Source organism: Caloenas nicobarica, chromosome 11, assembly GCF_036013445.1.
Source record: "Caloenas nicobarica isolate bCalNic1 chromosome 11, bCalNic1.hap1, whole genome shotgun sequence".
In the NCBI taxonomy this organism is placed as follows: Eukaryota; Metazoa; Chordata; class Aves; order Columbiformes; family Columbidae; genus Caloenas; species Caloenas nicobarica.
In genome coordinates, this window is record NC_088255.1 from 20,823,189 (window position 1) to 20,943,841 (window position 120,653).

General features: G+C 51.8%; 6 protein-coding genes across 7 annotated transcripts; 2 read left to right on the forward strand and 4 right to left on the reverse strand.

Annotated features, from left to right (window-relative positions):
• Positions 1–35,624: 35,624 nt before the first annotated feature.
• RPN1 (ribophorin I) lies at positions 35,625–43,838 on the reverse strand. Its single transcript, XM_065642868.1, has 10 exons — positions 43,588–43,838; positions 42,480–42,544; positions 40,705–41,011; positions 40,258–40,467; positions 39,104–39,296; positions 38,672–38,771; positions 38,266–38,404; positions 37,949–38,068; positions 37,240–37,485; positions 35,625–36,207 (listed from the first exon to the last, which is right to left on the reverse strand). The coding sequence occupies exons 1-10, from the start codon at positions 43,807–43,809 to the stop codon at positions 36,025–36,027; spliced, it is 1,785 nt and encodes a 594-aa protein (XP_065498940.1). The 5' UTR covers positions 43,810–43,838; the 3' UTR covers positions 35,625–36,024.
• Positions 43,839–55,733: 11,895 nt separating this feature from the next.
• RAB7A (RAB7A, member RAS oncogene family) lies at positions 55,734–75,118 on the forward strand. Its single transcript, XM_065642461.1, has 6 exons — positions 55,734–55,828; positions 70,800–70,860; positions 71,919–72,045; positions 72,748–72,966; positions 73,485–73,613; positions 73,775–75,118. Exons 2-6 carry the CDS (start codon positions 70,808–70,810, stop codon positions 73,868–73,870), a joined length of 624 nt encoding a protein of 207 aa, XP_065498533.1. The 5' UTR covers positions 55,734–55,828; positions 70,800–70,807; the 3' UTR covers positions 73,871–75,118.
• A 9,410-nt stretch (positions 75,119–84,528) lies between these two features.
• LOC135993029 (histone H1.10) lies at positions 84,529–86,097 on the forward strand. Its single transcript, XM_065642610.1, has one exon. It carries the CDS (start codon positions 84,662–84,664, stop codon positions 85,304–85,306), a length of 645 nt encoding a protein of 214 aa, XP_065498682.1. The 5' UTR covers positions 84,529–84,661; the 3' UTR covers positions 85,307–86,097.
• A 3,054-nt stretch (positions 86,098–89,151) lies between these two features.
• Positions 89,152–91,510, reverse strand: LOC135993069 (histone H2A type 2-B-like). 2 transcript variants are annotated; one of them, XM_065642664.1, is made up of 2 exons: positions 91,481–91,510; positions 89,152–91,405 (listed from the first exon to the last, which is right to left on the reverse strand). In XM_065642664.1, the coding sequence occupies exon 2, from the start codon at positions 91,337–91,339 to the stop codon at positions 90,959–90,961; it is 381 nt and encodes a 126-aa protein (XP_065498736.1). In that variant the 5' UTR covers positions 91,340–91,405; positions 91,481–91,510; the 3' UTR covers positions 89,152–90,958. The 2 variants fall into 2 exon arrangements, with proteins under 2 accessions (XP_065498736.1, XP_065498737.1); XM_065642665.1 differs by having other exon boundaries at positions 91,485–91,509.
• Positions 91,511–93,148: 1,638 nt separating this feature from the next.
• Positions 93,149–99,113, reverse strand: HMCES (5-hydroxymethylcytosine binding, ES cell specific). Its single transcript, XM_065642714.1, has 6 exons — positions 98,902–99,113; positions 96,447–96,590; positions 95,962–96,081; positions 95,258–95,418; positions 94,672–94,864; positions 93,149–94,271 (listed from the first exon to the last, which is right to left on the reverse strand). Exons 1-6 carry the CDS (start codon positions 99,082–99,084, stop codon positions 94,065–94,067), a joined length of 1,008 nt encoding a protein of 335 aa, XP_065498786.1. The 5' UTR covers positions 99,085–99,113; the 3' UTR covers positions 93,149–94,064.
• Positions 99,114–99,381: 268 nt separating this feature from the next.
• On the reverse strand, positions 99,382–119,177 carry COPG1 (COPI coat complex subunit gamma 1). Its single transcript, XM_065642419.1, has 24 exons — positions 119,072–119,177; positions 116,141–116,193; positions 115,510–115,590; positions 115,337–115,408; positions 114,453–114,532; positions 113,491–113,566; positions 113,258–113,350; positions 112,859–112,945; positions 112,552–112,709; positions 111,790–111,923; positions 110,979–111,046; positions 110,036–110,224; positions 109,466–109,561; positions 107,869–108,112; positions 107,407–107,482; positions 106,956–107,059; positions 106,723–106,848; positions 106,222–106,290; positions 105,775–105,917; positions 104,236–104,407; positions 103,125–103,222; positions 101,588–101,726; positions 100,512–100,610; positions 99,382–99,754 (listed from the first exon to the last, which is right to left on the reverse strand). Exons 1-24 carry the CDS (start codon positions 119,106–119,108, stop codon positions 99,624–99,626), a joined length of 2,625 nt encoding a protein of 874 aa, XP_065498491.1. The 5' UTR covers positions 119,109–119,177; the 3' UTR covers positions 99,382–99,623.
• Positions 119,178–120,653: the final 1,476 nt, after the last annotated feature.

Below are 120,653 nucleotides of genomic sequence, written 5' to 3' on the forward strand. Positions count from 1 at the left end.
GTCGAATCCAGCCCAGCATTCCCAGCAGCACCTCTTGAGAGGGCGAATCTCTTGCAGATCTCTGATCCCTGCTTTGGGCAGGGTCCCGTGGAGGAAGAAAACCTCACCATCCCGTGCTCCTTGCGATGTGGGAGAAGTGGAGTAATTATCAAGATTAGCGTGAAAGAACTTTGCTTACAGCTTGAGATGAAGGAATGTTTTAAACCCTCTTGGCTTCTCAGCTGAGATCAAATGTGGCATTGGTTTAGCACCCATATCTTTCATCTTGGGAGTGGCAAGACTAACCTTTCATGATGCAGGGTGCAAACTTGATTTAGAAGGGCTCTCCTTCAATTTATTTTTTCCCCTGTGCTGTGCATTCCTGCCAGGTGATACCACGGGGAGCAGGGGCTGCTTTTCCTGCCTGGAAGGGGTGGAGAAGGAGGATGAGGAAGGCTGTGTTGTATATTTGGAGAATGGAGAGCGCGCAGCATGTGAAATATGGCTAGGGGTGGACCTGTGTGCTTGAGGACAGTGTGGGCGCGGTGACAGTGCGGTGACAGCAGGCAGCCCTGGCGACTGAGATGTACGGATAGTCCCTGCTGGCCACAGAGCGATCGGCTCCCCTGGTTCAGTCTCCTCCGAGCTGTTGTCTTGCTGACAGCCTATCTTGAAAACCCGAACGATATATCTGCTGCAAAGGCATAAATCATCCCCGTGCCCTCTACCTGTGCCCCAGCTCTCCTCCTGTGCCACATGCTGCTGCTCTCGCCCTGTCCTGGGACACGCGGGGCTGGGAGGAGGTGACAGCCAGTGTCACCCAGCACGGAGGGTGGCGGGGCCTTGGTAGCAGCCACCGGAGCTGATGATTTAGATGATTAGTGCCAGGAGCACAGGCAGCTGCTCTTGACCACCCACAGTGGCAGGACATGTTGACAAAGCACTTTCCAGAAGCTGTGGGCACAGAGCAGGGACAGCCAAAGGCTCTCTGAGCTCTGCCTTCATGTGCTTTTTGGTGATGAAAGTGGCTGTTTCCTTGGGATGGAGGCACCTGGCTGGGCTTGTTGAAGAGCCTGGAGGAGACTGAGGGGAGACCTTCTGATCTCTGAACTGCCTGAAAGGAGCTTGGAGCCAGGGGGGTCGGGCTCTGCTCCCCAGGAACAAGCGCCAGGACCAGAGGAAACGGCCTCAAGTTGCGCCGGGGGAGGTTGAGGTTGGATCTGGGGAACAATTTGTTCCCCAAAGGGCTGTGGGGCATTGGAACAGGCTGCCCAGGGCAGTGCTGGAGTCACCATCCCTGGAGGGGCTGGACAGACAGAGATGAGGTTCTCAGGACATGGGGTAGTGCCGGGGTGGGTTATGGTTGGACTCAATTATCTCGAAGGTCTCTTCCAACCAAAATGATTCTATGATCTCGTCTCACCCATCCCAGCTCTGGGGTGCTGATTGTGGGTGGGCTGAGCCTGGCCTGGTGGCCCCTGGTGCCAGTGATGGCCACAGCGGGCAGCAGAGCTGGTGTGGCCCAAGCAGGGAAGGCTGGCCTGGCTGTACCAGCTCAGGAGCTCATGGTCAGGCTGTCCTGCAGCGTTCCTGCATCCTCAGTGCACTTAACCTCTACTGGGCTGAAGGTACCAGCTTCACTCTCCCCATCACTTTCTCTTGGCATGTTGGCTTTGTCTCTGCTTACAGTCTTTTATGGTGATAAGACCCTGAGCAAAAGAGTACCAAGTGTCTGTTTTTCACTCAACAGAGAGGGCAGATGATATCTAGAAGATCCCAGGAGCTTTTTACCCCATTGGGGCCAGGCCTGGCACTTGTTTGAATAAATGAGACTGGACTGGCTCTGCCTGGTCTTGCAAATTCAACCCCGTGTGTGTTGTAATGAGGTTTTGTTTGCTGGCCCAGAGAAAGTGAAACACAACCTGAGAACAGGACTGGAGCCCAGTTCACCCGTCACACCCTGGCAAGGGGCATACGAAGCAGTAGAGCCACATCCTGCACCCCTGGTCCTCACAGTCCCCCCACAGCAGAGCAGACCTCGAAGCGCGTTGCACAGGCGGGGGTCGGGTCGGTGGTTGGATGCGATGCTCATGCCTGGAGGGGTCTCCAGGAAGGTCCTCTCCCCTTTGGAGACTGAGACAGTCAATGCTGGGAGGCAGAGTGGGTTGTGTCTGACTCCTGTGGGCCCTTCAGAGCCACTGGAGCATCTGGCCGAGCCGCTGCTGGGGACGGGATGTGGCAGCCGGGGATGTTGGAGCTGGTCCAGCAGCCGGTTCCTGCGCTGCGTGGATGTGTAATGCACACCGGCACGCGATATATTGTGCAGAGTGTGTGTCTGTGGGTACAGTATTTGCGTAGGTGTTGAAGGTGAAAGGAATCCCTGGTGTTTCCTTCTGGGCTCAGTCTTTACCTGCTCTCCCAGCTGAAAGCCAGCACCGCTTCTCTGGAGCATGGGAACCTCTTCCTGGCGTGGCGGGTGGATGTTTCCTGGACTTTAGGAGAAAAACCCTTTTCCCCTCCACCCCATAAGGAAACAGTCACTCCCTCTTACCCATCTTCTCACTCACTTTTGCCTTCATTTCCAAAAGCTGCTTGGGTCACTGTTGCTCTGCCCCTTTCTCTTGTTTTTCCCGGCTGTTTTGGAGCCCAGTGGGTGGCTCGGGACAGAAACCTGCCCAGCCCACAGAAGCCATAGAAATGCTTCCTATGGGGCTGATAAAAGCAGGATGAGGTGTTTGTTTGGGTTTTTTATTTTTTTGCTAGAACCTAAAATAGCTATCTCCAGTGCAACAGGCATATTACCACTTATAGAATCACTTTGGTTGGAAAAGACCCTTAAGATCGAGTCCAACCATTAACTTTACCACTGAGCTTGATGCAGTAACTGCAGATCCTGTGGGATGTGGATGCTCCAGGGGAAGCAGCTCAACTGCTTCTCTTCCCACTACACGCAGGTGAACTGGGAGCAACCACACTGGGCTGGGTGGGACCACTGAGAGCATCCCTGGAGGCAGCACTTCCCTTAACCCTTGATCTCAAATCTTGCCTACTGGGCTGTTCTCAAGGCTCTTAAACAAAGCCCATCCTTCATTTGGTAATGTGGCTGCATTTTTTTTGACAAATGGAGGGAATACTTCATTAATCACTTTTTTTTAAAAACCAAATTAAGAGAAAAGAGAAGAGGAGGAAGGGAAACCCCCCAGCCCTTGTCTTGGTGGCTTGTCATGCCTGTCTTTAATTGACAGACCTTGTTATTAATGTTTTCCAGCCACCTCTCATCCAGGGCTCAAACCTTCCTTCTAAAGCCCTGTCATGTTAAAAATTGACGTGTGTTGACTTTGGCCTGGGAGAAGCTGGGCCCTGGCTGTAGGTAGGAACTGCATGTGTTTAGTCTGGCTTACATTTTGTTTTCCCCTTTCATCAAATTAGTTCAGCTGTTTTTTTTTTTTTTTTTTCTGAAGGAAATAAAAGAAAAACGGTTTGACAATCTGAGGCTCCGGGTTAGAATTGCAGCATTGCGTTAAAACAACAAAAAATAGCTTACAAATGTGGGCTGTGGCGGGTCGGGTGGAGATGGGGCCGCTGGAGCAGGGATGGGAAAAGCGACTGCAAGTAAACACCATCCTCGAGGAGGAGCAGACATTACTCCTGCAACCCCACAGCCCCGGCTGGTTTGTTTGCTTGATTTATTCCAGTTGGGGTAGTTCCATTGCTAAAATTAGTGCTGTCCTGACTGCATCAGGCTTGTGTTTTGTGCTTTTTTTCCCCACCCCCTTCTCCTAATTCAGCCTGTGCAGCCGTCTGGTGGCAGGTACCTGGGTTCTTCACCCTCAACCTCAGCAAGGGATGTGCTGCAAGCCCAGGAAGGTGACCACCAGGCTGACCTGGGACTGGAAAGCCAAGAAAATCCTGATTCTTTCCCATTAAGTGTCAGGGATGAGGAGCTATCCGTTGCATTTCACTGGGATTGCAGTTAAGACTCAAACAGCATCCATCAGAGATGCTCTTGCCCATGAACTTGGTGAGGATGAGCTCTCGTGCACTAGGGAGAGTGTGTCCTGCTCCTGCTGCCCCAAGATTTTACCGACACCTTAGTGGGAGATATCTGCCCAGTCCATTTCCCCAGGTGATTCAGGGTTAAATTAATCTGAAATGTCCATGGGGTTCATCGAACATCTAGGAGGTCTCCCCAGGGAAGCACCAGCAGCTGTTTTGGTGCCAAATGGAAAGAAGTAGCTGAAACCTCAGGAAGTCACTAATCTGCTCATGTCACCATTCTGCCTGTGCTGAATCTAACCCTGTTCTGTCCCCCGGTGGATGGGAGACACCAGCCCGGGGCTGGAAACAGTGCTGGGGGGGCAGGATTCCAGGTGGGACTGCCAGAAGCCTCCATGGGAGCAAGACGGGTCTCCAGTCCCTCAGGAGAATGGCAGTGGCATATCCCCATGTCCCCATCAGGGTTTCTCCTGCAGTGCCTGTGGACATGGGAGCAATGGGGCTCAGCATCTACTGTGCAGAACCAGTGTTGCTCCTGCAAGGAGTGACCACCCCATTGCACCCAAACAGTGCAGGTGAAGTGGGAACAGGCAGAGAAAGATCCTCTTTTGCCCTGGAGCATGTTGGGGACAACCCATCTTTGCCTCTTGCAAGGTCTTGCAGGTGTGTGCTGACTTTAGCATCTCCCCTCACAGCCATTCCCATGCATTCTTTGTGGATTTTTTTCTGCATCTGGTGATGGTGCTTCTGTGAGGCCCGTGGGTTGTCCACAGCACAGCCCTGGATCCTCAGTGCCAGCCCTCACCATCCTGGCAGCCCTGGCACTCTCAACCTGGATTAGCCCCCTGGTTTTTAGCCATACGAGGGGACAAGAATGCATCTCATCCATAGAATCACTTTAGTTGGAAGAGATCCTCAAGATCATCAAGTCCAACCGTTAACCCAACCCCAGCACTAAACCATGTCCATGAGAACCTCACCTATGTGTCTGTTCAACCGCTCCATGATGCTGGCTGCCCCACAGGTGTCATTGCAAACCTGGGAAGCTGGAGGGTTCCTGCTCCCTGATGGGCCCGTCATGAAATGGTTGCACCCAGGGAAGTGTGGGCAGATTTGGCATGGAGACCTCTTCTCCTCATGGCCATGATTTCTTCCCAAAGGGCCCGGCTGGGCATTGTGCCATCCACACCATGTCCCAGACCCTCACAGGGGGGGCTGAAATATTTTCTAACAGCTACTTTTGTAACATTAGCAAAATCAAAGCAAAACGTGTCAAAATTCCCATTAAGAGACATTTAACTTCCCTTGTTTCAAGACAAAGTGTCTTTGCCCGGAGGCAGGTTTTGGGTTCGCTGTGGTGGCCGGGGGAGACTATTGGATTTCAGGCAGCACGGAGCCAGATTTCACTCTCTTCAGGGGAAAGGCTTTTTTCTAATCAGGATCAGTTTAATTCTGTCATCTGAATTATTAGCTTGGCTCCGTTTCTGGCTTGTGCAGGAAGGAGATGAGGGAAAGGAGCCTGTTGCTGGAGGAGGGGAGAGGGTCCAGATCCCAAAGGGCAGACTCTCTCTGCCCAGGACCTGCTCTTTGCACTGTAAAACCCCCATGTTTGTATTTTAGGTGGCGATGGATGGTGGAAGGCATGAACACCTCCAAGGGCTTGAGAGCTGCAGATCGAGTCTTGCCACGTGGCCCTGCCACAGATGAGCATCAATCTGATTTACTGGTGGGGAACTGAGGCAGGAGGCAGCAGCCATCTGCATCCCCCAAAGTCCCTTGGTGGCAAGGAAAGTGGGGGAATGTGGAGCTGCGGGGTTGCCAAGGCTGGGCTGCCCTCGCCTGCAGAGAGGTAAGATGAATTCCTCATTAAATAGAGGAGATGGCAAAATCCCTCCTTTCCTCCTGGAAAAAACCAACATCTCTGCATCCTGGCTTGTGTGTCAAGGGAGGCTGTTTGGGCCTTACCACATCCTTGCTTTGAAAAGGATACCTTTTTTCCTTTTTTCTTTTTTTTTCTTTTCCCCCTCCCCTGAGAGAAAGGGTGTGTATGGAAATTTCAAGGCAGTCTTTTCCATGTTATTCCTCCAACATCCTCACTCCCCATGTCGCAGATCCTGTCTCTGCTCCCCCATTCCCGAGTGGAATTAATTAACTTGGTGGGTATTGCTGGTGGCATCGTGAGGAGAATGCGATGGGGAGGGTTAGTGTGGTGGTGCTGAGAAGGGTTGGCTTCGGGCGAAGGGGCTGGGCAGCGCATCCCGAGCTGCCGCTGACCAAGGTTTGGGTTCTCTGAGCCTCTGAGTGGGATAAAAGATGTGCAGGTTTAAAAGACGCGTAGATGAGAGTCTTAGGGACATGGCTTAGCGCCAGTATTGGGTTAACGGTTGGACTCACTTGACATCATCTTGAGGGACTCTTTCAACTAAAATGATTCTGTGGTTCTGTCTGTCCTGGGGCAAGGGGTAATTCAGCAAGACTTTCCTCTCTTTGTGGCAGTGAGACACCTCTGCTTAACAAACTCTCTACTCTTTGATTATGCCATAGTCATTCAGAGATCTGAGCCCAGGTAGGACTGAGATGTGTTGGCACAGCTGGGGAAAATGGGTGAGTTGCAAAAGACCATGGGACCTTGTACCCTCCAGTGCAAGCCACCAACCCGGGGTGATAGGGGCAGCACTTCCCAGGGCGATCAGCTGGGACAGCCTGCAGCCGCCCGCAGCAGCTGGTTGACACTTCTATGACACTTCAGCAGGGCTTCTTCGCCAGGGCTGGTGCCACCTCCAGCCCTGTCTTGCAAGTACTTCTTGGTGAGCACAGGCCATGTCTGCAGCTCCTGTCCGGGCGTTTCATGGTGTGCTGCCGCCCACCCATGGGAGAGGAACCTTCTGCCAGCTGCTGGTGGTGGGAAGAGCTATGAACAAGCTTGTTGGGTTGCTGGTGCCTCCAAAGCTGACTGGTGCTGGCTTCCCTCACCCCAGGGTGCCTCACCAAAATAGCTGCTATGGAACAATGTTTGTTGACTTTTTTATTTTCCTTTTCTTTCTTTCTTTTTTTTTTTCTTTTTTTTCTTCCTGTGCTCAAACTTCCCCAGACCCTCCTCAGAAGGCCCTGGCATATCATCCTACAGATGTGGCACTAGAAGCCCGGGTTGCAAAATATATCCGGCATGGCAGTTGGTAGTATTGTGCAATCTCCATCAACTTACGGAAACTGCTGTGAGATGCTTTTAGAGAGAGACTCCGGCCCCATCCATCACTCCAGCCGCAGTCACGTGTGCCGCTGTCAGGCAGGAGGGCACAGCCAGCGCTGGGGCTGTAGGCACCGGGAGACCTTTCCTTTGCAGTGGGTGCTCTCGTGCGGAGGCGGATGGGATAGGACCTCTCTTCCGGCAGCCTTTGCCGTTCAGACCAGATCTGTTGCATCGCCACTTACGTCCTACTATTAAATATTCTTCTTCAGTGTCTGTCAGTGCTGCTGATTTCATGTCAGTGGTCAACATCTGGGTGATTGTGAATGGCCTCGCAAAGCTCAGTGGGAAAATATGGCAGAGGTGTGATGGTTACAGTAGCTCTGAGAGGCCAGATGTGGGATGGGAGCATGAAGGCTCAACAAGTTTACTTTTTCTTAACCCAGGAGAGACCTTACTGTGGGACAGTCTGTGCCACCACATCTGACACCAGCAAGTGTGTGTGAGAAGCAGCTGTGGCAGCCAGAGACCCCAGGTACATCCCTTGCAGGAGAAGGATGTTGTGCAGGTCAGAGGACGCTCTAGGGACCTGAAGGCAGAGGAGGGAAGGGGATTGCAGGTGTTTGCAGAAACAAGGGTGTCCATGCAGCTACTTGGCTTTTTTTCAACTGAAAGGGAACCCTTTGGATGAGCAACACCAACTGGGGAGCAGGACTCTAGCTGCCCATATGCAACAAGGCTACTGGAGGAGCTGGTGGTGGGGTATCCCCCTCCTGTCCTGCAGTCCTGTTCTCTGGGGCTCTTCTCCCAGATAAGCAGGGCCTTGGCTGCAATGGGACACTTGCAGCACAACCTGTCTCCTGGATTGGCAAGAACATCAAGGGCTACAAAGATGGACAGGCAACCTTCAACCATGGGCAGACTTTGGCAAAGGGCTACCGGACACGAGTCTCACCACCTCCATCCATCCATCCCTGTCCTTGGAGCACCTTTCCCACCAAGCCCAATAGCTGTGGCGGGCACCAGGAAGGGACATGGCACTGGGGCAAGTAGCCGTCGCCCGCCCGTCACTGATGAACCCTGCTTGGCGTGGCAGGCTCGTTATCACCATGGCTTTATTGCCCAGCACCTCCTGGCCCAGCTTGCCCTCTCTTCCCTCTCCTCACCCATCTCGCTCTCTGCCAGCATATTAAATCCCCGAGCTCTGCCCAGGAGAAATTGCCACTGCTCCGTTACCCTGCTCACAGCATCCGCTGCACTTGTGAGAATCAGGCTCTGCATCAGAAAATAATAAAGGTGATATTATGAACAGAGGGGAAAGGAGATTAAAAAACCTGTTTAAAGAGCTTTCTGGTCCCTGTGCTGTTTATTGCACATTGTACTTTGGGTTATTTTTGTTGTCACTGAAGTTGGACTTTTAATTTTCCTGTGATGGTCAAGTGACGGATTTGTAATTTCCCTATGGCTCTGAGGATTAAAATGGCTGGTTTTTAAAGTACCTGTTGCTTCCCAAGATCAGCTCATGATACTTTCGCTGCTAGTGGCAGTGCTAATTAAATCCTTTATTTAGCCAGACCACACTCATGGCATGCACAGAGTCCAACCCTGAGGCTGCGCCAAACTCGCAGTGACAGACCTGCTTGGGGAAAACTTGATGTCCCTGTGCTGGGCTTGGTCTGTTCTCCTTGGGATCTTGCTGTCACATTCACATTTATTCAGGACTTTGTAAAAAATTTTTTGGACATGATTTACTTGCCAGGGTGTTTTGGTCAATTTTCACCCTTAATGCCTTTGGCTAATGAGCCTTCTGAATTTCACAGACTGGTTTTCATGCACTGACATGTTTGTGCTGTGGCTTGGCAGCACTATAAAGGGAAGATATTTAAGTCCTCCAGCCAAAAATGCTGCCTCCTCCACCCCGTGCCAAATACTTTATCTGTGGTGGGATTTTTTTTTTTCTTGGTCATTGGTGGTGGTTTGTTAATTAATGGGTAATTGTGTACATAAATCCTGTGAGCTGCAGAAGCAGTGATAGGTGTTGGTACCATGAAGCTTCCTGGGGGCAACCCTGGCCCTGGAGAATGTGCAATGTTCAGCTTGGACGTGTGGCTGCTGCTGCCCCGATGGCCATGCCCATCTCTGTGCTGGTGGGTTCATGTGATATTATATTATGTCATGTTAAATTATATAATTTATTATAGTCTATATGTTATTTTATTATATATTTTTTTAATATTTTATTATTATACCTTCCCAGCTGAGGGGTTCAAGGTTACCTGGGGTGGCTTAATTAATTTTGTTGCATTGCAGGTCCTTGTCAAGCCTGGAGAGTGTCACCAGTGTGAATGTGGGATCCATCACATCAGCAGCTTCAGCTGGTATGGCCACAGGAGAGGATGGTTAGTCTTGGATATGTTGGCTGGAAGCAGCTCCTGGAGGGCTCCAGACTGAGTGAGCAAGACTTGGTGGTGCTAAATCAGCTCAGCTCTAGTCAAGTCCTGCAAATCTCCAAGGATGGGACGACTCATCCCTCTGGGAAGCCAGCCCACTGCTGCACTCTGGTCCTGCTGATGGCAAGAAGGAGCAGGTAGAGATAGAACATGAAATCACAGAATAGTGTGGGTTGAAAGGACCTTCAAAGCTCATCCAGTCCAACCCCTGCCATGAGCAGGGACATCTGCACCACTCAGGTTGCTCGGAGCCCCATCCAGCCTGGTCTGGGATGTCTCCAGGGATGGAGCATCCACCACCTCTCTGGGCAACGTGTTCCAGTGTTTCACCACAGGCTTCTTCAGGTACGACACTTGGGCATGGGGCCATGGCAAACACCATCGATGTGAGGGCCTGGCAGAGAAAGATGGACCGTGACAGATGTAGTCACCGGCCTCTGCGCAGCAGAGCTGCTGCAGGTGCTGCCGAGATGCCCTGGATGTGTCTCTGCATTTGGTTTACTTGTCTTCTGAGACGTGAGTGCAAACGGAGCTTGCTGTGCATGCATGGAGACGAGCCCAGGTCCCGCCTCTGCCCCCATCCCACCGCTGCCCAAGTGCCACCACAATGCTCGGCTGGTGGGAGGAGAGCAGAGCTCTGCTTGTCCTCCGGTCCAACCCTCTCTCTCCCAGTCCTAGGGAGCTGGGTTTGGAACTCCCCCACCAGCAGGTCATGCTGGCACCAAAGATAAAAACTAAAAGAATTTTTAAAAAATTAAAAAATCCACGTGTTTCTAAAGAAAACTCTAGGCTGAGCTTTCCCAGCTGGAGGGTAGGGGACGGTTGCTTTGTAATCGCTCCTGGCTTACTGTTGAAAAACAACTTGGTCAGATTTTTATCAGCGCCTGAACAGGAACAGCCTTGAAGGACTGTCTCTGGGGAGATTAGGTGGTTGCCTAGTGCAGCGTGTGACACTCCTGCCTGGCCAGCTGAGGTGCGTTTTAAGTGACACTGATTTGGTGTATGGCTGGGGAACAGCGTCCCTGGTGTTTTGTGGCAGAGCTGGGTGGCCGCTGTCTGGCCTAGGGAAGACCATCAGCTGTTGGGTGATGCCCGTGGTGGGGTGTAAGTGTGCGGCTGACTTGTTAAGGAATGGCTGGGGATGCCCAGAAGGCAGGTAGGGATGAGTTTACCCATCTGCAGAATGGGCTGAAAGGAGGAAAAGGGAAGAAGTTTCAGGGCTGCTGTGTGGGGAGAGGACCCACTTAGAGCACAAGTGTGATGGGAGCAGCTGAGGGACCTGTGGTGTTCAGCCTGGAGAACAGGAGCTGAGGGGAGACCTTCTGATCTCTGAACTGCCTGAAAGGAGCTTGGAGCCAGGGGGGGTCGGGCTCTGCTCCCCAGGAACAAGCGCCAGGACCAGAGGAAACGGCCTCAAGTTGCGCCAGGGGAGGTTGAGGTTGGATCTGGGGAACAATTTCTTCCCCCAAGGGCTGTGGGGCATTGGAACAGGCTGCCCAGGGCAGTGCTGGAGTCACCATCCCTGGAGGGGTTGGACAGATGCAGAGATGAGGTTCTCAGGGACATGGGTTGGTGCCAGGGATGGGGTAATGTTTGGACTTTATGATCTTGAGGGGCTTTTCCAACCAAAATGATTCTATGACCCATATTGGGGATGAGGCTTGAGCTGTGAAGAGAGGACCCTGCAGGGACCCGACAGGGAGATGTCTCCACTTCAGAGACAGGGTCAAGGTGAGACCAGATGGTGTGAGGGGATCTGGGCTGGAAGTGGTGAGAGATGATCTGTCGTGTTTCTAAGGAGCTTTGGGGCTATGGTGGGTTTGTGGATGCTTACAGCATACCCCAAGGATGGTGATTGGGGCTGGGAGAGGAACCTGCACAAGAGGAGGTGGATGTTGAAGGGCAAGAAACTGCTGGTCCAGGCTGGGATGGATGTATGATGGGCAGGGAGAAGACCAAGCCAGTCCCTGGGGAGTGAGCCTGGGCGATGTGAGGGGAGGGTGGCCTGGAAGCTGAGGGAATGAAGAGCCATGCTCTCCCACCAGGCAGCACAGCTCTGCAAGCCCAAACTTTGCGGGGATGAACCCTCTGTTTGGCTGATGCTGCTACAAATCAGGTGGGATCATGCGAGATGATCTCCATGGAGAGCACCTGCCCCAAAAGCCCAGGCACCGAGCGGGATGGGTTGACTTGCACACCCCACGGCCTCAAATGCCGCTGTTGTCTCCCACTGGCAGGGCTTGTGCTGTTCCTCCTTCTGCCTTCGCTGTCCTGTTCTCTTTCGTATATTTTGCAACCTCAGTTTACAAAACAAAACAAAAAGATTTGGAATAATCACTTTCCCTCTGTTTCTGCAGTTTATTTATACACCAAGGTGAGAGGTAGGAACAGCTGGCAAATTGACATCCTAAGACACAGTAAGTACAAAAAGAAGCAAAAAATAATCCATGCACTTTCCCAGGTGTCGCGGTTGAGACGGACAAACAACATAGACCAAGATCTTCCAGGATGAAAGTAGTAGATGCCATTTATTGCCACAAGTGCATTTTTATACAGTTTTACCAATTCATGTGTCTCTTCACTATTGGTTACAAGTTACAGCAGTAACATCTCATTGGCTAATTTTTCTATCATCAATGTTACTCTTCTACTCCCTTCTCTCTCACAGGTGCATCCCTTCTCTCTCACGGGTATACCTTAATATCTCCGGATACTCCTTTACTCCCATCTTTCTCACGGGTTGGCTTTAATATCTTCAAGGCTGATCTCTGTTCCCATGCTCTCCGTCAGGGAATCCATGGGGTCCCCGTAGTCCCCCACGCCCAGGAGGGTGGTGAGGCTCTGGAACAGACAGCTGTGGATGCCCCATCCCTGGGAGTGCTGCAGGTCAGGCTGGACGGGGCTCTGAGCAGCCTGGTCTAGCGGAAGGTGTCCCTGCCCATGGCGGGGTGTTAGAACTAGATGATCTTTAAGGCCCATTCCAACCCAAACCATTCTATGATTCTGTGATATCTCTGTGGAAAAAAAACAACTCCTTTGCTCCAGCAGCAGCACAGATGGGAAGGGGGAGAGAGGCCATGGCTCATACCAGCCCAGCAATACAGAGACCTGTACAGCGTTGCCATGAACCTTAATGTTGACCTAAAGAAAATGGGAAGAGCAGCAGTAACTCCCACGTGTCAGAAAATATTTAACATTCAAATACAAAGACTCTTGTCGTCAGCAACTCTAACCACTTTAGAATGAACCAGTTCATTGCAAGCTGAAGCAACGTTGGTCAAGAAACCAGGTTCTGGCATAGTGCTATTTGTAGTTACTTTTGCTTTCTCTGAGAGGCTGCAAATAATAAGATGTAGACATTAACATCTCGTGAATACATATAACTTTCCATTTAGCTATAGCTTTATTCAGCATGACTGTAAATAAGGGTAGCAGCAAACAATCATTGAAGCTCAAAGAACATTTTTAAAATAAACACCAAGGCCTCGTATTTGTACTGAAACTGTTTGTTTTGGTTTCAGAGAATACTGTTCAACTTAATTGTATTGGGGAGCAAGGCCGTGGCTCACACCAGCTCTTTGCCACCTGGACGGTGCTGGTGGCCATGCTGGAAGCACTGGGCAGCACTCGGGGTTTCCAGTAAGGCGGAGGGCAGGAAGCGTGCAGCAGGCAGAGGAAGCTGGCCGCCGCGCCGCCCGGCATTCCTGCGTGCTGGAAAGCAGAGTCACGCTTCCTGCGGCGTGCCGGGAGCGCCTCCGCCCCGAGCGCAGCCTGGATGCGGCCCCTGGGCCGCAGGGCGCCTGTTTTTGGGGATGGGAGCAAAGTGATGCTCGGTGGCTTCAGTCCTCAGTGCGGGACGCCGCCCAGCCGCTGTCCTGAGGATGCTCTAGGCACAGGTCCGAGCTGCGGTACCTCTAGTGCTGATCGCATCCCAGCGAGGAAGTGGACATGGCGAGGTGAGATGACAGCTAACTGCAAGATTAGACATCATATGCATGTTTCAGGTGCTCATCCCAGCACGTCTCCTCCCTGCCATGCACGCACTGCCCATCTCCACTCTGCACGTCCTGGGCTTTGGCCCTGGAGAACCCTGGTCTGCTGTGTGTTAGGACACTTGGCAACAGACCCATCCCTAAGGAACAGCATTATTTCCTCTCTCCTACCCACATGTGGCCCACAGCAGGGCTTGTCACCACGTTCCCTCCAGCTGGGCTTTCCCTGTTTCCATCTGCCTGTCCTGCTGCCTGCAACCCAGGCAGGGGGATGAGACTTTGGGCTCTTCTCCCAAAACCTCTTCCACACCTATGCTTTGAGTTATTTTCTTTGTTAAGGTGCTTGTGCTTTAGCTGGAAAGACCTCAACCAATTAATAATTATTGTGATTCCCTTTGCTTTCCTCCTAGATCTCTGTGATACCCCCTTGCTCATGCCCACAGACGGTTCCATTAATCAACGTGCCAGTTAAACAAGCCTGGGCTCTGTGATGGCACAACAGTGTCTCCAAGAGAGCTGTCAGCTTTTTTTTTTTTGAACCAGGTGAGTTCAACCTGCTGCAAGATGCTAATGTCCATGTTCATTCCTTACCCAGAAATTCTGTCCAGTCACCATGTCCCACCTGCATTTCATCTGGCATCTTTCAGACATGCAAACCCGCTGCTGCCCTGGGTTGCAACATTGCTGCTCTGTTCCTCTGTCCTTTTTTTTTGGCACGCAGGTGAGATTTCCCTGTCAGGGTGCTCGGGGGTGTTGACGGCCATTCTGGATAGCGCTGAGCGTTGTCAGTGTGAGCAGTGGGGTGGTTGCAGGAGCTCTGACTTTGGAACTGTGCTGGCACAGCTGGCAAAGGGGAAAAGCAGGTGGGTACAGGTGGTGAGAAAAGACCCACTGGGCAATTTTTTTGATAGAAAGAGGGTCCTGGTGCTCCCAGTTAAAGCTGACACATGCTGCAAACAGGAGCAATTGAAGCCCCACAGTTGACAGCAGGGGAAAATATATCGCCAACCAACATTGCAAGGGCAGTGTGATGTATTCTCTGGGCCCAGAAAACTCATTTTTCCATTATCCATTATCCATTCTAGTACAAGTCTAATCACCCTGGTGAATACGGCAAGGGTTTTTCCAGCACAGCTCACACATGGAGAGGGTCAGTCTGGTTCAGCCTGCAAACCCCCAGTGCTTTGTCCTTGGCAGTCCTTGCACTGGGAGTGTAAACCTGCCAGATTTAGCTTGGCCCACCAGCAATCTCTCTGCTGCCTTGGCTGCCTTCCACAGCATACCTGGAAGCAGGCTAATCCCTCTTTGAAAGCCAAATTCTGTTGGTGAGCTTCATAGAATGTCCTAAGGTGGAAGGGACCCACAAGGATCCTCGAGTTCAACACTTGTCCCTGCACAGGACAACCCCAAAATTCACACCGTGTGTCTGAGGGTGTTGCCCAAATGCTTCTTGAATATTTTCAGGGTTGGGGCTGTGACATCTCCCCGGGGAGCCTGTTCCAGTGTCCAGCACCCTCTGGGTGAAGAACCTCTTCCTCGTGTCCAACCTGACCCTCCCCTGGCACATCTTCCTGCCATTTGAGCCCCTCAAGCACAGTCCAGCCCAGGGGCTTTGATGGCTCCAAAGTGGCTTGTGTGAGCATGGTCCCCACCACCTCAGTCCAGCAGCAAGCTCCCCTTGCTAAAAAAAACCTCCCCAAAACCCCACCGCCAGCTTTTCTCCAGCCAGCCCCCCCTGCAGAAGGGTCAGCCCTCCGACAACCTGCCGCTGTAGCACGGGCAGTGGCTGCGGCTTCCCGAGCGGCTGCTTTCCCGGCCGGGCTTGCAGGGCCGGAGTAATGAGTTCCCCAGCCCTTGGAGGAGAGGAGAGCACCGCCGTGTTTCCAGGGAAGGAAATCTCAGCGCTCAGCAAGCTCCACATCATCGTGGCAGCGAGGAGCAGGAAGCGCTTGTTAGGAAGGAGCGAGGAAACGGAGCCGCTGCCTCGACCCGAGCAGACTTTTTAGGACCGGAAAGTGGGAGTAGGAAGGCGTAAAAGTGCTTTGAGCTCTTGCAGAAGGTTGCAAAGGGCAAAGGGTGAGGGGAGCATGAACAAATACTGCTCGAGGAAGGGGGAGCCAGCATGTGCGTGCGTGGAGAGGACTTCACGGTGGAGCTGCTAATTAAATAAGAAAGGCTCGTCTCTATGCTTGTTAGGTTAACTCGACAGGGATATTGCAAAAGCAAATTCCTCCCAGCAAGTGTAATTAGGGGGCCGGAATTCCTCTGGTTCCTCTGTCCTCCTTGTGGATCCTGCTAAAGCCATCAGGTGAGGACACAGGGTGAGGGGGCGAGAGGGGGGGGACACATGCAAGTCCTGTGCAATAACAACCCCCCTCCCGGCGTGGCAAGGATTTCGCATCAAGGCTTGACATTTTTCTCTCTGATTATTCCATGGCGGAAAATATGTGTTCAACAAAACAGGCTCCCTTTTGGGAGTGGGTCGCTGGGCTGCTCCCTGCAGGCCAACATGCTCGTGTGGGAGGTGGAAAGAGGTGCCTGGGCAGGACACAGCAGATCCCAGCCCGCAGGATTTGGGAGGTGTCTGCAGACAGCATGGAGGTCCTGGATGATGTGACTGACCTGCGAGCGATCTGCCTCATCTTCCTCACCAAGGGGTATGTGGCTCTAACCCAGCACAATGCTGCGGTGGGACATTTTATAGAATAGAAGCACAGAACAGTTTGTGTTGCAGGGCCCTCCCCAGCTCCCCCAGTGCCCCCCCTGCCATGAGCAGGGACATCTGCACCAGCTCAGGTTGCTCAGAGCCCCGTCCAGCCTGGCCTGGGATGTCTCCAGGGATGGTTCATCCACCACCTCTCTGGCCAACCTGGGACAGGCTCTCACCGCCCTCAGGGCCAACAATTCCTTCCTCACGTCTAACCTGGACATTTTGCTTGCCTGGCACATGTTGCTGTGTTTGTCCCAGTGCTGCCTGTGCAGGCAAAGGAAAATGCTCACGGGGGGCAGCACATGAAGTTGTGTCTCATCTGGGCATTGGGGGACACCAGGTACCTCTGGAAACATGGGGACAATGGGAGTTACGTGGTGTGGGTGGAAGCGGAGAGCCCGGGGCTGGATGGAGGGTGAGGGGTTGGGAGAGGAAATGTTGGGGGGAGGAGAAGGGGTGAGCCTGGGACCTTTAAAGAGCAATTAGTCAAAGCTGAATTGTTTTTCTAAACTCTTAATGAAAACAAAGAGTGGGGCATGGCCCAGATGGTGCCAGGGGATCAAATAAATGTCGCACTCAGGAAGCAGCTGCTACTGGGAATGTTTCCTGCCAGCCCTGCTGCTGCTCGCAGCCACTTTTATTATTTGTTATTTTTCAGGACTGCAGCTGGGGTTTCCCTCCAGCTGTGTGGAAATATGCTGAAGGCTGGTCCACGCCAAGAGGCAAAGGGCCTGCTGGGGCTCGTCCTTGGCCCGTGGCAACGGGTAGCCCTGAGGCACGCAGCCTTCTTCTCCATGGCACCATCTCTGATGGAGAGGTCGTCTCCTCCTGCTCCCACCCAGCCTGGTCCAGCACCATCCCTGGCTCGTACGGGGTGTGCGTGCCTTTATCTTGCGAAGTTTTTTATCCAAGGGCAGCGTCCTGCTTCCCTGCCCAACCCAAGCACCAGCCAGTGGGGGTTCCACCTGCCCCTGCTCCGTGTGGTTAGTGTGAACGACCAGAAATCAAGAAATTTGACAAAATGCACATTTGGGGTGTTGTTTTCATCTGCCTGCTGCTTTTTGAAGTCAGTTTTGGGGTTGTTTTTTTTTTTCTTTCTCTGTAATCCCAAAAGCTAAAATACTGTTGCTCTTAGGAAGAAAAAAAAATACAAATCACAACCAAAGTTGCCCTGATTCCAGCAGCTGGGATTAAAGAAAAGCACCAAACGTGGCCAGATTAGTTTGCTGGCTGTGAACTGGTAGCAATGGGCAGTGGTCAGCAAGAGGCAGCTGAGAAGAGACGTGTGGGATGAGCAGATTGTGGAGGCTGGCGTCCCTTTGATGGACGGGATGGTGGCTGGATGAAGGGGGACTGTGCTCTGTCCCCTGCGCTGACTGGTCTCATCTCGACCACCAGCAGCCCCTCTGCTCCATTTTTTGGGGGGGGAGGCACAAGAGACCCAACTGTCTCACACACACTTTTCTGTGTGCATCTATCATGAAAGCTCAGGTTGTGCTGGTCCCACAGATTTTTCTGGGCTTTGTGAGGCCCCTGAAAATGTGCGTGCAAAGACCTGACTTGGTAGAGAAAATGGCCTGTTGGTGCTGCCACAGAGGGGAGGAGCACAATGTTCTCAACCCCTTGTTAGCCAGCAGAGACTCTACGTGGGGCTGCACTTTGTGGCACAAAACAGTTGGAAAGCTGGTTTTGTCCAATGGCTGCTCCCAGACCAATCTGTTTTTACAAATAATGGCCATGGTGGGTTGCTGTATATTCAAGTATTTTATTGGGAGACCAGATGTAGGGACCACTCAGGTCCTCTTGAAGAACCGTGTGCTCACCTGCTGCTTTTTATACATGGAAAAAATTATGTCAAATGTGCAGCGTTATAGTACAGCCTGATCTCTAAAGGGTCTCATTTGCCACCCAGGCCCTTCTCTGTGTGCCCAGGAGGACTGACCACGGACGGTTTGCTGAGGCTTTTACCCTGTGTCTCCATCCGGGGTGAGGACGGATACCTCTGGCTGGCTGCTCCAGGATGGGCATCGCCCTTACAGCAGGTATGGGGGCCCTGTGAGTTCCCAAAGGAAGGGAAGGAGCTGAGCAAAAGGCAGCAGCCGTGGAGCAGTCGGCACCGGCCGGGATGGTGCCAGAACCCCCTGTGTGCATGGGGGTCACCAGCACAGCCCCGGCACCAAGTCCGGCATGCTGGTAGGGCAGGACCCATGCTATTGAGACACGTCCCAGGAGTTTTGCTCCAGCCAAACCGTCGGCTCCAGACGTCACTGCAATTTGGAAATGCCCACTGGGGGTTTGGGGCTGGGTCAGGTTCGGGGACTGTTTCCCGGCTGTGATGGCCAAGGCTTTGCCAACTCATGCTGGAGACACCACTTCCCTGCCTGTTATAGACCGTCCCGGGATTTGCTGTTATGTCCTCGGAGCTGTTTGATCCACTAAAATCACAGTTGATCAAAGGGGCAGTTTACGAGAACAAAACGCTGGGTGACTTCCTCCGGTGGTGCCAGAGGCAGCGCTTGGGAGGTGAGACAAGAACAGAAGAAATCTTTTAACTACTGAGACTCTTGGTTCCTCAGCTGGTTCTGTGGGATAGCCCTGCTGCACATGCCAGGCGAGAGCTAAGTGATAGGGGTTTTTAAGAAAATTAATTATATATATATATATTCTGATAGATGACCTTGTCTTCCTGCTTCTCCACATACACACATATTTAAAAAAATGTGAATCCCTGCATTTCCAGGTTTGTGAACAAGCTCAGCTGCTGCAGTAACTCAAAGGCAAAGCCCTCAATCACTCGTCTACCGAACAAGCACAGAGCAAAAGCCCAATGGGCCCATCAGGTTTGGGGTTTGCACATTGGCTGGGAGAGGGAAATGGCAGCAAAAGTGGGGGCACCTGTCAGCCTGCCATGATCACCCCATTCCCTTTGGTCCCATGCTGCTTTTGATGGATGGTTTGGTTGTTAAGACAGGATTGAATGATTTTTTGCTTGGACAGGGGAAGAAAGAGACAGCTAGCGATGGTTCTCCTGCAGCAGTAAGCATGCAGAGGTGGCCGCAGGTTGTCCTGCCTGAGACCTGGGCAGTGCCACCAGCTCGGGAAGAGGCTCGTCCCAGGTAGGTGCTGCCAGGCTGGATCTCGGCTGCAGAGTCCCCCATGGCCCCTGTCCCGGCTGACATTCCAATCTTCCTGACTCTCTTTTTGGTCTGTCCAGTGAAACGGAAGGTTTGCTGTTGAACAGGCACTGTGGTGAGCATCATTTCTGGAAGCTGGAGTATCCTCTGGGATGGTTGCACTGACCCTGATGGTCTGAGGAGTGGAGGGGATGGGCTTTTTGGAAGAACTGTGTGGGAGTGACCAGCATTTTGAAGGGAGCTCAGGTGGGCTTCAGCGCTCCTGAGAGGGACCTTTCTGAGCTGCTCCGTGGATCACCAGAACGTTGAGCTGCTGAAAACTGAATTGGTCCCATTGCACGGGAGCAGGAGGAGACGGGCAGGGAGTGGAAAGTCACCCGGTGGTGGGAAGCATTAAAGAGGGTTGGGCAGAGAGGGGTCCCCACCCGCCCCCCACGCTCTGGAAAAAACCCGCTCCCCAGGTAGAGGAGGAAGCTGGTGGTGACGATGCGCTCCGGATGTCACTGTGCAATCAGTGAGGCTATTTATAGGTTGCTAATTGATTAGGGCAGCCACAGCAGGAGGAAACGACTTTCAGGAGGGATAGAAAAGCGCAGTGCCCAGCTGGCTTTGGAGAGGTCTCGGGGAGAACAGAAAGTCCCATAACAATCAAAAAGCTTTGGAAAGAGATGTTTTGCTGAGATGGTGCCTGACTTGGGGTACAGCCTGAAGAGAAGTTCCACACCTGCCTGTGCTGTTTGTGGAGGCCCCTCGGTAGGACAGAGCTGTTGTTGGTCTGAGAAGCCCCATGGAAATGCTGGTTCTGTGTTCCTTGCTGGGGCATCAGATCGAGCTCTTGGCTCTTCTCTCTCGCTGGGGTCCAAAGGGTTTTCTGTCTCTTCTGAGCTCCAGTTGGAGGCTTTGTCCCCAGGAGCGGCTCTCAGGATTAATTCATTAAAGGCTTCTAAGTAGAACTGACACCAGCTCGGAGAATGCCTTAAATGTCAATTGATGTCCTCCTAGGTGGGACATTTTTCTTCCTTGACTTCTTGAGCAAGACATGTTCCCTCCAGTCATGGCCTGACCTCCCTGTTGGCCATCAGGCTGCTCAAATCAGAGCAATTGCAGCTTTTCCTTACAGCCAAACTGATCTCAAGAATAAACCTGGGCAATGCCGTGTGCCTGTGACATGGAAGAGCCCACTTTCTGGAGGTCTTGATGCAAGATCCCAGCCTGGTGGGATGCGGATAACGGGGAGCCGGTCCAGGCGATGCTGGGGTTGCCCGAGGCGAGTGTGCTGAGCTGGTGTGAGCTGCAGGGCTGCACTGTCTCCGAGTCCGCTTGTTTGGAAATGGTGCTCCTTTCAACGGTTCTGTTATCAGATGGAGCATTTCCTTCATCAGTGTTAATATCCATGTAGTGAAACAATGAAAGGGCTTCCTATCAGTTCCAAATAGGACGTGAAAAGCTCTCAGCGTTAAGAGTAGAGGATGCTGGAATAGGGCAATGGGAAACGCCTGAGTCACTGAAATGCCTCTTTGATTCCATGAGGCTGATACGTTCAAAAGGGAAGAAGAAAAAAATAAAAAGAGAGAGAGCAGAGCTAGTTAATGGTCTACGGGACAGAGGACAGGAAGGGCCAGCGCTTGCAGAGGACGGGAGGCACAGAGGGACGTCTGGCCAGGGCTTTGGAAAGTGGAGAATGCAGCAGGGAACTGAGCCGCTGAGTTTGTTTTTGGAGAGGGGAGAGGCGCGATGGAGAGACCCTTCCCCAGCTTAACCCTGCGCCCCTCATCCTGCTGCCTCTTGGCCAGCGTGTGCCAGCGTTGTCCCACTTGCTGCTGGGACCGTGACCCCGGGCTGGAGCAGGGCTGTGCGGTGCAGCACGGCGTGGGGCGAGGAAACAGGCCAGGGCAATGCTCGCCAGCAAATGTTGGAAGGGCTGAACATGACCCCGATGATCTGTGTTGGGTGTAGGACATAGTGGTATCTTTTATTCACAAAATCACAGGATGGTTGGGGTTGGAAGGGACCTCTGGAGACCATCCAGCCCAAGCCCTGCTCACGCGGGGTCTCCAGAGCAGATCACACAGGATCACACGGGCGATTTGAATGTCTCCAGAGAAGGAGACTCCACACTCGCTCTGGGCAGCCTGGTCCAGGCTCTGGCACCTCCCAGCAAAGAAGTTTCCATCTGAACATGAGGAGAACCTCCTGTGTTTCAGTCTGTGCCTGTTGCCTCTCATCCTGTTGTTGGGCACCACTAAAAAGGGTCTGGTCCATCCCCTTGACACCCACACTTCAGATATTTACCAGCATTGATCCCTCTCAACCTTCTCCAGGCTGAACAGCCCCAGCTCTCTCAGTCTCTCCTCATCAGAAAGATGCTCCAGACCCCTCAGCATCTTTGTGTCCCTCCACTGGACTCCCTCCAGTAATTCCTTGTCCTTCATAAACTGGGGAGCCCTAGAACTGGACCCAGTACTCCAGATGCGGCCTCACCAGGGCAGAGTAGAAGGGGAGGAGCAACCTCCCTCGAGCTTTTGCACATTTTGCTTTTGCACTGGTGGATCTAGCTGGGGTGAAGCTGCTGGATGGACATGGAGGGGCTGCTCTTGGGCTTTGGGGAGCAGGAACAGCAGTGCTGTGAGAATATCCTGGGGGTTCCTGGTGTACAAAGGCAGCACCAGCTATCCGTCCTCCGTCCCACACATGTGGAAACTCGCCTGCAAGCTGCCTCTGCAGCCTGCGGGATTTGGGCTGCCAGTCCTGCTCAACTCAGGCTGATGAGCTGCAAACCAGACTTTAAAATCACTCTGATTTAATGGTCCCTCCAAGTGCTGCAGACTCGGAGTAGGGGAGGGGAAAAACTGCTTTGCAAAGCACCCAAGGTCACAAGCCTGCAGCACAGAGCAGCTGACCTTTTCCATTGCCTGTTGTCTGGGCTGGAGGACGTGCAGAGCGGCTTGTGCTGGAGCTGTGCGTGCAGGCAGGGGCGAGGGATCTGCTGAGATCGGGCAGCATTTGCTGTCCTGGGACAGAAGGAGCAGGATATCCCAAACCCCCAGAAATCCCTTGCCTGGAGCGGGGCGGGCGACCAGGGCAGCACAGTCACGGGCTGTAGTTCTGCTGGGACTGAAGGTCTCCCTGCCTGTCCCCACCAGCCAGGTGTAAATCTCAAGGCCACTGAACAAACACGCGGGCTGTGATGTGAGCCAGGTCAGGGGCTGCGAGCAGACTTTTGTGCTGTTACAGGAAGAGCTGCAAATACTTTAGACATAACCTGTTTTTCTCTCTGTTTTGCAAACCATCCCCAGTCTCCCACAGGCAAATACCCCACTGGGCATAATGGCAACTGTCCTCATTATGGAAATTCCTCCATGAAATGAGTTGAAAACTGCAAAGAGAAGGAATTGGAGGAGAGAGGACTTGCTGCTTCATGGTGGTAAGAGTCACCATCCCTGAAGGTGTTTAAAAGACGTATAGATGATGTTCTTAGGGACATGGTTTAGTGACAGAGTTAGGTTATGGTCGGACTCGATCTTAAGGGTCTCTTCCAACCAAAATGATTCTATGAAGCGTACACAGCACTGTGGGAACCACCGTGGTTGAATTCAGGTGGGTATTCAGCAATGTTTTGCCCCTACCACACTTTGGTGGGTTTCAGCACGAGGCTGTGGTGGGCACCCATCAACAGGAGGCGATGAGCCTGGGCTACCCAGCCCTTTCCTTACGGTGTGCACCAAACCGCACTGCCTCCAGCCCCCACGTACTGAGGTTGCCTTTGCTGGGAGAGATGTAGCCCAGGGCTGTGAGGCTTCTCTTGGTCCCCAGAAGGACCGGGAGCCCCATGTTGTGGGCTGCTGGGGTAACATCTCCTTTGGGTCCTGCTCCCTCTTGCCTGTTGTCACCAGCGCGGGGACATCTGTGCCTGTGTCTCACACATGCCCCTGTGTGTGTGAGGGGGAGAACAGGAGTTAGGGATGCTGGAGGAGGAGGGGCGTGGGTCCGTGCATTAGAAAGCAGGATGAAGATTTCGGCAGCTTTAACGTGCCTTTGCACAGCCTGACGTCCCAGCTGCTTTGGGAACAAGCGGCAGCCGCAGGCAAAAGCGGGTGTATGGTGCCCTCCTGCGGCCGCGGGACCGGGCTCTCCTCTCCGAGGCTGGGGACCCCCAGGCTTGACCCAGGCTCTGGGCCGGGGAGTTTGGATGTCTCTTCTGTTCTTTTAATTTGTTTGTGGGGATGTTTTCCCTCCTCTGGCCTCTTGCTTTTCCCTGGCTCCCCGTCTGCTGAACTCCCACTTCTGTCCAGCAGCCAGGAACCACTGAGACACTGCACAGGCATCAAGCTGCTCCTTCCCCGGAGCAGAGCTGTGGGGTCCCTGCAGCCCCATCGACCTCTCCTGTGTCCCCTCTGGGCTCCTACTCAAGTGGTTGCAACAGACTCTTGTGTTTAGATTCAGGGGACTTAGAAGCCACCTGGCCCTGATGAAGGGAACATAAAGGGACGGAGTGACCCTGAGAGGAGTCTGCTGGTCTGGGCACCCTGGGGTGGGCTCTGTTCGGTGCTTGGGTGTTCCCATTGCAGCCATAAGCCCGGCTCAGGCTCTGAGCACAATCCAGCGGGTCTTTTTCCTGTCCCAGCTGGGAAGGGCTGGGTCCCTGCCAGCTTTCCTGTTTGTGTCACACCCCGTCACTCCCCAGCAGCCTGTCCCTTGCAGGGTGGGGGGACAAGGGCAGCAGCACTCCCCGGGGCATCCCTGTGGCTGGCAGGGCGCTCTGACCTTGCTCCCCTCCCACCGGGACCTGCTGCTTCCCCACTGGCCTCCTGCAGGAGGGGATGGAGGAGCACCTGGGCAAATTAGCCCCCACCACGGTCTGAGCAGCCCCAGAGCCCTTTGCAAACCTCTCCGAGGGACCAGCCCTTGAGGGTCCAGGGCAGGCAATGGGCAGATCCCAATGGTGGCTTGCAGGGCTTTCCCCTCCGGCTGGGTTTTGCAAAGGAAGAGGGGGACAATGGGCTCCTGGAGCCCCCTCCAATAAGCTGTGCTGTCCTATCCTTGTGCTCACACCAGGCCAGCGGTGAGAGATGCCTCCTGGAGCTGTCAGGGGACAACAACAGAGGACAGAGACTCCCAGCCCTGCCCCACAGATGGGCACAGGCAGGGCTGCCTTCAAAGTAAAGCGTGGGTGCTCCCCAGCCTGCCAGGATTAGAAAGTTAAGGGCTGGCATTGTTTTCCCAGCTCCAGAGGGGTGGATACCAAGCAGGATTAGTCTGGCAAAGCTTCCAAATGTGCTCAGAGGGGCACAATAGGACCTTGAAGAGGCGAAGCTGCACCGATGACAGGTGAGAGGAGCATCTCTCAGCAGCCGCTGCCTCCTGGCGCAGGTGGGATGTGCTGGGGGCAGGTGCTGCTGCTTTGCAGCTCTGTCTCTGCCAGGACCCTCCTCCCCATGTGCCCTGGGACTCCCCAGCCCTGCTGGTCCTGCAAGCAGGCACAGGGGGTGCAGGGCCCTCTGTGGCAGGGGGAGAGAGGACAGGTGGTGGCAGTGAGTGATCTTGGTGCCTTTTTGCTACCAACAGCCCAGGTAACCCTTGCAAATCCCTCAGGGTCTGTGCTGCCCATCCCTGGCTGCAAAAAGAGGTTGAGCCCTTTCCCCCAGGACGTGTCTGTTCGTGGAGTATGAAGGTACCTATATCGCTGGTCAGATACTTGCTTCTCCAGTTATTTGGTTTATAACTTATATTTGGGCCAAGAAGAACTAAATGTACTGTTGAATTTGAGGGAGTCTGGCAGTACCTTGGGGCAGGGGGAGCTCAGCATGGCATGGAGCATCCCCTGCAGCAGCCAGCTCTTTGCCAGCTTATCTCTCTGTGCCACTCGAGGCCATCGCTGCCATCAGGTTGCTCAGGAGGGGGCATGCAGGTAAACAGGCAATGCATGCAGAGGGGATATTTCTTCTTTTTTAAAAAATATTTTGCAGTCAGGAGCAATTAGCTTTGTCGCTCTCCAGGTTTTAGCTTCTGAGTTTCTGCTCCCCAGGGCTTCCCCACCCAGAGCCCCGCACCAGCAGTGCAGGGCTGGCTGTGTGCTCCGGTGCAGTCATGTAAAGTGTGGTCACAAGGGGACTGGCAGCTGGTGCGGCTCCTCCTGCCCAAGAACGTGGCCTTTGTGGGCATGAGTGGGGGACCAGGCTGCCTCGGAGGGCTGGGGACGGGTGTGTTGGATGCAGCCCCAGCAGGGGCTGTGGGGAGGGTGTCACCTGTGAGGTGCTGCTTCCCCGGGGTGTGAGCCGATGCCTGTACATGGGATTTCCTGAAATGTGCAGGCCTTTTTGTGATGCTTCAGTCATGCTCCTACTTACCAGATTTTTGCTGAAGCCCCTGTCACCAAGAGCCAAATTTAATGGAGTAGAAAAGGGTACCCGAGCAGAGCTGCAGAGGTTGGCAACTCAGTGCCAGAGGCATTTACTGCTGTGCAAGGAGCTGTTCCGTCAGTGAGCTGCAGTGATTGCCCAGGCTCCTTGCTGAAACCACAGCTTCACCCAGCAGCACGCAGCACCAGCTTTTGTTTCTCTGTGATAACTTATTAGCCCTGATAACTCATTAAGTGGTGGGGAACTTGAACACGCGTTGTTGCCTTCCTGGCCCAGCTCCTCCAGCATCGGTCATGCATGGGCTTGGTACCGTCCTGCTCAGCGGAGGCAGGTCTGTGCGCGGCTGCAGATGCACCTGAGCTTCCAGGAGAAGGCAGACACTCAACACGGAGCCTCTGTCTCACCCATGGCCTGCCATGCACTATCTGAGGCACTACAAGCCAGACCGAGGACCGAAAATGCTCAACACACCTCAGGCTTCTTACCCACTTGGCCCCAGGATGGCTGGCCTGGAGCAGTGACACCAAACCCAGGCTGGGCTCGTTCTGGGGAGCCTGTTGGGGATTTTGCTGTCAGTGTGGTCTCCTGGAACAGCCGGAGCATCCGTTAGGCTGCGCGGGGCTGGCGTGCTGTGTTTGTGAAACCTGCTGTGCTTGCGGTTGACCAGAGCGCTGAAATAAGCCCGGCCGGAATTGGTGCACTGCTCTGTATCCTGATGTGGTGAGCAGCTCCGACCAGCGAGGGTGGGGGCATCCCCACTGGGGTGACTGGTGGCAGCAGGACCGGGGGGGCTTGGCAGCACCGGCATAAGGACCGTGCACAGGGCCCCGCTGGCGCCCGGAAAGCTCAGCCTGGCACTAACGGAACTGTGATAAAAATGAACGTGACCAGGACAGTGGTGCGGGGGAGATTAATGTCAGATTGTCAGAGGGGAGGAAACTAAGGCAGACAGCACTCAAGCAGATACTGGAGCGTGGCGGGGGGGCGAAGCGGGTAGATGCTGCTTTTCCCGGCGTTGTTGCATCTGCAGAGCTGCATCCCCCCCTACAGCATTTGAGGAGAGAGGAAAGGACGGAGGGTTTGCCTGAAGCATGTGCATCACCCTTGCCAACCCCTGCCCTGCAAATCCACCTCTGCAGGTGGGAGACCTGCCCGTCCGTACCGGCCCAAGCACTAACATCGGCAGCGCTTGCTGGCTGATGCATCACTGCACATCTCTTGTACCGAGTTTGCTGGTGTTTCCCACCAGCAAAGCTTTGGCTGTGACAGGAGAGCTCTTGGCTGCAGAAAGGTGCTTGGCCATGGCTGCCTGCAGGAACAAAGCTCCCCTCGTCGTTGCTGCCAGCCGCTTAGGCCTTGCCTGCGTTGCCTGAGAAGCCGGATTGTTCAGTGTTTCCCACACCACCTGGTCCCCTGGCATCACTACAGCTTCTCCAGGACCCCACAACTTCCAGCCATGCAGGTACAAGAGCTCCTGGCAGGCCTTCTTTTCTCCATCACCTTTGGTGACCACAGTGGTAGCTTTCTCTCCAGTTCTTGTTTCTCAGCTGCTCTGTTGGGCAATATTCACGTCTGATGGGTCCTATGCTCTTTCCCACCTGAATGAGGGATCCATGTCCCTATCCATCGCCTCCCTTCCCCACTCCCCATGGTGCCCTGGGCTCTTTGTGCACCTCTCCTAGGGAAGTATCCAGCCCCTCAAAACCTGCCTATGGCATCGTCCCAAACAAACAAATCTCACCAGGTTAAGCCAGAGAAAAGGCAGTCCCAAAGCAGGGCTGAACTAGCCCCAGGAGCTGGGCTCCGGTGGGGTCGTGTCCACCCTGGTCTCACCTTCACCCCACGTCCCTCCCGCATCCCTCTCCACACGGGGTTCGGCTCCGTCCTGACCCGGCAGAGCAGCAAAACTCCTAAAAACTCCCAGCCAGGGTGGGCAGAGGCGGGGGAACGACGTTCCAGTTCCAGGAGGTGGCTCCGCTGTCGCCCGTGTCGCTGCGGGCGGCCCCGGTCCCGGCCCGGCGGCGGCGGCGGGCGAAGCGCGGGGCTGCAGGGACACCTGGTGGCCGCCGGCCTCGCTGCGGCCCCGGGAAGCGGCCGGCACCCTCCGCCGGGCAGGGGGACACCCTGGGGAGCAGGGGCAGCGAGAGGACCCGGAGAGTGCCCCGTCCTGGGAGCCGTGATGGGGAATCGCGATGATGAAATCCTGGGGTACGGCTCGGGGGCTACGGACGCTCGTTTTACGTGCAGCATCCGCCGAGCTGCAGCTCCTTCTTTTCTGCCGTAAGAAGGAGAAGAAGAGGAACTAAAGACTTTCCCTTCCCCTAGGCTGGGTGAAGAGTGAGGGAGAGGCATTTTTCCAGCCTAGCCTCTTTCTAGTTTGGTTTCCTTCTCCCCTCTTTGCAGGTCTGTGAGGGGAATGGATGGAGCACGCGTTCGTGTGCCCGCTGAGCTGCTGCAAAGGTGACGCTTGCTCCTGTTTGTCAAGTTGGAGGTGGCTGGTGCCGGTGCTGGAGCAGACGGTCCAAGGTACAAACAGCAGCGGTGGGTGACAGTGTCACCTTCTGTGAGCAGCAAAGGGTGAATCTTCCAGGAGCGAGGAGCCAAGAGACCAGTGTTTGTGCGGTGCCCGTCGGTCTCAGCCGTGCTTGTTCCCTCACCGTATGTGTTGGACAATTAGAGATGCTGAAAGTAGGTGATGAAAACCAAATTCTGCTTGCAAGTCATTAACAAAGAACAAGGACAATGAATTTTTTTGCTGCCCTCCAGCAGATTTGTTGCCTGTTCATAAAGCTGCTGTGCAGAGGAACCCTGTGGCACCGGTGTCCTGTGTCTCAAAGGCAGCAAAAGCTCCTGCCTGGCCTGCTCCTCCAGCATGGGGCTATCCTAAGGCTGAGGCTACGTGAAATTTTGGAAGCAGAGCTGGCCTGGGACATGGCGTGGCCTGTGCCAGCGAAGGCAGGGGGCACTGCGGGCACAGGAACCGTCGGGGCGGGGGCGAGGAGGGAGGGCAGGCAGGGTGCAAGCCCGGCTTGCTGCCCCTGGGATGTACATTCTCCTCCTGCCTTCCCAGCTCCTGCGGGACCAGCTGGCAGCAACGCTGTTCCCTTCACCAGAGTGCTCTTGGGCTGTTGGCTGCGATAAAGCAAAGAGGTTTTCACATCCACTTGCTTGCTGGAAGTCTGCAGCCTGGTTTGGGGATCAGGCTCGCTCATTCATTTCTCTGGATGATGCCGAGTACTTCAGCTCCTGCAGCTCTGTCCCACCAGCTCTGTTTCAAACAAGCCAGGTTTTTTATATCCCAAACAGCAGTCCCTGCTATCAGGGACCAGTGAGCTCTGTTAGGATGCTCACTCAGATGCTCTGGTTCTATAACTCCTTTTTTAGCTATTACACCTAAGTAATTCACCTCCCCCAGTGCTAGTACTTGCTTGATCCTCCATCCCTGAGCTCTCACCTTGTCCCTCCTAACTGCTGCTGTGGATTTGCTCTTTCAGCACTGCCTCCTCTAAATCCTCCTCAGCCCTCTCTGAATGCCTCCTGTTTGTACAATTGCTACCAACAGTTACAATTAAAGTGTACTGGCATAAACATCAACCCTTTGAGCAGCAGGAAAGTGTGGTCATGGCTGCCTGAGATCCTGTGGAGAACAGGGCAGGGAGCAGAGGTGTGTTCCCAGTGGCTGGCCATGAGTTTGTCCTGGTCCTTATGGGCATGCAAGGAACAGAAGTAAGCAGGAGAGGGACGAGTCCCCTTTCACGGTGGGGTGAGGAGAGCTGTGCTTCTCTTGCACAGCCCCTTGGGGAGCCAGGTAAACCAGGTGCCTGCTAGAAAACCCTTGGAAGAAAATCCACCCATGGATTTTGGTGGCAAGTTGCTCGTGAGCCTCATCCCGCGCAGCTGGCGCTGGGTCAGGACACCAGCCTGGCTTTAGGAGCAGCATCCCCTGGGGGCTGCGCTGAGCTTCTTGTTGCCATTTCCTTCACTGGTCCCTTTTTCTCTTTGCATGGCAGGTTTATCGAAGAGGTGCCGAGCATCGCCTTCCCCGTCCCCACTCTGAACTGATGCCACCGTGATTCTCTGCGTGAAAATTTCACCCTGGCAGGATATTTGGTAAACCAGCACCTCTGGTCTTTGGTCCAAGCCCTGGACCACTCCGGTTTGGACTAGCTCAAGAGTCAGAAGGCAAGAAGTGCTCAGGGCCTTTTTGCTTGTGTACCTGGCTGAGAGCAAAGACTCGTCATAATGATGAGCTCTGGGACAGATCCTTGCATGGCCACTCAGTAGCCTCATACAGCTGGGAACTGGGAAGTACGGGGAGAGAGGGCCCTTGTGTCCCCTGGGGATGGATGCGATGGGGGTGGGTGACCAGAGGCACAGTGACACGGAGGCAGCGGCAGCGCCTGTGTGCCTGGGGCAACATCTCCTCCAAGCGAGGAGGGACCCAACGCGATGTGCAGTGTGGCTCCTGCTTTAGCGGTGAGCTCGCCGTTTCTCGGCTGCTCGCCCCTGTGCTCTCGGAGGTGTTACGACGGGGTGTCCTCTCTTGCAAGTGTCCGATGCCGTGCCGAACTCAGAGGCACGGGATGCTCTCAGGCTGCTCTTTGCTCAGGTCAGCTTTACCAGCCGGCAGCTGTCGGGTTGCCGCAGCTGCATCCCTGCTGGCCAAGTGATGCTCTGCATCCCTCAGCTCTGCCACGTGGGCCACTGCCATGCACAGCCCTCGTGTCCCGATGGGAGAGGACGCTCCCCACTGCTCGTGGAGCCCTGGGGCACAGCGGCTGCGCAGAGACACGTAGGTGGCACCTATGGGGGACCTTGCTGAGCCAAAACCAACAAAGCCAGGTCTGGCTGGTCACCGCAGGCGAGGCCCACGCTGACCTGCAGAGCTTCCCCAGCCGCGGCGAGCGTGGCTGCTGCCCTCAGGAAGGAGGCGGCAGCTCGAAGGCACAACACGGTGCCCAGCACAAGGTGGCGGCAGGGCTGGGTGGGGAGGACGGGGGTCCCGGCCAGCCCGCCATGGCTCCAGCAGGGTGGGCCACCTCGGTTGTGTCTCAAGACCCTGGGGTGGCCCCGGAGGAGCTCCCAGGGCCCAGGGGACGTTTCCTGTTTGCTGCCCGCGCTGAAGCATCGGCCCTTCAACCGCCGCCAGCGCTCCGCTTCCGGCAGGGGCTCCCGCCCGGAGCCCCCCTGCACTATCAGCTCGCCAGATGCCTTTTTCAGGATACTGTGGTAAAACTGTGCTGGGCAGGCGCTGTCATTTGGGGTTTTCTCTCGTGTCAGCCTCGAAGACAAATTAGGTGAGGAGGAGCGAGAGAGGGGGGAAAGAAAAAAAAAATAATTAAACCATTAAAAAAAAAAAAAAAGAAAAAGAAAGATGCTCGCTGGCATCCTCAGCCAGGGCTGGCCCGTGCGCCGGCGCGGCAATGGGTCCCCCAAGCGGCGGGGCCGGCGGCGGGACAGGGCCGGGCAGGGCGGGCTGGGGTGGCCGCCATGGTTGTGTGTCCTCTGGGGAGGTGTCGGCCTCTAGTGGTGGAGGAGGCGGTGAGGTGTCATGGTGGCACCATGGGACCACCAGGGCCATGGGGACCTTGTCCATTACCCCAGCCCTGGCACTGCCCCGTGTCCCTGAGAACCTCATGTCCGTCTGTCCAACCCCTCCAGGGATGGTGACTCCAGCACTGCCCTGGGCAGCCTGTTCCAATGCCCCACAGCCCTTTGGGGAAGAAATTGTTCCCCAGATCCAACCTCAGCCTCCCCTGGCGCAACTTGAGGCCATTTCCTCTGGTCCTGGCGCTTGTTCCTGGGGAGCAGAGCCCGACCCCCCTGGCTCCAAGCTCCTTTCAGGCAGGTCAGAGATCAGAAGGTCTCCCCTCAGCTCCTGTTCTCCAGCTGAACCCCCAGCTCCCTCAGCCGCTCCCCATAAGATGACGTTGAGCAACCACCGGACTGGGTGGACTGGTAGACAAGCAGCACCACTGGGGAGGGAGGGAGGGAAATGGTCAAAGAGCACGTGGGGAAGTCTGTCCGTCTGTCTGCAGAGCTGTGCAGGGGGTGGCCGTCAGGTCTTGGTGTCCCCAAGGAGCTGTGCCCCACTATGGGGGATGGTCCATGGGCAGATGAAGGGGGATAGACCACAGATGCTGTTTGTCCTGGGAGCTCGCCAAAAACCCCTGTGCTGGTGCGGGGTGTGCAGACAGGTGTGCCCATGAGTGTGCAGGCGGGTGTGTGCTCCTCGAGGCTGTGACTCAGCAGGTGACATTAAAGCACGGCTTTGCATGTGGCCCTTGGCCTGTGCTCCGGCTGTCCCTGCCTCCCTGGGAACTGGGGGGTCAGGTTGGCTGGATGAGGTGTTGCTGAACTGCATGAGCTTTTGGACGTGCGTCCTCGGGGGGCACAGAGACGTGGCACCCTCTAGAGCCAACTGCAGACCTGTAGGATTTCCTCTGAGTTAAGCCCGGTGAGTTTAGTTGGTTGGATGCTGAAAAAAAAGGAAAGGTGCTGGATGCCTGTGGAGTAGAGGGGAGGTATCAGCGCGGGGAGGGGAGACGGGGTCAACGATGGCACGGAAATAGTGCTGGGCTATCCCCACCCATGGGGGTGGACGTGGGGCTGGCTGGGGTCAGAGGGTGTGGGGGGGAGTTACAGCGCACCTGACTATAAAACCCAATTTTCTTTCCAGCGTCTGAGTCTGAGCATCCGCCAGAGAATGGGTTGGACCTCTTGCATGAGCCTTCAGTTCTATAGTTTCCCTTGGAGAAGCCGAAGAAGGAGAAGTTCTCTGGCTGCCCGGGATGCCCAGGAGAAATTCGGGGTGCAGGTAGCACCATGGTGAGAAGGGGGGCTGTGGGGTTTGGGGGGAGCCACCTGCCACCCCCTGTGAAGCAGGTGGCTGTGCTGAGCTGGGGACCTGAAATCATGGCTGCTCGCTTTCACCGGCAAATCTTGCATTTGTGTGGTTTCCTTTTCCTTCTTGTATGTACACTTTTTTTTTTTTTTTACTTTTTTTCTTTTTTTTTCCCCCTTCTCTCTTCATTTTGTTCCCTTTGCTATGGAGGCAAATTTCACCCCTTCCAAACTTTTGTCTCCAAACTCTGCACAGGAGCAAAACCAAATCAGAGTCCCAGCAGGCTTCACCTTTAACTACCTGTGAGATATTAATCTGCTGGAGGGTCTTAAGTGCTCGTTTATCTGAGCCTTCCTTTTCCTTCTGCTACTCTGCAGTTCCCTTGGCAGATGCCTCCCAATTCTTGATGGCCTCTCCAGCCGATTTTTTCTGAACAAGGTGATGCCCACCAGGAGTCACCATCCCTGGAGGTATCTGAAAGTATAGGTGAGGTTCTTAAGGGCGTGGTTTAGTGACATGTAGGTTATGGTTGAGCTTGATGATCTTAAGGGTCTCTTCCAACCAAAATGATTCTATAAGTGAACTTCCTAATGCATAAAAGTTTCTGTGCAGAGCAGCAGAGACACAGTCCGGTTCTTTTGCAGCTCTCAGCCCTCTCTGAAAGGCCTGGCTGGTTTTGGAGGCAGCAGGAGGATGGAAGTTGTCCTCTCCAGCAGCTTGGGATTCCCCCTGCCCACAGGTCTCAGTTTAGGTGGCCACAAGCAGAGCTGAAGGGACGAGGAGCCCTCGTGCCCGGATTCCCTGGTGGCAGCACCTATAACCCTGCCTAACGTTGGCTGTGAAGCTTTGGGAACCTGCTGGCTCCGGTTCCTCACACTCGATGAGTTTCCAAGCCTGGAAGAAACAAGGGATATCCTTGGAAAATGGCAGCTGGAGTTCAGGGAGATCCCAAAGCCAGCCCAAAAATGGTGCCAGCAAGGCCAGGCCTGGCCAAGGACCCGCTGGACTGGCCTGGTGGCAGAGGCCAGAGTGGCCACCTGGGCCCATCTAATGTTGTTTTGGGAAGAGCGACTCTGCCTCCTCACATCTGAATTTTAATCTCACTTCAGCACAGACCAGTGAGAGCTGGCAGTGGTACAATAGGTGTTTGCTTTTTGTGATGTTAATCTGAATCCCAGCATTGCCATAAAAATATTGTGGTTTTTTGCCAGTCTCCTGATTTTCTTTTGAGCATGTTACGACAGGACAAGGGGTGATGGTTTTAAACTAAAGGAGGGAGATTCAGGCTGGACATGAGGAAGAAATTGTTGCTTCTGAGGGTGGTGAGAGCCTGGCCCAGGTTGGCCAGAGAGGTGGTGGATGAACCATCCCTGGAGACATCCCAGGCCAGGCTGGACGGGGCTCTGAGCAACCTGAGCTGGTGCAGATGTCCCTGCTCATGGCAGGGGTTGGGTGAGCTTTGAAGGTCCTTTCCAACTCAAACTGTTCTATGACCTTTTTGAAACCTTCTTGGATGCATTTATGGTTTGGAAAACCCAACCACAAGAGCGAGGTTTTGCAGGTAGATGCCCTCACAACGGAGGGGCAAGATGGCAGGACACGGACAGCTGACAGCCTTTCTGGCCCAATGACCCCACCCCACAGATTGGAGGCTGCTCCCTTTAAATTTAGCAAAGCCAAACAGCTACAGCCCTAATTGATCCATTTGGTGACATCAGCTGTTGTTGCTCCAGCTCTTCCCCCAGCTCCTGGAGACCCTGAGCTCCTGGTGGGTGTTGCGGTTTTTTCTTTTTCCTTTTCTAGTTTATTCTCAGGAGGAAATTTGCAGGAATCCAGAAATTGCTCTGTTTTCTAGGTCACTTTGTTGCTGTGTGTTTGTTGAGAGGGTTCCCTGATGTATGTGGTGCTGCAGGCTGTTGTCACAGATGTCACCCTGCCCCTCTTGCGGGGCTCGGCAGGGAGCCTGTGTGCTTTGGGGTGGGGGGTGCCTCCTCCAACAGTTCTGGGGGTCGCTGGCACAGGGAGCAAGTACAAAGGTTGGGGACCACTCTGGGGGGTGAATCTCACCCTGGGGAATGTCAAACCATGTGTCCCCCCATCCTATTTCATAGCCCAGTTGAAAAGTGTGTAGGAGCCAGGACCTGCCTGCCTGGAGTCTCCTGCCTGCCCCAAGGAGCTGCATGAAGCCTCAGCACAGGGATGTCCCTGGGCCACTCCAAATTGCCCTGTCCCTGTGTGAGCTGGCCCTGAAGGAGCAGGGTGGGGAGCAGCAGACAGGTTTGGGGTGCACAGCATTTTGTGGCTGCCTGGGAGCTGTGGGGAGAGTAGCAGAGCATCTCTTCTTGCAGATTGTTTTATTTTCAGCCTCTGGAATTGGGGCAGCTCTCCTTGGAGACTAGAGGCTTTTTTTTCTTTTTTCCTGGGGCTGGCTGCGTTCATCCTATTCGTAGATCCTGGCTCTGCAGCCATGGTTGCCACGAACAAGTAGGATCTGAAGCTGCCCAGCAGCCGCAGGGGTTGAGGTGGGTGTGATCAGAGCCCCACAGCAAAATGAGACACAGCGACAGACTGTCAGCCCCACAGGGCTTTGATGCCACAGGCACAAGGCGGTCCTGTCTCCTTGGGGGTTCGGGCTGCCTAGGAAGCCTGGCAGAGGTGGGATGTGGGGAAGGAAGGGTGGTACTGCCTGCTCTCTGCCAGGTGAATAGAAAGTTAAGGGTATCTTTGGGACCATGTTTGATCCCTCTTCCCCCCGCACCTGCTGGCGCTGCTCTGGGTGCAGCAGGCAGCCTGTTTGGCTTCAGATGCCTTCAGGACCTCCATGAGGTCTCTGTGTTTTGGCTTGAGGGGTTAACCATGATTTATCTGATTTTAGCTGTTTGTCATCCCCACCCTGGTCAGGCAGGACTCAGGGGTTCAGCGCCTCTGCCTCCCCCAACCCAGGCACAACACATAAAGGCGAGGCAGCGCCGGTTTTATTTCAAAGTAGAACAAAGGTGTGTTTTATTCTTTCTGGATATGCGACATTCAGATTTGCCACAAGCGTGTCTGCGCTCAGACGGGCTGGTTGTGCGCATTTAGTCAGGGCACATCTACACAGGGAAAACCGAAAGCGGGAGACTGTTTTATAACTTGACTGAGTCTCACCTCTGGTAAAGAAGCCCTGTTAAACAGCGCGATGGCATGGTCCCTCGCACAGCACGTGTTGCTGAGCAGACAGGCTCTATAGAAAAACCTAAAACCAAAATGTACTTTCAGATATTTCACATCAACTTTCCCCCTAATTTTGCTGGGAAGGAGTTTTGGCTCAAAATGTATCCACTCCCAGGCCTCTCATCTCCTCTCCCCTCCACCCGGTCACTAAACCAGAGAGTTACAGCGCATCGAGAATGTTGTCGATCTTGGTGACCAGGTCCTGGCGCTTGTTGGAATGCATCTTCTCGTTCTCGATGTACGTGTCCTTTTTGAGCTTGCCGGCTACCAGCCGCTCGGCCTCAACCGAGGACTTCAGAACGAGCTCCTTGACTTGGCCATCGAGCTTCTGAATTTCACTTACCTTATAGGGGTGAGAAACAAAGGGAATATTAGAGGAGACAAAAAAACATCCCTACAGTGAAGCTGCAACAGGAGATGGTAAAGCTGGAGCAAAAGATTAAGTCAGTGCTAAGTGGAAACACCTCCAGTTCCTGAATATTGTCTCCTGAGCCATCGTCACCTCCCTGGCATCACATTAGGAGGAACATCTAATGAATGGATAATTAAGCAGAGCAGATAAAGAGGCTCAGAGGACCCAAGAGCCACGCTGGCAAGAGATGGGTGCAATGACTATAAAGTGTTTCCTGATAAATTTTTAAAGGCTTCAAGCTAAAACAATTACGACAGCTGGAAGCTGTGACCATACAGTTCACGGTGTGCAAGAAGCAGGTCTGCAATGACAGAGCTACTCTTCGAGTTACTAACAGACTAAGCAATGTGGTTGTCAGTTGAATGGACACTGGAGAGTAAAGTGTCCCCCACTTGGGGTTAAGTGGCTGTTCCAGGTAAGTGTTGAAATACAGCAGAGGGAGGACAGTGGGTGTGCGTTCCCTGTGCTGCGGCTTTCAACGTGCTACAGCGAAATACCCCCTGAGGAGCATCACATTACCAAAATTCTGTCAGCACCAAATTCACAGGTGCAAGAAAAGAAGAGATGAGGGAGAAGATTTTGGTTTGGTTGGTATCAGTAGCGAAGTCAAAACTGATAACGTGTTGATAGTTTCCGTTTTTGCCCAAGTGTCGCTGCCACGAGCTCAATGAGAAGCATCAGCATTGTGTTATAAAAGCATTAATCTGTACTTATGCAGCTGGTTCAAGGGTTATTTAAGAAACACCACAAGCAGTTGTTTACCAGCAGCAGTTGCAGGGTTGCGTGACCAGGATGACTGCAAAAAGAACAAACATCTTCACACCTCATGGCAGGGAGCAAGCCATTTTCAGAGGAGAAAAAAAAAATACAGACTGCAGAAACTAAACTCCACATTTAAACTCATCTAGAATATTGATAGATCCAAGAATAGGACAGCTTAAAAAACAAATCAGAATTTCTTACTTTATCACATAAGTCAGAGCCTTCCGTCTTCAGTTTAGACTGCAGAGAGGCTATTTCATTTGTCAGGGCCTTGTGCTCCATCTCCAAAGACTTTTTGCCGCTGTTGAGAGTGGAGATGTCCCGTGACTGCTTGTATTTATTCACCGCTTCATCAAAGTGACGGTACAGCCCAAGTCTCTTGTTCACCAGAGTAAGCACTTGCTCTGTGATGCAGGCGACCTTCATCCTCGCTTCAGCAGCTGGATCCTGCAAAGGGACAGAAGGGAAGATCAAAGCAGTTGTATCTTTGAGCTGCATCAAGCCACACTTGCAGGACTGTTACAGAAACTGCTCCCTTTGCAATGAAGTCAACTGACAGAAATTAGCTGAATGGTACAAGGACTGAATACGGCAAGAACCTTTCAGCACTCAGCCCAACCAATAGCTTAACAAAAGCTATTAATAAGTAAAAATGTTGCAGGAGAACTGCACACATCCCTGCTCCTGAGGGATGGATTCCTTTTCATTCAAAAGGATGGAAACTCAGGTTGGCCTTGGCAGACCAGTTCGAATCCTGCAGGAGTGTCAGTGCTCAGGGCTCTATTAAAGCATCTAGGAAATGTATCCCATTGCCAGGGAAATTCAGTAGAGAATTACTGGTATGAAAAATCTCCACCCAGCAGCTGAATAAGCCACTAACACTCCCTCAGGGCTCTTCATCATACGGCACCTTAGTGATGGAGAAATCCAGCCTCACGTAGACGATCACAGTGAAGAACAAGATGTAAAAGGCTCCAACCACCAACAGAGGCTCCTGCAGCATCAAGATTTTGTTGAAGGTGTAATGAACCTAGGAGAGAAGTTCGAAACACTGAGCAATGAACCACGTTACTGTGGGAGATAACTCCTCTTCTCAGGCAGCAGCAGAACTGGCCATGCAGTCCAGCACACATTTATTTCTGGAATCCAATATGGGTGTTTTGACGGTGCCACCTAATTCGGGAGGTGAAACTGCTCAGGCAAACCATGCAGAGAGGCCACACTCACCACGATGTCTTGGATGTGCTGCTCCACCAGGTTGCTCTTGTGTGCCACAATAACCGGACGCCCAAAAGTGTCCAGGTAAGTGTAGTGAAGCTCGTCTGAAGCACGACTGATTTCGTAGGGACTGTCCACATGGATATTCCTGCGGACAAAGCCAGAGTCCCATATGACTGTACAGTATTTGAGATGATGTAACCTAAGACTTGGCTGGCCAACTGTGGCCTCCAGCATAAGGCCAATTATGCAGATTAAACGATGCTCAAAAAGGAAGCAAAGCTGTGTTCCAAAGTCTCCTCCACATGCACAGTCATGGTTTTGTTTCACTGTCTTCAGGCCATTAGAGCAGGCTGGAGAATTGCCACCAGCACAGCATCATCTGCAGTGACAAGCCAGCAGTAATAACACTTACTTGGCACCTTCTGGGAGGATGATCTTGACAGTCAAGGAGTCCGTAACTTGCTCATCAAATACATGGTCAACAAACCTCATTTTCAGGGCATATTGATCACCTAAGGGAGTGCAGACCAGAAGGCGGTTACAATTCCTCAAAGAACAAGGGGCAGCCTTGAAGCTCAGCTCCCAACAGAAGCAAGAGCAGAATCTGGATGGACACGTTGTGCAGCAGGGGGCACCAGCTCACTCGCATATATTTTAACCAGATGTCTACAAAAACCTCAAGGCAGCACAGAAAAGAAGGTGGATTTGCATATTCTAGAAATAATAGCTAGCAACTGCTGTTGCTAAGGTGCAGAGTACTGCAGCTTTGAATTCTTTACTGTACAGCAACCACCTTTAAACACTGAGAAGAATGTTTCTTATTCCCGTCCCCTGTGCCACCCACCGAGATTGTAGAGGTATTCATAGCTCGGCAGGTTATAGCCGATGATGTAATGGGTTTTCCAGCCTCCAAAAAGCGGGAAGCGGGGACGGATCTCCATCTCCACAGAGTCATCCAGGACAAGGAGGTGGCTGGTGGAGATGTTTCCAATTTCATCTCGGTAATAGACGTCCTGAGCGGCAGCTGGGAGAATGGTCTGTATGGAGAGAAGTGACAGCCAGCACATTAGCTCGGGGTTATTTCCAGCGAAACCAGCAAAACCAATAATGCCGTTAAGCAGCGGGAAACTGCACTCCCATGTGAAAGATGACAAAATACCTGTTCAGTTGCACGAGTGGTAAAATTGTGCTATTATAAGCAACCAGCCACAGAAGTGACTGCCAGCACTAAAATCACTTGGCTTCTAAATTAATATGTTTCCTCCAGCCCAGTTTCAAATATCCCAGACAGCGAGGGATCTCATCATGCTCACCAGGACAGCAATTCCCTTTTCACTCCAGGCCACTGCCCCAGCTCACTGAGCTTTCTGGCTTTATGCTCAGCAAAATGGGATTTCTCTTTGGCTGCACCACCTTAGAGAATTACAACAATCAATCCTGGAGGCTACAAGCAGCGAGAAAGGTTTTGGTTCAGATGAAAACACATAATGCTTATCACATCTGGCTAGCAGAGCCACAGCTCTAACTCTCATCGAGTGCTTTGTGAGCCAGGAATGAATGGGTGAGTTTCCAATTAGTACTGTTCAACATGATGTGGATATGACAGAGAAGGCAACTCTGAAAGTAAGAGGGTGAGGACAGAACGAATGGCCCTTGCACAGTAGAAAATGGAAAGCAGTGCTGTCAGCACAGGGATTAAAGGTTTTAGAGCGTCCCTGAGATTGGAGGGGTGCCCTGGTGTATGCAGTTTGTTTGGCCAACAGATGCAGTAAAGCATAGAACCTCCTAATTTTACCTCCAAAAGCCATTCCTATGCAGCATGAGCCTTCTCTGAAAATAGATCAGAGCTTAAATATTCCCTTATTACTTGGGTATAGTCACCAAAGAAAAGGAAGAGGACAACTTAACTTTTTTTTTTTCCCTCTGGGGATGCAAGAAAGGAGGAAGCCACAGTAATAAAAACCAAAACAAAACAACAAACTTATGCAAAATGTCAACCTTAAAAGACTTGACAGAAGAGATCCCACTATCTGGCTGTCTCTGGTAGTCGTATCTGGAGAAAGGTCCTTTCAGCACCGCTCCTGTGTGCTTCAAATCAACCGTCTCTTCAACCGCAATGTTTCCCCAGTGAGACACCTCAATGACTCGGGTCATACTGGTGATGGTCAGGAACGGACTGTTATTTTCATAGTGCACCTTCAGGGTGTCCTAACAAGCAGAAAAGACAAACTGTTAGACACGTAGTGAGGAGCAACCTCCCCTCACAATTATGCGTCTCCATGTCCCACAGAGAAACCTCCTTGAAAGACTCTGCAGAGGTGACACAGGCCTGACCTGCGATACTTAGACAGAAGCCTCCGCTTCCCACTTTGCGGCCTCTGAGACGCAGGCGCCGTGTCTGCGAGATGCCCTCTGCAGAGCCACAACCTCTTTGCACAGACGTACCTGGCTGTACGGAGGAATGTCCTTGAAGGGGCCGTATTCAATCGTGTCTTCGGTGCGGGAAGGGTTGCCCAGCTTGGTGTAACTCTCCACATTCCTAGAGGCCAGCTTGACCCGGGTTGTCTGGGTCTTGGTGAAGTATGGTGAGTAGAAATAGTGATTTCCTTCAAAGACCACAAACTGCTTCTCGCTTTGGGTGATATGGGTGGGGTAGGGCTGCAGGACATGCGTGAAAACCATCTCGACAGATACACGGACCTTGGCTCCTGGTGCCAAAGGGGACGGCAGCTTCACAGAGAAGAATTTTCCACTGGTAGGGAGAACAGGTAAGTTATGCGAGATCTCCTATGAGCGAGTGATCAGACCCAACCTCTGCAACATCCCCTGTGGACGGGAACTCCTATATATAATATATATCATGTGTACATGTATTTTACATTTATATTGTGTATTTTACTCGCTCCTCTAAGGCATACAGATGTCTCTTCCCAGAGGGTGTGTGTACTCTGGACTGGGGAATGCAACACAGGGTGAACTGCGTCCTGGCACAATTAGACTTTGCTTCACAGAGGTGCTTGGGTTCCCTGAATAGTGACACACTCCCCTCTGTAATTTCGCACTTCTAAAGCATGCTTCAGCAGGGGATTTTCATTCTTTTCCAGATAACAAGAATTATTTGAACCAGAGGAAGCATGTGCAAATGTCCAGAAGACAAATCACAAACATCTTAGGCGCCTGTTCCCACAAAGTCTGCTTGTTCTCAGCTTTTTGCCCGCAGGATCTGAAACTAAGGAAGGGCCACGGTTTTGGACGGAGGTACAACAGACAGAAATGAGATTTCACCAATCCTGTAAGGACGCACCGGATGGACCAAGGTGATGACAGAAGAGAATGGGCTTCAAACCATGCCTGGTGGCCCAAGGGCAGGATCATGAGGCCTCCAGCTATGTCAGAAACCCTGGTCCACCCTGGCCATTTAACTCCCTTCAAGCCCGCAGCACCGTGCTTCTGACCCACTCTCCGAGCACCCTTGATTTCTCATCTCTCACGCTCACAAAGCACCCGCCAGCCTGGTCTGGCAGCACGTGTGCCATGTCCCAAGCTTGGCAGTGCGGAGCCTCGGGCAATATCAGCATCTCCTGTCCCTGCAGCGAGCAACGGCCCGCGCTGGGCTGCACATCGCAGAGTGAGAGCAGGGCTTTGGGGACACAGCCAAAGAGCACTTAAAACCTCTCTGTAATCACCACTTCAGGCCCCAAAAGGAAGCAATGGGGAAGAGCAGGACTGGAGCTATAATGTTTCTGTTACCTGATGTCCTTTAATGAAGGACCAGGACATTACTTAAGGCACTGAGTACACGAGACTAAGCACAGCTGAGCCCCCTCGAAAGCAGCTGAGCTGCATTTAAGAGAGATTTTCTCCCTTATAGGGCTCTCCCCTCAGGGGCAGCTTTGGGTGGCTGTGAGGAGCAGGGATGTGCTGCTTGTGTTAGGTTCAGTGCAGAGACCTAGAACTACGTGTGCCATCTCGCAAGGAATGAGTATGTGAGGGAGGGGAATGACTTCTCTGGGGCTGCAGGAATTGGGTTTGGCTGCTTGTGTGAACCGTGTTCCTCAGCTCTGCAGAGCCCCGGGAACAGAGTGGATCTTTTCAGGAACAAAAGACTCTAAAGATCTCCAGGTATTTGGGACTGGGGTAATATTTCTGCTCCACCCTGAGGACAATGGTAGAACCCAGCTGCACAATTCCAGGTACTGACCTTAGAGGGTGACACTCACCTTTTGCCCTTAACTTTAGTCTCTCTCACTTCCAAGGTGTTCTCCTCTTCTTCCTCCCCCTTCACCTGTTCCAAAACATCAATCTGATCAGTGTGTGGCTGTTTAAAAGATTTAATGTGTCCAGGGCAAACTTGAAACAGTCCCTATCCACTTTTATGGGTGCATGCTGCCCCAGAAAGAACAAGTTGATAGATAACTACTTATAAAAGAGCTATTTTGAAAATATTTTCATTAATACAAATTGCAGTGTGGTCAGTGTGCGTGAACAGACTCTGGAGATTTCTGATAACCCTTTAAAGTTCCCCTCGGGCTGGTTCCCAAGCCAGCAGAGTCATTGTAACTTGTGCAAATAAGAGTCTTGGTCAACTGCTTTTGTGATTTGTGTTTTCTACAGCAGCTGCGGAGCGAGCAGGCCACGGGAACCTGCCTTGGCCAGAGAGCAAAACTGACATCACTGCAAATACTCCTGGGGGTAGAAGAACCATCTTGCACTTACATCTCCTGCGGTAAGAATGGCCTACCCCTGGCCAATAAGAAAGATGGGGACAGGCTTTTCAGCAGGGCCTGTTGCAACAGGACAAGGGGTGATGGTTTTAAACTAAAGGAGGGAGATTCAGGCTGGACAGGAGGAAGAAATTGTTGGCCCTGAGGGTGGTGAGAGCCTGGCCCAGGTTGGCCAGAGAGGTGGTGGCTGAACCATCCCTGGAGACATCCCAGGCCAGGCTGGACGGGGCTCTGAGCAACCTGAGCTGGTGCAGATGTCCCTGCTCGTGGCAGGGGGGCCCTGGGGGCCTGGGGAGGGCCCTGCAACACAAACCCTCCTGCGACTCCACGTCCCACCCCGGGCCTGCACTGCCTGGGGCTGCAGCTCCGGCCGAGGGGCCGCGCATACGCTCATTAACGTTAATTAGCATCTCTCTCTATTCTCACCGCCTCCCCCCCGGCCCCGCTTTCCCCGGTACCGCCAGACCCGCCGTGTTCGCCGCTCCCCGGGCCCGGCAGCGCGGCCGCCCCGCCGGGAGCGCTGGTGCCGACGTGTCCGTGCGGCCGCGGGGCCCGGGCAGCGCTCAGCCCGCCCCGGGACCCCGGCCCCGCCGGCCCCGCTCACCTGCACGCCCAGGTAGGCCAGGCGGGGCTCCAGCCCGGGCTCCAGCGCCAGCACGAAGGACGGGGCGGCCGCGCCGCCCGCCGCGTTGGCCAGGCTGAGCTCGGCCGAGACTTTGGCCAGGTGGGTGCTGAGGTCCACGGAGCGCCGCGCCTCCTCCAGCAGCAGCTCGGCCGAGGCGCCGGCGGCCGCCAGGGAGAGGAGCAGGCACAGCAGCCCCGCCATGGCCGGACACACCGCGCGGGGAGGGCACAAGATGGCGGCGCCCGCGCTGGACGGGGACGGGACAAGATGGCGGCGCCCACAGCGGGGAGATGGCTCAGGATGGCGGCGCCCAGCGGCGCTTGAGGACCCTCCCTCCTCCCGCGCGGGGAAGGGCGGCGGCGCGAGTGCCTGAGGGGAAAGGCCGCGCTGGGGACGCCCAGCTCTGGGTCGCTCAGCGCAGGGCAGACATAGAATCGTAGAATCATTTTGGTTGGAAGAGACCCTCAGGATCATCGAGTCCAACCATAACCTAACTCTAGCACTAAACCATGTCCCTAAGAGCCTCGTCTAAATGTCTTTTAAACCCCTCCAGGGATGGTGACTGCACCGCTGCCCTGGGCAGCCTGTTCAATGCCCCACAGCCCTTTGGGGAAGAAATTTTCCTGTTGGAGAGGGGCCAGAGGAGCCACAGAAATGATCCGAGGCTGGAGCAGCTCTGCTGGGAGGACAGGCTGAGAGAGCTGGGGTGTTCAGCTGGAGAAGAGAAGCTCCGGGGAGACCTTATTGCACCTTTCAGTGCTTAAAAGGAGCCAATAAGAAAGATGGGGACAGACTTTTCAGCAGGGCCTGTTGAGATAGGACAAGGGGTGATGTTTTAAACTAAAGGAGGGAGATGCAGGCTGGACATGAGGGAGAAATTGTTGGCCCTGAGGGTGGTGAGAGCCTGGCCCAGGTTGGCCAGAGAGGTGGTGGCTGAACCATCCCTGGAGACATCCCAGGCCAGGCTGGACGGGGCTCTGAGCAACCTGAGCTGGTGCAGATGTCCCTGCTCGTGGCAGGGGGGGCACTGGGGGAGCTGGGGAGGGCCCTGCAACACAAACTGCTCTGTGATTTCTCCTTGTTTTCAGCAAAACCCAGTTCTTGCAGGGCTCCCACAGTGGTGGCTTTGAGTGGCCTGAATCCTGGCGGCAGCGCCCGGTGTGGGACGGCAGCCGAGGAGGGTGGGCGGGCGGCTCTGGGTTTAACACCGCGCTGAGATGGAGTTATGGTGCTTTTGATGAGCCTGCTGAATTAATGAGCCACAAACGGGGATGCTTAGTGTCACAGGTGTGCAGGCGGCTCTTGCTCCGTAAGGCAAAGTTTAACACAAGTGGTTTTTAAGCTGAATCCGGATCTTCTGCTAAAAAATGCTGATAAGTGGCAGCTAAATGATGCAAGAGTAGACACGCTGCAGGCAGCCAAGGCACAATAACCTGCCGTGAACTAACGTAAGAGAGCTGGAGAAAGGAAAGTGTTAGTGGTTTAACACATCTGGAGAAGAGGTGATTGACACTTTATTCCCAAACATCTAAACCAGATAAAAGCGAGGAACGCGTGTTGTCTGCTGTGGTTGCTGGAGCAGGGCTTTCACCTGTGAGCTCTGTGGGACAACAGGCTTTTCATGTTTGCACAATGTGATCCAGGACTCGACCTTTCTTTAAGATCCCAATATGAGTCACAGAGATATTTTTTTTTTTTAAGTGGCCCGAGATTACCAAGTATCAAAAGGGGATTTACTAAATGTTGCGAGTTTGGAGCTGGAGTCAAATAGCCCCTTGGCAAAAGAAAGTGGGATGTTTCCTGGTGTGCTGTGTTCAAAACAGCATCATCTCTTTCCCTTTCTCCACTCAAATCCCCCCCACCCTATTCCTATAATGGAAGTTTTCTTGGCAAATGACTGCAATTTCACTTTGATTTATTTCTCCTGGTGAAGAGGGGGAAACAAATAAATGCACATTCCCTTTATGTCTGGAGATAACTGGGCTTCAGTCGTTATGCCCGGGGCCAAAGGTTGCTCTGTGGTGGGTTCAGCCCAGAGCCTGGATCTGAGCTTGCTGGCGAATGCAAAAGTTCCAACATCTGACCCATCCCAGACCCTGGCGAGCTCTCAGTCAGGCTGTTACACACTAACTCTGTGTTCAGATCATTTCTAATTGTGATAATTGAGTCACGCTGAGCCTGCGCAGTGTCTGTTCCAAGATTTCAGCCCTACCACATAGGCTGAATTTATCTTTGGGCTGAAAAGCTGCTGCCATGGGGCTTCTTGCTTCAAGGATGAGCTGGGCGCTGCCAGACCCTCTTGTTGCTGCCCTGTACCTCGTACCAGAGCCACTTATTTTTCTCTATATGTCTGGTTGTTGTTGTGGGTGTGGATTTGGGGGTTTTTTGTTGGTTTTGCTTGTTTGGTTTTTGTTGGGTTTTTGTGTGTGTGTGGTTTGTTTTAATTCCCCCATTGCAGGGAATGCCCCCCTCCAGCAGTGATGCCCCAGAGAGCTGTGAGTTGGGAAGTAGCAAGAGAGGGTCGACCAGACCCCTCTGCCATCCAGGCACCAGCCTCATGTCCCAGCTCCAGGTGACACCAAGCAGCAGGAGGGGAACAGGGCCAAGGGACAGGAGCAGTCTAATAAATGCCTCCAGCAGGGTAAGCCGTGGACAGAACTGTGCCCCAGGAAAAATAAAACCCTCCGCTCTTCTGTTTTTGCAGGGCTGATGCCAAATTCAGAGCCGCGTCATCTTTCAGAGCAATTTGTTCTTAAGGAGGAGAAGTTGTTTTCCTGAAGGAGTGGGCTGGCTGTGACCGCAGGAGCGTGCTGAAGCTTGTGGAAGCCGGGAGCGGGATTTATCCTGGTGTGATCCTCCTACCAGCAAGGAGCTCACACCAGGAACGTGCAGGGACTGTGATATAACGTGAAGCAGGAGATACTAAACAGGGCTGTGCATGGGCAGCAGAAGTTATCCCAGCAACACCTTATCCTGCAGATTTTAATACACATCTAACAGCGATCCTGAAAAAAACAGAGAGACGTGGCTGTTGTGATGACGGAAATAAAACTCCATGCTTCATATTTGATTGGTGCTTCACTATTTAATCCTGTCCGTGTAAAACCAAGCCAGCGTTCTGGTGGGAGGCAGAGGACGCTTCTCTCTGTGTTCGATCCTGAGCCAGGTTTTGCAGTTCCCAGCCACAAGAGCATGGGTCTGACCTGGCTGAGCCATGACAGGGTTTACTTGTTCTTCCTAAAGCCCTTGAAAAGCAGCTGGGGGGAAGAAGAAGGAAAAAAAAAAAAAACAAACAACAAAAATACCAAACCCAAACAACAAAAGTCTTCTAGTTTCATTATTTTCACAACCTCATTTTTCAGCTAGTCAGCGCAATTCATGCTGCGCCTCTGCCAACAAAAACACACGGTGATTCTGGCTGGGGGCTTGCCTGCGCTTTCCATGAGAGCGAGGGGGCTGCTTGGGGCTCAGCTCAGCACTTTTGTTCAGCTGCCCCCAAAATGTGTCCTGCCCTTGCAGAGGGACAGTCCTGACGAGGCACCGGCCGCTCTGGGGTTTCTTCAAGTTACTTCAGGAATCTGCAGTAGCCACCCTGCCTTACAATGTTCACTTTAAAATAATTTCTACTTGGGTTTAAAAGAAATCTGTTTCCCTTCTCACATTAGACCATGAGAAAAACTAATGGAGAAAACTGTCTGTGCACAGAAAGTGGAAAAAACGATTGTACAAAGCATCGTGAAGCAACAGGAAAAGCTGCCGGAGGAAAATGGAAGAGTGTCTGTGAGTCGTGTCAGGGGGCGAGAACAATATGTTGCAGGTATTGTTGCAATAGCAAGGAACACATTGCAGCAAGGATGATACTGTATCAGTATAAAAAGTACTTTTAACTCTGTTTTTAAAGCCTACTAGAAATGTAACTGAAACAGCTGTCAATAGGCACTGGTGGGTTAGTAATAGAAGAAATCTGGGGGTTCAGCTGGAGAACAGGAGCTGAGGGGAGACCTCCTGATCTCTGACCTGCCTGAAAGGAGCTTGGAGCCAGGGGGGGTCGGGCTCTGCTCCCCAGGAACAAGCGCCAGGACCAGAGGAAACGGCCTCAAGTTGCGCCAGGGGAGGTTGAGGTTGGATCTGGGGAACAATTTCTTCCCCAAAGGGCTGTGGGGCATTGGAACAGGCTGCCCAGGGCAGTGCTGGAGTCACCATCCCTGGAGGGGCTGGACAGATGGAGAAGAGGTTCTCAGGGACACGGGGCAGTGCTGGGGGTGGGTTATGGTTGGACTCGATGATCCTCTGAGGGTCTTTTCCAACCAAAATGATTCTCTGATTCTATTCTATGACACGAGCGCAGGGTGCGCGGGGGTCCTGGCTGGTACCTGCGGGCATTGGCTGGGAGTGAAGCTCGTTCCCGGACCCGCGGGGTGACAAAACCCCTTTGCCCCGCCGTGTCCCCTCCCCCCGCAACCCGCGGTGTCCCCGCGCCGCCGCCAGGGGGCGCCCAGGCGCGCCGAGGGGGCGGAGCCAGCGCCGGCGCGGCCGCGTAGCGCCGCCCCTTGGCGAATAGCGTGCGCTACGCGGGTGGCGCAGCGCGGCGGGCCCGGGGGCCGGCGGACAGCCCCGCCGGGGGGCGCCTGCTGCCGCCTGCCGCGGGGTTAACCGCCCCGTTCACTGCTGCTCTGGGATTAGTAATAACAGCTAATGAAAGGGAGGGCCCCGTTCCCTTCCCGCGGGCTCCTGGCAGGAAGCCCTGGGGAGGTTGCGGTCCCTGTTTGTGATGGGTAAAAATCACCCGTGGGGGTAACGGAGCATCTTCTGGGGATCTGCTGCTGGCATCAGCGGGTTTCACTGCATCGTAGAACAGCTTCGGTTGGAAGGGACCTTCCCAGCTCCCCCAGTGCCCCCCCTGCCATGAGCAGGGACATCTGCACCAGCTCAGGTTGCTCAGAGCCCCGTCCAGCCTGGCCTGGGATGTCTCCAGGGATGGTTCATCCACCACCTCTCTGGCCAACCTGGGACAGGCTCTCACCACTGTCACCCTCCTGTCAGTCTGCCGGGCTCTGGGGTGCTCAGTCCATCTCCTGGGGCTGCTGCAGGAGGTGGCATTTGTCCCCAGAGAGGTGACACGTGTCCCCCCTGGTCAGAGTCTGTGCAGTAACGCTGTCCCTGGGTGCTGTGGGACCCTGATGTGATTTAGTGCCTGATCTCTTAGATAACGGCATTGCATTTTTCCTTCTGACCCTTTAAGGTCCTGCTAATGTGGTGCCCAGAGCCACCACAGCTCAGTACAGTCCCAGGGCCGCAATCCTGTCCTCAGTGCCTGGCGGGGAATCATCACAGGGCGATAACTGAGTTTCCATCTTTGCACGGAGCAACTCCCCTTTCTCAGCTTGTTCTTGGAAAGGAAAGCGCTTGCTGGTGTGTTTTCCCTGGAAACCCGTTGCTCACGTAGAGTTTAAATATGGATTTTAAAGCCTCAGTTTTGCAGGATCTGCCACAGCAGGAAGTTGAGGATCCCACTAACAGCAGCAACAGGGGGTCATCTGCAGATTGGCAGCTCTCGCTGTGCCTTCTGCTTCCCCCAGGAGCCTCGTGTTTCTGCTGTGATTGCTGTGAGATAATGCAGATCGCTCACCAGGTTACTGAATTTTGCAATCCGCGGGTGGGGACTTCCCTGGATGGTGCTCTACAAAGTACCAGCTGGGATTTCCATTTCTCCTGAAAGGCGGCCCCTGTGCCCCTGCCAGGCTCAGTCCAAACCTCTGAGCCAAGCGTGGCTGTTCAGGGATCTCGGGCGTCTCTACGGGCGGTCAGCAGTGGCCCCTTCCCCAGGGACAGTCCCCCCTGCCCTGCCAGATGGCTGCTGGTGATTCCTTCCCACTGCAGGATGTTTGATGTGTGACCCAAAAAGAGGGAGCATTAACCCTCTGTGAACAGCGCTGCTCTGCAGCAGTGAATGCAATCACTCTTTCCTGATAAGAAAAACACTGATGATCAAGGAAAAAAAAGCCTTGAGGATAAAAGATCATTCTTTCTTATTCCTTTCTTGACTGGCGGATCTCAGGCTGCTCACACTCAGCTCTCCTACCTGCCTGCCAAGAACACCCGATACGGCGTTTGCGTTGTTTTTTCCCTGAGTTGCAGGTATTGCTCAGCAAACCAATCCACTGCAGCAGAAAGGACAGCAGGGAGTGGAGCACGTATCCCACACGGGTCACCAGAAAGCAGCTAAAAGGCTCAGCCTCTGCCCTGCCCTCCAGCTCCGATGTTGGGGCGGCCCTGGTGTCTGAAGCAATTTGGCAGAGGGAAGGTTGGGCAGAGCTGGCGTTACACTGGGGTACATGCAATAATGCATTTTTTGTAGCCTGATTGCTCTCAGGTTGGCTGAGGATGGTAAAAAGTTATTCTCTTCCTGCAAAGAAAATTTCTGCTCATCTTGACTGTTAAAATAGAGAACATATGTGATTAACTGAATTTTAGTTTGAACTTACCACTGCACAGGACCAGTTCTTGCTCCTGCATTTCTTAATAAAATGCCACTTTGCTTTATTTGTCTTTAAGTATTTCACATAGTACAATTATGACAACATATTATCTTAAAATTGTGGTTATATGCAGCATTTGTTCTCTTATTGGTTTTGACTTTTTTTTTTTTTTTAACCTGGGAGGCAAAATTGCTATAAGCTACCTGTTTAATTTCTATGGAAGGAATACAGGTTTTTAGAAAAATGATATAACCGGTCATTTTTAATTAGATTATTTTATAGCCTACTACCTTTTCAAATAAGAATTTTTAATGTGCCTTTTTTTTTTCCATACCCAATTTAGAATCTTAATCTTAAAACAAATGAACTCAAGAGATCTTTCCAGGACTCTGTTAGTATCTTGGCAAATATTAAAGAAGGAGAATAGCTCAAACTGACAGCAAATTTAATTGTTTTGGGAAACTTTCCATTTTGGCAGTGTTAGCTTTACAGTTGGACTCTATGATCTTAAAGGTCTTTCCCAACCTAAAGGATTCTATGATTTCTATGACTTCATTGAAGGAGACAAACCCAGAGAGATCCTGTTCATCTAAACAAAGTAAGAGGTGCTGTTTTCTATTTGCCAGAAATTCAGGCAGATTTATGGAGCCAGTGCTAGAACAGAGTAACTGAAGCTTTAACACCCACCTATAACCATTTCAGTTTGAGACGATTGTGCTTCTCAGGGCAGACCTTCAGTTTGGTGGCTCAGGGATTTGCAAACAGTGAGTCATAACTCCCTGGGGTCAAAAATGCAGCTGCTGAGGCACCAGGCATTGAAAAATGTTGTCCAAGATAAAAGCAAAGCAAACCTCACTGCCCACGCACCCTTATCCTTCAAGGCTGAGTATCTTTGTCACACTCTTCGAAAACACGCACTCAAAATTATACAGGCTTCTCATGGTTGCCATTGATACGGAATTTACTTCTCATTTTAGTGCAGACGAGAGCGGATTGTGAAAATCTGTGGCTTGCAAGAGCTGGGACAGATAGATCTGAAGCTAATCCGCAGCACCCGTGCTTGCAGAGAGGCAGCTGCGCTGTGGGATGTGTCTGTGTCCTTCGCAGGGAGGGTCCCAGACGAGCCCCCTGAGCCTCTGCAGAAACTGCTTCTCCTCCAGGATGGACCTGCAGATCCCGGAGAGCGAGCGCGCAGCCCGTTCGGTTCCTACCCATGGAGCGCTGCCTTTGGGACAACCTGTTGGCACTGACTCATGGTTAAGGAAGAAGCAATGTGCGAGTCACCTGTCCCATAAAATGTTCCGGGCCTCCTGTCCTGTGACACATTCTGGGTATAACAACAGCGTGACATGGCCACCTTTACCACAGAACCACCTGGTCACAGAGCTCACGTGGCTGGTCCACCGGTGACACGCAGCCGGTGGGTCCCACCAGCCGTTGGCCTGTCCTGCCTGTCCCCGTGGCTTCAAACCCACCAGTGACATGAGCTGGGAGGTCTCAGGCACCCCAGACCTTCCCTGTGAAGGCTGATCTAAGGAACATCTTGAGGAACCTGCTGCTTCGGAAACACACTGCTCTGATGAAACCTTGATTCTTGAAGAAAGGCCAGTTCTGCAACTGGTTTAGGTTATGGTTGGACTCCATGATCCTGAGGGTCTCTTCCAACCAAAACGATTCTATGATTCCATGAAAGGCATGTGCAGTTCTGTGCTGGCTGTGCGTTCCTCTGTCTGTACCTATTTTTATACAATTCCTATGGTTTAAGAAACCTTTCAGAAATGTCCATGTTTAGAGGGACCCAGATCTGACAAAGTAACTGACTCACTCTGGCCTCAGGGAAGTTACCTCACTCCCTGGATCATCTTCTCCGCTTGAGTACTGAGAACAATCATACAAAATTAGCTGGCATACCTCCAACGCAGCTGTAAAAAATTAATTAGCTGGTATTTACTACCGGCTGTAAAAGCGGGAAGGTGTTGGTGTTGTTGGAGAACCTCTGTGGGTGGGGAAGCTGGCTGGACGTCCTGCCAGGGACTCAGGTGATGGTCACTGTTTGTGTGACAACCGTTTGGGATTACGGTCATAAATAGGATGTAGGCACCTCTCTGCCCCTGAGCCCAACGTCTGAGCCATCTTTGGCTTCCACCAGTCCAGCATCCTGGTTACTATGGTGGTGACAACTGGGTAAGGACAAAGCCGCATGGTGCCATCCTACAACATGGCCCAGTGGCATGTGGTTGTTTCTCCTTGCCAGTGTGGGCCCTTGTCCAAGGGGATGTCCCCTGTGCTTAGCACATTGTCCGTAGCCTCTGCGGGAGCCTGTGACTCAATGGCAGAGCAAGGGAGAGATATGGACCTTCACACCTCGGAGAGTGAGCTGGCATCGAGGGGAAAGTGCCGGCATTGCCACCTCTCGGTATCAAAGGGATCGCAGCTCTGCCGTGGTTTTGTGGCTCTTGCTGTTGAGCAGGGGGACGCTGTCAAACAAGTCCAAAGCCATTTACGTGCTGATGTCTCCAGTGTCTGGTGTGAGGCAATGTGGCAGAATTGGGCTCTGCAGCACTGCAAATTGGCCCCCACCCACTATGTGGGGCTCCTTTATCACCTTTATCAATGAGTACAGATGCTGATAATTCCTTGTGCTATGTGCAATGTCCTCTGCACCTCTGCAGAAGCTTGGATTGGAGATCTGCCATGAGATAACGTGAGTTGCCATGAGATAACAGTTGCTTCCTACAGTTGGTGTCTGGTGATCACGTCTTGTCCAGAGCTCGCTTTTCTTTTTCATGTGTTGCTGCTGTATGACTTCAAAATTAGCTGAGGATTGCAAAGGTGAAAGCATTAATAGATTACCGGAGCGGTATTTGTACTGCAGGCAGGGATTAGAGGAGAGGGCAGGCAACAGACTGCAGCTGTGCTCTTGCCAGTAGAAATGTATACATGGTCACGCAATAGCAGATTTCTAATGAACAAAATGCCGGCAGGAACAGGGTGAATCTGATTTAGATAAGATAAACCAAAGGATGACAAAGCTTGAAGTACTAAAGCAAGATATTGTGTATTTACTGCATTTGAGTTCCCCTTTTTAATTTTAGTAAGTTAGATCATTATAATGATAATTTGAGGAAGCTCCACGTATGGATCTCTGGACAGGCAGATACCGTGGGCCAGTGCTGTCACCTTGCTGGGCACAGACACCAAGAAAGGTCCCCACGCTGCACCCAGCGATGAGGAGGAAAGTCTGCAGGACTCTGAAGAGCTGAAATACGCTGGATAAGTATTGGAGGAATGAGCAGGTTGTCCCCAAGCGTTTAATGTCCCAGATGGCCAGAGGTGAGGTAGCTGTGTATCCATGGAAGAGGGTGAATGCATCAGGCGCTGTGGGGAATATCGTGTTCACAGACAATGCCGAGGATTCGCAGGTACCACAGCTACGGCGATGTGCTCGCTGGGCCTCTCTGCAGCCCCTTCCAAAATCAGCGACCAGCAAGTGTTTTTCTATCCCTGTCATTTCTGTTGGCTCTGCTGAGAATGGGAGGATTCCTTTCGGTTCGGGGACAAATGCAAAGAGATGGTGCAAGACGTACCACGTTTTATTGTCTCTAATTGGATCAGGAAGATTAGTAAACAGAGATTAGATGTCACAAAGGGCAGAAAATCAAAGCTGGAGACATTCTTACTTACTGATTTAGAGGGATTAGCGCATGAAATAGGTTGAGGTTTCCGCACTGGTAAATTTCTGAAGACCAGTCACTAGAGCCTCAGGGATCCGCTCACCTGTGTGAAGGTCCCTCAAAGGCACAGAGTGGATTTCTTCAGAGTAACGTTAGTGATTGATAATGACTGGCATTAGGTGTCAAACTGATCCCTTTTTGTGGGTTTTCATTGGGTTTTTGATATTATCAAATAAGTGGTCCGATAAGGAATACAGGGTTTTTTTCACAGGTTACTGAAACAAAGTGTGCTGGACTGCTTCCTGCACCACTGAGAGAGTTGGGCTGTTCAGCCTGGAGAAGAGAAGCTCCGGGGAGACCTTATTGTGCCTTTCAGTGCTTAAAAGGGGCTGATAAGAAAGATGGGGACAGACTTTTTAGCAGGCCCTGTTGAGATAGGACAAGGGGTGATGGTTTTAAACTAAAGGAGGGAGATTCAGCCTGGCATGAGGAAGAAATTGTTGGCCCTGAGGGTGGTGAGAGCCTGGCCCAGGTTGGCCAGAGAGGTGGTGGATGAACCATCCCTGGAGACATCCCAGGCCAGGCTGGACGGGGCTCTGAGCAACCTGAGCTGGTGCAGATGTCCCTGCTCATGGCAGGGGGGCCCTGGGGGAGCTGGGGAGGGCCCTGCAACACAAACTGCTCTGTGATTCCGTGACAATGACTTCCCCGCACACTTGCTGGGCTACCATCGCTCTCTTGATCTCCAACTCCTCTGCAAACATCAACAAACCAAACCTTGCAGCATCTTTCCAAGGTGAGTGTTCCCGGTTTCCAGGTGACACCCGGGGAGGCTGCGTTACCTGCAGAGGAGTGAAGCGTTTGCTTAATGATACGTTGCAGCTTCATCTCAGGACAGGAGGAAGAGCAAAGGGGAGCAAAGGGGAGCAAAGGGGAGTGCTGCCAGTGCTGCATCCCTCTGTGCTGGAAGCAGTCTGCTCTGTGCTGTGCAGAACTGATTTTCTTTTTAATGTAGCTGTAAGTAGCTTTGTTTCTTTTATTGCTTTAATGAGCTCTGAACCTATTTTTTTTTCCCTTGGTTGCTTCATTTTTTTGCTTTCCTTAGTTCACAGGTTAACAAAACCCCAAAGTCACGTGACTTGGATGAACAGAAGAGAATATTCAAGTAATTGCTGAATAAGAAAATGAACTTGCTGCCAACATGCAGACTAGAAAATATGCAATTCTTGTGCACCACCAGGATGGTTATTCTCCCATGTATTAAAGTGCTGGAGAGTTTACACAGCCTCATTTCACTTGCCTGCATTATTGATCTTAGAACTGGTTATTGTGTGATTTATCAAACTGAATGTATCTTAAATTACCATATTTTACTTTTTTTTCCCTGATGAATGTGGTTGCTGTTACCTCACTCCAGATCACAGTTGCAAATAAAAAGGTTTGAAAGAACAGATTCGTGCCCTTGTCCCCTCATCCTAAGCAGGAATATTTCTCCATCTGTTTCCTGGGGAAGGGCCCATTGTTGGTGGCTGTTGGCAGCGCAGCCCCACGGCCATGGTAATGACAGAACCCAGGGAATGGCAGGAAGAAGTGCCAGGGGAGGGTCAGGTTGGACATGAGGAAAAGGTTCTTCGGCCAGAGGGTGCTGGACACTGGAACAGGCTCCCCAGGGAGGTGTCACAGCCTCAAGCCTGACCGTGTTCAAGAAGAGACTGGACAACGTCCTCAGACACACGGTGTGACCTGTGGGGGGACAGGAGTCGGACTCGGTGACCCCTGTGGGCCCCAGCTCAGGACATTCTGTGATTCTGTCCCCTCCCGCACAGGCCGCAGCCCCTCGACGACCCAAGATGGCGGCCGGGAGCCCGCGGTCACGTGACTTTCCTTCCCCTTCGCTCGCTGCCGGGCGGCGTGCTGACGTCACGGCCAGCAGCAGGCCCCGTGACAGGAAGTTGTCGAGGGGGGAGGCGGAAGTGAAAGCGGGGAGGCGGTTGGGCCCATTAAAGCCGAGCGAGGCGAGCGGCGGGCGGCAGCGAGGTGAGGGGGGCGCCGCGGGACACGCACCAGGTGAGGCCTTGCGGGGCGCCGGGGCCGCGGGGATCGGGATCTCCTCTCCGCGGGATTGTGGGGTGAGTGGGGGGGGGGGCGGCGGCGGCTCCGCCCCGGCCTCAGGAGCCGCCGGGCGGGGGGCGCCGCTCGGGGCCACTCCCCGCGGCCGGGGGCGCCGCCGGGGCTGCCTCCGTAGGGCTGGCGGAGGCGCTGCCTTTGTGTCCCCGCTCCGGTCCCGCGGCCCGGCCCGCCGGGGTGGGGCGGCGCTTGGCCGCCCCGGTGGCGGGGTCAGGCGGCCGGGGCTGAGCTCTCCGGGCCGGGCCCGGCGCTGCCCTCGGAACAATGGGGCTGGGCCGGGGCGGGTGTCCCCGGGAACGGGCTCCTCGGCGCGGGCCTTTCCCGAGATGCGCGTTCTCGAGGCCTTTGTAGGAGCCTCCTATGCTGAGAGGTTTAGAGAGGCCCGGAGTGGTGTCTCCCGGGGAGGGGAGCGTGTTGCCTGTGACATGTGAAGCTGCTGCTGTCGCTGCCTCCCAAAGCGGCTTTTGGGCGGCCGGTGGCCTGAGCGCCGGTCCTTGGGGTGGTGAAATGTCGCTCTGGGTGGTCGGTGGGTATCGCTTTTAAGATGAGCGGGCTGCCCCGGGAGCGATTAATGTGACAAAACAGGCGGCTGGAGACTGGCAGTTATTGCGAAAGTCGCTCTCAGCGTGTGTAAAGCCTGAGTCAGTTCTGAGGAGTATTGGAGTGGATGTTAGAAGTGCTTTTGGCTGTGAGTGTATAATAAGGTAAATTAAATGATAGATACCCTATTAGTCTCTGGGTGTATATATAGACTAATAAATATGGAAATATTTATACTGTTAGTTGTACTCAAGACAACTGTATTCTGTTCCCTGTAAATAGAGGGATTACTTTTGTAGTAAAACAACTGTAAAAATGCTGTCTTAATCTGAAGTAGGAGAGGTAGTCTCAGCTTCAAAATGAGTGCGTCCTGCCCAGTAACTCCAAACCCTTTGAGTCAAAGCTGGAATTTGGGAAGTATCTCCCTGAAAACTAAAACTACTTGCTGATAAGCAGAGCTGTTATGTGTGTGTGAGATTTTTTTAATACATAAATGGGGAACACATGATGGAACAAAGTCCTCCCAGCTGTAAGCAAGCAGTTCTTTGTTTGGCGATTGCCAATATGGAAGCGTTAAATCTTCCAGTTCTTGCCATTGGCCTGTGCCTCGTGTTCTGCGTGTCCATGTGGGAATTGGGGCTGGGGGAACCGGAGAGTTCTCTTTTTAGGGGAATAGTACATAACCAGCTGTTCCACAGCGCTTGGCTGGCTGTGATTTAAAGGCATATTTATGGCTGTACTTTGTTCACGGGCTGTGGTGGTGCTGGTGCCATGTGGTAGGAGCTGCAGCCTTGCTGTGCTTCCAGTAGAGCCAGGCTGCCAGAGTCAACGCGCCCTGTTCTCTCGGTAGCTGCACTTGAGGTTAAAGTGGGTGGAGTAATTTGAATATTCCTTGTTAAATAATCAGGGCTTCATGGCTATACTTTTTCAGGAAGAACAAGTATGCTTGTTTCTCTATTTTTTTTTCCCCCCCTCTCCCCCTTGTGACTTCCAACAGCTGACTGAACACATGACTTGCCCTCCATGAGCTAATGAGCAGACCCACCAGGCCCGAGTCCTCAGAATCCAAAGCAGCTCTAATTCTGTTAGTTTCAAGTGTTAGTGCTTTCTTTTTTTTTGTGGTAATACGTTAATGCTCTTTTTCTGGTGTAAAAAAGCTGTAGGATGGGGTTAATCTGACCCCTCAATAAGCAAAACTTTTGGAATCCAATAACAGTTTCTTGCTCTTCTAACCTGCAGTGAGAAATGTAAGTGATAAGGTGCAAAGCAGTAGCTGTGTTAAACTCTCCTCTTCCCTGTGGTGTCATGCGGCTCAAATACCCTACTGATAGTTCAACATGGCACATTAAGAGTTGTATCTTAATAGGCAAAGGTGCTGAGTTAAGAATTTAAATAATTATGTCGCAGAGACTACACTACAGGCATCCTTGCCCTCCTGCTAAAGCCACGGAACCAAATTCTGTACTGAGCAGCATACAGAAGTGACACCATTGAGGCCTTAACCCAAAGTGGAAAACATACAAGCTCTGCTGTAGGCTCAAACTCTGAACTCTCTGAGGGAAGATACCACTTTGCTTGGTTTACTACCCAAAATGAATGCATGCAGGCAAGAGGGCCACCAGATTCAGTTTCTGCAGCACCTTCTTAAAGCTCCTGTTTTAAGACTCTTGTGTTGGACAGTTGTGTGAATTACCTGTCAGAGCAAATCTCTGTCCTTGAGGAAACATGACAATTGCAATCAAACCATCTGTGCAGAACTATAAATAGCTTTGTCTCTAACATGCATGGGATTTTGGTCTGACTTCTCTGTGAAAATGAGACTAGTTTATGCAGAACTTAACATTTGGCTGTAAACAAAATTGTTTGCGCTTGATTAGGGTGCATTATTAAATGCTGCGTTGTGAGATGGGTGTCTGGCAAGCCCTGGTTTGGGAATAAAGGCTATGGAATGGGGCACTTGGATGTTTACATTCTCTAAAACCAGTGGATGTGTGGGCTCACAGATACTTACTGGAAGCTGTCCCTGCTGTTAAACCAATTTCTTCAGTAACTGAAGTAAACTGAGCATTCGATAAACACGTAGAGAACCCTCACCTTGTATGCTGCCAGTGTGCCCTAATGTCTTCTCCTCAGTTGTGGCCTGAACTGCTCTTAAGCCCTTGTTACTGGGGCCTGACAGACCTAAAATTCCTTTGCAGAACTGTAGAGTAATTTAGAGTTTGTTGCCTTGGTAGAAGGGAGTCCAGATAAGACCTTAAAGGCTGAACTTGGCTGGGCACTAGCACGCTGGGGTCTGACAGCAATCCTGCGTCCTTCAGATGTGGAGGTACTTAATCCTTACACAGCGTTGTTTTGATAATTGCAGTTTAATTGCCTGATGAGTTGGAGTTTAGTTGGATTTCTCCTCTGTAGCTTCCTAAAATCTCTTACAGCTGCTGTATAACAGTGAGCCTGCAGGTGTGATCAGGTTGTGACAGCAGATTGTGAGAATAAAAGGGTCACTTTCTGCAGTGACAACCCAAGCATGGGCTGTGCATCTCACAGCTGGATTAGATATGGGTAACTAATGGAATGACAACAGTTAACATACCATTTTCAGTTCTGCAGTTAGCTGCTCTATTGAAGATCATATTCAAGGTGCATTGAAAGGGAAAGAAAACTTCCAAACGAGTGCCCAAGGTCAGTGACTCCACATGTGCTGGTCAGAAATAGCAGGTGGTGAAGGAATACCCCTTGTCACATGGCTGCTCGCTGGCTTCCAGCCTGCTTGTTGCTTTTGCTCTCTGTGCGCGGGGATGCAGTGCTCGAACCCGGCGTGCTGCTGCATTTTCTGCTTGGTGGAGATGTGCCGGGGTGATGTCATTGTTGCTGTTTGCGCTGTTCCTGTGAGACTGCTCCTCCTCTCCGGCGCCGAGCGCTCCGGCTGCGGGGAAGCTGTGTCTGTGCCACTGTTGCTAACTCACAGTCAGTGAGGGAAGGGAGGCAAGATCCTCAAGGCCACTGGAGTGGGGTGATTTACAGCTGACCCCAAATGGCCTTGACTCCTTTTGTTAGAGAACCTATGCTTGAGGCTTGGACTGTTTTCACAGGGCAGTGAAACTTCAGGAGGGGCGCACTGCCTCCGAGATGTGATTGGAGTGTAAACTTGTGGCACAGATTCCTATTTGTATAACTTAAAGGCACTTTATGTAGTGAAAGCTTTTTTTTTTTTTGCTCTTGCCTCTCGGTAACTATTTAAAATGCTGACTTAAGGTGACTAATTGTATCTAACTGTGCTTGCATGAGTTTCAAATAGAAATTACTAAATGAAATTGAGTAGATCCTTATATTGTCAGTTAAGAAAACAGTGTGTTTCTGGAGTCTGTATTGCTGTAACTTGGGTCACTTGGCAGACATGGTGCACAGAAGTGAAGGCAGAGGCTGCCAGGCCAGAGCGCCTGGACCTTGGTTGCAGGGGCTGTTGGTTTATTTAACGAGTCCATGCTGAACCCTTTAGCTCTCTCCAGCTGGGAAGCAGTGTCCTCTGGAACAGTAACCTGCTTGGTGCTTGTTTCCCTCAAGTGGGCTGAGTCATTTGGTTCTGTAGCTCTTTCTTCCTCTTGCCTCCCAGACGCAGATAACGATAACTGAACTCCAAACTGGTGCAGTGGGAACGGTGTCTCAAGCATGAGTAACGAGGTGGATGTAACTGAGGCACACTTAGGCCCGATCTTCTTCCCCCTAACAAGAAGATGCATTTTTACCACTGCTGTTTTAATCTCACTGTGCGAGTCACTTCAGTGAAGTTTTTTTGGTCCTTTATGGAGCTTCATCAAGAGAATTGCTGAACTGGTGAAGCAGTGATGCAGGATCTGTGCAAGAACTATAAGGGTATGAAGTATGAGTCTGAAACTGAGTCTTCACACTAGGAATTCCCTGGTAGGTGCTGACTCAGCTGTTGTGGTGAGCTCCCTGTTACATTCCCATCCTGGGACTGCTACTGAAATACTTGTCCTTCCTGCTCTGCAAACTGCATTTGCATAGTAAGAGGTGGTGAGTGTGTGTGGGATCAGGAGTTCTGCTCGCAGATCAAGGTTTAGTTCTTAGATTGCAGCCTGTCCCTAGAGGAAGCCTCACTACTGAGAACAGGACCTCCTGGAAGAGATGTATGGGAGTTTTTGCCATTAGTGGTGGCCTTGTCCTGCTCCACATCTACTTGTGTGGCAGTAGGATGTCCCATGATATTTGTCCTATTTCCTCTGTCAAGCTGTTGGTGCTGAAGGAGAGACAACATTCACTCTTGCATCTGAACCTACAGGGTCCCACAGGCCTCCTGAGAACCATTGTTTGACCTGAAGACCTGGAATTTTGTCCAAGTCTCCATTCAGTCCCTTGTGTCCTACCCAGCTTCTAGGAACTGGTGGAAGCTGGCAGCCAGGAGTAGGTCAACAAGGCTTGTTTACCACTGACAAGGTCTAAGGTTTGTGCTTTGCTTACCACTGCAGAGGTTATCTAACACCTCCCATTTGTGTTTCTAAAACTGAAAGCATGACAGGAATGTGTGAAACCTTAGGAAGCTGTAGGCAAAACTAGGAATTAATCTGAGTACTTGAAAAATACTGTCAGATATGGGGAGGATCTAACAACTTTACTGTTTCTTAGTGGCCTGGCTAACTTGCAATATTTTGAATTGGTCAGCCTTATCTTCTGGACATGAAGATTAATACCCAGCTGGCCCTGGCACTGTGCACAATTTGTAGAAAGCAAGGAGGGAATTATGTTCAATGGGATGGCCTGATGTGAGAACTGTGCTGGGCTGTCTATATTCGTACAGGGGTTACTGAAACGGTTGGGTGGCTGCGTGCCAAAGGCTGACAGACGGGGCTGTATAAACCAGGCTGTATGGGCGCTATAGCCGTGTTCCAGTTAGAAGAATGGGATTTGACTGGCTTGATTTGGCAGCTCTCCACCGAGGAGACTGCTCTGGTAGAGGCATGGCAACATGGAAGCTGTACTGGTAGAGCTGAAATGCTTTGCGTAGGCAAGGCCCTTAGTCAAGTCGCATGGCTTGTTGCCTGGTGTCTCCCAGCAGCCAGCAATGCGCTCAACTCTCCTCCCACATCCTGAGATTGTCTCCCCCAGGGCAGAATAGGGGAAGTCGAGCTTGATCTGATAAAGGGGGAAGGGTGTTAAAGCAAGCATGCCTGTTCTTGTAACAGCTTGATCCTTGGGGAAGATCAACTGGGAACTACCTGAAATCCTGTAGGATTTACAGGGGAACGGCTTCCTTCTGAGAGGTGGGGGCAGAGCAATACTGATTCTTGAGTGACAACATAACTTGAGCCTCCAAAAGAAGGGTAGCCGAAGATCTTCAGCCACTTGCTATCAGCCTGCAAGGGCTCTGTATATGTCTGCCCATTCCTGAGAGAAAGATCTCCTGTGGTATAAGGGCTCTTCAGCTGTTGGAGGAACTGATGGACTAAGAACATCCAGCTTTCAGTGAAACATCTGGGTATGGCTTTCTCACAGAGCTGCCTTCCCAGAACCTGAAGACTACCACTTTACTAGCCCTGGTTTTCTGTTTGGGAATCCTGGTCTTGTTTCTGTGTGGCACTAGCTCTAAGAGGACCTTCTGCACTCCTGTCCTGCACACAGCTGCAGTCTTCAAATACCTGCTGCCTCCTGTGGAGATGATGGTGATCATCCTTGGGTTGCTGAGGAGCAAAGTGATCTATCCAGGATGGCTGACCAGCACAATTGGGGACATTTTCTGAACTCCTTTCCCTCCCTCCTTTTGTCTCAGGCCATTTATCATCTGGCAGAGCCTACATGTGCTGCTGCAATCTTAGGCCAAGCAGCAGTCTGGGCAAAGTAGCGTTCTTGTAGAAAGCAAGAAGTGACCTCCAGACCTTTCCCACCACTCCTAACCATGCTGGAGGTCTGACTAAACATGCAGAGACACATCTGCCTTGGTATTGTAAGCAAAGGCATTTCTGTGCTTGTTTTGTTCCCACTTTGAAACCACATAGATCAACATCTCTTCTTGAGACAAGGTGGCTGCTGGGCTATCTAAACTGGTAGAGATTAGTTTTTTAGATTAGATTTATTCTTTCCTGGGTATGGGGTTAGTCCTAGTTTGGACTTCTCTAGAGTCTTGCTTCAGAGCAAGGAACTTGTTCAGTTCCACATCTAGTATTTAAACATTGTGCAGACATAAACCAACCCTGATCTGGAGAAGCGCCGGGAGGTGTAACAGGGCAGTGAATCAGTGAGGCTTGGACTGGAGGACTTGGCTTTGAGAACTCGGGCTTTGAGCCTGACTGATCATGTGCATCAGTGCCTCTTGGGAATGCAGAGCTGTCTGGATCTCGGCGCTCGCAGCTCGAACAGAGTGCAGCTGAGCTGAGACCTCGGCAGGGCAGACCAGACCCCTTCTCACGTGCAAATCCTGTGATTCCACTGCAGGCATGGCTCCGACTGGACACCAGCAGTGTTGCTTCTGCCTTCCCTGTGTCATCTGGACTCTGGCAAGGAGCTCTGAGCCCTTGCCCCTGGCAGGGATGTGTCCTAGAGCCTCCAGCTGGGGACTGAGGCTGTGTCTGGTGAGCTAAAAACTTATTGCCACTGAAAGGAGTGTCTTCCCCAGCACTGGCTCTGGACCTTCCTTGATCACACTGCTTATAACTGTTCCAAAACTTTTGCTTTTTAGCTGGGTTTCCTACGTGTTGCCCAAAGCTGCATGTTGCCCCATAATTTTCTCCTTTTAGCACTGAACTGTTATGCAGGAACGGGATGCAGCAGAGTACGTGTGTGGGGCCTGGTCTCCCATCTGTCTGGTAGCCAGCTCATAGACCAGCTCCATTGGCTGTTAACACCATGTCACACCAGTTTTTGACTCACATTGAGGCAGCCACTGAACTGAACTCAAAGCCAGGTGGCTGAGCTGTAGCTGGCTGGTTCCTCAGCTACACTTGGTCCTGCAGCAGCTCCTCTGGCCCTGGAGGCTGCAGCTCCACCCTCAAAGTGAAGGTGGAAACTTACTGCAAACAGCTGTAATCTAAAAAACCAATTCCTCTGGGGTACTGAAACATGTTTTAAGATTCTGTTTTGATCTGAGCCGTGTCAGTATGCTAGCAAACATCTAAAACTCTAGGCTGTTCTTAAGAAGGTGAAGCTTTTGGCTTAGGACTCTTGAGTGGGAGGTGCTGGGCAGCATACCTCCACCTGACAACTTGCAATAGAATGTTTTACATGAGGTCTCAAAAATTAATTTTTAGTTGAGGGTTCCTGAGCAGAAGTAATTTCTGCCTCACAGGGCTGGCTGGGAAAGGCACCAACTGGACAGAAGTTGCTCCTGGTGGAACTGCAGCATGTGGCAGGCAGCATTGCTGGAGGACGATGAGCTGTGCTTGAGCTCTTGGCTGGGTACCAGGAGGAGGGAGTATGTTGGTTAGAACATAGATGTGTGGGGAGGAAGGAGGTGGAAAGCAGTTTGGAGATGCTACTGATACAGCAGCAACCAGAGTGCACCCTTCTGCAAAGCTGGCACAGGAATATCTTGCTGGCTGCTTTTGGTGTGGGCTTCACTTTGCTTTTCTGCAGTGCAGCAGTGAGGCCTGAAACCCTTTCTAAAACACCTCTGACTGGGTAGACTGGAGGAGCCCGTTGCCCTAAAAATCAACCCATTTACAGATAACAGTTCTTGCAAGTTGTCAACCCAAATGGCAAGATGTTCATAATTTGCTTTTTAAGGCCAAAGCCAGTGCATGTCCCCACTAAACGTGAGGATTTCCTAGATGGGATCTTCCAGCCAGCTGGGGAAGCTGAGCTACTAGTAGACCTGTCACAGGAGTGGGAGAGGGTGCTGTCCTGCTTGTGCAGCTCTTGCCAGTGCAAGACTCACCTTGCTGTTAAAACTTTGTGTGCTTCTGTAGCAGTCCTCAGTATGAGGATGCCAGGCACTTGTTCCACTTGTAGAGCGCTCAAGTTTGGCAAGGAAAATACGGAGGCTCTGTAGCAGTCAAAAAAAATCTCAGGAAAATGCAAATGTTAAAGGTTATCTGCTGGTCTCAGGAAGACCTTCATGTTGAATTGCTCAGGTTGTCACTTGTAGCTTTGCATTAGCAGACACCTGTGTTAGCAATGTCTGTGTGACCAGGTAGTTGGAACCAAGCTGTTATTACATTGTATTGGTAAAGCTTGTTCAGCTCTGTCTTGAGTTCATACTGCAATAGGAGATGGAGGCTTCAATGCAAAGGGTGTCTGGACCACCTGGATGATCTGCAAGTGGAAACCACGATCTTGGTCAACTAATGGCAATCGCAGATTATCCGCCCTTCCTCAGGATGAGGCCTTGCATTTTCAGGGTAGCTGAACTGGAACAAATTCATGTGTCTACTTGAAGCCTCAGCTAAACTTGGCTTGATAAATCATGGCAGGGTACAGTTTGTCCATGGGGCAAGTGATAAGTGCCAGTCTGTGCTTGATCCTGTAAGAACAGCAATATCCTGTGAGCATCTCGTTTCAGTGGCTGAAGCTCTAAGCAGACAGAACCTTTTGAGGTGCCAAACATGCCAGGGAACTTCTGGGAAGGAACTAGTTCAATCTGAGCTGGTCCCTGAATCGTTCTTCCAGCTTCAGTTTCCTTGAAGAAATGCAGAACCATTGAGAGGGGGAATAAAAATAGCTCTTTGCTGTAGTACAGAGGCTTAATGCTTTGCAGCCTCCCCTGTGTTGAGAGAACAGTGAGCGGAGGTGGCGTTTCTGTGTCAGAAATGCACTTAGCTAATTTCAGGACAAAAGGTTCTTCCAGTGTTCCAGTGTGGCTGTGTTCTGCTCAGTCTGGTCGTTGTGGTGAGCCCACTGCAGTGTGTGGTGTCCCCTGATGAGTATTGTTCTGTCCAGATTGGCTTTCTCACGGTTGGGTGTTGCTGCTAAAGGTCCTGCGATATAGTGGAGAAGTGAATGATCTGCTTATCAGCTGCTGCACCCAGAACAGACCTGCAGAGCTTCAGCTTCACATGTACCTTGTTGTGGAACATCTTCGTACTCTTGTGCTGTCTGCTGGAACAGAGGAGCAGAACTCTGTATTTGTAAGTGCCACAGTGAGTTCAGCTCTGCTTGGTACTAGCTCACCTACCACTTTGCACCTTGTCAGCATAGTGTTTGATAGCCCTAGCAAAGTAAATAAGGTGCAGTCCAACAGTCTTGCTTCAGCATTCAGCTGGTTTCTAGCAGAAGGTGCAGATGACAAGCTGGTAGGTGCAGGAGCGGAGAACTCCTGGTCAAATGTCCCAGTTCTTCTAAGCCTCTGCATAACCCTGCTTTGGTTCTTGGTTAGGATTGTGACTTGATCTGTTTAATAGCAAAGCTGCAACAGTAAGGGCTGCTCCAGCAGCTTGTCAGCAGGTTCAAAACTGCCATGGATGAGCTGCTGACTTCTGTGGAGGTGAGATATATATTTTCTTTTTCCCCTCTGTTCCCCAAGGCTAGCTACTTTCACAGTAAAACTACCCATGAGCAACTTAACCGGGTGTTCCTCTGGCAAGGCCCACTGTTAAAGGATAGCTAGTCTGTTGGGCCATCAAAGCAAGCTTCTACTGTTCCTTGGTGCACCAACCTAATTAATATTAAAATGCTTGCACTGTGACTTGACACATGCAAACATCTCTAAGGAATCCTTAACCATCTATTTCTGCTTTGAGTTAAAGCAGCTGTCTTAATATAGCAAGCGAAAGAACAGTTGTACTCCAAAGCAACAAGGGAAGCCTAATTAGATCTGGCATAGGCTTTATTTGCTCTTGCATCTGAGGAGCTGTAGTGCTATGGAGCTTCACAGAACAGTTTTTGACGCTCCAGAGCAGCAAGCAGGAGAACTACTTGATTAAACTACTTGATTACTGTGGGAGACAGCATGCTATCCCAGGCTTAATCTCATGAGGGTCAATGTATTGTTAACAGCTTGTTTGCCTAGAGGGTTAGGCATTAAAAATTGAGTGGAAGGACTCTTCTCCTGTATTAGAGGTGGCTGTATCATTCTTCTGGCACCAGTTAAGCCAGGAGGAGGAAGGATGCTGACTGGTCTCCCAATTGACGGGAGGTTTCGGATGGTTCCCAAGCAGGGCTGGCTGGGTGTGCTGTGTTCTGAGCAGTCATGCAGGTGACTTTGCCCCGAGAGACTTCACACAGTGGAAAAACAGAACTGATGTCTTGGATCGAATCTTAACAAACTGGTTTTTCTTCATGATATCTCTGAAAAAGGAAGTGTTTGTTCAGAAATGCTCCTGGGACTGGCTGTGAGCCCTGTGTGAGCTCACACACTGCCATCTTAAGGGCTTGCGTGACTCTTACAGGATGCTGCTCTAGGTAATTATAACAAATATCATAAAGCATGCCTATGCATATAGTGCAAAATAGTCTTAAACTTGGATATCACTGACTCAGCACTATCACAGTTTTGATCTCAACTCAGGCTGAGCTTGCTCTTTGCATGAGCATGAGGGAAGCCCTGCACAGCCTACAAATCAGCTTAGTTCAGTAATTTAATGTTTCTTGCAGTTGTGGATGGAGAAACTCCTCAGGTGGACTAACTGCTCCTTCAGGTATTCAAACCTGCTTTGTTTGTGAGCTCAAGCTACATTCTACTTGGTCTCCTTTTGTTTTTTGTACTAGCAAGCTTCACCGGGAATGAGATCTGCATAGCTTAGAGTGTATATGTGGACAGAAGGTAGTGATGAACCTACTCAATGCCATGTAATGTGAGAAACAACCTATATTAACAAGGGAATAATGAATTTGCTTGTGGCTTCAGGCAAGCAAATCCTTGAGTACTGAACGTGGCCTGGGGTTGGTTGCTTAGACCTGGTTCTACTGACACAGCAAATGGCATGTGGTAACCAGGATCAGCTGAGGTATTTCTGAGCTTACTTGGACTGCAGTGTGTGGAAGTGTCCTCTGCCATGAAGATGATGTATTTGCTGTTGGATTAATATGAGCTGAAGTCGTCAAGATCCTTTTCATGGTGTTAAGGACACTGTACAAAGACTTTGCTCACAGGACCCTCAGAGAGCACCAGTGTCTTTCACTTCCAGTACTCAGCTTGTTAAAAACATGGGCTGGAAGTAAATATTGGAGGAGGCAGGGTATCCTGTCCTTGCAGGAGTTTGGCCCTTTGGGCTGCTTCATAAGAAACCCCACTTAAGACAATGGAGATGTCCTCAGTCCATCTAGACTGAAAATCTCAGTAGGGATGGTCAGTTTAGCACAAGTCAGTGATACAAAACTGGAGCTGCTGTTGGAGACCTGCTCAGGCACACACAACATGGTAAGGATAAGGGAAAAATAGCAATGGTTGTGCTGTAGAGAGCAACTTGATGCTGCTTAAACTTAGAAGGGTTTCCTTCTATGGGAAGGCTCCAAGAGATCAGACACTGGTAGTTCCTTCAAGACCTGGAGCTGTGGTGTCTTCTCAAGGTAAAGTCTCTTCTACTGGACCAGGAATAACTCTGAAGTGTTGGTCTGTTTATAACTGTAATGAGAAGATTAAGTGGGCTTGGCCCATCAACTGGCTGGGCTTCAAAGCAGTGTTGATCAAGCTGAGTAGAACAGGGCTGGGGAACTCTGGACAGCGGCCACCGCTGGCCCCAACAGGACCAGAGTTCCTCACTGTCCCGTGGCCCACACCAAATACCAAGTGAGGCAGCTCCTTCTGTGCTGTGGCTCATATCCGTTGCCTCACCTGGGCTGGAAGGGGAGTGTCTCACCTGCCGGGTGTTCATGAGGCACTAATAGCCCCTCACACTGATGGGGTGGCCTGTCAGCTATGACAAGAAGGCAGGGTCACCTCTGACTCAGGCTTCTTTCCCATGGCTGCTCAGCTGAGCTGCTGCCAAGGTGATGAGACCTGACAGAGCAGTTTCCCTTCCCTTCATAGGGGGGGCCTCAGGCTGTGTTGAACTGGGGTGCTAAGCATCCAGTGTGATTTTAAAGTTTTAATTCAGGGCTCTGCAAATCCCTCCTTGAGCAGGAGAAGTAATGCCAGCTTGTCCAAAGCTGCTTCAAGTACCAGGAAGCAGTGAGCTGCAGCAGCTGGTGGCAAGCGATACTGGAAACACTGAAGAACACAGAAGCAGGACATGCTGGGTTCTGGCACGGTCACTTCAGGGTGAGTTGTTTTCCTCTGTCCTGAGGAAAACAGGTCACTCTCACACTGGATTTGAACTCATACAGATGTTTTCCATAACAGTTCAGTGTACACAGCTGTCTGTAAGCTCTGCTCCCTTGCTCTGTCTGGGCTCATTCTGCTGCAGAAGTCTCTGGCTTGGTTAGCACCAGTGTCACTTGTGCTACGTGCTCTGGAAACACAGGAGGTGCAGTCTGCTTGAAGGAGCTCACACAGGCTGTTCTCCCCACGACTCTGAAGGAGGTGAGCTATAGAGTGTGGATCTTGGCAGGAGCAGAAGCAGGACTGAATGTCGGGGTTGTTGACAACTTTGAGCTGGCTACATCTTGGCCAGTGTAGCTGGGCTGCCAGTGGATCATTGAGCAACACACTCCAGTGTAGAGAGCCTTGGGAAGGAGAGGTGTTTACACTTGGAGAACCGTCCTGGGCAGGCTCTCGGGCATCTGTTAACACCGTCTAAGGACAGCATGAGCTTTTTGGGTGGCCTGTCACTGCTGTTTGCTTAACAGCCTCTTGGCTGTTATCTTCTCAACAGTGTTTCCCATCTAGATGTATCACTAGGTGCATGAAGTGGGAGCAGTCAATGAGGTGTAGCTGTAGGTACACCACAGGGTGGCTTCTGCATCACTTACTGATGGCAAAGTCTAGAAGACTGCATGTCATAACACTCAAAGATTGAGATGATTAAGGCCTTTTGCACTTGGACTCGGCATCTAGTAAGAGGCTTATACAGCTTGGAGCATGTTGCCTCCTGTAGTGGTGGGATGAAGTGGGTTGCATTTATCCAGCAGCTTAGGTTGTTGCATATCCCAGGAAATGCATAGGACCAAGCTGCTTAGATGTGTATATCCATGTTGTTGTAGAACTGAAGGCCTCCTTGGCTGTGAAACTCAGGAGTAGCTCCTGAAGAGTCAGAGTTGTGTGGTGCAATGAATGTGGTGTAGCAGGATGGGAGTTTTAGGGTATCCAAGACCCCATATAGGGGCTTAATACATGAAAACTGTTGTCGAGGGTCTTTGAACTTAAGTAGCACAGCTATAACTGTTGTCTGGCTCCTCTTGCTGTACAGAACCTGCAGAGCTCCTCAGGGAAAGCCATGGAGTTCTTGTGTTGTAGACCAAGTCAGTACCAAACCAGGGTCTGAGCACCTAAGAATGGTTTGTCCTATCCCCTCCCCAGAGGTGGGGAGAGGGGCCTTGTGCTAGGAAGAGCATGCAGAACCACTAATAACCAGACTTTGAACTTGCCCTCACTGTGCTAAAGCACATCCAGAAGTGTATTTAGGCCTAATGCAGCTGATGCACTTCCAGCTCCTTCACTAACCTGGAGGAGACCTGGGAGTAAGTAAGAGTGTGGATCTCAGGAGCTCACTCTTGATAATTGGATGGACCATTAATGGCCTATTTAGAGCCACCTGCCTATAAAGGACTGGAGCCATGGCAGGATGCAACTGAACAAACTGCTCGTCATCCAACAGAGCAATAGACTGAAAGTTGTGAGGTTTGCCACTGTAGCTGTGTCCTTCCACCCAAGGTGAGGTGGCAGTAGTTGGCTTCAGATGATCTCAGCAAAGCTGTGGAGTCTGATAGCAGTTTGCCTTGTAATTCAGCTGTTCAGCTGACCTGTGTGGTTGTGTTGGGGCTGTTTCAACCACAGTGTATCCTTGGAACACAACACCTTCACCAAGCACAGCTGCTAGAGAAAGTGTTTGCCAAGCTGAACCTCAAAGGTGGAGGAAGCCCTTTTTTTTTTTTTTCTACTGAACAGCATTAAAAAAAAGCTTGTGTGGTGTTAGGCACATCTGTGCTTACATCTCACTTAATAGCATCTGTAAGAATTAGTCTGTATTGAGAGTTGATCTCCTTTACTGCACTGCCTCTGGTGAGGCTAAGGGACACAGCCTGGGCTAGTAAACCCACAGAATGGCCTGGAAATAAGGTCCAAAATGGACTTAGTACTGTAAAGGGCAAGCGCTTGGCTCATCTACCTGTTGGTATTAAGTTGTCACTGCTGGTCTGACATGCTTCTGCCTATGAAATGGTCAAACACCTGGTTAGTAGCTGAGAATTGAAGGAGTCTGGTCTTGGGAGTGCTGGGCTCTGCCCATCGCTGGGTCCTTGCTGGGGCTGGGGTTTCTCAGATTCCAAACTTGCTGCTTTTTGCCTTGAGGAATGACATGCTAATGATGGGATTGTTCCTCTTCCTTTCTAGTGTAAAAAATGACTTCTAGGAAGAAAGTGTTACTGAAAGTCATCATCCTTGGAGACTCCGGGTAAGTGGAGGAGACTTCAAGCTGCCAGTTTGCATTCCTAGCGGGAACCCGGGTGCTCTGCAAGAAACCATCCGTGCTGGGAGGAGTGATTTTTGCAGCCTGAGACAGCTGTGTTACCTGAGAGCTTTAAGAACTCTTCACCACCCTCTGTCCTGAGTGTGTCCCTGCAGTTTAATATCTTGAAGTCCTGTCACAATGTGAAACGGGAGATGCAGCGGGCAGACCACTCCGGTAGTAGAACTGGATATAGCCTTTCTGCAAGGACGCTAAGTGTGGTGTTGAAATGAGCATTTCACTTAAAACAAGAAAAAAAAACCAAACAAAACCCCACTAGTAAGCAATCTTGGGTGACTTCTTAAAACTCTGCCTCTGTCAGAGATGTGGGTTCTATTGAGCCACCTGCTCAGCTCCTGTCTGACCTGGCTAGAGCCTGACCCTTGCAGGGGAAGGCTTTGCTCCGTGCTGTTGAGCAAGGAGTCTGCTCTGTGCTTACAGGTTGCTTACTGTGCAGGCTGTAACTGGACTCCCAGGACATAAGGCTTATTTATACCACTGTGCCCAGCAAGCTGTTGATCAGAGAGTCTTTCTCAGCCGCAGAGAGGGCATGGTAGCCTGTAAGCTGGCTCTCTGGGTGCCTAATAGATGTGTGTGTGAGCTGTTGCCAGCTGAGATTGTTTGTTCCTCCACCTCCTCCTGCAGAGGCTGAAGATGACTTTCTGGTGGGTTTCTCTGGGGCCCTTCATCTTCTTCCAAAATTGCCCTCATGATCATAATATGATGCATGCTCCTTACCAAGGATCAGATTACTGATGGGGAAACAAGGTTTCTCAAGATTGTAATCCTTTGTATCCTTAGGTAGCTAATGCACTTACTCAACGTGTTGCTTCAGCATCTGTTGCTGTAAAAGCCCCTTCTTGCAGAGGCTGGTGCATTTTCCCTGGCTGAAAGGGCAGGGGGCTGTGGTAGAAGGTGAAGGGCACTTGGTTGAGTGGTTAATTCAAACACTGTTGTAGAAGCAACCTACTTGTCCTTTTTTTTTTTTTGGTATTTCTGTACAGAGTGGGAAAGACATCGCTTATGAACCAGTATGTGAACAAGAAATTCAGTAACCAGTACAAGGCTACGATAGGTGCAGACTTCCTGACAAAAGAGGTGATGGTGGATGACAGGCTAGTGACAATGCAGGTAAGGAGTAACTGCTCCCTGCTGCAGGGACCATGCGTGTGTGGAAGGATCTGCTCCCGTGTAGTCCAGAGCCATGCAGGAGTCAGTGTAAAAGAGAAGGCAGAGGTCAGTTTGGGCTCAGCTAAGAGCAGCTTTTGCCAGGCCCAGTTTAAGAAAACAGCATTTGGTACTGTCAGTAAGCTAGATCTTGGTAGACGCATGTGCTTCCCTACATTCATGAACTGGAAAGGGCTGGGAAAGGATTCCCTAGGTCAACTACTCATGCTGCCCTGAGTCCTGTGGGTACAGTATTAATCTGCCAGTCTGCTTATGTCTCCACTATCTGAAGCTTTAATCTCGCCATGGTGAGACTGGCAGTGAGGCAGCAAAAGCCCTGTTGCAGGCAGAGGAGAGTGTTTGGACTGTACTAGTACCTCAGTGCAGCCAAGTTCTGCAGGCAGATCACCTGCTGATCCTCATCCCCAAGTCCTGCTTGCCTAGAACAGGGATATGTTGCTAGGGCTGAACACAAAGGGTTAACCGTCTTGAGAACTGTGTTCCTGGCTCTTGATACTTAGTGCCTACAGAGATTCCCCACCTTTTGGGTTTTCTCTGTGTCTGGCTGGGGGCTGTAGGTGCCTGGTGGGAAGTTTTGAAATGAATGCCTTAACTGTGGACTGACTATGTCAGAGCTGGTTTACCTGCCTTGTTCTTTTGCTCCAGATATGGGATACAGCAGGACAAGAACGATTTCAGTCTCTGGGAGTTGCCTTCTACAGGGGAGCAGACTGCTGTGTGCTGGTGTTTGATGTCACGGCCCCCAACACATTCAAAACCCTAGACAGCTGGAGAGATGAATTCCTCATTCAGGCCAGTCCAAGGGATCCTGAGAACTTTCCTTTTGTTGTGCTGGGAAACAAGATTGACCTAGAAAACAGACAAGTGAGTACCAGGACTTGCAAGCTACCTCTTAGCAAACTGCTGGAGTGGGAGAGTTGGTGGGAACAGGAGAGGGTTATCTGAGGAATGGGAGTGGGAGGTGCTGGGTGCTGCTCAGCTGTCCTGTGCCGCTGGGGAAGAGTTTCTCCTGCCTGGAGGGGTCAGACGCCTTTGCACAGCCTGCTCCTGCCTGCTGCTGGAAGGATCGCAGTGACTCCCTGTGAGGAGAGGAGCTGATTCTCCTCCTGAATTGCCGAGGAACTCCTACAGGAATAAGTCCCTGCCTGAGCTGTCTGTCCTGCGGTCTCATCTTCCTCGGGTGCAGTGCTCATTGCCCTGGGGCTGAGGGTATCTGGCGGTGGCAGCAGTCTCCTGTGCTCTGTATTGAGGCTGTAGTTTTGATGAGATCAGAACTACTGTCATGGCTCAGGCTGGGTATAAGGAGTCTCTGGCCTTGCCCTGGAAATAAAACCCTCTTCCCACATAGCTGAAGGTGATGCTGCTGCTCTCTCTCCCCCCAGGTCACCACAAAGCGGGCGCAAGCCTGGTGCTACAGTAAAAACAACATCCCCTACTTTGAAACCAGTGCCAAGGAGGCCATTAATGTGGAACAAGCTTTCCAGACGATTGCACGAAATGCACTTAAACAGGTAGGGAGGGGGGCAGTGCGTTCCTGCTGCCTGCTGAGCCTGGCTGCTGTGGGCAGCCTGGTGCTCTCCAACAGCCTTCCCCAGCTGAGAATGGCTCCTTGCACACTCAGAGCTGCCTGTAGAACCACAGCACTAATTCCTGCTGCCTTCTCTCCCACTAGGAAACTGAAGTGGAGCTTTACAATGAATTCCCCGAACCCATCAAACTAGACAAGAACGACCGAGTGAAGGCTTCTGCGGAGAGCTGCAGCTGCTGAGGGGAGAGGGAGGGGTTGAGCACAGTCCTTCACAAATGAATATCACACTTAGGCCTTCAAACACACAGCCCCTCTTCTGTGTTTAAAACAAAATTTTAAAAAAAAATTCCATCTCCAGCTGCCAAAATCCACCCATCTCCCATGAGCATCTGTGAGTCCCACACTTCAGAGCTCACATCCCCCCACCATCCACATCACACTTCATGGTAACAGACCTTTCTCTTAGTTTAAAATGGAAACTCTTTATGTATGTTTGGAACTGAATCTTAATTCCAGGTGTCCAATGGAGAGAAACTGTTTACAGGTAATCTGTGTAACAAGTTACATTTTTAACTGTCTCGTGTTTTCCCCTGTGAAGGCTGCAACTGGAAAGGCTGGTTACCCATAGCTCATCGCAAGCTCAGCACTCAGTCCAACTAGGTTGAGTTTTGTATGTATCTCTGTTAATGCTTGTTACTTTTAACTAATCAGATCTTTTTACAGTATCCATGTATTATGTAATGCTTCTTTAGGAAAAATCTTGTAGTACATGTTAATATATGCAACCAATTAAAAATGTATAAATTAGTGTAAAATTCCTGAATTTACATGTTCAAGTACTGAAACACAGATTGTGTGGAAAGTGAGGAGGACACTTGTGAACTGCAGTGTGCTAGCAGCACGGGGTCCAGCAGGAGGCAGTATTCTGTACAGTAGAGATGAACTATGTAAGCCTTCTTGTCTCGAGGCCAAAAGGCTTCATCTTCTGGAAAAAAAATCTGTCTGGCTTCCTTGTATTTAAATTCTCAGATTTGCATAACAGCATTGATATGCACACTGGATTATTGGATTTAAAATTAAATACAGCTATGAAATGACCTCATTTGTTCACCTCCCCTACTGCTTAACTCCTGACACCCTGCAGTGAGTGTGCGAAGGAGCCAGAGCTGAGGCGTCCCCGTGGCTCTGGTGCTGTGGAAGGAGCTCCTCTCCCACCGGGGCTGCCGTAGCTGTTTCTCAATGAGTGACCTGGACTATGAATCTTCCCTTTCTTCTTACTGACTGCTAATCTGGATTTTTGGTATGGAAAAAACCTGGCAATCTAGTCCCTTTCCTCTATTCCTTTCTTCCTGGTATTTGTTCTTGCGTTTGTAGCTTGCTTAAATGGAGCCCTTCTACCTGTTTTCCAGAGGTCTACATTCTAGTACGTAGGCTGAGCTCTTCTGTAAAGAGACAAACATGATGCCAATAAACTTAACAAGAACAAACCTCCTTGTTTACTTCTGTTTCTGACTTTGTTTTTTCTTCACTAACATGCTTTCTTTCCTCTGTCTAGTCACCATTTTAGCAAGCTAGTACCTGCTAATTGAAAGATGCTTGTGCAAGGCTGGACTTAGAGCGAGTTAAGGACTCTTCCTTGGTCCAGCCTAGTTGAGTTTAAGCCTTTAATTTCTAGATGCTGAGCATGACCTGCTTGCACTCAGCAGGGCTGAGCGTACTGCTCCTGTGCCCACAGGAAGATGGAAAACAGTGTAGAGAAATGAGGCCAGTTATTTCAAGAGCCTTCTAACAGTCTTTGTGTTCTATATCCTATTTTATGGCTTTGTCCTATCACGCTTTTCTCTCACTTGACTAGGCTTTTGCTGTCCACATTCATTTCAAGTAACAACTGTGCAATACTGATGTGTCCTGGTGGGACCACTTTCCTGGCTGCAGCTTTTTCGAAGACTCAGACCTGCTCATCTCCATTTAAAGCATCACTCTGCCCTTGTTTTCTGTGGATACACTTCTAGCCCAGAACAAGCTAAGCTGGGGGAGTGGGGAGCAATAACTATGAAGTGGTGTTTGGGGGAAAGGGGATGATTTTAACTCTGCACCTCCCTCCTTCTGCTTTGGCCTTGGGTGGTACAGATGGAGAAGAGCCCTGTGGAGATTCTGTGTTTCATCTCTGCCATCAAATAAACTGGTGGTGGCACAAGGCAAAGAGGTAGGATGGCCAGGGAGCTCCTTGCCACAGGATGCTGTGGATGCTAAAGGGGAAGGTTCTATTTGCTGCCTACAAGCCCATGTTTTTGCACGTGGGAATAGGAGATATATATGTGCACAAAACTGGTGCAGGAGGCAAATGCTGTGGGAATTGGTGCCCTGCTGTTGTTGATGAGAACACCCTGAGGGCTGATGCTTTCACAGATGGGGGCTGGTGGTCCTGTGAGAATCACTTGTGTCATCTTTGTGGTCTGGAGAATGTGCTGGGTACAAGTGGGCTCAAAACCACTGTTAAAACCCCTCCTGCAGCACCAGGGCTGCCTCGGGGCTTCTTCTGACCCTTTTGCCAGAGGAGCTGCAGGTGCCACCACAATGCTGTGTGACATGGGGACCTGCTGCTGGGCAAGGGCAGGGGACACTGGAGATGTTCAGCCCATGCTCTGTGGTAGCCAAGCTCCAGGGCTGGGTTTGCTGGTTTTGGGAGGAGGGGGAGACCTGAAGAAGGAGGGGAGGGAGTTGGTTCCACAAACTACACCATGTGTAATAGTCAACAGCTACAACCAGTGCCCTGAATGTCCCTGCCAGCAGGTGCAACTGTGGAGTTGGGGCAGGTGTGGGGCTAGGGGGCTGCTTCCCCCCGAGGGCTGGGAGCTGTTTGTGAGTGCAGCTGTGGTTTATCGGCTTCTGGTGCAAATACAAAAGCTGGGGAATCGCACGGGCACATCTGTGCAGCGGGGGCTGTGGGGAGAGAGCGGCATCACAGAAATTACAGACAGGCGCTGGCACATGGAAGGTGACACGGAGAGGCCGAGCTGCGAAGCCCAGGGTGGAAAATTTCAGGTTGTGCCCTGGCAGCAACACCCGGGGGCAATTTGGGGCTGGACGTGTCCTGCATTGCAACCTGCACCAGCCCCCGGCGGGACCCCCGCCAGCCCAGCGCCCGCTGCCGCAGCCACCGCGGGCGGGTGCCAGACCCAGCCCTGCGCACCTGCAGCCCCAACGGTCGTCACTGCTGACACCGTCACTGCTGTCATCCTTGCTGTCACCCTTGCTGTCACCCCTGCTGCCCCAGCACCCACCGCAGCACCCAGGGGGGCACAGACCCCCCTGCCCAGCACGCACCGGGGGTGCTTGTAGGGACATGTGTGCTCGTAAGCACAAAAATCCATCCAGGACTCTAGAGGTACACAGAAATATTTTTAGCTAAACATTTGTGTGTGCGTTTTACGTATTTTAAGGCATTTATGCACTCACGTGTCTATGTATATATTTATCAGAACATATCTTTGGCGAGCGAGAGAGCAAAAGAGCCAGAGCACAAACGAGCGCACGGAATGTGCGTGTCTGTGTGTTGCTGTATTATCCACAGACACATATGCCAAGGCTCAGAAACACAGAGCACAAGTGGATTTAGCTATAGGTTTCCATTTATGGGACATACATGGATGCAGCTTACTGATGTACACACTTGCAACATGTTTATTTCTTCGTATACACGTATGTTCAGAGAAAGGGAAAATATTATCTCACACATAAATATGGCTAGAGTAATATATATTTTATTTCTATCTTTATATAAAAGCGTTTATGTATGAATCTCTAGAGATGATATAGATAGAATCACAGAATCATTTTGGTTGGAAAAGACCCTCAAGATCATCCAGTCCAACCGTAACCCAGCCCTGGCACTGCCCCGTGTCCTGAGAACCTCATCTCCGCCTGTCCAACCCTCCAGGGATGGTGACTCCAGCACTGCCCTGGGCAGCCTGTTCCACAAAGAATTTATATATATTTTTATATATTTTTATATATTTTTATATATCTTTATATATATAAAATATATTTATGTATCTATCTATTTATTGATATAGACATATCTATTTATTTATTAATATAGACATAGACACATACAGCCGTGTGCGTATGCCTGTATGCTATGTATCACCTCAGATATGGAGAGACAGATGATCAATCATATGCCCTCAGACACATTTTAAATTATTTTATACTTACTTCTATTCGTAAGTGTGCACAGGTTTTTTTTCTCTTTCTCTCTCTGTCTATACACACAGACACCCCACCCCATACTCTGTTTTTTATATTTCTACACTTATGTGTAGTTTTTATGTATTTCAAAATACTTTTTATATTGTTTGTGTGTTTCTGTGTGTTATAGATAAACGTGATATACATGCAGGTGCCTGTGTGTGTAGTTGAGCTGTTTTTATATTTCTTTGAGAAAGGAAAGAGGGGGCAGGGAGAGAGAACGAAAGAAAATACAGATACATAAATAAGTATTTAAATAAATTCTAAGTAGAGGTGGATATGGAGATATCTGTGTGTGAGGGGGCGGGGGGGGAATGACAGAAAGCACAGGCACAATTAATTACACATAAAAATACACACAAATAAAGTAAATGTAGCAGGGCACATGGGGAATGGAGGGGAGTGAAAAGTGTGTGCGCTCTCATATATGTGTGTATATATACACAGCCAGAGAAAGACTATGTGCGCGAACAGCTATCGATGGCACTAAGTATATATAGACACAGAGAGTGTTTGGGGTGTCTTAAGAATGTGTAGATGTAGCGGGAATAGCATGTGTGTGAACATATCTAATACTATGACATGACATGACATGACATGACATGACATATAATATAATAATATATTATATATATTTATATATTATATTATATTAATAAATAATAACAAATAATGAATAATAAAATAAATAATAAATATAAATAAATAATAAAAGTAAATAAAATTAATACAATTATGATATGATGATATGATATTATTACTTTACATTTTGTTATGTCATATATTGTATCATATCATATGTGTTATGTTACATTGTATATAATATCAGTATATAATTTTATATAATAAAATAATAAAATATACAGCATATAAATGTTATGTCTAACATATAATATATAATATCTAATAATAAAATTATTGATAATATATAATAATAAAATATAATATATAAAATTATCTTAGGCTGGCGCAGAAGGAATTGCGGCTTTTGCATTGTTGAAATTTGCCATTTGATACTGAAATACACTCTCAAATAGATGCGGTTGTGTTGTGCATCGCTTCAATGCGCTTTCCTCGCCGCGTTCCCTGCCCTCTCGCCGCTTCCTCGCGCACCTCGACAACTCTGTGCAGGAAAATGCTCCCACAACCAGCAGGACGCAGAAAACGCTTTCCAAGAGGTCCTCAAATCCCCAGGCATGGATTTTTTACACCACAGGAATGAACAACCTTAATTCTCATTGGCAAAAAAAAATATTGTGTTGGCTGTAATGGTTCCTATTTTGATTAATAAATACATGTCTGAGCCTGGTTATAATGATTGAAAATTCAAGTCCAGGAACCGCAATTACTTTTGCACCAACCTAATATATTCCTATATGTGTATATATGGCAAGAGAGAGTATTGTGTGTTTGTGTGACCGGTGCTCTCTTGGTGCGTATATATGTGTATACGCAGAGTGAGAGATGTCAGGGAACCATATTTAAGTATGTGTATGTGTATGTGCATATTTATAGCAAGAGAGAAGTGTATGAAAACAACTCTGATATACCTATGTGTGTGTGTATATAGAGAGAGCAAGAGAATTTGTGTGACGAGCTCTCCATGTAGCTCTAAATATATGTGTATATACATGTAGTGAGAGAATTACGCATTTGTGCACGGCTTGTGTGCTCTCAATCTGTGTATACGTACACGTGTGTAAACAGCGCTTTCTCCAATTATATAAGTAGATGCATATATAAAGAGAATTGTGTGTGAACAGTCTGTATATATATTTAAGTACATATGTATATATGTACCTATATAGGCATGTCTATAACAAGAGAAAGCTCTGTGTGTGTGAGTACGGCTATCTATACATAGAGAATATATACCAAGATATAAACATATATATGTATGTATTTATGCACCCCAGAGATGATACATGGAGGGAGGCAAGAGACAGAGGGAGTGATAGAAAATGTGTGTGTGTTTGGAAGGGGCTCGCTCTTTTTGTCAAGTATATAGGCAAATGTATCATATATATGTGTGTATATATCTATATATATACACACACACACGCACACAAGGAGAGAATAATGTGTGTGACTGGCTCTCACTCACCTTGTGTATACATGCGTATATGTGTGTGCATATATGACAAGAGCGATTATTGTGTATGTATTTGTGTGTGATATAGATAAACGCACATATAGATTGGAGGGAGTACGTGTGAAAAATCCCTCTCTCTCCACATGTGTATGTATACATATGCACATATAGACAGGGATTAGGAGAGAAAGGGTGGGGGTTGAAGAGGGAATCTCTGAATGTATATGCCTATGTGTGTGTATATTTATATATATAAAAAGAAAATTATGTTTGTATGTGAAGAGTCTGTGTGTGTGTGTATATATATATGTATATAAAGAAAGTATTGTGTGTGTGAGGTCTCCGAACAGCTCTCAGTATATGTGTATATATGCAAGAAGAAAAGAGAGAGTGAGAGCCCCCAAATATCTTCCCCCTCCACTATCTAAGTATATACGTGTATATATGTGTGTGTGTGGAGCAAGAGACAATTGTGTGCGTGAACAGCTGTTTCTCTGTATATAAATATGTGTGTGTGTGTATTCATAGGAAGAAAATTGTGGGTGTCAACAGCTAAGTATATATTTATATATGCAGAGAAGTGTGTGTGAGAACAGCAGTCTATATAGAGCACATATGTGTATATACATATATATGCAGAGAGACAATAGTGTTGTTTTGTGTAAACAGTATGTGCTTTAATTATTTATGTATAGCAAGAGAGTAAGAATTACGTGTGTGAACAATCTGTGTGTATATATATATGTATACATGTATCTATATATTCATCTATATAGCAAGAGAGAGAATGTGTGTGAACAACTCGCTGGCTCTCACTTTATATATGTACCTATGCAGAGAGTGACTGTGCTGTGCACGTGTTTGTGTGTGAACAGCTCTCTCTCCCTTTCTCCGTGTGTGTGTGTGTATATATATATATATATATATATATATATATGTATGTAGATATAGTGACAAAGAACTCTGTGTGAACATCTCTCACACACTCTCTCTGTCTATACGAATATATGCGCATATATGTATATATACCTCTCAAGACGGAAAGTGTGCGTGTGACAGGAGCATCATTATATATGTATATTTTAATGCATATTTTATGTACATATTATATATGTATATTTTAATGCATTATTTATGCATTTATATGCATATTTTTATAAAGTGAGAGAATTATGTGTGTGAACAGCTCGCTGTATAAGTATGTATGCATATATGACTATGTATTTATATTTATATTTATGTTTGTGTTTATATTTAATAAGAGAATTGTGTGCAAACAGCTCTGTAAATATATATGTATGTAAATATGTCATTAATTATGTGTGTTTGAGAACAGCTCTCTCTATATATACAGTATATATGCGTGTGCATGTGTGTATATATATATATATGCACATGGGGGGGGCACGTGTGTGAGAGAGAACAGCTCTCTCTGTATATACACACGTATATATTTATGTATATATAGTGCAAGAGAATTCGTGTGTGAACGGCTCTTCTGAAGTATTTATATGTATATACATGTAGTGAATTACCTGTGTGTACACAGCTCTGTATACAGAGTACATACGCATACATATGTGTACACACAGCAAGAGAAAGGAGTATAATGTCTGTGAGAACAGCTCAGTATACAGCTACATATACATATACATGGAGAGAAAATAGTGTGTGTAAGCAGCGCTCTCAATTATATATGTATATATGCATATATAAATTACATGTGAACAGTCTGTATACAAGTATACATGTATATATGCATCTATATAGAAATAGACAGTATTGTGTGAGAAAACCTCTTGCTCACTCTCATATATGTATATCCATATATAGAGAGACTATATAAACATGCACATATATGTATATATATATGCATACATTTATGTACCCCAGAGATTATACATGTATATGGGTTGCGGGGATATAGAATGATAGAAAATGTGTGTGTGTGAGAGAACAGCTCTCGTTCTTTATCTCATGTATATATGCATATATATGGAGAGTGAACGTGTGTGAACAGCCCTTGCTCACTCTGGATGTATGTATCTATGTATATAACAGGAGAGAATATATGTATTGGTGAACAGCTAAGTGTAGATGTACACAGTGTGTACGGGGCTAGTGTGTCTGTGTGTGAAATCCCATGGTGGGGGGTGTGTGTGTGTGTGTATATACATACATGTATGTGCATAAAGAGATCAAGAGAGAGACAAGAGTGTGAGAGAGAACTGGTCTCCCCATATCAGTATATATGCATACATTATGCATACGTGTGTGTGTGTAGAGTGAAACTGTCTGAACAGCATGCACTCTCACCCCATCTTATATATATGTATATAGGCATATATAGTGCCAGAGAGCTGTGTGTGATCCCCTCACATTCTCTCTCTCTGTATATATGCATATATATACTGAGATAGAAGTATGCATGAGGTGTCTCTATATAAGTACGTATGCATATATGCCTATATATGTGTGTATATATAGCAAGATTGTGTGAGAACAGTTCACTCTCAGTATATGTGTATAGATGCACATACAGTGTGAGAGAAGCATGTATACATGTGAACAGCTCTGCTTATATATGTATGTACATATATGAGAGAGACAGACATGTATGCAAAAAAACCTCACTCTCTGTGTCTATATGTCTATATGTACATAGAGAGGGAGAACATGTGAGTTTTGGGGCTATTTTCTCCCATCCTGTGTCTCCCTCCCTCTTTGAGAAGCACAGATACACACACAGCCCCCCTCATATATGTTATTCAAATATTTATATCTTCACCTATATATATGTGTGTGTGTTCTCTTTACCCCTCTTGGGGGGGCTCACAGGGACCCCAGGTGTGCTGGACCCTCCCTCATACCCCTGCCCACCCATCGCATATTCTTTAAATATTTATATGTTTATGTCAATATTTTAAAAATGCATACCTGGGGGGATGTGTGTATGCATGCGCTTACTTTTCTCTTAAATGTACATACAGCTATTCCAATAAATAACTTCTATATATTACATATCTATAAATACACACATGACATACATGCTCCCCTATACAACGTATAGCTCAGCTGCTGCGAAGTTTCCATCTGGTTACAGCGTTAGATCTACACATGTAGACACTGACCTGCTGGCCTGTTCCATACACGTATCTATACATTCCGACCCCCCCCGCTGCAGCCGCGCAATGTCCCCCCCCCGCCCGAGGCCGGACGCAACTCAGCACAGGGGCGGCTGCTATGGGAGGGTCAGAGCCCCGCTGGTGGGGGGGCTCTCCAAAGGGGGGCAGCCCGCTGCAGCGCGGGGGGACCGGGCAGGACCCGGGGCGGCCCCAGGGACCCCCCAGCACCGCGGGCAGCGGGGTCGCCCCCGGGCGGGGGCCAGGGTGAGGGAAATGGCGGAGAGGAGCCCAGGAGGGGGAGAGGAGGAGGAGGAGGAGGAAGGGGAGGCGGCGGGGCTGTGCGAGTTCGGCGCGGCGTGCGTGGGAGGAGGCGGGTGCGTGTGCGGGTTTTACATGTGTGTGCATGTACGTGTGTGCGTGTGCGCACCCTCTGCGTGTGCCCCGTGTCCTCGCACACGCCCCCCCGCCCCCGGATCCCACCCCCAGCTGCTGGGGGAGAGGGACCCGGCCCTGCGGCTTTGCACGGGAGGGGCTGTGCATTCCGCCCCCCTCCCCCAAGAAAGTCTCGTCCCCCCGGTGGGATTTGGGGAGTGGGGTGTATTTGGGAAGGGGTTCATAGCACCGCTGCTGCCCCCACCAGCCCATGCAGAGCTGCAGCCTGCGAAGGGGCGAGGAGACCCCCCTACTCCGCGGCGCGCAGGGGCTGCGGGGGCGGCAGCGATTCGCGCACCCCCCCGCACTGTGCCAAGCCGGGGGTCCCCCCCGTGCCCCCACCGCCAGCCCACCGGGACCCGCCGCGCTGCCCGCATCCTCCGCTGCGGGGCGATGGCCGCCGGGGAGAGCGGGGCACACTGGACACGCAGGGCTCCCCCCTCGGGGGCCCCGTCCGGGTGGCCGTGGGGGTGGGGGTCGGTTGGGGGGCGGCCCCCGTCGCCGGGGCGGGGACCCCCGGCCTCGGCGCGGCGCCTCCGCGCTGCTGCCGCCGACCGCGGGAGGGCGTCGCCTGTGTTAGTTCCCTCCGGAGAACCCGGGGCCAGCGCCGCCGCCCCCGCCCCCCGCGCCCCGCCGCCACCCCCCCCGTGCGGCGGCCCCTCTTGGGCAGCGGGCGGCGGCGGCACCGAGGCGCGGGGGGGCCGCCGCGGCGCCCCAGCCGCCGCCGTACCAGGCGCCCCCCTCCTCGCTTTCGCCGCCGCGCCGGGCGCGCCCCCGAAATCACGGCGGGGGGCGGCGGGCGGCGCGCGGCGGGGGGCGCGGGGGCGGCGGCGGGCCGGGGGGGGGCCGGGCGCAGGGCACGGGGCGGGCGGGGCGGCCAGAGGGGCCCCGGCGTCGGCGCGGGAGCCCCGCGAAAGGGCCCCAAGAAGCACAAGTTGGAGCTGGCGGCGGACCAGGCTGTTGTTGTTCTCAACGTGGTCCGCCCCGCGTCCATATAAAGAGGCGGCGGCGGCACCCACCCCACTAGAGCGCGGCGGCGCGGAGCAAAGCGGAGTCCGATAGGAGCGCGGCCGCTGCCCGCCACGCCGCCCTTGCCCGCCCCCATTCTGCGGCCCGCGACCCCTCGGCACCATGTCGGTGGAGCTGGAAGAAGCCGATCTGCCTCTGACCGAGGCGGAGGAATTGCCGCTCTCCACAGAGAAGAAAGCGGCCGCTAAGAAAGCGAAAGGCGGCGGCTCGTCGCTTTCGCCGTCGAAGAAGAAAAAGAACAACAAGAAGAAGAACCAGCCAGGCAAATACAGCCAGCTGGTGGTGGAGACCATCCGCAAGCTGGGCGAGCGCAATGGCTCCTCGCTGGCCAAGATCTATAACGAGGCCAAGAAAGTGTCCTGGTTCGACCAGCAGAACGGCAGGACCTACCTGAAATACTCCATCAAGGCGCTGGTGCAGAACGACACGCTGCTCCAGGTCAAGGGCACCGGCGCCAACGGCTCCTTCAAGCTCAACAGGAAGAAGCTGGAAGGCGGCGGCGAAGGGGGCGCGGGCAGCAGCGCCCACAAGAAGGCGACGGCCTCCACGTCCCGGCGGGCGGAGAAGCCGGCAGCCAAGAGCAAGAAGCCTGAGAAGAAATCGCACAAGAAGGGAGCCGGCGGTGCGGCGGCGAAAAAGGACAAGGGCAAAGCCAAGAAGGCCACCAAGAAGGGAGCCGCGTCCCCCGGGGGCAAGAAGGTAAAGAAGTCCGCAAAGCCCAAGGCACTCAAGAGCAGGAAGGCATGAGAGCGGGGCGCAGGGAGCCCCCCGCCGCCCCCCGGACTGTGACCCCCGCCGCACAGACTGCTCTGAGGACGGACCCCCGGGGACCCGCTTTGTCTTTGTGTTGCTGACTCGGCTCCGCAGCCGCCGCCGTGCGCGGTGAGCGGGGCTGCGGCTGCCCCAGCACCCCCTTCCCTTTCTCCGCCGCCTTATTTTTTTCCATCCCCCCCCCGCCACCCCGGGGCTTTTCCCCGATCGCGTCCTTTTGTTTTCGGCCGTGCCCCTCCCCGCGTGTAGACAGTTCCTGACTCTTCCCCCGGCCCCCCCCCCCCCCCTTTTTTCCCCCGGTGCTTTACAGGAATTTTTCCCGCCTGGTTTCCATAGCAGCCGCTTTGCGGCGGCGCCCCCGCTGCCCCCCGCGCCACGTGGGCCGGGCTCCCGCCGCCCGGGCCCGCTCTGCGCGCGCGCCCCGCCCCTCGCGCCGGCCGCCGCGCGCCTGCTCGCCGCGATTCCGAAAAGCGACGGCGCCCCCTATTGGCTCCCGGGCCCCCGCTGCCATGGCAACGGCCCGTTGGGCGCCAATTGGCTGCCGCGGCGTCCGGCCGCTCGTCACGGGGCCGGCGCGCGCGGGTGGCCGCCCGCCCCCTGGCGGAACAGCCCGCGGGGCCCCGCGGGTTCAGGTCGCGTCTTCAATAATGGCCTTTATAATTTTTTTTTTAAGTCGGTCTTGGGTTAGTTTTGGTTATTTTTTTGGGGAGGGTGGGGTTTTTTTCTTTTATTTCTTTTGGATTGTTTCCGTTATTTTTTTCATTTATCGTCGTTTCAAATAAATTGTTAAAAAAACGTCATGCTGTCGTGCGCTCCCTGCAGGCACCGGGGAGCGGGCAGGGAGGGCCGGGGGCAGCGGAGCCCCCGGGGCGAGGCGGGAGGGCCCAGCCGCACTGCGTGTGTCCCCGCGGAGGAGACGGGGGGGCGCTGCTGCCCACCCAGGTGTTGATGCAGCAGAGCAGACCCAGGGGGCTGCACCTGCCCCCAGGGGGAGAAGCTGCACAGGACCGATGAGAGGGGCGGGGAGGAGAGGGGGTGAGGGTTCCCCTGCCATGGAGGCAGTGAAGGGGTACCCACCAGGGGGGGTACCCCACAGCACCTGGGTTAGAAGGAGGCACCCCGACCTCCATCCCTCCCTTCCAGCCTCAGCTTCGGGGAGCTTTTCCCCAGGAGCTGCAGCTCCATTGTGCACACACAGCACTGCAAGCAGAGGCCCATCACGCACCCTGCGCCTCCATGGCTGTGCCTATTTATAGCATATGCCAGCAAGGTTGCATAAAGCCTTGCCAGGGATCTGGGCCATCTTGTTCTGCCTGTCTGCAGCAGCAGGGGCTGAGCCTGCAGCTCCATGCTCATCACCCTCTCTGCTCATTGGAGACCCCCAGCTTATACCCGGGTTGCAGGAGCAGGGAGGAAAAGGAGCCCAACTACTTGCTCTCTGCAGCAGGGCAGGTAGTGCTGCAGTTGCACTGTACCCCACAGGTCAGCTGTGGTTAAGCCCACAGCAGAGCTTTGCTGTCACCTCAGGGCCCTGCTCAGCTGCCTCCCCCAAAGCAGGAGCAGAACAAGCAGGCGCATCACCCCAGAGCATCAACATGCTCCTGGTGCCTGGGGAAACACAGCACTGATCAGCCCAATGCACAAGGCCTCCAGGAGGAGGGGACAGAGGAACAGCAGACAGCTGGAGCCTGGGGACAGCCAGGGCCTTCCAGCACTCCCAGGAAAGGAGCAGCCCCCTTCCTCCTGTACCCAGGCCCTTCTACAGCTGCTTCATCCCTGTGTCTCTTGGAGCACAAGCAGAGAGAAGGGAAGTAAGTTTATTACCTGAAGAACTGTCCATCAACTAAACTCAGGAAGACAAGTCAGCTTTGCTCCGGGGAGAGACCAGCAGCCTTCTGCTGCTGGGGGGCTGCAGCCTCCCTCCAGTCAGTATTTGGGACAGGCAGCCCCTGTACATCTCACACCAAGCCTGAGCACCTGCCAGTGACCTCAGGTACCAGGAGAGCTGCTGCATTACAGCTGTGACCTGCAGTTGTCTCCTTGGTCAGCAGATGACACTGCAGGTTTTGAAGGGATGGAGGAGATGCCATCACCCAGGTCCGGCCAGTCTCACAACCTGCAAGGCAAAGTGCTTGACTGGTAAGGAGCATTACCTGGAAGGTGAACCACCAGTGGCATCCCTGTAGGCAGGTGGGGGCAGAGGGAAGGCAGCAGCATGACACATCACACTGGTCCAGCTGGAGACCTCACCTTTCAGCCAGAGGGACTGGCAGCATTTCACTGTACACACCAGGACTGCCAGGAGCTGCGACATGAGCATCCCTGAGCAGACTCCCACGGGTGCTGCCGGCTGCAAGGGCTGGGCTCTGGAGAGAAACCCAAGCCTCGAGGACTTCCAAGGGCAAGTGACTCCAGTCTCATCCCCCAGATAAACACAGCAAATCCCAGAGCTGGTAGAGACTCTGCTGCACATGGTGAGATGCACAGCAGCTTCCAGCTTCAGGTCTACGCTGTCTCACCTTTCAGGTGCCCGGAGGAGGCAGGGGAAGAGCCCTGCAGCCTCCCTGCCCTCTCCTGAGGAAAGGACAGACCAACAGACACCCTTTCAGGCTCACATGACCTCTGGGGAAGGCTCAGCTCAGCCAAGACCTTCACATTTTATGAGCTCAATTGCTCTGGTGCTACAGAAGAGCCAGGACCAGCAACTGCTCCAAGAAGCCACAAGACCAATCCCTTGAAGGTGACAGAGTCCGTTCCAGCTTTCTAATAAAGACCAAAACTTCCTGGTCACAACAATGTTTAGATGTGAAGTTGAGGAGGTGATAAAGGCCAAGCACTTTAGCAACACTTGGCCAGACAGACAGGATTTCCCCTTGAAGCAGCCCAGCTTTTCCAGCTGGTCCATCACATGGGTGGCAGGAGAAGTTTAACCAGCTGGAGCTCAGCATTGAGGGCACCACATCTGCCACCAGCTCCCAGTTACAGCTGCAGGCGTCACCCTGGGCAGAGCCACACAACACTGGGGTGGTTACAGAGCTACTCAGCCCCCAGTGCACAGGGCAGCAGCCCAACCTGTCCCCTGTGCCGGGGCACCCCCAAATACTCCATACTCATTCCTCCCTTGTGTTCTGGCCAGCACATTTGGTGGGGCAGAAGGTGGCACCTATAGAGACCAGCCTAGCAGCTCCAGTCCTGACCTACACCATCCCCAGTTCAGCCCAGCCCTCACCACCACCCAATCCTGACCATGCTGGAAGTTGTCTAAGCCCCCCACAATCCTCCCTCCCAAACCCAAGCTGGGAGCAACTCCGCCATGCAGACCAGTCACCAGGACAGCAAACTGGGAGACATCTGAAGAGAGAGGGTGTTGTAAGAAACAGCCCCATATCTCCAGGCCTCCTCCTTCCACATCAGGATCAGGTTTTCCCATCTGAACTCTTCAAGCCCATCTCTGCCTGCAAGGTCTCCCAGAGGGTCCTGGGCAGCCCATGGGGTGGGGATGGCACCTCCAGCATGGAAGAAGGTCCCAGGTCCTGCCTCATCCCCTCAGCTGCTCCCAACTATTCCCACAGCAGGGAGAAGAGCCAGAGAAGGGTTTTATCTGTTCCCACAGGTAGAAAAAGACTATTTGTTCAAGTGAAGGGCAAGCAGGACCACTGCTAGGCCAGATGTGGTGCTCTACTAGTCCTTCCTCACTTGCAGAAAACCAGGCCCAGATACCAAGCTGCCACCGGAGTCTGCTCCTGCAGACGGCTGCCAGATTCAGATTCGGAGGGGTGACAAGACACGGCATATGTGACAGCATTCAACAGGGAACCAGTTTAATCAGATATTGGGTTTGCACCGTTCTTTTCAGTATCACAAGTTCTGCATTTTTTTTTTTTCTAAGAAATACAAAGCACTCTCGGGTTGTACAGAACACTGGTCCTACAGAAAACATGAGGGAGAGAACAAGACACTGATACAGACACGTCAAACACTGTACTAGGCAGTGGAAACCCCTTGTCCCCACCTTGCCAGCGGTGACAGTCACGTCATGGGAGAGAACCTGGGGGGTCTGTGACACAGCAGTGCTGTGGACAGTGCCCCCCATCCACCCCAGGGTACCCCAGCATAACCACGGGGCACATCTGTACCCCATTAGCACAACACTAACGAACACGCTGCTTCCACATTCCACAGAGTGAAAAACCCCTTCATAAAGCCAGTTGACAAGCACCCAGATTCATCTACTTTAGGTAATAAGACTCAGAGCCAGGGTACATTACTTCATCCACAAGATTAACATCTGATTCAATAGGCTGAAGACATGCTACTTACAGCACATAAATAGAAGTTGCTTTTTTTTTAACTTAAAAAACATATTACGAAGGTCTACAGTCTGATTGCCTAGACACTGCCGCATGCACACGACTATCGGCCTCCACAGAAGCAGCTGCTCTGGGCAGCGAGGAAAGCTGTCTCTGCATCAGCTATTCCAAGCGTCACGGGACAGCTAGCCTGTCCCCATGATCCCACATTATCCACACAGCTATTAAATAAATACGATACTAGCTATGAGTGAGTTTTAATACAAACTCCAGGATCTTTTTTAAAAAAAAAATATTAATCCATAGAGGGTAACAGTTAACAGATAGCATCATCACTTTATTTCTCAGAACCAGAAATAGTGTTGAATGAACAAACAACAAAAAGAGCCACAGCATGTCATTTCCAGAAGTGCATGGGTAGCTCTCAGCAACACGAAGGGTTTCTGCAGCCGGGAGAGCAGGGGAGCGGCGGCAGAAGATGGCAGCTCCCGCTCCCAGCGGGCGCCTGACCTTGCGACGCTCTCCGAGGGGATTTGTCACCGCACCCTCCGCCCCACCCCGCGAGCAGGACCCATGGAATATGAGGCCACCGAGTCCCCCAGCGCCCACCGAGCCAGGGAGCTGCGGGACAGTGACTCTGCAGGGAGGTACCCCCAAAAATAATAGACTTTAAAATAAATAGGACCAGAGCTTCTTTACAGTAGGCAACGCACTAGCTTTACCATGAACAAAACTAACAGTCACTTCTTGCCAATGGAGAAAGTTTTCCTCCTTTTCACATTTTCCAGCCCCCTGCCCTCCCCGCTGCAGTGCTGCCGGGATGGCATTGCTGGCAGGGAGGGCACAGCAGCAGCCAGTCCCATCCTTGTGCCAGGGCGAGCAGGGGGGGCTGGGGGTGCCCTGCATGGCCCCAGGGCTGGCAGAGGGGACAGGCAGCTGGGGGTGCCCGTGTCCATCCCCACAGCAGCCAGAACAATCCTCCGCAGCTACCAGCAGCTTTGCACCATTACTCAACCATCCAGCTCCACATACCACCACTGCCGCCAACAGCTGTGATCCAGCTGCCCCCTCCAAAAACACTTCTTCCAGAGGGAAGAGGGGCAGGGTGGGGGCACAAGCAGGGCCTGACCCCACTCATGCTCCCCCAGCACCCTGCTGCAGCCCAGGCTGGGGGACTAGTGGAGGGCTGGCAGGGTGCTGCCAGGGCTCAGCACCTAGTCTGGGCTGGGGGGGAAGGACAGGGACCCTCAGCCCCACAAGGAGGACAGGCAAGGTACTGGTGAGGAGGTAGGGCTGGGAGGGGAGACAGGGGCAGCGCTCACTTCTTGGAGCTCTGCGTCTTCTTGGGCAGCAGCACGGCCTGGATGTTGGGCAGGACGCCGCCCTGAGCGATGGTCACGCCGCCCAGCAGCTTGTTGAGCTCCTCGTCGTTGCGGATGGCGAGCTGCAGGTGCCGCGGGATGATGCGCGTCTTCTTGTTGTCGCGGGCCGCGTTGCCCGCCAGCTCCAGGATCTCAGCCGACAGATACTCTAGCACTGCTGCCAGGTACACCGGCGCCCCGGCGCCCACCCGCTCCGCGTAGTTTCCCTTCCGCAGCAGCCGGTGCACCCGGCCCACCGGGAACTGCAGCCCGGCCCGCGACGAGCGCGACTTGGCCTTGGCCCGCGCTTTGCCACCGGACTTCCCCCGGCCCGACATGGCCGGCAGGCAGCGGCCCCTCGCCGCCGCCGCCCAAGAAGCGCCACGCACAGACGGTCCCGGCGCCTGCAAGGAAATAAACGCCGTTACGCCGCGCTGCCGGGCACCCACCGTCCCCGCCCGCCGCCGCGCCGCCCTTACCCACAGCCGCCGCCGCTCCGCCCTGCGCGCCGCCCGCCGCCGCACTGCCAGGGCCGGCGCCGCCGCGCCGCGGATATCCCTGCCCGCCCCGCCGCACGCCGCTTCCCATTGGCTACTGCTGCGGCCGACGTGGCGCTGATTGGTCGCTGTGCTGATCCCTGATTTGCATAGGGCTCGCAGGGCCCCGGCTCCGCCACGGGGTCGACGCCGAGGGCAGCGCCCGGCGGGGAGCGACCCGGCTCGGCCCCTTGATCCGGGGGGGTCTCGGTTCCCAGCCGGCCAAGCCCGGCAGCAGCCGGGGCTCCTCCACACGCTGGTAGCTGTTTCCTGGCTGGGCCAGGGCCGACGGGGGGCGGCTTTGGCCGGGGCACCCGTGAGTGTCCCAGCATCGCTGCTTCTCACCGCCTGCCCCTTTTGCCCAAAGCCAGAGCCCTCTCCTCGGCCGGAGGGAGAGTGCCAGGACCTGTGGCACGGGGATGCTCCGGGGGGATGGACCCCCCGATGGGGGAAACTCCCTCCATTGGAGGGTCCATCCCCCCGGAGCATCCCCCCACCTGCTTCGAGTGCTGCCCTCCCTCCCAGAGCATCATGCATCAAAGGGGAAAGTTGTTCCCAAGCCAGTTTTGGGGGCCAGGTCACACCAGGTTAAGTGCAGACATCTCCTTGCCAGGTAGGAGCAACCGCTGCAAACGACATTGATTGAGCAGCCAGCCTTCAGTTTGAAGGTGATGTAGTTCAGCAAGAACACCTCATTAAACCCTCAGTGTAGTTTTCCTTGGTGGATGATGCTGCTGGTGTTCACAGCCTGGGGGGGGATAATCTTCACCTTGCGTCTTTGCATTGTCCCTGCCTCCCCAAGGGAAGGATCATGTTCCCCAGAGCGGGAAAGGTGAGCATCCCCCATGCGTGCTCAGCATCTTCACTCCTGCCACAGCAACTGGAGACCTGAAATGAATTTGAGATGAGCTGGTGACCTTTGGAAAAGCCTGATCTACAGCTAGCACTGACCAGGCCAGCACAGCTGAGCTGCTCACCCTGCAGGTGTGATGGCCAGGCAGGGAGAGAAGCCTCCCTTGTGGCTTCTGCAAGGATAGGCCCTGAGGTGACAGCCCCAGCGCCTGAAGATCTATTTATTCTACCAGGAGCTGCTAATGCAGCGACTCTATAGCCTCAAGTCACCGTGGGAGCGATGAGGAGCCAGCTAGCAACAGGCTTTCTGGCTAGAAATCCTAATCCCACCCCAGATTCCCATAAAGCAGATCTTCAGGGCTCAGCTGCCTCCATGGCATGTGAGGGATTCAGAGATGGATTTGGCTCTGAGACCGCTTGGGTCTCCCCGGTTTTCTGTCCTGTATGTCCTGCCCCAGCTCTGCTGTCCCTCCCCAGTGATGTGCCCCAGCTACGGCCACCCCTGCAGCTCCCCAGGGACAGATCGTTTGAGAGGAGCCCTGAAATAAATCCCCGGGGGATATTTTCCACTGGCAAATGGAAATGCTCCAGCAACATCGCCCTGCGGGTGCCCTGTGAGCTCAGCAGCTGTAGCTGGTCTCCCGCGCAGCAGATGGAGAGGAGATATGAGCTCTGCCTGCAAAACGGGAGCAGAAGGGCTGTGGTGGGCAAGGGGGACAAAGACACACACACGGACAAGGGCACAGCGCAGCCAACCAGTTAATCCCATTTTATTGTTTCCAATAAAGATGAAGTACTGTTCTCCAGCAAGGGTCCCACCGTGTAAGGCTTTTGGTCTGCAACATCTGGCTCTGTTTACAAAATCCCTGACCTCAAAAACAACTGCCCTGTGCTGTTCTGTAATGGCACTTTGGTGACCCGGGCTTTAATGAATGACCTTTCTGAACAAGGCAGAGCACATCCCTCCACAGATCAAGAAAATCCTTTCTAAATCTTCAAATCCCATTAACAAAATGACTGTACAAACAACGTGACCAAGACACGCTGTCCCAACCCGCTGCCTGCAGGGAAACCCAAGCAAAGCCCAGTTCTACCCAGGCTCCACTTAAACATCTCCCTGCTCAGGAGCCAGGAACGCACATGGCAACACGGGACGACTCTGGCAGATCTTCCTGAGCCTGGGGTTTCCTCCTAGGATTTATTGCATGTTCCTCTGTACTGCAGCCATCTTTCGAGAGAGTATTCAAAAGGAAATTGGTACAGAATCAATATGGAATTAAATGGAAAAGAGGTATCAGTTTAATACAAAAAAAAAAAAAAGGAAAAAGAAAACAGGAGATGTGAACTGTGAACGCTGTCAGAGGCAGAAGCGACTCCTCCTTGGTAGGCTGAGATGCTTCTCAAGGCTTTATCTGCGACCCCCAGGAAGGGGGGCCACCAGGTTATATCCACTCCCATCAGCACACGACAGAGCCAAAACCTTTAAAGACGAACACCAACCTTTAACAGAACATGAAGAACAGAGACAAACAACCTAGAGCATCAAATCAACACCTGAGAGGCTTGGAGAACCTCAACAGCCATCTGCGAAGCCTTCCAAAAAAAAAAAAAAAGTTTCTCATTCTGCTTCAGAAAACCAGGAGGGAAAAGGATGGCCAGCCATCCCAGACGGTGCCTACGCCTTGCGCTTCTTTGCAGCCGGCTCTGCCTCCTTCCCCAGCCACTGCTGCAGGAGACCTGTGCCGGTTTTCTTGGGCGAAGGGCTGTGGATGAACTGACTCGTCCACCTGGGCAAATCGTTTTCTTTCTTCTGGGGAGAGCCCTCCTGGGAGCTTTTTAACCAGCTCAGCATCACGTTGCTGGTGGGGGTGGCTTTGACCTCCTGGAGAGACAAAAGACGGTGGGAGAGAAGTCAGGAGCACGGGAGCAGGGCAGGAGCCGCGGGAGGGGATGCAGGGGGCTGGAGCCGCAGCCCTGCCCGCAACCAGGCACATCTGTGGGACGCTCCCCACACTGCTCATTCCAAGCCCTGTTTCACATGGAGTTTGCTTCATTTGGCAGAGAAACCCTAACACAGGGTGAGAATTTGTCTCTGGAAGCAGAGGGAAGGGAATCTGTCCGGGGCTCTGCACTCAAGTACAGGCGTGGGATCACAGAACGGTTTGGGTTGGAAGGGACCTTCAAAGCTCATCCAGTCCGAGTCCTGCCCGCGCTGCGGCGTGGCCGCACCGTCCCTGCCCAGGGATGTCACCGTGGCCAAGCTGTCCCCCGCCAGCCCTCACCTTCTGGGCTCCCAGCTCGACGGGCGCAACACACTCGGGCGTGTTGTTGCGGACGCTGTTGACAAAGGTGGACACTGGGTGGAAAACGACGTTCTCCGTAGGCTGGATGAGTTTAACCGCTTCTTGGGTTGGGACTTCAGCAAAGTCCAGCCATTTCCTGATGGCCTCGTCCCCGTCCAGGATGGCTGGCATCCTAGGGGACAAGACAGTCAAAGCCCAGTGCCAGTACAGCAGAGCAGGGTGGTAAAAGCTGGGTTTGCAAGCTAGCAAGGAACCAGCAGTTTGGGGAAAAATACAGGGAAAACTGAAACAGGCAGAAAACAGATTCATTTTGCCCAGGTAGCTGCTTTGCTGGAGGAGGCGGAGGGGTCCGACTGCCACCCGCAGGGGCACAAAGGCAGTGATTTATGGAAAGGGTGCACGCCAGCGACCAGAAACGAGCTGGTAATGTTGTAGCATTTGTCTCTGAAGGCATCAGGAAGAGGCAGGGCTCCCTGCCCACACGCTGCCAGCCCGGTGTTTAAAAGCACAGCTTTCCTCCCTCGTCCCCCCGCAGCCCTGCAGCTGCCCGCCTGCTTTCACTTGCCTGTGATGGATGAAGCTCACGTCCTTGGAGGCGTCCACGGTGATGATGGTGTAAGTGTACAGCGTCTCTCCTCCCGCCGGTGGCTCCCAGCAGTCGAAAATCCCAGCCATGGTGAGCAACCTCCAGCCCCTCCATTCCTCGTCTCCATCCTTCCCCTCAGCCTGCAGGAGGAAGGTCCCAGCGCCCCGGTCGGTGCTGACGCAGGAGCAGCCAAAGCATCGCAGACCCGCCAGTGCCGCAGCAGGTCAGTGACTCAGATCTAAGTCACGAACTGATCTGAGGACTTTCCAGGAGCCTTTCTACTAATTTGAGGCAACTCCAGGAGAGACACCGGGAGCCGCATCTTCCCACAGGCAAGCCAGCACCCTCCCTCCCCTCCGAACATCCCGACCGCCGGCTCAGCCGAAGGAAAGAGGTAGCAAAACTCCCAGCCCAGTCCCCTGCGAGACGTATCGCCCACCCATGCAAATATCCGGCATGTGGGGAGCAGCGAGCGTGACGGCGGGGACACCGCAGCGGTGGGGACCACCGGCCGCACAGGGATGCCGGGGTGCCGAACCCACCGCGGGATGGAGCCCCGTTGGGAAACAGAGACCCCAGAGAGGGGCACAGCTGGAGGGAAAGGGGCTTTTCCCCAGGCAGCTGGAGGGAGCAGGCGCTCAGAGCCGGGTGTGAGCGTTCAGACGCAGCCAGGGGCTCCGTACCACGGCATCCTTGCTCTGGGGGAAGTAAATGAAATACGGCTGCTTCCCCCCGCTGTGCTGCTGCCACTCGTAGAAGCCATCCGCCAGCACCACGCAGCGCTTGCCCTTGAGGAGAGGACCCTGGGGGAGAGAAAGCACAAGCGAGATGTGAACAGCAGCCCCGGGCAGTCTGCGAGGGAGGACGGGGCTGCGGGGACCACCCGGCCTGCTCCCTCCGTCCTGGGGGTCCCCTAAAGCCGCCCCACGGATGCACAAACGCCACCACCCAGCGTTGCAGTGAAAGATGAGCTTCAACAGCAACAACCGTTTCACTTCTTCTATTTTAATGAAATCCGCCAGCCCTGCAGTACAGGGACTCACTGAGGAGCATCCTGCCCTGTGCTGCAGGCAAACGGTGACCGGGACTCACTCGGGAGATGCTTCAGCTCTGGTTTTGGGGGCTACAAGATCTCTTTGGGCTGGCCAGAAAGAGAACAGCAACTCACCTTGTAGGAGGACTTCTTCAGCATGGTATCGCTGCGGCAGTTGGAGGTGTTGAACTGCATTTTGGAAGGGTCGTCCTTGTTGAACCAGGAGGGAACCAGGCCCCAGCGCATGTCCATGAGGACCCGCTCGGAGGAGTCGGCATCCTTTCGAACGAGACAGAGAAATGCCTCAGGTCAGAGCCGCGTCACAGGGAGCACAAGCATCCCCACAGCTCGAGAGGGGCTTCGTAGAGCCCGGGGAAGCGGCTTCTCCTCCTGCAAGGGAGGAACAGGCCGGTGTCTCTGCCAAGAGCTGAGCCGGGGTTCACAGCCCCTTCAGCACCAAATCTGCCTCTGCTCTTTGGCACGGACGCTACTCGCAAACCATGCAGAAATAGGCACGAATTCTAACCCTTTCCATATTCTTAATGGCTTTCCTGTAAGAATAAATCTCCAGCAAAAAGCACAAAAATATTCTGCAGGAATAAATAACTGTCTCAGCGAGGCTCACCCGATGACTCTCTGGAGGAATGAACGCAGGGTTTTTTTTTTCAACGGGAAGTGCCTGGACACGTGAGCTCCCCAGATCTTAAGTAACCGGTTACGGCAGGATGGTGTCACGCTCCTCAAACCTTCCCTCTTTAAAGCGAGAGTCCCATGAGGTGTAAGCCTCACCTCTGTTTTAATAGCATGATTTCTGCAGACCTGGTTCACTTTCACTCCTCGCGCTTTGCATATTATCTGCGCTTGGACAATGGAAACAGTTTGCGGCTTTCACTTCTCCCCAGCTCGCTCTCGCTTTCTGCCCACGGCTGCAGCCCGGGGGGTGCTTGGCTGGGGCGAGCGGGGCCCTGGGGCACCTGCTCCTAAAGAACTGCAGTAGTGAGAGAGATAGATATATATATATATATATATATACACACACATATCTACTGTAAGTGTACATAGAATCATAGAATTATTTTGGTTGGAAGCGACCCTCAAGATCGAGTCCAACCATTTCCCCACCCCTGGCACTGCCCCGTGTCCCTGAGAACCTCATCTCCATCTGTCCAACCCCTCCAGGGATGGTGACTCCACCACTGCCCTGGGCAGCCTGTTCCAATGCCCCACAGCCCTTTGGGGAAGAAATTGTTCCCCACATCCAACCTCAACCTCCCCTGGCGCAACTTGAGGCCGTTTCCTCTGGTCCTGGCGCTTGTTCCTGGGGAGCAGAGCCCGACCCCCCCTGGCTCCAAGCTCCTTTCAGGCAGGTCAGAGATCAGAAGGTCTCCCCTCAGCTCCTGTTCTCCAGCTGAACCCCCGGCTCCCTCAGCCGCTCCCACACACTTGTGCTCCAGCCCCTCACCAGCTCCGTTCCCTTCTCTCAACTCTATAAATATACATATAGGGACGTGTATGTGCCCAGCTTTGTGAAGTCCTCCAGAGCCTCCCACAGATGAGGGGCAGCACAAGGGACACCTCACACCGCACCTGTGTCCCAGCAGCTGAAGAGATGTACAACCCAGAGGGTGTCAGCCCGTCACCTGTGTCACCCCCCAACTTCCTCTGCCCCACCAGCTCCTCTCAGGGGGGTGTGGGACCCCCAGGCAGGACAGGAGGGTACCAAGGATGCCCAATGGCATCACCCACGGCACCCCAAAGTGTCCCCACCGCCACGTCCCACCCCGTCCCCTGTGCCGGTAACAGCTGCAGGAGCAGCGGCCCCTTTGGCTGCCCCACCGGCCTGGGGGGAGAGTGGAGGGAGCCCAGATTGGGGTGTTTCAATTCGGTGCACCCAGCTTCACCCCACTGAACATGAAAGAGCAGCAGTTCACTGGGCACCCCCTTCTGCGGAAACCAAACGAGACGCACAAACGGTTGTACAGGCTGCTCAGGTTGTCCGAGGAAGGTCTGGTGAGGCTTAAATTAGCTGGGATAACGGTCACCACAGGTGTACAGTTATTTTACAGCTCTGAAGCTGAGATTTTTTTCTCTACTCTCCCCTACTAATGCAGCCTGGACACACTCAGAAGCATTATGAAATGAAAAAAAAAATCCCCAGGAAAACAGAATAAAACCAGCAGAGCAATTATAGACATTCAGGAAAAAAATTCTACCACAATTAATCACTTACATATGAATATTTGCAGAAAATACAACACAATGCTGGAAGCACGGTACCGATCCACCCCCCCTCTTCAGGAACAAGTAAACACTAACAACGAGAGACATTCTTGGCAATTAGAAAAACTCAATACCCGCCACGTACGCTGAGCAAAGAGAAGCCAAACAAGCCGCTCCAATCGGGGCTGGGTACCGCACCACCCCGGGAGGCACGACGCCCACTTTAAGCCCCAGGATCCACGGCAGCCAGGCGGATTTTTAAGCAGCAGCAGCGACCAGGATGCGGCCCCGGCGCCCTTGTTTTGGTTCGCCCAGAGGGGAGGGAGGGAAGGAAAGAAGGAAGGAGGGAGGGATGAAGGGAGGGAGGTACCTGCTGGAGGTGCCGGCGGGAGAGCAGCACCGGCCCGCTGGACTGCGGGCCCTTGTTGTACGAGGGCCGGTACCGCTCCGCCCGGATCCACTCGGGCTGTCGCCGCCGACCGCCTCTGTCGCGATAGGCGCAGGCCCGGCGGAGGTTGTCGGCCCCCAAGGAACAGGCGGTGCGGCCGCACATCCCGCCGGGTCTGCGGGGAGACGGGGCCGACTCGGAGCTCCGCCCGGCGCGGGGGCGGGACCGGGGGTGGGTCGGGGCAGCACCGGGGGTGGGTCGGGGCAGCACCGGGGGTGGGTCGGGGCAGCACCGGGGGTGGGTCGGGGCAGCACCGGGGGCGGGTCGGGGCAGCACCGCGGGTGGGTCGGGGCAGCACCGCGGGTGGGTCGGGGCAGCACCGGGGGTGGGTCGGGGCCCCGAGCGCCGTTCCCGCCGGTCAGACAGACCCTGGAGAGCTGCGAGACGTTTTTATTTGAACGACATAAAAAAAAAAGGAACAGCGAGCGGCTTATCGCGGCGCCTCCCCCACCGCGACACAAACCGCCCACCCGCAATAAAAACCTCCGGAGCGCTTGGTAAAATCATCGTTATTTTATAGACAGAGCCCCCAATAGAGCTGCACGGCGGAGAACACTAAAGCTGCTGTAGTGAGTGTGATTTCTATTCTGAAAGAAGCGTCGCCCGCGGGGGCCCGGTGATGGGACAGTCCTGGAAAAGGTGGTTTATCCGACAGAGGCCATAACGACGTCCACGGGGAGCTCCTCGCCGCTGCGCGCTGTGACCTGCATCGTCACCGTGTCGGTCAGGACCAGGCGGGAGCGGACCAGGAGGTCATGGCCACCCCGGAACACACCTGGAAGAGAGAGGAGGAGGAAGGAGTAAGCAGGGTGCAGGTGTCCCTCTCTTTGAGCCTAAAAATGAATGGTACTGCTTGGCCGGGGCAGGTTTCCCATATGGGACTGGGACTCTCGCCACTGTAAAGCTCATGAAAGCAAAGTCTAAAATAAACTCTAGCTGAGCAGAGGTCAGGCACTCTGCCAGTGACCACCAGTCACTCGTGTAAGGGCTCCAGGATCCATCCACTTTGCTGGGCAAGGGTGCTGTACTTCCCCCCCAACAGGCTCACTCCAGACCTCAAGTTGCACCAGGGGAGGCTTAGATTAGAGATCAGGAAAAATTTCTTCCCAGAAAGGGCTGTTGGGCATTGGAACAGGCTGCCCAGGGCAGTGGTGGAGTCCCCATCCCTGGAGGGGTTGAACAGACACGGAGATGAGGTTCTCAGGGACATGGGGTAGTGCCAGGGTTGGGTTATGGTTGGACTTGATCTTGAGGGTCTCTTCCAACCAAAATGATTCTAGGATTCCATGAGGACAGCAAATCCGCCCAGCTGAGCCTGTGGCTGATCCCAGCATCCCCCCACACATCCTCCCTGATCCCAGCACCAGCTTGCTCTGCACTTGCAGAGACAGAAACCAGGGCAGGCACAAACCTTCAAACCCTCCCTGGAGCACGGGGCCTCCATCGGAAGCTCCTGCCCTGATTTTGGACAAGCAGCTCTGTGCGACCTCCCCAAGAGCTGCTCCTCACACAGACACCAGCCCACAGCTCACCTGCCAGGTACAGTGTGTGAGAATTCTTGTTATCGGGCACTTTATCTGACCGCTCACAGGGCTGCATCCCCAGGAACTTCACGATATTGCTAACTGCCTCTGTGCAAGAAAAAAAATAAAACGGGCTCCGTGTCACAAGTATCTTAACAAGGATGCACAAAGAGCATCTAAAGGTGACTCAAGCCCTCCCTACACATTAGGGTTCACATTCCTTGTCCTGAGGGACACATCACATTGGCCAGGATCGTGTTTTTAGAAGCCACCACGGAGGCAAAGGCAACAGACACCAACCCCACCGCCACACGGCAGTTCTGTTATCTGATGCAGCAAAGGTAAATGAGTCAGAACGGAAGCCGGAGAGCGCAGCTGCCTGCGCACTCACTGCACGGCCCTGACATCCTGCTTGCTTCTGTGGGGACGGGGGCAGAAGGAAGGAGACATCTTGATCTTGAGGGTCTCTTCCAACCAAAATGAATCTATGACCTTGCAGGAGACACAGGTTTTCAGGAGGAGTTTAAAAAGGCCTAAGGGAAGGTATTTCAAATCCCAAGGGGCTGTGCGAGGAAGCACAGAGATGGCTGTAGGACAAGGACGTCCTTCTAAGCCATCAAAAGGACCAAGTTTTTACAGGCTTCACAGGAAAAATAAAAGGACACAACGCATGATGAAAGAGAACAGGGCTTACACCATGAGCCTGCCCACCAACCTCATGTCTTCTGCTCTTTGCATCTTTTCTTACTGGTTTCGAGAAGCAAAGTGGGAGCTGACAGCTGAACTATGGTCTGTCTGCTTGGGAGGGTAGAGTACAAGAGCAAAGCAAGATGTTCTCTTGCCTCCCACAATCCAGCCTGGTCTCCGCAAGGGCCAGAACACTCGTTTGGTTTTTTGAAACCTGAACTAACTTGTTATCACAGTAGCTGTAGCTCCACATTTAACAGCTGTGGTGAAATAGCTTGTGAAGGGTTTTGCCCCATTAACCTTTCTGTGAGAGATCTCAACTGAGCCAGACTGTGCCTCCGGACTATGCCAGCTGGAGGGAATGTTAAGAGCTCTGCTGGGCTCACACACCACCTTACCTTCAAGGGTTTTAATTGCAGATAAGGTAAAGGTCTCTTCCTTTTCATACTCATCACCCACTTCATCCCAGGCTGCTCCAAAGTTTGGCTTCAGAACTCGCTGGATGTGGTCAGCCACTGTTACCTCCAGGTCTTCAAGCTGGTGGTAGAAGAGGTCCAGGTGAAACATGGTTGTTCTGAACTCTGCTCTCTCCAGAGTGAGCTTTAGACTGGACTCCCTGAGATCAGGTGGATGCAGGAGGCAGCCTCCACTTCCACTCATGGATACATCAGAACAAGCCCTGCCTCTTCTGGTTTGACTGAGCAAACACTGCTTGGCTGAGCAACTGCCAGGCCTGGGAAAGCCACTGGCCGCACCATTTCCAGGGTTTCCAAAGCAGGTTCCCGTTCTGAGCACAGCCCTTGGCCTGACACACCTCAAAGCATCCAAAACAGAGGGAAAATCAAAAGCTAAAGGAATAGCTGCTTGTGCTCACACAGACACGGCATTTGCTTCCCTGGAACGCATATAAGCTTGTATTTTGCCTTTCTGGCTTATGGTTTTGTAGGCTGGTAAAGCGCAGTGAGACACTGTCAGACACTTGCTATCGCCTAACGCTGCGTGCTGGGTTAGCTGAACCGCTGCTGTGACCGCATCCGTGTGAGACAGAACCAGGCTTATTCCCCAAGAGCATGTATCGAAGGGCAGCCAGTGCCGGAGCTGGCTGGACACTGGCCTGCATTGATTTCAGCAGTCGCTGCAGGAAAGAATCTACTCGTGATTCTAGTTGAAACACGTGGAAAAGTTTGTTTAAATATCACTCAAGTGCCCTGCTGACTGGCGGGAAGCAGAAAGAGCGGTTAACCTTGCACGTTCCATTGGGAAAAAACCCTCCAGCTCCTCCCAGGAGGATGCTGTGTCCTCAGTGACTCACTGCACAGCAGTGCCTCTAATCAGATTTGCAGCAGTGACAGGTACCGCAGAGAAAACAGCCTCTGGAGCTACCAGGGCAAGCTGAGGTGGTGTCACAACATCCCTTCTTCTCCAGAGGGTAAGCACCACCCTCTGTGAGCCGGTCTCAGTTTCTGAGCAAGCATAAGTTCAGCTTCTTCCTTTATGGTGAAACAGCTTGCCTGGGAAGGGCAAAGGCTGGGAGAGAGGTGCTTCGGCAGCATTGGTGCTTTCATCAGTCTTGGTGCTGGGGAAGGAAAAGCTCCACCTTCCCCAGAGCAAGAACAAGGACAGCAATCTCTCTCCATCAGGCAAGCCAGTCGGCAATTCACCATGCCACCATGAAGAGCAACTCAGGGAGAACAAAAGATGTCCAGTGGCCCCCTGTCCCCACAAACCCGACTGTGCGATTGCTGGAGCCTGTAGGGCACAGCCAGGCAAACGTGAAGGACACACCATGGACACAGCAAGAACCTCATCTTCATGCGATGCTGCTCACACCAGCGTCAGCGGTCACATCGCTGCTTGCAGGGACCCGAGTACAGCTCACAAAACTCATCAGAACTACAGCAGTTTCCGTGGTCAGGTACACGCCCAGCTCCTTACCACATACTCATCCTCGTAACCCTCGTCGTCCATCTCGCCCGTGTTTGGATCACAGTCCTTGACAGTGAACTTCATCATGCAGCTGAAGGTACAGGCCACTGGATGTGAGGGAGGCAAAAGCAAAGCTCCCGTTAGCACCAGATCCGCGCTCCCCTGCAGCAGAGCGGGCTGGGAGCTTTGGGGCAGCTGGGTTCTCCCCGTCACTGCAGCAGCACAGGCTTAGCCAGTGACCTAGAGAGGGCTCTCCAACAGTTTCTGTCTCTCAAGGACAAGGTATTTATTTGCAATATTTGTAACATTAACACTAGCAAACAGTGATAAAGACAGGCTTGATGATGGTTGTACAAGACCATAATCTTCAGGTCAAGTGCTGTTACTGATGAACCCCAAGTTGTGTTGGGAATACTAACTGAACATGTCCCACCAGCGCCTCGTGAAGAGGCAAGATCCTTATCTAGGGATCGATTCATGTGCCTCTGAGATGAAACCACCTTGCACTACAACGCGGCAGCTGATTAACACCACTCGGCTGGGAGAGGAAGCGATGATGACTCATCTCGAAGAGAACTGGCACTGCTGGGTGAACAGCAGCAACACACAGAGGTGAGCAGTCCTGGAACACAAACCAGGGAGACCAAAGCACAGGGAAGGCCTGGTTCATGTTCTGGACAGTGACAAATGAGGGGATGTTCACTTCAAATAAACATCCCTGAAATTCCAGCAGTTTGTCTGAAATACCCATTTGCTACTCAAAGCATCTGAGCACTCAGCACTTTACAAATACCAGCCTCCCCATGTACTCAAAGAACAGACAGGCTAAAGGACATGCCAGGGTGCATGGGAGAGGACTCAGCAGAGAGCTGAACGCTCATCTGCCAGCTCTCACAGCCCAACTTGACAATCCTACAGCACAAGGGAACCAGGAGAGGAGAAGGGAGGCCTGATAGCCCCCAAACTGCAAAGAGAAATCACGCTCAGCAGTGCTCGGGGCTGCGCCCACACACAGGCTATAAATATCTGACTAGGATGCCAGGTGGAATGTGTGGGGGCGAGCAACACGGTACGGTTAATTTGAGGCATGTCAAGAAAACACAGATGGCAAACTGTTTACCTGCTGTCGGATCCTCTTCAGACAGTGCCACCAGCGTGTAGCAGGTACCTGGCTGGTTGTACATCAGGGTTTTGGCAGGTACGTAGCCAATGACCTCATACCCCTCTGTCGGCTCCATCTGCACCGTGACATTCTCCAGGATCTGATCGTTCAGGGTGTTCGTGCAATCAAACTAAACAGGGGAGGAGAAAGCGGCAACTGCTTGAAGCTGCTTGCTACAGCTCTAATAGCAGAGTCACTTCAGGCAGAGCGGGAGCGTGGTGTCAACTTGCGAACCCCCAGCTCTTTGTGTTCCGACAGTGCACCTCGCTGTCAGCCAGCAAGTCACAGGGCTCATGCGCTCCAGTTTAGTCACAAAGCAACTGTGACTAAGAACTACTCATTGAAATGCTTTGGGTGGAAAAGTAAAACCCTGCAGGGGACCCCAGTGTTCCAGCAAACTTTTTTTTTTTTTTTTTTGTTTAAAAGAAACACCACTTAAAATGAATCAGCACACGACCATCCAATGCCTGCCCTCTGCAACCTGGGCAGGAGCACAAATTCAGCGAGGGCAGGGATGCGTCAGCTTTTGCCTGTTTCAGTTCACCAGTTAGTATGGAGTATTTTCCTCTAAATGTACTTTGTCCTTTCTCCCTGGATGGTAATTCCCAGTTTAACTCTTTGCTGTACGGAAATGTGAGTACTGCATTGCCTACATCTTCTCACTTGATGCTACACGGACACAGTGCCCCACAGCAAATGGGAAGATGATCCTTTGCACGGTCCAAACTAGGAATAGTTTGAGTGAGTTTCAGGAAGCCTGATGGTTTCAGGAAGTCTGAACTCGCTGATTAAATTTCATTCCAGCTCCAATGACAAGTCACTTAACCTCATACAATTGCATCTGGTGGATGGACAAAAGAAACAAAGATCAAGCCCTGTGAGGACCACGTAAGCAGTTCTGAGCTTTTGAGGAAAGAGCTGCTAAGGACAAAACGCTGCTGCTCACGAGCTAGTGCAGGACTCGCTGTGCCTTGAACTCCCCGAGGCCCAGGCAAAACTGACGGCACATCAATCCTCACATCTCACACGTAGCAGCAGGGCAGTACAGCCAAGGCCAAGATGTACAGACACAAGCACCTGTACTACACAGGCTAAAACAAAAGTAGGGGATGAAGAGCTCTCCCCCACCACACCCCTTTCTTGGGGTGCTTTTTCAGCTTCTCTGATAAAGCTTTGCTCTTTTGTGCCCAAAGCACGTGAAGAAAGCACAGAGCTAAGCACAGAGCTCCCCTTGCCAACGGCTCCGTGAGAGGAGCCCCATCTAGTGCCGGTCTGATTTATTTGGACTGGATGTATAAGCATTGCTCAGCCACACACACACTCCCTAATTAATTTTTTCCAGGGCTCTGCTGCCCTGTTTGAGAAACTAAGGACTCCTCATTGCAGTGACATGCTGTGAAAAGAGATGCTCAAGCTATTTCTTCCCAGTGGAGCTTTTAACTGGTCAGAAGCTTATTTTCCCATCCTTTTTCAGCACCACATGCCACAGCTACCCACCTGGAACACCATGTGTCTGACAAACGTGTGCTTGGTGCAACGAACCACATATTCTGTTTCCAGTTCTGTCAGGGCCACAGGCTCTGGGGAAGACTTGAAGAGGGGGCCCAGGCCTCGAAACTCTGGGATCGCCCCCAGTTGCTCTGAAACAGAGGACACAGAAACCATTGCCAGCAGCTGCTGCAGCAAGGAACTATCCCTCAAACATCCATAAACACTCACCAGGGACTCGTAAAATTAAAGGCAAAGTCATCCTTTGCCCACATCTATTGCAATCTAGACAGAACAGGACTGCAGGCACCCCCACCCCCCAGGAGTGAACAGTAGAGTTAAATTTGGGAGCCCATGTCACTCTCTGAAAGGAGACAGGAAAACCAGGCAGGCTTAGCCAGAGGTGGCTATTTTGTTCTCACACACAGGCGTAGGAGAGGCCTTGCATCCGCTTACCTTGGAATATTTCTTGCCGAGTTGCTGCCACCTTCTCTGGCTGTTTGACTACAGCAACAGGGGCATTTTCTGCAGGAGAAAAAGAAAAAAAAAAAAACCAAACCACAAAAACCCCATAAAATATTTGAAGGTGAAGAGTAAGGAGTAACTAAATCAGAAAACAGATTGTCTGGAGAGAGATTTGACTGAGGAGCTCGCTTCTTATCTTACTATGGACTACACATCTGTATTTAGCTTCCTGAACACCTCTGGAACTGCAGCAGCTCCAGTGAGGATTACCAGTTACTACTATTATTAGCAGTTGGACTAAACCAAAACAATTAACGTGGGAGCAACCAGATCTGCTGGCCTTAGTCTTTACAGAAGATGTAATCCTACCAAATTCAAACAGGATGGAGCTCAGCAATTCCCAGCAGGCCTATTGCAGTCTACTGTCTGGGGGCTGGAGCTGCTCGGGAATTACTCAGGGTCAGGACCAGCGTTTGGGAGACTGTTCCTCACCTGTTCTTTGCTCGACAATGGGAGCTGTTGCCAAAGGAACGGATTTCAAGTCAAAGGGCTTCTCAGAGGGCTCCAGGGTGTACTGATGCAAAGCCCTCTCCAGGCCAGGGATGGACACTGTCAAACCTGGGGACAAGAAGGGACAGGTCACTGAAAATGCAGATAATTCCAGCTCTGTCACTTGTTAAACCAGGAAGGAGGTTCAGACTTGTCTTGAGGATCTCCTGCCTTACCATTCAGGATGTAGCCAGCATTGAGGGATTTCTGCTTCTGCTCTAGAACATTCAGGTAGAAGGTGGCTCTGTCTCTCACTTCATTGTCATCATCCATCACACACCTGAGAAGACAGCGGAAAGTTTGCTTCAAGGCAAGGCAGCAGAGGCCACGCAAACAAATCCAGGTGACTAAGCCGCCTTACACGGCCAGAAAGAATATGCCACAGAAAACAACTGGCAATCTACTAGTAATTGTATTAGACAAGCAATCATCTGCCACACTTGGCTTCTCACATCCCCTTTGGGGCACTGAATGCAGCAGTGAGCCCATCACAGGATCCGAGATGCCCACTGCATTGTCTCAGATCTGCCGGTAGAACAGAGTAGACATGCATGGGGATGCTAACAAGCTCTCAAGTGAACATGTTTTTTTACCCAGGACATTGAGAAACTTTGAGGTACAACTCACCTTTTCAGTAACACCAAGATACTGGGTAACATCTCCTCATTCTGGGCTCCAAACTTGGCCAGGGCACTTACAGCACCTGTAGCACAAGCCATGAAAAAAATAATCAGAAAGCAAAGAAATCACCGGAAGTTTCCTCCGTTTCCTGGCCTTGTTCAAATGCCATGTCACAGACTCCAGCACTAGTACAAAGCATTGCTGTGACCAGAAAGAGGCAGGTGTATTCCAGCGAAGTGCCTGCAAACCTCCTCTGTCTAGTTTCAGAGTTGCTGCCTCTCCCTCCCCATTCCTCAGTTGCAAGTCACCTCTTCCATCAACACCACTGGAGGATCTTTGCTGGGTAAAAAGATCCGCTCAGGCCTAGAGCGAATTGCAGTCCTCAAAAGTAGAGGCATTCATATATTTCCTATATATTCCCTTGCAGATCTGTCACAGGGCAGACAACTTTCCAGGTCTGTCTCTTACCTGCCCGGACTTCTTCATGCTCCAGGACAACCCTGTTGTAGATGAAGCGAATGTATTTGGAGGGGTTGTTGGTTTTGGGCCCTTCCTGACCCAAGAGGTGGAGGATCCGAGTGGCCAGCACAGTGAACTCGCAGTCCTCGATGAATTCGCAGAGGTGGGACAGGCCTGTCTCTTTGCTTTCTGAGTTCTCCTCAATGATGCTGATGATGCAGTCCACGATGGCTCGCTTGTATTCAAAGCCGCCCTAAGGAGCAAAAGGAAAATCAGCTGGAAATCCCAAAGTATTTTAGAGGCTCTGAACTAGCCAGACAGGAAAGAACTTCCTTCGAAAAGGTCACTGACACTCAGTGCTTTTAATCAGTGTTTGAAAGAAGAAGGGCAGTAATGCTGCCCCCACTTTTGACTCTCTTTACATCCCTTAGAATGGCTGCAGTGAAAAAAAAAACCAACAAGTACTAAAGAGGGTAAAAGAATCCATCTGCCTGAAAGGTTTATATCCCTTTCAAAATCCTCTGCTGCTAGAATTAATGCATAAAAACAGCCATATGGGAGGAGAAAAAACCCAACCCTTTCTCCTTTAGCACCAGACATCTGAGGATGAATCACAAGAGAAATAAATTCAGAATGATATCTGCCACAGCAGGACCAGCAAACAGCCCCTGAGAGTGGGAAGATGGGCAGTCAATAACTCCCCGGGCACAGCCCATCACCTGACATGCTGTTAATGCTGCCTTATCTTCAGACGTTATTTACCAGCGTCCTCAATACACAGCAGGGGATTAAACTGCGCACTATCCTCTGCCAACTACATGCGCAGTGCTGGGCATCTGGGGGATCTTTCTGAAGCTACTTTGGATTAAAAAAAAAAAAAGCTGTAAAGCAGAATGGTTTGAACTACAAAACCATGTTCAAAATGATACCATCCACCCACAGAAAATCTGGGAGAGGAGAATGGTCCGTTTTTCACAGGAGCAAAATGAGAGGCTCTGGTTTGTTCCCAAACGAGAGGCTGTAATTGGCAGAACGTGAGGTCAGAGCAAGCAGTGGTGCCAGCTGTGTTGCAGGCGTGTTAGCTCATTTAGAAACGGCCTCAGCAAACCTCTGTAAAGCTGTCTTTCTGCAATTCTATGTCTGACTGAATGCAGAGAATGGTTATAGGTACTCGTGATCGCTTCACTGCCACAGCACAGAGAACAGAACAAAAGTGGTCCTGTGTCATCAATAAATAGGTTGTTACCGAATCTTTGTGCACAAGACAAAACTTCTTGGAATTTGCTGTCAAAGTATAAAAGAAAGCTGGTTCAAACGTGAAACACACATGGGCTGCCAACAGATCTGCTGCTGCCTGCAATTGCTTTGAGAGTTAATAAACCCCCAGAAAAATCAAAGAATGAAAACCACATTAAAAATATGCCTGACAGCACGCGTATAACTATTGTGCACAGCTGGCCATTTCTGCCAGCTAGAATGCAAATCTTTTAGACAGAGGCTCTTACTGCGTTATCAATAAAAGCTTGGCTCTCTCAGGGGCCACTGTGCAGCCCTGTGGTTTGCACATGCAAACAAGGAACACAAAGTAGTTGTCCTGCTAACTTACCTCTTCCCGAAGCATAGTGAAGAGAAAGTTCATAAGGACGGCGTGTTTGCGAGGGTACTTCTGACACAGCGCATTGATGGCCTGCACCACTACAACCTGGAGGAAAAGCAAGGGCAAGTAAAAAAGGATTCTGCCTCACCAGGCAGGAAAAAAAAAAGTAGAATTATGTAAATTTTGTGCTGGTCCCTAGTCTGGAAACCATGGTTTTAATTTTGGTTATCCAACAAATGCAGTTCCAAGAGGTACAATCCTAGGAACTGGAGGAGATTGATCTTCATGCACTCACCAGCCTCTAGCAAAAGCCCACAGGCAGTGCAAAGAAGAAAAAGAGATTTAATTCTCAAATGGCTTCTCCCCAGATGAGAGCATGTGGCTTCGGAGCTGGATGCTGTATGATTGAGGTATGGCTTAGGCCAATAGCCTCATATTCTTTCTCTTCTCTACAAATGTGTTGCAGCCCAGCTGCTAGAAGTGGCTCCGTGCAGTTTTCAGAGTGTACACACAAACATGGACAAAGACCAAGGGGTTTCTTTGAGAACTTGCGTGTTCCTCCTTCTCCCACTTCCTTACCTTGAACTCATCTGAGATTTCAGACATGAAAGAGGAGATCTGCTTCATGAGCCGGTCGATGCTGCTCTCGCTGCCGGTTTTCAGCAGCGTGGTGATGGCCAGCGTGGCTATGCTGCGGTTGGAGTCTGTCACAAGGTTCTCCAGGTCTAGATTGCAGGCAGTCACAGCAGATGGGTGCTTCATGGCCACCTAGAGCAGAGAAGAAAGAATGGAAATCACTGAATATACAAAAAAGACTCAACTGGCAAAAACCACTAAGTATCTATAAGCTCTCACTCCTTCATATAAAAATAAATGCTACAGACCGTACACAAGGGTCATCTTAGACAAACAACTCATCTGACATTAAAGTAACAAGCTCTTTCTTCCGCAGAATTGCATGTCTTGCTGGAAGGGAAGCAGCAGTAATAAACAATCTTTTACTATTTTTAACTCTCTTGTTCTCCTCCATATGTTAAGGTTCAGATTCTGCAAAGCAAGCTATGAATTCCCATCAAAATATTCATTAAGCCTAGCTGTGCAGAACAGCTTTGTGGGGGAAGTACAGCGCAGCCATTGTCTTTTTTTTTTTTTTAGAGTAGACAAGGTCAAGGGAAAAGCTGGAGGAAAGACTGCAATGGAGCAGGCAAGCAGCAGCATCAGGGTTTGATCCCTGTTTTACAAGGAGCTCCTTCACCACAGGAAGCTCAGGAGGAAAAGCAGTAACTCATTTTATGAGTGAGACTCTTACAGAGACCTGTGAACATGATTGCTTTTTCCCCCCTTCTGTAAACTGCTCTTTGAGGTTTTATTCCACCCAGAAACCAATTAAATGTAATGTTGAAGCCCAGGGCAGAGGTTATTCACACAAAATAATCACATAATCTGGCACCCTTTCTCTCCCGAAGCCTGCACCTTCCCGCACGTGAGAAACTGTTGCAGCTCCCAAGAGACTAGCTCCTACCTTGTTGAGGGTTCGGACAGCTGCGTACCTCAGAGCTGCTTTCGGGGAGCTGCAGAACAGCTGCAAAACTGCGCAGAGGGAAAACCAACAAAGGCAGACATTTAGGTAATTTATTATGGAGAAACTTCTCATACTTAAAGCAAGAACTTCAACGAAGAGAGAGCTGCAAGCACAAGACAGCTAGAGGCATGCTTAAGAAGCAACTATGAATTTACCAGCTCCCTCCGTCACCCCCTTTGCCACACATCCCTGCTGACAAGTAGCTCTTATGCACCTCCCTCTTCTTCCTCTTCTATCCTTTGCTCCTCTTGAAAGCCAATGTCATCACCTTGTCATCTTTCCTTTCAGTCAATTTGAACAGTTGTTCTCCATTTCTATGCAAGCCCATGAAGGGCACTCTCCCTGTACAGGGAGGTGACACACAACCCCCCAACCTGCCAGCAGTCCCACCTCAGGACAATCTTTGTACTGGACTGAGCTGGGAAGGTAGGACTCCAACACCTTGGCTTTGTGTGCTATTACACCCAGTCTAAAGTGGGGAGATTTATCAGAATTCAGCCCTGTTTAAGAGAAAAGAAAAAAAAAAAAAAAGATCTCTCCAGTAACCCACACTTGAACACACGAGGCAAATACCTTGACAGAAGCAAAGCTATTCACACACACCACAGGCTCGCAGCAGCATAAAGCAACAAAGGGTATGGCACGTGACAAGCCTGGAACTACACAAGGTTCTCGTTTCTCGGGGTCATCAGCCGTTGTCACCACCACAGGCCCGTAAGCCCCTCGCCATCACCACCAGCATCACGTTTACCCGAGACAGCCGGAGCCAGCTCCTTGGCAGTGCAGTTGGGCAGGTTCACGATGGCAGATGCAGCTTCGTAAACCACCATCTCGTGCTTGTTTCTTAGGCAGCTCTCGATGAAATCAAATAGGGGGCTATCACGGCTAAAGGACGAAAAACCCCCATAAGAATGAGTTAAAACAAAGGTGCTAACAGAAATGAAGAATCCAGCAGCAGAAACGGGCAAGTCCCAAAGCCCATGGAAAGTTAAAAGCAGCCATAAATCCACTGTGCCCAGATTTTATAGTGGTCATTATACGGTAATTCCAGCACACTTGGGCTGGATGTCAGGCTGCCTCCTGAGAAGACACCCTCTGCTTTACAGGCTAAAGGGCATCTCAGCCCTCACACCCCAAGAGCTCATCACACACAGCAAAGTCTTATCCACCTGGCAGCCGCAGTGCATACATGACAGCCAAATAATTACAGAAGACAGAGTAAATGAAAAAGAATATCTCAAGAAAGAACAGCCATGCAAAGCAGGCAAGAGAAACAAGAAAGTATTCGATGTGCAAGCACTTAGACAAAACTCACAGACGCCCTCCCATAACAACATGAAAGCATCCTATATTTTCTCTGCTGCCTTTTAACCAACAATAAGAGGGTAGAAGCTGCATGCTGCTCTTCAAAGACGGAAATAATTGCCCTCGTGAGATGGAAAGTGAGCCTGCAAGAGGTGATGGAACCAGGACCTGAGGAATTTCCTACAGCAGGGCAAAGGAGCTCCCTCACCTGCCAGCCTCTTCCTCCAGCAGCTTGCTTGCTACTCGAATCATCATGCAGTAAGCGAACGGTGACTTGAGGCTGTGGCGCGTGAACTTGCTGAGCATCTTGTTGACGGCCAGGCGGTCATTCTTCCGCACGTGGTAGAGTAAGCCCAGAGCATGATACTGTGCAGGGAAACAGATCGTCACAAACCCACGGTGTGTTCTTTCTGCTTTTATCCCCTCTGTTGCCCAGAAGTGCCTGGCTGAGCTCTGGTAGTTTGCTCCCCTCCCAGCTCAGCAGCTACTCCCTGTGTTGGCGGCGGGTTTCCTACCTGCACCATGATATTGTCACTGGAAGCTGCCTCCTGAGCCTCATTTACCCAACGTTTTACCACATCAAAACTGGTCTTAAGCAGGTGCTAGGGGAGAGACAAAGCCATAGACAACCCATGAGAGAAGCATGGAGGAAGCTTTGCGAATCACAGCTCATATTAAGAAGCAGCAAGTCTTCCCCATGACAGCACTGGCTGCAACAATTCACAGAAGAGCATGCAGAGACCTGGCCATGACAGATGTGGCCTCAAGAGGTTGATGATACCCCACAAAGTCAGGACCAGTCCATCAGTTCACAAAGAATGAAACCCTGGAACTCCCAAGATGCCCAATCCCACCACTGGTGACTGCTTCCCAGCTTGACTGTCCCTCAGGCCCACCCTGCAGGGAGGACATACCAAAGAAGACACCAGAGCAGAGCTGGATACACTTGGCACTTTGTCAACAATCGCCTGCTTCATGTAGCGCTCAATGGCCTGCAACATGGTGCTCTGCAGGGACAGGCAAACAACGGCTGATATAGAAAAGCCGTGAGTGTGAAAGGGGAGATGCAAAGGCATGAAAAGCAGAGGGGGTGAAGTAGGGAAAGGTGAAGGGCGTAGGGCTGCCCCAAGGGAAAAGCATCACTTACATCCGTGATTTGGCAGAGCGCTCTCACAGCAGGGCCTCGGTAATTGTCATCTTTCCCAGTCATGTCTTTGGTCAAGCTGGTTGAAAACAGGAAGCTCTCAATGCTGCAGTCCCAAGCCAGCAGCTCTCGGGTGCACGTGCAGTGCACGTGAAGCAGCAGGATCACCACTGAATGCCCAGCAGGCAAGCGCAGGGCTCAAGTAAGTCCCAAGGCAGGAGGAAAAGATCAGCACTCGGGTTTCAAGCCTATCAGCAGGCTGTCCGAGCTCCTGAGCACCACTGAAGGCTGGAGTGCATACACACGCCCCTGAGCCATTTGCCTTCCTTACTGAAGGCTCATTCCTGCCCTTTCCCCAGGACCCTGGGCAGTGCGAGACCATCTACAAGGTGACAGGAGTTCATCACATTGCAGCACTTGGGACTGGCTTCTGCCTGCGGCACAGCCTCGGCCCTCGGCAGACCCTGGACCCTCATGCTCTCGTCTCCCGATGTGGCACTGGCCTTTCAGTGGGGTGAGCAGTGATTCAGGAATGACAGTGGGAATTTTGTTCCCTGGTGACTTCTCATCCTGTGATGCTACAGGAGCAGTAAATCCCTGCCTATCTGCTGAAAGCCTTGGGATTTATGCCAGAAACCTTCAAAAAGCTTCAAGGCATTCAGACGGGAAAGGAGGAATTAATGAAACCAGCAGGGGAAAAACCAGCAGTGCTGCCATATCAGGTATCCAAAAGAGACAATCCAGACACCTGTGGGTATGGGGTATGGGGACATGGCACATTTCACATACGTCACTAAGAGTTCAGTCTCTGCATTTTAATGGCTTCTTTTAAAGGAAACGTTTTTCCTCACCAAGGGCACTCCCTATCCTCACCCTGCACAGGGACTACAGGTATCTCCAAGAGGCTGGATGGGCATTACCGGAGGACACATGAAGATAACAGTAAAAAAAGTGAAGCAACTGACCTGCTAGTAACAATGATTACATCTTCTGCGATAGAAGACATCTCTTTGATAGTCAGGTAGCACATCCTGCGAAGAGTTGGCTGACAAGAAAAGAGGGAAGACAGACATCAGCTGAGAGGATCCCAGATAGAAAGGGATCTCTGTTTCCCCTGCTTCCATGACTTTACTGTGAAGATCAGGAACCTGATAACATTCAGAGAGCTCCAGTGCCCAAGTGTAAAAGATGTACAAAACCAATACTGATTAACAAAACACCTCTTCCTCTTCTAAATCCCTCAACCTTAGGGTGAAGCTACAGACAAATCAAATTTAGCTGGATCTACAGCTTCACCTTTCACTTGTTATTCACATGAACAAGGAGAAAAGCTTGAAAACATTCGCTGCTGGCACACTGTTGCTTCAAAAGCAAGAAAGCAATTTATATTCCTGAGTCTGGGGATTCCTACACTGGTCTCATGATTCTAATGCCTTGTGGTTTGGTGGACAACTAGTGATGGTACTACTGCTGTGGGTGGGTAGTAATTCCGGGCCTCCTCCAGGACACACAGTTGTCGACTCTCAGCAGGAAGCAGGATCTGTTAATGCTGGTCAGAAAGTATCGTGTATTCTAGGTGATTATACGCTCAATCTGTGCCTCGCACGATCTCAGGAGTTAAACACCAATTCAGAGGGAAGAATCTCCATCTCAAGAACAGAGAACGCTTCAGTCAAGCTGCTACAAGGTCTGGGAAGCTGATCTCTGTTTCTAAATTTTCATCCTACTCTTCCCACTCCAGGCAGGACAGAAAAGCCGATTCTATAAAAAGGCACATCTCAAGGCTGAAAAAGACGCTGACAACTTGTCCCATCAGATAAATACAGCAGAAAACAACAAACAGACTTACATCATTGGACTGAAATAGCTTGGTCATAGCAAAGAAGGCTTCGGTAGCTTCCACAACACCAAGGTGCTCCCCCTAGAAGATGTTTGGAAAGAAGGAAATAAATCTTAGTCACCACAGCCAGCTTGGGGCCTGCTGCAGGTCTCTCTGTATAGGTGTCATTTTCTCTCCCTTACCTGATTTATGAGATACAGGATCTTGGTGAGGATGTGAGCACATTTTCTTGGGTTTATGGGAGTCTCATTAAACACCCGTGCCTGGAAACAAAGCACAGACAAGGATGCTGACACCAACACCACCTCGCAAACACTGTCCTGTCTGGTCTTGGCCACCAATACAAACAAGACATTGTGAGCAAGGCATGGCAAGTTTCTTAGCGGCTTTGGATCAGATTCCCCCTTGATTCCTGTTAAACATGGAACCCTTTTAAACAGCTGCTTCTATAGTCTCATCCTGGGATTGCCAATCCAAGGGCAATTAAGGTTTAAAGGCCAAATCCTCATCACACTTTCACCCACACAAGTCTGGATTGTGTGCTAGCTAAAACGCCACCCTTCTGGGGATCATTTCTCTGATGTTGAACAGAAAGGCATTTTTTCAGAGCAAATTCATCAACTATTCAATAACCTCTCACACCCTGCTCATTAACTTTGTCACCTACACGACATTCGGGGTGTTCAAGGCAAATATCCCAACCTTCCTTGTTTAGGCTGAGATTTCCCAGGTAACTTTATTCATTTTATTGCTATTTATAGTTCACAGTCTAGACAGAAAGAGGTACACAAACGAAAGCATCTGAGAATTTACCTCTTGCAAGACTGCACTCTTCTCCAGGTGCTGGAATGGGTTGGAACCCCCACCTGCAAAATAAAGAGAGTAAAAGTCTTTCCAGGGATAATGCTACGGAAAAGCAGCTTTCTAAATGTGCTCATACTTTAAAACCAGACTGAGCATTTGGGGGTAACTTTTTCACGAACACCAAGCAACCAGAACTCCCTCTTTTAAGCGATATTAATTGGATGTCTTCATAGCAACTAGGGAAGGCAGAGCAGACAGGATATTCTTTGATTTGTCATCCCCCCCCAGAAGTAATGACAAGCCATGAGCCGAGGTGCACTGATTAGCTGTAAAGTAACTGTGGTCTGCTGTTATCCCCACAGACCTATTTCCAGCCCCTGGGCTGGGAGCTTGCTGACAGTTAGAGCATCAATAAGACAGGCCTAGAAACAAAAGCTCAGACAAAAAGAGGCATCACTCGCCAGACTGGTGAGTCAAGAGTGCTTTATCCCTCCCTTATAAACCAATCAGGAATCCACCAGTAAGGGATTTTTGGCTCTATCACTAATTAAGAGAACAAGACAGCAGACCAGAGAGTCTGGACACAGAGTAACTTTCATTGTTCCACTTAATAGAATAAATTATATTAAATAATTTAAAGCCTCACCAATTAAGGATGAAATAATCAAAGGGAAAAGCACTATCATTCTGCACAGTCTCTATTAGCTTGCCTCCTAAGCATTCGTGAGCTGCAGCTTTTCAAAAGCTGCCAGTTATTGATAAGCAGGTTTTAATTAGTACCTATGTTCAGCCTGGCCCTGGACAAAACGCAGCCATTTCCAGTGCTGTTCCAACGTTTAACAAGCCTGATCTGCTGGAAAGCACAGCTCCTGGGCCCAGCTCTGAGCTGGGCCTAAAGCATCCTACAATGGCACCAGAAGCCCTTACACAAGTAAGTCTTAAACTTAAAGGCAAACACATCTGCACGCTGACTCCTTCCCAGGCCACAAAGTGCCCCACTCTGGCACAGCAGAAGTGTGCAAATGCAGTAGGTGGCCAAACAAAGCACAGACACTTATGTGGTGTTGGGGAGAGAAAAAACCCGGGGAAAGGACAAAAACAATGTCTCTAGTATGACTATGAACCACTTCTAGTATGAGCACATAAATATGTTCCAAAAAAACACCCCAGCAGCACAGTATTTCCCATGGTCCAGCACGTCTACAATCCCTAAATCAGCCATCAAAACAGAGTGTGGCCTCTTAATCCTTCATAGCACGAAGGATCCTGAAATATATTGCACATGAGGTCTTGGTCCTCACAGCACCCTGTGTCAAAGTATTTTTTCATCAGAGGAAAAAGCAACATGGAAAAAACAGAGGCTGTGTTCAGAATGTATTGGATGACTAACAACAATTTGGACTGATTTGCAGAAAAATACGTCACTGACCAAGCAAGGATCTCAGAACAATGATATGTCCAAAATAACATCTCAAAGTGCATTTCTGAGAGCCAGTGGAAGCAGCTCATCATCCGGAACTACCTAAACCACCCATGAAAAGTAAAGAAACAGAAGGCAATTAAGCAGACACACTCATCTCAACAAGAAGACTCTGCAGTTTGCCTTTACCTGGGAAGAATGGTTATAAAAGGTCTGTGAATTCAGGGATGATGCTCCACCTAAGACCGAGGACAATAAGCACTGAGGCTACACGTTTTGGACATACAATCCACAGGAGAAGGGTAGGTACAGTAAATCCTATGAATCTTCATTCAAAACAGAAGCAATAGCATGAGAAGTAAAGGCAAAAGTGAAGAAAAAATGTTGGGGAGCGTGCAAGCAGCAGTGCCAGGAAGGAGAGGCTTGCAAGCTCCCAGTATAAACAAAATCAACAAGACTTGGCACCATAATAGAAGGAAGTGCCTCTCCTGCCAGCCTGGGCCACAGGTAACGCAACACCTTGAAAAGGGCAGCAGATGCAAATGAAGAATAGCCCCAAAAATGAAAGCGAAGAGCGATTCCCCTCCAAGAGCTGCCTCACTAAGTTCTCTGCTTATCCAGATGTCACTGGAGGCTTTGGACAAGGGAAACAAGGGAAAGTGTTTAATGCACATTAAAATAAAAAGCAAGCACAGTCACACAGAACAATCACTAAGATTTATGCTGAATCAAGTTGCTTCAGGACATGCTGATTTCTTATGCAGAACAAGCTGCATAGAAAGTGTCACACGAAAAAGATACTGTGAGGCACAACCATGAATGTAAACACTGCCGTATCTGGCCTCAATTCCACCTGAATTACACACCACATAAAACACCAATCTCTTCCTTACTACTTGGGCGGCAGACCATGTGTGTTGGAAAAAAAGTGCTAGAAACTACAAATTGGCTTCTATGCTGCTTTAGCACCTAGATTGAGAGTTGGACAACTGTGAACAGGGCCAATGTGCTCAAGATTTAGACTTGAACTCCACACCGGCAGCAGGTAACGTCAGTAACATCACAGAATAATTTAAGTTGGAAAAGCCCCTCAAGATCAGAGTCCGACCGTTCCCCCAACCCTGGCACTGCCCCGTGTCCCTGAGAACCTCATCTCCGTCTGTCCAGCCCCTCCAGGGATGGTGACTCCACCACTGCCCTGGGCAGCCTGTTCCAATGCCCCACAGCCCTTTGGGGAAGAAATTGTTCCCCAGATCCAACCTCAACCTCCCCCGGCGCAACTTGAGGCCGTTTCCCTCGCTCCTGGCGCTTGTTACTCGGGAGCAGAGCCCGACCCCGAGAAGCAGGAGGGCAGCAGGCTGCCCTAGTGCTTCCAGGGTGCTTCTCCCCGGGCACACCGGCCGCGCTGGCACCGGGTGTCCCCTCACAGCTCCCGCCCTCACCCCGGCCCCGGGGGGTCTCCCCTCACAGCGCTCCCCGGCCTGCCCTCCCGGCCCGGCTCCCCCCACCCTTCCCCTCACCCGACTCCTCGTCCTTCTTGTCGAACTTCTTCAGCATGGTGCTGCCCAGCGGCCCCTCGCTGAGGCCCGTCCCGCTCCCGCTCCCGCTCCCGCTCCCGCTGCCGGTGTCGCCGCCAGCCCCGTCCCGCCCCGCCCTTTCCTGCCAGCCTGTCACTGCCGCCGTCGCCCGCCGCACTGCGCAGGCGCGGCCCCGCCTCCGCTGACGTGGCTGCGGGGGTGTGGCGCGGAGCGATGAGTGACAGGGGAGGGGGCGGGGACCGAGCGGGAAGGGCGCGGTCTGATTGGCGGGGGCGGGGCTAGGAGGGAGTCTGGGTTTGGGGCAGCGCTGGCACGGGGGACACTGCGGGCACTGGGGTGGAGGGGACACGCTGGCCCTGGGGGGATGTACTGGTACCAGCGGACACACGGGAGGAGACACAGCATGGCGGGGGCGGGGGGCACGCTGGGACTGGGAGGGGGCACTGGGATCACAGGAGTGGGACACTGGGCAGGGGGACACCCGGGGGGCAGGCAGGGAAAGGGCGGAGTGGGGCAGCTCGGGGAAGACCAGAGGGCAGCCAGAGCGGGGAGGGCACGGTGGGGCACGGGGTGACGGGCGATGGGGTGGGACATGGGGAGGGGAAGATGCAGGCAGGGGCTCAGCGCCCCTGGGATGAGGGGGACAGCGGGGGTGAACCCCTCCTAGGAACAAGCGGTTGTCACCCAGACTGCCTGCCCTGCAGTGTCTCCACTGCGATGCACTGTCACCAGCAGCTCGTCTCGTGCCCCATGTCCCCACTGCCACCACCCCCCGTCCTGCACCCCGCACCCACAAACCCCCAGCCCCAGCCCCACAGCACCCACCCGCTGCAGTGGGGCGTCCCCGGGATCCAGCGCTGCCCGGGCATCGCTCGAGCTCTGGGGACAGTTGGGGAAGGCAAAGGACCTGTCACCCTCCCTCCCACCTCACCCAACCCACCCATCTGCTGGCACATCCCTTCACCAGCTGCCGAAATACAACCCCCCACGTGGGGCGAGGGGTCACCCCAATGGCTCCTGCCCCCTTCCCAACACCAGCACCCACTCCGGGGCGAAGGGGCTGCACTCACCCTGCACCAGGAGCTCCTCAAACAGCATGGCTGTGTCCCTCTCCACGCTGGGTGTCCCTCAGCCTCTGCCTCACTCCTGCTGCCCTGTACTTTGCACGGGGCGGCCACACTGCTCCGCGCCGCTCTTATCTCCCAGCCTCACTGAAAACAGCGGCTATGGCAACTCAATGCAACATCCCCTTTGGCACAAAGTTGCTGCGGGCACCCTGGGACAGGGGCCGCCCAGGATGACACCCATCACGACACCCATCACTTGTGGCTTAGGGAGCTTTGGTCCCCAGCCTGGGACGTGCCCCTACTGCAGCTTTAGGGAGAGGAAACACGAAACGGGGGCGGAGAGGGGTGCAGGACCTTTACAAACCACAACAAGTCATGTTTCATGCCACCTTTTATTGTTCATGCTCACTGCTACTGGCTTCCAGGCTCAGCCGAGCTTCGGGGAGGAATTTTGTGCATCGCAGCCACCTGGAGAGAGGCGGCACGTGGGAAAATCC

What these genes read in the sequence shown, in the direction of transcription:
- LOC135993069 (XM_065642664.1), bottom strand. Translation starts at nt 91,339, where the DNA reads ATGTCGGGCCGGGGGAAGTCCGGTGGCAAAGCGCGGGCCAAGGCCAAG.
- HMCES (XM_065642714.1), bottom strand. Translation starts at nt 99,084, where the DNA reads ATGTGCGGCCGCACCGCCTGTTCCTTGGGGGCCGACAACCTCCGCCGG. An exon ending in CCCAGAGCAAGGATGCCGTG is followed by an intron (nt 95,419 to 95,961) that starts GTACGGAGCCCC and finishes TTCCTCCTGCAG; the next exon opens with GCTGAGGGGAAGGATGGAGA. An exon ending in TCGAGCTGGGAGCCCAGAAG is followed by an intron (nt 94,272 to 94,671) that starts GTGAGGGCTGGC and finishes TTGTCTCTCCAG; the next exon opens with GAGGTCAAAGCCACCCCCAC.
- COPG1 (XM_065642419.1), bottom strand. Translation starts at nt 119,108, where the DNA reads ATGCTGAAGAAGTTCGACAAGAAGGACGAGGAGTCGG. An exon ending in CAAGAAGGACGAGGAGTCGG is followed by an intron (nt 116,194 to 119,071) that starts GTGAGGGGAAGG and finishes TTTATTTTGCAG; the next exon opens with GTGGGGGTTCCAACCCATTC. An exon ending in CTGGAGGAAGAGGCTGGCAG is followed by an intron (nt 111,924 to 112,551) that starts GTGAGGGAGCTC and finishes TTCGTCCTTTAG; the next exon opens with CCGTGATAGCCCCCTATTTG.
- LOC135993029 (XM_065642610.1), top strand. Translation starts at nt 84,662, where the DNA reads ATGTCGGTGGAGCTGGAAGAAGCCGATCTGCCTCTGACCGAGGCGGAG.
- RAB7A (XM_065642461.1), top strand. Translation starts at nt 70,808, where the DNA reads ATGACTTCTAGGAAGAAAGTGTTACTGAAAGTCATCATCCTTGGAGAC. An exon ending in ATCATCCTTGGAGACTCCGG is followed by an intron (nt 70,861 to 71,918) that starts GTAAGTGGAGGA and finishes ATTTCTGTACAG; the next exon opens with AGTGGGAAAGACATCGCTTA. An exon ending in TTGACCTAGAAAACAGACAA is followed by an intron (nt 72,967 to 73,484) that starts GTGAGTACCAGG and finishes CTCTCCCCCCAG; the next exon opens with GTCACCACAAAGCGGGCGCA.
- RPN1 (XM_065642868.1), bottom strand. Translation starts at nt 43,809, where the DNA reads ATGGCGGGGCTGCTGTGCCTGCTCCTCTCCCTGGCGGCCGCCGGCGCC. An exon ending in ACTAAAGTTAAGGGCAAAAG is followed by an intron (nt 41,012 to 42,479) that starts GTGAGTGTCACC and finishes TCTCCCTACCAG; the next exon opens with TGGAAAATTCTTCTCTGTGA. An exon ending in CTTCTGTCAAGTCTTTTAAG is followed by an intron (nt 39,297 to 40,257) that starts GTTGACATTTTG and finishes CTCTCCATACAG; the next exon opens with ACCATTCTCCCAGCTGCCGC.